General features: G+C 43.7%; 2 protein-coding genes across 12 annotated transcripts; one reads left to right on the top strand and one right to left on the bottom strand.

The window, feature by feature from the left end:
• The first annotated feature begins 4767 nt into the window (after positions 1-4767).
• VWA7 (von Willebrand factor A domain containing 7) lies at positions 4768-63422 on the top strand. 11 transcript variants are annotated; one of them, XM_058170423.1, is made up of 18 exons: positions 6053-6265; positions 9251-9367; positions 16659-16919; positions 20178-20459; positions 24101-24197; positions 27427-27540; positions 28653-28848; positions 35599-35768; positions 36527-36639; positions 38376-38492; positions 41540-41719; positions 43268-43445; positions 45111-45263; positions 46443-46535; positions 48143-48423; positions 52451-52587; positions 56536-56704; positions 58835-63422. In XM_058170423.1, exons 3-18 carry the CDS (start codon positions 16680-16682, stop codon positions 59273-59275), a joined length of 2961 nt encoding a protein of 986 aa, XP_058026406.1. In that variant the 5' UTR covers positions 6053-6265; positions 9251-9367; positions 16659-16679; the 3' UTR covers positions 59276-63422. The 11 variants fall into 11 exon arrangements, 10 of the variants coding, with proteins under 10 accessions (XP_058026410.1, XP_058026402.1, XP_058026405.1 ...); XM_058170427.1 differs by lacking the exons at positions 6053-6265; positions 9251-9367 and adding an exon at positions 4768-4787; XM_058170419.1 differs by lacking the exons at positions 6053-6265; positions 9251-9367 and adding an exon at positions 5673-5836.
• A 5447-nt stretch (positions 63423-68869) lies between these two features.
• Positions 68870-108140, bottom strand: SAPCD1 (suppressor APC domain containing 1). Its single transcript, XM_058173046.1, has 6 exons — positions 107616-108140; positions 88543-88673; positions 82939-83076; positions 74192-74293; positions 72017-72124; positions 68870-69981 (listed from the first exon to the last, which is right to left on the bottom strand). Exons 1-6 carry the CDS (start codon positions 108016-108018, stop codon positions 69859-69861), a joined length of 1005 nt encoding a protein of 334 aa, XP_058029029.1. The 5' UTR covers positions 108019-108140; the 3' UTR covers positions 68870-69858.
• Between the last annotated feature and the right edge of the window lie 8645 nt (positions 108141-116785).

The following is a 116785-nucleotide window of genomic DNA, read 5'->3' as shown; positions in this document are numbered from 1 at the left end:
TTAAGCCTGGCGGACTTCAACTCCCAGAATTCGCTGAGGAATTCTGGGAGTTGAAGTCCGCCAAGCTTAAAAGTTGCCACAGTTGGAGACCCCTGCTTTAGACTTCACAGATTCCTTGTGATTGACTGACTGATTGATTGATTACAGGTAGTCCTTGATTTAGAATCATTCATTTAGTGACCTTTCAAAGTAACAATATTGAAAAGGGTGACTTATGTCAATTTTTCACGCTTATGACCGTTTCAGCAGCCCCATGGGCTCGTGATCAAAACTTGGGCACTTGAAAACTGGCACGTACTTGTGATGTTTGCAGTGTCCTGTGATCATGTGATCACCATATGTAACTTTCCCAGCTGGCCTCTTGACAAGCAAAGTCAATGGGGAAAGCCAAATTCACTTAACCACCACTTGAGTCACTTAACGATTGCATTGATTTCCTTAACTGCAGCAAAAAAAGGTGGTAAATGGGACACAATTCACTTTAACAACTGCCTTACTTAGCAACAGAAATACCGGGCTCCATTGTGATCATAACTCAAGGATTAACTCTTACAGTATGTGCCGTTTTTTTATTTCTAGCAACTGCAAAGATGGATGTTAATGAAAGGGCAAAAATCGGGAGATTTCAGCGTTGCTTCAATATTTCCACTTCTTCACTGCAATGCCATTCTGGCTCAGAGTTATTGTAGAACAAAGAGCCAAGCCTGCATTAGATAACTCTCTTCTCTCCAGATCACACTCACTTTAACATGTGTCCTAATACTGTCTGGCAGAGGTGGGTTTCAGCAGGTTCTGACCAGTTCTGGAGAACCGGTAGCGGAAATTTTGAGTAGTTCGGAGAACTGGCAGAAAAAAATTATGACTGGCCCGGCCCTATCTATTCTCTGCCCCCCCGAGTCCCAGATGATAATGAGGAAATGGGGATTTTGCAGTAACCTTCCCCTGGAGTGGGGTGGGAATGGAGATTTTACAGTATCTTTCCCCTGCCACACCCACCAAGCCATGCCACACCCACCAAGCGACACCCACAGAACCAGTAGTAAAAAAAAATTGAAACCTACCACTGCTGGGCTTTATAGGCTATAAACCTATAGCCAATTAGGCTATAGATTTAGCACCAGGCAAATTTATCTTGTTTCTAAGCCTCCTTCAAAAAGTCTTTATTTGATTCTCAACCTTTCCTACTTTGGCATAATTCTCAGGGTTCTTGGTAGCTATCTTAAGTCCAAAAGCAATTATTTCCAAGCACAATTCTGACCGAGTTCTCTTCAGAAAGATTTATGGAGAAGAAAAGGATAGAGGCACAACAATTCCAGCCACTGAACTATTTCTCATTTAGGACCAATAGATGCCCAGATATTTATAGCAGAAGTTTCGAATTTCATTTAAAAAGCTCTCCTATAACCCAGCTCTTTTCACTGCTAATGGAGGCGCTTGTAGCTGGTGGTTTACATTTAGTTGTTATGAATGCTTTTACGCTGCTTCGCTCACTTGAACCCTAACCAGCCCTATTTATTTTATTATGCATGTTGAATTGCATCACACGGTCTCTTGAAGCTCTATTAGTATGGAAAGCAGCTTTTACAATAATGGATCTGCTGATCCATTTGCAGCCAATTAATGAAAATATTTCCAGCTCTTAGCAGTTTAATAATAGCAACAGCAGAGCAATTCTTATCAGTCTTTAATCACATTGCTTAAAATGCTTCAATTTTATCACCCGGTGAGGGTGATCGAAAATGTGTTTTGAAACGGCAGAGCTCTGCTTGGTCTGGTATTTGGGAGAAATCCCTATGATCAGGATCCTTACCTTTGTGGGGTATGGCTTTGGAGAAGCAGATTATCTCAGGTTTTAAATAAAAATAAGTTTGAAGTTGAGGCCTCCAAGCTGAGCCTCTCTAGGCATGTAGTAAACATGCTGAGTCTATTGTTATGCCGGTTCACATTCATTGCTCTGGATAAGGGCATCTAATTCATAATAGCAAAAGAAAAGGGAAAGGAATACATATACATATATAAAATAAGTTTTACATTACAGCAGAGGTTTCCAAACTTGGCCACTTGTGGACTTCAACTCCCAGAATTCCCCACCCAGCATGGCTGGCTATGCTGTGCTATAACTTTTCAAGCAGGGTTCTTGAAACCTGATGCCAACCTAGGTATTAAAAAAAGCTTAATATTTCTGCGTTCATTCCCAAAGTAGCCAGAATTTCTAGGTTACATCATGATTCCACTAAACCAGGGGTGGGGAACTATGGCCCCTTTATGGCTTGTGGACTTCAACTCCCAGAATTCCTGAGCCAGCCATGACTCAGGAATTCTGGGAGTTGAAGTCCACAAGCCATGAAGGGGCCGCAGTTTCCCCACCTCTGCACTAAACATTATTATTTGAGTAGATTTGGATCCTAAATTTTCCCGCCTTCCAGATGCTCTGCTCGTGTTCAAAACAGATTCTTATTTCCAGCCTAATCCGCTCCCACCCAAACCTATTTCCCTGGAGTGATCTTTTGTCATGACTCAGTTCTGTCTCCCGAGCCAAGATTCCACTTAGTTTATTGTTCTGTATTATGGAAGGATCTTTTCCCCAGCTGGGCCAAGTTTTCTCTCCTGTGTATTAGTCACACTGCAGATGAACAAACAAAAGGCTGTCTGGACTAGGGCATTTTTCTCTCTCTGCACTTTCCCAGACCGATTTTTTTCCCCCTTTCTTTAATGGCTCATCCATTCCTTCCTCGAGGTCATGTCCATGGACCTGTTGAGGATCTGGCAGGTTCAGGAAACCCCCTTTGCAAAGCAGACTATCTGGTGGGAAGCACTGCTCTAATGATGTGATCAAAGCTCCTAACTTTTTTTTTTTTGAGGCGCATTGATTGCACAATGGTTGCCACCATCTTGTTTGTTTTGACTGTATCCTGTGGATACCCATGCAAGAAGCTCAGGAAAATTTGGTCCAGCACAGTGATGGTTAATCTTTTTGGTGCCGAGTGCCCAAAGGGTGCATGCATGCAAGTGCCAAACCCCCAAAAATGCAATGCGAGCGCCCCCCTGTGCATGTGCCCCCCCCGTGCATGCTCCCTGCCCTCTCCCTGCGCCCCATTTTGGGCCTGGAAAGCCTCCCGCACCAACCTGCACCCCCCCATGCACGTGCCCCCCCGCGCATGTGTGCGTGCATCCTCCATGCACCCTACCCGAAGACTAGCTGGCTGGCGGAAGGCATGTGCTCATGCGTGGCAGGGGTAGGTTCTACCTACCTTTATTATCAGTTTGCATCATGCCCACGTGTGTGCATGCGCAGATCACTTTAGATGACGTTCGGGTCAGTGGGCGGAGCCTCCTGCTGGTTTTACTACCGGTTCTATAGAACCGGTCCAAACCGGAGGCAACCCACCACTGATGCGCGATGGATCTGGGCTGGGACGACCGCTGCCGTGTCCACAGAAAGGGCTCTGGGTGCCACCTGTGACACGCTTGCTATAGGTTCACCATCACGGGTCTACCAGCAGTTAAGATGTTGGCCTATGACAAGACCAGGAGGTCATGAGTTCTAGTCCCATTTTAGGCATGAAAAAACTGAATGGGTGTCTGGGTCAACCTCACTCACTCTCTCTCTCTTCAACTCACCTTACAGGATTTGTTGTGTGGAAAATATTGTCCTAATATAAACAGTAATAAAGGCAGGATAAAACAATAACACATCAATTCCCTCTTTCCGTTTTTCCACCCTTGGCTAAAAAGCATGGATCAGAAATGAATGCGTCCTCTGGTGGGGCTTATCAAAGTTGCGATAAGGCACACCTGTGTGAGCCGGGAAGGTCTGGAGGCAGATAAGAAACGTAAAAAGCTCCATAAAGACGTGTCTGTGGGTCACTCTCTCTATTAGACACAGCCGCACTTTGTTTGCTGGGAAGGAGCGGTGAAAATAAACACCAGTGTAATTTACAGAGGGACGTGTATCTGTGTTTGTGTGAGAGCGCCTGTGTTTTCTCCCCCCGCTACCCCGCCGGCAAAGTCCAGAAAAGGGAGGGGGAGGTCCGGGCGGGTGGTCGCACTCTTGGAAATAACTTTTGGGGAGGATCTTTGGATTAATAGGAAAGAGGTGCCTTGCTGAGAAGGGGTGGGAGGAAACGGCTCCAGACTCGGTGGGGTAAGCGTCCCAAGGTCACGCGGAGCCGCAGCAGGTGCTTTTAAGGCGACAGAGAAGCTCCGCCGGGACTCCTGCAGGTGTTGGACTTTGCTCCCAGGCCATTAAAACTGGGTGAAGGCGGGAGGGGGGGGAGGGAGAAAGAGGAGGAAAGGGAGAGGGGGAGAGAAATAGAAGAAGGAAGACAGGGAGAGAGGGAGGGGGGAGAGAAAGAGGGAGACAGGGAGAAAGGGAGAGGGGAAGAGAAATAGAGAGAGGGAGAAGGAGAGGGAAAGAAATAGAAGAAGTGAGAGGGGAGAGAGGGGAGAAATAGAAGAAGGGAGACGGAGAGGGGAGAAAGGCAGGGAGAGAGGGGAGAGGAGAGGAGAGGAGAGGAGAGGAGAGAGAAAGGGAGAGGAAAAGGAGGGAGGGGAGAGAAATAGAGGAAGGAGAAAGTGAGAGGAGAAAGGGAGAGGGGAGAGAAATAGAGAGGAGAGGGGAGAGAAAGGGAGGGGGAGGATCTTTGGATTAATAGGAAAGAGGTGCCTTGCTGAGAAGGGGTGGGAGGAAACGGCTCCAGACTCGGTGGGGTAAGCGTCCCAAGGTCACGCGGAGCCGCAGCAGGTGCTTTTAAGGCGACAGAGAAGCTCCGCCGGGACTCCTGCAGGTGTTGGACTTTGCTCCCAGGCCATTAAAACTGGGTGAAGGCTGGAGGGGGGGGGAGGGAGAAAGAGGAGGAAAGGAGAGGGGAGAGAAATAGAAGAAGGAAGACAGGGAGAGAGGGAGGGGAGAGACAGAGGAGACAGGGAGAAAGGAGAGGGAAGAGAAATAGAGAGGGGAGAGAGAGGAAAGAAATAGAAGAAGTGAGAGGAGAGGGGAGAGAAATAGAAGAAGGGAGACGGAGAGGGGAGAAAGGCAGGGAGAGAGAGGGAGGGCAGGGATGGAGGGGAGGGAAAGAGGGAAAAGGGAGAGAGGAGAGAAATAGAGGAAGGGAGAGAGGAGAGGGGAGAAAGAGACAGCGAAGCAGGAGAGGGAAAAGGAGGAGGGGAGAGAGAAAGGAGGACAAGAAGAAAGGGAAGGAGAGAAATAGAGGAAGGAGAGAGGGGAGAGAAAGGGAGAGGGAAAAGGAGGAGGGGAGAGAGAGGGGAGAAAGAGACAGCGAAGCAGGAGAGGAAAAGGAGCGAGGGGAGAGAGAAAGGGAGGACAAGAAGAAAGGGAAGGGAGAGAAATAGAGGAAGGAGAGAGGAGAGGAGAAAGGGAGAGGGGAGAGAAATAGAGGAAGGAGAGAGAGGAGAGAAATAGAGGAAGGGAGAGGGGAGAGGGGAGAAAGAGACAGCGAAGCAGGGAGAGGGAAAAGGAGGGAGGGGGAGAGAGAAAGGGAGGACAAGAAGAAAGGGGAAGGGGAGAGAAATAGAGGAAGGGAGAGAGGGAGAGGGAGAAAGGGAGAGGGGGAGAGAAATAGAGGAAGGGAGAGGGGGAGAAAGAGACAGCGAAGCAGGGAGAGGGAAAAGGAGCGAGGGGGGAGAGAGAAAGGGAGGACAAGAAGAAAGGGGAAGGGGGAGAGAAATAGAGGAAGGGAGCCAGGGAGAGAAGGAGAAGAGGGAGGGAGGGAGGGAGGGAGAAGCAGGGCGCCTGGGTCCTGCAGAGTCCTCCTCTCCGCCCTCCGCTCACGTGTGCTGTAATTGTAGTCGCCTCCTGTAGCGATCTCCCTGGATGGTGAGCTCCTGGCGCTGTTCGCCCATAATTTCCGCAGCTGGCCCGGGAGATCGGGGGCTCCGGCCGAGGAGCGTAGCGGCCGCCGTGAGGGCAGAGGCGGCAGGCGCGCCCGTTCGCTCAAGGTGACTTCTGCCCCACCCCGAGCTGGCTGATGGGTCTGGCCGAGAACTTTGCAGCGGGGTGGTGTGGGGGCTTTGGGGCAGGGTCGTTTGGGACCCGTGTGGCGGGGAGGGGGCTTCGGGTCGGAAGGATGCACCTGCTTAAAGTCGCCTTCCCGGCTTGCCGGCTGGGGATGATGGGAGCCGCGCTCCAGGGTGACGGAAGGTATTAACGAGCGAGCTTTTAAACGCCACACTTGTTCCTGGTTTTGCATCTGAGTCCTTGGTCCTCAAGGGAGATCTCTGGGAATGGATTATTCTCCCTCTAAAGGTAGTTCACACGCTTCTGTCTCCGTTTGTTCAGAAACACCCCTAAAAGGAGCCGGAGTGTCACCTTCCTTTTAATATTAAGATACTTATTTATTAAAGTAATATGCCGCCCATCTTACTATTGAAGCGACTCTGAAAGGGAAGATCCGGCCAGGTGCAGTGTGCTTAAGAGTTCAACCCTCTGTGCCAATTCAAATCAGTATTTTTTAACCTCTACACTGGTATTATTATTATTATTATTATTATTATTATTATTATTATTATTATTATTATTATTATTATTATTATTATTATTATTATTCCTGGAAAGCTTTTTACAGTAGTCAAAACGTTTAATATACAGTAACAGTTTTGGCTGTGCAGTAACTGGGCTGTTACTAGTAGAATATCACTGGATGAATTTTCTGTTATTTTCCAACTTTTTGCATGTCTAACTAGCAAGGGAAGATGGAAGAGCTGCATTAAGTGTTTTGGTGGTGGTTGTTCAGTTGTTGTAGGAGCTGCATCTCATGAAAGGGGCAAACCTTGATGATTGTGGTGAATTGGTAGAATCCCATTCTGATTTTCAGCTGGGGCTTGCAGACTGTGAGAGGTGTGCATTGGGAGAAAAAAGCACTTTGCGCATAGTCAGAGGCACTGTTTACTTACATCATCCTAAGCCGGGTGTTGGCAACCCGTGGCTCCAGAGCCGCATGTGGCTCTTTGACTTCTTTCCTGCCGACCCAGTCACAATTGAGAGAGAGAGAGAGAGGAAGAAAACAGAAATGAGAGAGAGGGAGGGAGGGGGGAGAGAGAGGGAGGGGGACACTTTCCACAGAAAATACCAGGAACCACAAAACTTGGGTGGGTGTGGCTGGGTGGGAGTGACATTGAGTTGGCCACGCCCGCCCAGGCTTTGTGGCTCCCACAAAGTGGTTTCTTTTCTGTGGGAAGCGGTCCAAATGGCATTTGAGTGTTTAAAGTTGCAGACCCCTGCGCTAGGCTAAAGTTTGCAGTTGAAAACAAACAAGTAAGCAAGCAAACAAACAAACAAAAAGAGGTTGACTAATCCTGATAAGCAAAACCTGTGCCATATCCTCTGTGAGGTGCCAAAAGTTGAATAGTATTGTTGTATGATACGGGTGTTTGTGTAATCAGAAGCCACCATTTTAGGAATTAAATGGCAGACATAAGAACCTAATGGGAATTATTTCCCCGCCCCTGCTGCTTGTAATCTGTTTTTAACGAAGTGATTCATGCATGGAATTGTGAGTTTGATTTAGTTTAGTCTTGAAGGCATTTTTCTACCTATAGGTTGGGATGTAAACAACTAGCTCGCAAGAAACTATTTGCAAACATGGATCTATTCCGGTTAATCTATTATGATGATTAAATGCTATAGATGAAAGGCCAAATATAGATTTTTGAAACTTTATTGGTAAATATTAATGTATAATGGTGATCAGAAGAAAGAATTAGACCAGAAAATGCTGTCACTGAGACATTTTCTTCATGATAATTGATGGTGGTTAACTTAGTTCAAAATGCATAATCCCTCTAGGGAAGGGGTCTCCAACCTTGGCAACTTTAAGACTTGTGGACTTCAACTTCCAGAGTTCCTCAGCCAGCTTTGAAGTCCACAAGTCTTAAAGTTGCCAAGGTTGGAGACCCCTGCTCTAGGGCAGTATTTCTCAACCTTGGCAGCTTTAAGGTGGATGGGAATTCTGGGAGTTGTAGTACACACCTTGTAAAGCCGCCAAGGTTGAGAAAGACCGCTACAGGTAATCCTCGATTTACAATAATTCATTTAGTGACTGCTTGAAGTTACAGCGGCACTGAAAAATGTGACTTATGACCAGTCCTCACACTTATGGCTCTGGCAACCTCCCCACTGTCATGTGATTAGAATTTGGGCACTAACAGCCGGCATATATTTGTGACAGTTGCATTATCCCTGGGATTGTCTGATTGCCATTTGTGACCTTCCCAGTCGGCTTCTAAACAAACAAAGTCAACGGAAGGTGCTAGAATCATTTAATGACTGCTTCATTCATTTAAAAATATCAATGATTCACTTAACCTTGGCAGAAATGGTCATAAAATTGAGTGCTTAACAATAAACTTGCTTGGCAACAGAAGTTCTGATCCCAGTTATGGTCATGTTGAGGATTACCTGTATAGAGTTGATCACATTGTTTATCACAAGAAAAATGTGCTTGTAAGAAGCCAAAATGTGAGTTTGGCTCAGTGGGCTATAAGAACTTGATTGTTTGCATTAGTAAACCATTTAGGTGAAGCTAAGAGGGATGTGAGAAACAGTGATTGTGCCCGATTCCACAGACTGGGATCTGAATTCACGTAGTCCTAATGGACAATCATTCAAATATGAGCCAGCGGTGTGCTGTAGTGGCCAAAAAAGCCAACACAATTCTAGGCTGCATAAACAGAGGGATAGAATCAAGATCATGTGAAGTGTTAATGCCACTTTATAATGCCTCAGTAAGGCGACACTTGGAATGCTGCATCCGGTTTTGGTTGCCACGATGTAAAAAAGATGTGGAGACTCTAGAAAGAGTGCAGAGAAGAACAACAAAAATGATTAGGGGACTGGAGGCTAAAACATATAAAGAACAGTTGCTGCAAGTGGATATGTCTAGTAGTTTGATGAAGAGAAGGACTAGTGGAGACGTGATAGCAATGTTCCAATATCTCAGGGGCTGCCACAAAGAAGAGGGAGTCAAGCTATTCTCCAAAGCACCGGAGGGCAGGACAAGAAGCAATGGGTGGAAACTAATCAAGGAGAGAAACAACTTAGAACTAAGGAGAAATTTCCTGACAGTTAGAATAATTAATCAGTGGAACAACTTGCCTCCAGAAGTTTTAAATGCTCCAACATTGGAAGTTTTTAAGAAGAAGTTGGATAACCATTTGTCTGAAGTAGTGTAGGGTTTCCTGCTTAAACAGGGGGATGGATGTATATGAATCTTCCTTCTCTTTTTTTACTTAGCTTGCACTCTAGAACTCGCCACCCTATTCTGAGATCTTTGTCTTCACTGATGCATCTGCTAAAGGTGCTCACCTGAAGAAAAGCGTGGAATCCCTAATTCAGCATAAGAAGTGCAAGGTCAGCTGGGTCTTTAAAGGTCTTTCAATAGAATGGAATGGAATAGAATAGGATAGGATAGGATAGGATAGGATAGGATAGAATAGAATTTTTCATTGGCCAAGTATGATTGGACACACAAGGAATTTGTCTTTGGTGCATATGCTCTCAGTATACATAAAAGATACATTCATGAAGAATCATAAGGTATAACACTTAATGATAGTCATAGGGTACAAATAAGCAATCAAATTATATTAGGAAACAATCAATATAAATCATAAGGATACAAGCAACAAAGTTACAGTCATAAGTGAGAGGAGATGGGTGATAGGAACAATGAGAAGATTAATAGTAATAGTAATGCTAGTAATAGTAATGCAGACTTAATGAATAGTTTGACAGTGTTATAGGAATTATTTGTTTAGCAGAGTGAGGCGTTCGGGAAAAAAACTGTTCTTGTGCCTAGTTGTTCTATATGCTCTATAGCCGTCGTTTTGACAAGAGATTGGACAACCATTTGTCTGATATGGTGTAGGGTTTCCAGCTTGAGCAGGCAGTTTTTTTTGTTTGTTTTTTGTTTTTACATTTATATCCCACCCTTCTCCGAAGACTCAGGGCGGCTTACAGTGTGTAAGGCAATAGTTTCATTCTATTTGTATATTTACGAAGTCAACTTATTGTCCCCCCCAACAATCTGGGTCCGCATTTTACCTACCTTATAAAGGATGGAAGGCTGAGTCAACCTTGGACCTGGTGGGACTAGAACCTGCAGTAATTGCAGGCAGCTGTGTTTTAATAACAGGCTTCTTACAGCCTGAGCCATCACGGCCCTTCCAGTTGGACTGGAAGCGTTCCAAGGTCCTTTCCAACTCTGATATTCTGTTTTCTTATTATTCTATCAAATCAGTCAATGTATACAAGTTGATGGTTCCAGGTTCTCATACTGCTAGTTCCAGAGAGTGAAAGGAAAAACAGACAATCAGATTCATTGTTGTGGAACATTGTCTACTATGTATCAAGGGATAGAAGGGAAGAGGGAGAGAGAGAGAGAGAGAAAATGAGCACTTTATCAGCTACTCCTTGCAGTTTTTCAGTTGGAGTGTTTGTGTGTGTGTATGTTTGTGTGCACGCACTCATGCTTATGTGCCTTCACTCCTAGGGGCTGTTATCTTGGCCAACCAAACTGACTGCTTTGCCAGCCAAGTTCTCAGAAACAGCCCAAATTTTAACTGTCAACATGCAGGGGTATTTTTCAAAGTGAGGGAGAGAAGGAAAAAAAGTCAAGACAAAAAATGAAAGGAGTTGTGAGAATGTTTATTTATTTTTATTTATTTCTTTTATTTTTGTCACAACATTATATACAAGCACATATAATGAAAGAAAAAAACATCAGGACAGGAACGGCAGGCACTTTTGTGCATTTATGCACGCCCCTTTGTTCCCCTTTGTTGTGGGGAATAAAGCTGTTGACATGGGGGGGCAGGGAAACTTTCTGTAGCTTTCAACTGCCTGATATTGCACTTGCCCAAATCATTCCAGGACAATTTGCTTCTGGCTGGACTTTATTGCTCACTTCTTGTTACATTGCCCAGACTGGTATGTGGGGGGAGATAAGGGCAAGGAAGCAGACAGACCAGAAATGCTTCAGTTTGGTGCAGGTGCCTTTAGCCATTTAGGTCACATACATGTCATAAGTTGGGTAGGGCTTGAAGAGTTGACCTTGGAGGCAGAAATCTAATCTTCCAGTTGGCTAATTAAACAGAAGAACCCTCAAACTTAACACAATGGCTTACCCCCTCTGCTAAGCATGATTTCCTATGTTAAATAATAACTTTATAATGCCTTTAACTTTATAATGCCTTATTTAACTTGATAATGCCTTGATAAGGCCACACTTGGAATACTGCATTCAGTTTTGGTCGCCGCGATGTAAAAAAGATGCTGAGACTCTAGAAAGAGTGAAGAGAAGAGCAACAAAGATGATTAGGGCTAGAGGAGGCTAGAACATATGAAGAACGGTTGCAGGAACTGGGTATGTCTAGTTTAATGAAAAGAAGGACTAGGGGAGACATGATAGCAGTGTTCCAATATCTCAGGGGTTGCCACAAAGAAGAAGGAGTCAGGCTGTTCTCCAAAGCACCTGAGGGCAGAACAAGAAGCAATGGGTGGAAACTGATCAAGGAAAGAAGCAACTTAGAACTAAGAAGAAATTTCCTGACAGTTAGAACAATTAATCAGTGGAACAACTTGCCTGCAGAAGTTGTGAATGCTCCAACAATGGAAATTTTTAAGAAAATGTTGGATAACCATCTGACTGAGATGGTGTAGGGTTTCCTGCCTGGGCAGGGGGTTGGACTAGAAGGCCTCCAAGGTCCCTTCCAACTCTGTTGTTATTATCATATAAATTCGCCTTTATTACTTTATAACATACCTTGATATTCTTTCCTTCTCTTATTTTCCTGTCAACAACCACCCTGTGAGGTGGGTTGGGCTGAGAGAGCAAGAGAGATATGGCCAAAGATCACCCAGGTGGGACTAGAACTCACAGTCTTCTGGTTTCTAGACTAGCATCTTAACCACTGCACCAAATTAGCTCTCCAAATTCTTCAGTGACCCACAGTCATTCATTCCTGCTATTAACAAATATGGGACGTTGCTTTTCTTTCCTCTCATCTTGCAATGAGCCAGCCTTACCATTAGGGAGACTGAGGCAGAGGATGGTGAAAATGAGAAGAAGGTTTTGGAGGACTGGGATATGAACCAAGTCCAGTGGTGGGCTGCAACCGTTTCAGATGAACCAGTAGTTCTGATGATCAGCTGGCCCCACCCATCCGCCCCTGGCCTATCCTGTCTTATATTTCCTTCTTTCTGGCTCAACTGATTTACGCGGCACAGTTGACTTCTGCGCCTCCGCTGTTCTTCTTACCAGGGCTGCCTTCAAAGATAAGCAGCTGAGCTTCCAATTGCTGTATTTTGAATGCTGTGTGCAAGCGCGTTAGGTGTGCGTCTATGCAAAGCACGCGTTTACAGAACCGGTTGTTAAACCGGTTGCAGCCCATCACTGACCAAGTTGAAATGAAACTCCGCTCTTACCCTAGTTGATCTCTTACCTCCCTGCCTGGCCTGCATTCAGCCTAAATAAGGGGACATCCCAAAATTTGGGGGAAGGTCAATAGTGGGATTCAAATAATTTAACAACCGGTTCTCTGCCCTAATGATTTCTTCCAACAACCAGTTTGCCAAACTGCTCAGAAGGTTAACAATCGGTTCTCCCGAAGTGGTGCGAACTGGCTGAATACCATCACTGGGGAAGATACTTGGTCTCATTGGTTCTTCTTCTAATTTTAGGGCAACATCTTCTAACTTTACTTGTGTCATTCCCTGCTCTTCTCCCTCGATCTCCACCACTAGCTTCATCTGGTCTTTATGATCAATTACTATTATTATGTCCAGTTGCGTCTAAAATTAACCGTTCAAACTGTGTGTCTAAAAATGGTTCATCGATGATGCGGTTTTCCATTCTTAAATAAGAGGACTTACTCATAGTCCCATAAAACAGATTAATTATACAACATGACTGTGGGCTCTTGAGGTCTTGTTTATAAATATAAAACCCATGCAAGGCAGTTTGCAAGATGATTTGCTGGAGCGAAGATCTATACATAGATGGAGGCTGCATGGGAATTCTAGGATATATACTTAATGTGTTTAAAAGAACAAACAATACATTATTTTCCAGTAGAAGAGGCCTATGAAATCTCCCTTCTCCAATGATTTTTCAAAGTGTTTCCTGATCTTGTGGGAGACTTCAGTATGTATTTTGAGTTTTAATGTTTCATGAAATATTAATACAGTCCTTATATTTCTACTCTGACCAATAGGACATTCTCTGGAAACTAGTTATTTGATTGTAGTGGTATAAGTTACCAGTAGTTCATCTAACCATTAATTTTTTATGTTGCCCGGATTGTTTATTTTGGTATATAGTACATTCATGAGCAAAATATGCCCAGGTTTGTTATCTTGGAAAACTTCTGGGCATGTCATTAAATAGTTTACTTAGAATTGGTCTTTTTTTAAAAAAAACGTTCACCTCCTTTCCAATTTCTCTAGCAATGTCACTTGTTAAGGAGAGAGGCACATACATATAAGCGCCTACTCAAGAATTTCCTTGTTTCCTTCTGCTTCTGTAGCATATATTCAGATGAAAAGCTACGTTAAAAATGTAAATATTTGCTCAAAAAGCTCTGCAACGGATTGAAATCTCCCTTAAGATGAGGTCAAGTCTTAGTGAGTACATGAACGTATTTTTGAAGTTTTCTTGTTACTGTCTTTTTTTTTCTTTTCAGATTTCTTTTAAAATAATAATCACGTGGGGATTGTGGTATAGTCTCCCAGCTGATGCTGTTTAGTTTAGTTCAAGGTCACCGCTAAGGATTAATATCTGCTGTAGTTTGCCATTGGTCAAGCTATATACTTAAAATAGCAGAGTTCAGTCAATAATAAAGTTACTTATCAACCTAATCAAACATGTTGCCCCTGCAAACATATCTGTTTATGGAATTGTGGTAAACTGTTGAAGGACACACTGTTTTTGCATGAACAAAATAAAAAGGTCAAAATGTTACTGGATCCAGAGATATACAATGAAATGAATGGGCTGAGGGGGCTGTAATCCGTCACACAAAATAGATCACTTGGATCTTTTGGTCTTTCTACCCGATGTGATTATTTAAAAAGAGCATTTTCCTTTTCCTGTCCCCATGTGGATCTTAGGAAAGCACAGCCTATCATTCTTTCATTGTGGAACACTAGTTTACTATAACTGAAGATTGGTATTTATTTGTGTATGCATGATAAAAGGCAGTTTCAAAAAAACTGAGAACAACAAGAAGCCAAATAAACTAAAAGCTTTTCCAAAAGTAGCTTAAAAGAGTTACAATTCTAGCACATCCTAGGGAAAAAAGTTATTTATTTAGAATAGAATAGAAATAGAAATAGAATAGAATAGAATAGAATTTTTTATTGGCCAAGTGGACAAGGAATTTGCTCTCAGTGTACATAAAAGAAAAGATACGTTCATCAAGAATCATAAGGTACAGCACTTAATGATAGTCATAGGATACAAATAAGCAATCAAGAAACAATATCAATATAAATGGTAAGGATACAAGCATCAAAGTTACAGTCATACAGTCATAAGTGGAAGGAGATGGGTGATGGGAATGATGAGAAGATTAATAGTAGTGCAGATTTAGTAAATAGTTTGACAGTGTTGAGGGAATTATTTGTTTAGCAGAGTGATGGCTTTCGGGAAAAAACTGTTCTTGTGTCTAGTTGTTCTGGTGTGTCGTGCTCTATATTGTTTGTTTGTTTATTAAATCTATTTACCACCTATCTGGGAAGCTATATTTTATCAAAGTCATGTTCTTATGTTTGTTTGTTTCTTTAATTGATTGTTCGTTCATTCATTCATTCAATTTCTATAGCTGCCTGTCTTAGTCAGTGTCTCTGGCTGGCTTTACAGTTCAAAATCTACAGGTAGTTCTCAACTGACAACAGTTCATTTAGTGACCGTTTGAAGTTGCAGCGCCACTGAAAGAATGGCATGACCATTTTTCACACTTATGACCATTGTACCATCTCCACGGTCATGTGATCAAAATCCAGACTTTTGGCAACTGACTCATATTTATGATGGTTGCAGTATCCCGGGGTCGTGTGAGATCACCTTTTGCAACTTTCTGACAAGCAAAGTCAATGGGGCAGCCAGATTCACTGAACAACCATGTTACTAACTTAATTGCAGTTGATTCACCTAACCAGGGCCTCTGGTGGCTCAACAGACTAAGCAGTCTGTTATTAACACAGCTGCTTGCAATTATTGCAAGTTCAAGTCCCACCAGGCCCAAGGTTGACTCAGCCTTCCATCCTTTATAAGGTAGGCAAAATGAGGACCCAGATTGTTGGGGGTGCAATAAGCTGACTTTGTATATAATATACAAAAAGCCGCCCTGAGTCTTCGGAGAAGGGTGGGATATAAATTCAAATAAATAAAACAAAAAGTGTGGCAAAAAAAGTCATAAAACGGGGCAAAATTCATTTAACCATTGTTTCACTGTGGAACAGAAATTTAGGGCTCAATTAAGATCATAAGTCGAGGACTACCTGCATTCTTATGTTTATTTATTTATTTATTTATTTATTTATTTATTTATTTATTTATTTATTTATTTATTTATTTATTTATTCAATTTCTATAGCCACCTGTCTCAATCAATGGTTCGGTGGCTTACAATTCAAACACTATATTACAAATCAAAATGCTAAAAACTTTTTAAAACAATAAAAACAATAGAAACGTCCAAAAAAAATATACATAGCAGCCAGGATACTTGGCTAGGTAGCAAAATAGCCAGGAAAGGAGCTCTTGGCACATTCAGTGTCCCAGGCATGGGAAAAATAGCAGAACCTTTAAGCATAATCTTTGAAAAATCTTTCAGGACTAGCTCCTTGCCCAACCAATGGTTACTAGCCACGGTCATGCCTATTTTAAAAATGGGAGACCCCAGCCTAGTTGAAAATTACCAATCTCTTTATTTTGCGTCACCTGCAAAGTCAGGGAATCAATCTTTAACCAATCCATTATCCTCCACCTAGACAAACAACCTACTCTCCAACAAATAATTTGGTTTCAGAAAAAAATTATCCTGTAATCTGCAACTACTACACATATGGATTACACATCTCGATCAGGGCAAAGCAAATAGATGCAATTTACATAGACTTCTGTAAAGCCTTTGATTCAGTGGTACACGACAAACTACTTCTAAAACGAAAATCTTATGGCATTTCTGGGCTCCTGCATAAATGGATAGCTGCTTTCCTTTCAAACAGGCAACAAGTGGTCAAAATAGGAAGTGCTCTATCAAATCCTGTATCTGTTAACAGCGGTATTCCCTGAGGCAGTGTTTTAGGACCAACGCTCTTCATACTTTACAACATAACCAGGTTTTTAGGGCTTCACAGAAGGCTGATAAGATTTGGGGCCATTTTAATCTCCTCCTGTGCCTCAGCATCCGTTCCTCCATTTTGAAGGGCAGGGCTCAGGTTTAACCTTTTGCTGCGCTCAGTCATTCTCTGTTCCTTTCTATGGTTGAAATCTGAAGTTGCTTCTCTTGACCAAAGAGAAGACAACACAGTGGGGTGGCCTTCAATGCCTGAGGGAGCAAGGAAGGACTGCACAACTGACTATACGATGACAATACGGAAGTGACCTCACCTCATAGCAATTCTCTTTCTTCTATAGGTTCAGATAAATGTATCCAATATGGACCATCCCTTGGACTGCCTTGGGCATCTCCTGTGGATGCTGATGTTGGTTCATTTTCCACTGCAAGAAGTCCACGGGTTTTTCCCCAACATCTGGTCTCGGACCATGGGCTTCACCTGGGGATCCATCACCCACCAGGACATGACTGAAGATGCAATTCTGAACGTCACTCTTCGCCTCTTTTCGGCGATGCCTCACCCTATCACGGGGAACCGCATCCAAGAAGAGGACTTTAAGGTGAAAGAGAACTGGATGTGGATACCTGAAAGTCCGCCTGGACTACTGCAATGTTGTTGCAGTGTTATTGTATTTTAAATTTGGCCAATTGAATAAGTCTTTTTAAGGGTTGTTTTTAATATTGTATGTGTTGTTCTTTTTGTATTTTATTTTGGCTGTTCACCGCCCTGAGTCCTTCGGGAGAAGGGCAGTATACAAATTAAATAATAATAATTATTATTATTATTATTATTATTATTATTATTATTATTATTATTATTATTATTATTATTATTATTATTATTATTATTATTAATGCTGTCTACATGGGGCTCCCCTTGAAGAGCACCAGGAGGCTCCAACTGGTCCAGAATGCGGCTGCGCGGGTAATAGAGGGAGCAACACGATGCTCCCATGTAACACCTCTCCTGCGCAAGCTGCACTGGCTGCCGGTGGTCTTCCGGGTGCAATTCAAGGTGTTGGTTATCACCTTTAAAGCGCTCCATGGTATAGGACCAGGTTATCTATGAGACCGCCTACTGCCACCAATAGCCTCCCACAGACCTGTGCACTCCCATAGGGAGAGCCTCCTCAGGATGCCGTCAGTTAAACAATGCCGACTGGCGACCCCCAGGGGGAGGGCCTTCTCTGTGTGGGCTCCTGCTCTTTGGAATGAGCTCCCTCCGGGGTTGCGTCAACTTCCTGATCTCCGGACCTTTAAACGCGAACTTAAAACCTTTTTGTTCCACCGTGCGGGTCTGGACTAACGCAATTTTTAAATATGGGGATTTTTATGTGGGTTTTATGACAGTTTTAACTATTTTGGCCAAATTTTAGAATCAGTTTTTTAAAATGTTTTAATTTTTATTTATGTTGTTTTATCTTGGCTGTAAACCACCCTGAGTCCTTTGGGAGAAGGGCGGTATAGAAATCAAATTAATAAATAAATAATAACAAATAAATAAATAAAATAAAGGAACATGAGGTGAAAGGAGCAGAGATATCTGCAGCAAAGTGTTAGAATAGAATAGAATAGAATAGAATAGAATAGAATAGAATAGAATAGAATAGAATAGAATAGAATTTTATTGGCCAAGTGTGATTGGACACACAAGGAATTTGTTTTGGTGCATATGCTCTCAGTGTACATAAAAGAAAAGATACGTCATCAAGGTACAACATTTACAACACAATTGATGGTCAATATATCAATATAAATCATAAAGATTGCCAGCAACAAGTTATAGTCATACAGTCATAAATGGAAAGAGATTGGTGATGGGAACTATGAGAAGATTAATAGTAGTGCAGATTCAGTAAATAGTCTGACAGTGTTGAGGGAATTATTTGTTTAGCAGAGTGATGGCCTTCGGGAAAAAACTGTTCTTGTGTCTAGTTGTTCTGGTGTGCAGTGCTCTATAGCGTCGTTTTGAGGATAGGAGTTGAAACAGTTTATGTCCTGGATGCGAGGGGTCTGCCCGGGTGGACAATTAATTTCCCCACAGGACAGCATGAGGAGTTTTACTGTTGAGGAGGGCTGAACTAATAGAGCTGTGAAGATGCATTGGCACACACGCATGCACATACGTAAATTGAAAAAAAAATCAGTCACTTTCAAATTGAAAGCAATGCAGTTGTATTGCATGCATGGTGTTCACTTATGTACATTTGTTTTCTAATTTCCAATTGATCTCATGCCAGCAGGACAAAGACAGCCAATGTGCTGGATGTGCCCAGGAGGCCATTAAATGCCCAAATCTGAGTTATGGCAACCCTGTTCCTTAATGACATTCAAATCAAATAAATTTATTGCGGCCATTAATCAGCAGAAAGAAAAAAGAGAAAATAGTTATTTATACATTTTTAAAATAAACATAAAAAAAGAATGTCTAATAATAATGATAACAGAGTTGGAAGGGACTTTGGAGGTCTTCTAGTCCAACCCACTGCCCAGAGTTGCTTCTCTCCTTGATTAGTTTCTAGAGTCTCAACATCTTTTTTACATTGTGGCGACCAAAACTAGATGCAGTATTCCAAGTGTGGCCTTACCAAGGCATTATAAAGTGGTATTAACACTTCACGTGATCTTGATTCATGTCTACATGAAGTGTGTTGTCTGAGTGCAATTAATTTTGAGAAGTAATCATAATAGTGATAATATTCATAACGTTAATAATCAAATAATAATAATAACAACAATAATAATAATAATACTTGCTTACCCATTTCAATATACCTTCCTTGTATAATTAATCGTTCTCTTAAGCTTTTAAAATTCTAACTTCTGTTTCTGTTAGCTAGCCATTGATAAAATGCATCCCATGTTAAAAAATATTCTGTTTCTTCCTTCTCTTTAATTTTAAGTGTTAATCTATCCAGAAGAAAATAGTTTTTGAATATCCAGAACATTCGGTAATAAATAAGGAGGAATGATGCCCTTAAAAAATGCTTAAAATCATCATTCTTATTAGATTTATTATTATAAATAATATAATAGATATTGAATATAATATAATATGATTCTTATTAGATTTAGGTTAGTTTATTATTAACCTAAAACCTACATAAAAACCTACAATTATAGAGTCCCTAACAAATCTGAGGAAGGTGCAATAAGTCCACACAGGGGTGAAATGCCCCCGGTTCAGACCGGATCAGCCGATCTGGTAGTGATGGCAGCAGGTGGTTCAGAGAACAGGTAGCAAAAATCCCTTGCCCCCCCGCCTGTGCCTGGCCACCCGCTTCCCGGCTTGCCACTTCTTTTAAAAAATGCTTTTAAAAAAAAAGAGGCTCTGATGATCGCACAACTCAGCTGTGATCGTCAGAGTCTTTGTTTTACTTTTAAAAGCATTTTTTTACAACCTATTCGGCCGAATAGGTTGTAAAAAAAATGCTTTTAAAAGTCAAAAAGAAAAAGATCGCATGCGACAGCTGATCAGCCCCCACCCTGCGCTGTTCTACTTACCTCATGCCTCATTTTGACGCGCACTGCGCGCACACACACACACGGACCTTGCATTTGGTGCGCGCATGTACAGCCAGTGAACTGGTAGTAAACTGGTTCAGATTTCACCACCGAGTCCACACCTCTTAAAGTTGCCAAGGTTGAGAAAAACTTCAAATTCAGTCCATCTATCCATAATATGTATTTCAATTGAGACCTATCTTTTCATTTCCCCTCAACACACTTTTCCTTCTCTAATTTATGGGGAGGAAGGGGGAAACACAAGGACTTATCTAACATTTTTTTTAACATTACTTCTGATTCCACCTCAACAGGACAAGACCCTACTGGCTGATGACATCTTTGCCGCTTTCTATGGTCCTGAGGTGTCCGCCAAGCGTTTCCGCGGAGCTGTCGCAGAAGTGGCCAACGCCAATGCCGCCATGGACTTTGGGAATACGACCAGAGATGACCCCGTTTTCCACTTCGATTCGGAGCTCATTCAGTCCGCCAATAGCTGGCTGTTGCATGTTCGCAAAGAGATCCTTCAAGCTGTGCGTTCTGAGCAATACGGCATTGCCCGAAAAAAGCTGGGACAGCTGCTCCATTCTTTGCAGGTATCCATCAAAATGTACCGAATTCAAAATTAAGATAGCAGGGAAGATGGCAGCCTTCTTGGTGTTCTGGTCTGTGAGAATATGCTTAATGTCAGGGTTCCAAGTAACAGATCCATAGCAAGAAAAATTCTGAGGCAGATGAATTCCTCAGAGAATAGATATTGGAAATACCATATTGACACAAATCTGGTGAAAACCAACTCTGTAAATTCCTGCTGTTTTCACCTTACTAAAAGAGAACGTTTTCTCTCAACCCCAAACAATCAGTCACATGGTCCAGTCAAGATGCTGTTTGGTCACCTGGCAACATTACTCCTCCTTCCTCTGACCAGGTGTTAGAATGCCCTTAGTTCCCAAGAGAAAGTATTTTATTATGGGCTACAAACCCCAGCTATCTCTAATCCTCCCTCCCTATCCCTCAGCTCCAGTGTGGCAACACTGAAGCTCCAAATGGCTCCGGTCAGGTCAGCTTCAGGGTTGACACTTGAGAGATGGGAGAAAGAAGAGATGCAGGTCAGATGACAGATATCTTGACCCACAGAAGGAAGTAGGATGTGGAAAACATCTCAGAAGGGACCCACCCTAGTTCTTTGGATTGTAAAAATGAGGGGGTAAGAGATGTGCTTTCAGACTTGACAAGATTCTTTTGTAGGTAGTCCTCAAATTGCAACCGTAATGGAGCCGACAAATTATGGTTATAAGTCATAAAGCCATATCTCAGCATGTGGTACCCAGATATATAGGTTAAATACAATTAGTCTTTGTTTAACTAACTGAGTTGGGACCAGCAATTCAGTGGTTAAGCAAAATGGTTGCTAAGTGAAACAGCAACTGTGTGTCAGGGTTCCAAATAACAGCCCCAACAAAAGAAGACTCTGAGGCTTGAAGTTCCTGAAAGTTCCATTTTATTAGAGATGTCATATTGGCACAAATGGGAAAACCCGAATCTGAAAGTTTCCAGGTTTTCCCCACCCAAAGGAAAGTCCAAGTCCCTGCCAGTACCCACAAGTTCATCACATGGTCCAATCAATCCACCGTCCCAACTGGAGATGCCTCCCAGCCACACCCCTCCAGGTGCAGGGCAAGATGTCCTTGACTCTCTGAGAAAGGAATGTTATTATGACTATATAACACCCTGCCTCCATACAATCCCCCCTCCCAGTTTCCCACAGGAGTAAATGTGGCAGGCCTGAAGGTCCAATGCAAAAGATGGCTTCCAGGCCTGACACAAATGTCAGGCCTGGCAACAAATGTCTTTTGGAGAACCAAGATTCACTTAACAGTCATGTGATTTGCTTAATGACTGTGGTAAAAAAATGGTCACAAAATTGTCTCTGGTGACATATTAACTTCATTTCTGACCACACCAACTTCCAGTCCCAACTTCCAGTCCCAACTGTGGTTGTAGGTAGAGGACTACCTGTACGCATTAAGAAACAAAGCTAGCGAGGTTAGATAGAACCGTCTTTGGCCAGTAAGAGAACCATGATCCATGTGATGGCCTTCCGGGGCCATCAAGAAATGACCAAGTTATCTAAATTTTTATATATCTCTCTTCTCTAACCATTGATATAATATAAACATAAGAAATTTGGGAAGAATGATATAACCATCTAAATAAAAATATAAAGGTATGATAGAAATATAATATGAAAATGATGGAGGAGGGAGTAGAAGACACGAAACACGTATTCAGATGAAACACTGAATGATTAAGGATGTATGGTTTATTTGTATGTTTGTCTGTTTGTTTAAAAAAAATAAAAAACTTAAAAAAAAGAAAAGAAACAGGAAAAAAGGAAAACGACCAAGGTTCTGTTGACTTGGAAAGGCAGTGGAAAAAAGTCTAGAATTTAAACCTGGATCTGTAGACCCATATAGGGACTTCGATTTCTGCGCCCGCCAATGAATAAATCTGTGTCTCTGTGGCTTCATTCTTATCCAATGAATAGACTAGCTGAGGCATGTCTGTAAATTTTATGCCAACTATCCCAGTCCTGAATAAGGAATTAAGTATCCAGAGAGACGAGAATGAATAGTTGTGCCTGGGGGAAGCATAACCAATTATGCCCCTCAACTAACTCCCTTATATTGTCTATTATGAATCAGCACACCCTCATCTTTCTGCCTTTTTTATTTATCTATTTTCTCAAGTATGCATTAGATAATATATGTAAATATAAGCATGAGTTGAATACATAAAATGACTACAAATAAAGGGAACATTAGGATAGGGACGGTAGGCATGCTGGTGCTTTATGCACGCCCCTTATAGAATTCTTAGGAATGGGGTGAGGTCCACGGTAGACAGTCTTAGGTTAAAATTTGGGGGGGTTTGGGATGAAACCACAGAGTCAGGTAGTGCATTCCAGGCATTGACAACTTTGTTGCTGAAGTCGTATTTTCTGCAATCAAATTTGGAGCAGTTTACCTTGAGTTTGTATCTATTGTGTGCGCATGTATTATTGTGGTTGAAGCTGAAGTAGTCATTGACAGGTAGGACATTGTAGCAGATAATTTTATGAGCTATGCTTAGGTCATACCGAAGGCGGTGGCATTCTAAATTTTCTAAGCCCAGCATTTCAAGTCTGGTGGCGAGCGGAGGAGTGGAGGACTCTTCTTGTGAAATATTTCTGGACGTGCTCAACTGTATTAATGTCCGACATGCAGTGCGGGTTCCAGACAGATAAGCTGTATTCGAGAACTGGTCTAGCAAATGTTTTGTATGCTCTGGTTAGTAGTGTAACATTACCGGAGAAGAAGCTACGCAAGATTAGGTTTACAACTCTAAATGCCTTTTTGGCGACGTTGTTACAGTGGGCTTTGGCACTTAGATCATTAGAGATGTCCTTGACAGGGTGAGGGTCATCTACAAGGTTGTGTCCACTCAGCTTGTATTTTGTGTTCTGATTCTTTTTGCCAATGAGTAAGACAGAGGATTTGTTGGTTGAGATTTGGAGTTGTCAATTGTTTGATCATTCCGACACAAAGTCAAGATCTTTTTGAAGGATAGCAGCATTGTTGACGCCGGTGTTAAATAGTTTTACATCATCAGCGAAGAGAACACAGTTTCAAATAGTTTTCAATTTTCTGCAAAAACTACGGGTAATCCTTGACTTGCAACCATTCAATTAGTGACTGTTCAAAGTGACAACGGCATGGCACTGAAAAAAGTAGCTTAGGACTGGTCCACACACGACTGTCATAACATCCCCACAGTTACATGATCAGAATTCGAGCCCTTGGCAACTAACTGGCATGTATTTGTAATATTTGCAGCGTCTCGAGATCCTGAGATCCTGCGTCTATGACCATCCCAGATGGCTTCCAACACGTGAAGTCAAGGGGGGGAAATCAAATTCGCTTAATGGCCACATGATTCATTTACAAATGGCAAAGATCGTTTTAAAGATCGTTTAAAATCCAGGCCTGACTTGCTTAATAACCATCTAGCTTAGCAGATGGAAATTCTGGCCCCAGTTGTCATTGTAAGTTGTAGACTGCCTGTACTGAAATCACACCAAAAAGAGCGAGAAGCTGTATCTGAATTTGCTAACTTTTAAATCAAAATGGAGGATCGAAATGCATAATTTAACAAAATCATAATACGGGTGCTGCTCACCCTCTTTCTTTCCGGCCAGGATTTCTACAGCCACAGTAACTGGGTAGAACTGGGATATGATGGAATACTCCTTGACTTGGTTCAGCCGGGCCGTGAAATTCAGTCTGTCGCTGAAGGTATGGATCAGGTGCAATTTTACTCTTTTACCTGAGTTTGCCTCCACATGAGATATCATATGAGTAGAGTAGAATAGAATAGAATAGAATAGAATAACAGAGTTGGAAGGGACCTTGGAGGTCTTCTAGTCCAACCCCCTGCTTAGTCAGGAAACCCTACACCACTTCAGACAAATGGTAATCCAACATCTTCTTAAAAACTTCCAGTGTTGGAGCATTCACAACTTGTGGAGGCAAGTTGTTCCACTGATTCATTCTTCTAACTATCAGGAAATTTCTCCTTAGTTCCAAGTTGCTTCTCTCCTTCCTTAGTTTCCACCCATTTGCTTCTTGTCCTGCCCACAGGTGCTTTGGAGAATAGTTTGACTCCCTCTTCTTTGTGGCAACCCCTGAGATGTTGGAATACTGCTATCATGTCTCCCCTAGTCCTTCTTTTCATTAAGCTAGACCTACCCAGTTCCTGCAATTGTTCTTCATACGTTTTAGCCTCCAGTCCCCTAATCATCTTTGTTGCTCTTCTCTGCATTCTTTCCAGAGTCTCAGCATCTTTTTTACATCGTGGTGACCAAAACTGGATGCAGTATTCCAAGTGTGGCCTTACCAAGGCATTACAAAGTGGTATTAACACTTCACGTGACCTCTGTTTTGTTAGTGGGTATCAGACCCACTAACTCAGAGGAGCCTGTTCTCAGCCTGCTGAGAATTTATTGATTTAGCCTGTTGATTTATTTATTTGGTCAGTTTATATAGCCGCCCATCCCCAAAAAATGTTTCAGGGGTGGTGAACAATATTTAAAATAAAAGTTAAAATAGTTAGAATTGCAGCTACAAAAATTGAAATACATATCAGCTGAGAGAAATGCAGGTAATCCTTGACTTGCAATCATTGATTTAGTGACCGATTGATGTTAACAATGGCATTGAAAGAAATTGACTTGCAAAGCATCCTCACACTTAAAAATGTTGCAGGAGCCCCAAGGTCACATGATCAAAACTGGGCACAGGGCAGGAAGCCAGGGATGAAAACTAATCAAGGAGAGAAGCAACCTAGAACTGAGAAGAAATTTCCTGACAGTTACAACAATTAACCAGTGGAACGACTTGCCTCCAGAAGTTGTGAATGCTCCAAGACTGCAAGTTTTTAAATAGTGATTGGACAATGATATAGGGTTTCCTGCCTGAGCAGAGGGTTGGACTAGAAGACCTCCAAGATCCCAGACCTTCAACTGTGTTATTCTATATTCTAAAATTCAAGCGCTTGGCAACCAGCATGAATAGCAATAGGAATGGGAATGGGTATGAAAAAGATCCAAAGTCATCTTTTTCGGTGCTGTTGTAACTTCAAACAGTCACTAGACAAATGGTTGTAAGTTGAGGACTACCTGTATTTCATTATTGAAATCTTTCACATACTTCCCGTAAAACTTAAGAAAAAGATAATACAATGGAATGGAGTGGAGTGGAGTGGAGTGGGGTGGGGTGGGGTGGGGTGGGATAGAACAGAACAGAACAGAACAGAACAGAATCAGTGGTGAAATCTGAACCGGTTTACTGCTGGTTCACTGGCTGCGCATGCGCAGTTCTCCGGAACCAGTACTAAAAAATGCTTTAAAAAGGTAAAAAAAGAGGTTCCGACGATCACAGCTGTGGCGTGCGATCATCGGAACCTTTTTAAAAAACTTTTTAAAAGCATTTTTAACTACCGGTTCCAGAGAACCGGTAGTTAAAAATGCTTTAAAAAGTAAAAAAAAAAAAAAAAGTTCCGACGATTGCACATCGCTCAGCTGATCTTCGGAAGTTTTTTGTTTTTTTTTACTTTTTTTACTACTGGTTCAGGCGAACTGGCCATAACTGGTAACATTTCACTCCTGGATAGAATGGAATGGAATGGAATGGAATGGAACCTTGGAGGTCTTCTAATCCAGGGGTCTCCAACCTTGGCAACTTTAAGCCTAGTGGACTTCGACTCCCAGAATCCCCCAGCCAGCAAAGCCTATACCATTTCAGACAAATGGTTCAGACCAATGGTTGTAGGATCACGTGATCACCATCACCAAGTTATTCTAAGTCTAACCATTTGCGACCTCCAAGCTGCCTTCCGACAAGCAAGTCAATGGGGGAAGCTGGGTTCACTTAACGTCTAGATGCTTCACTTAACAACTGCAGCAATTCGTTTCTTAACTGTGGCACAAAAAGGTTGTAAAATTGGGCACGGGAAAGTCGGCACGAAGAGGCCCGGTGGTGCAGTGATTAAAGTGCAGTATTGTAAGCAAACTCTGCCCACAGTTTGATCCTGACACGGGGCTCAAGGTTGACTCGGTCTCCCATCCTTCTGTGGTCGGTAAACTGAGGACCCAGATCAGTGGTGAAATCCATTTTTTTTTTCTACCGGTTCTGTGGGCGTGGCTTGGTGGGCGTGGTGTGGCTTGGTGGGCATGGCAGGAGAAGGATATTGCAAAATCTACATTCCCACCCCACTCCAGGGGAAGGATACTGCCAAATCCCCATTCCCTCCCCACTCCTGGGGGAAGGATACTGCCAAATCTCCATTCCCACCCCATTCTGGGGCCAGCCAGAGGTGGTATTTGCCAGTTCTCCGAAATTTCCACTACCGGTTCTCTAGAACCTGTCAGAACCTGCTGGATTTCACCCCGACCCAGATTGTTGGGGTAGGGGGGGGCGCGATATGCAAATATGCAAACAGGGCCGGAATAGCTCAGGCTGTTACGAAGCCTGTTATTAGAACACAGTAGCCTGCAATTACTGCAGGTTCAAGCCCGGCCCAAGGTTGACTCAGCCTTCCATCCTTTATAAGGTAGGTAAAATGAGGACCCAGATTGTTTGGGGGGCAATAAGTTGACTTTGTAAAAAAATATACAAATAGAATGAGACTATTGCCTTGTACACTGTAAGCCGCCCTGAGTCTTCGGAGAAGGGCGGGATATAAATGTAAACAAAAAAAAAAATAAAAAAAAATAAAAAAAAATAATGCTTCTGCATTGTAAACCGCCCAGACAGTTCTGTAAAGAGCTACGGAGTGGTATATACTAAGTCTAAATGCTTTTGCTGTTGCGAGATTTTGCCAAGTGAAAGAGAGGAAAAAGTGGAACTTGCGTTCATTAGTAGCCCATTTTGCTGAGACCGAGGAGAGTCTTGGGACCCCCCTCCCCCTACCTTTTCTCCTACCCCCTTTTTTTCACTTCATGCTATTTCTCTTGTGCCTTCTCAGCTGGCATCCGGACTTGTCACGATTGCTCTGAATGGACTTGCAAAGGAAATCTCCTGGAGAAGCTTGCTGTTCTCACCACGGGTTACTATGGTACCCATCCTGAAAAGCCTACTGGTATGTTTTTTGTTGCCAACAGAGGAAAAAATAAAGGGGAGGGGCTCTGTTTGGAAGCCAAGGAGAATTCCCCCCCTCCCCTTAATACTATCAAAGGCGAAAAGCCTCATTTGTATTCTCCTTGCATCCTTAGAGAGTTGACGCTAAAATCTGTAAGGAGGAGAAAATGAGTTTTGGCACAGCTTTGAGATCTTTTTTCTCCCAAATGTGTTTCTTTGAGATATTCTCTCCATCAGCTGCCTGTTTTATTTATTTGGTGTTCGGTATATGTATGTGTGTGTGTGTGAGAGAGAGAGATAGAGAGAGATCACTCCTGTGGAACTGTGGAGAATTGTAGGGCCTTTTCATAGTTAATTGATGGAGGAATGAATGAATCTTTTCTGCTTTAGGATTTAGAGGGTTGGGTTTTTTTGTGTGTGTGTCCTCTGAAGCCTAATGGAGCCTTCCACATTGTTTCTCTGACAGAGGAAGATGGGAAAAAAATAGAATAATGGAAGCCTCTAGCAAAAGAGATTTCTAGTTTGGTCCATAAATAAATCAGTTCTTTTATCAGTCCATCCCGGCAAAAATTCTCTGATCTCTTTTTTTTAATGCAAGAAAATCCTTTTTTTTTTTTTTTTGCACAAAAGAAAGTGCAAAACCTGTTCTAACATATGCACCTTGTGCGGAATTGCTGAAAAATTCAGGCAGGCTGGATGAAATTATAGAGCAGAGAATACCTGTGGCTAACAGACCCCCATAAAGATATTGTGACAGAGCTCACATTAGTAGGAGTCTGGGAGGTTTAAAAACAGCATATTAAAAAACCCCATATAAATGGTTGTATAAAAAGCAGAGTTTTCTACAGGAATGGTATTATTCCATTATTCCATATCTGCAGAACAACACTCCGCATTGGCGACAGGAAGGGCATCTGGCCAGTAAACACTCAGCTCCATTTAGATGTCCGGACTCCACCCCGCAAGGGATTATGGGGTCATTAAATGGAGATGATGATGATGGTGGTGGTATTATTCCATCCTTCTCCAAATGGTATTTTATTTTACCCGTCTCCACCTTTGCAGGTGACGATGCTAGGCTGACAGTCTTTTTCCTCCTCCCTTTCTCCTCAGGGAAGTGCAGTCATGGTGGGAGGTTCGATGAGAGCCGCCATCAAGAACCTCGAGGCGGCATCAATAAAGACAGTGCCTCCATGTTCTTCTCACCTCACCATTACCTGCACCAGAAGGCAGCTAGGCTGGCCCAGGAGGCCTCCATACACTTCCTGGAGAAGATGTGGCGAGAAATAGGGAGCAGGCAGTTTATGAGGTAATCCAGTCCGTTCTTTTAAGGTTCTTACAGTTAACTGTCACCTATGGATATAAAGATTGGCCGTAGATAGGCGTTTTTCTGAAGTCTCCAGAATTTCCTCCGGCCATTATGTAATGTATTACTGTAAGTTTTGGCGGGAGTTTTAGGCGGGAAGTATCTCGCTTCTGATTGGATACAGCCTCTGGCTGAAGTGTATATAAGGAGAGGTTTTTCTCCAGAGTTTTGCTGGGTCACACTATATTAAAGAGCTGTTGTCACTAACCTGGTCTCCTGCCTCGTCAATACCCAAACCTAACATTGGTGACGAAGGTGGGATATTGAGGCAGAGCACCAGAACAGAGCTGAACTCACTACGAGAATCAAACCCAGCAAGGTAACGGCAAATGCAGCGATGACCGGCTACACGCCACCCACTCCGTTTGACCCTGCCCAGGAGACATGGGGAATATATATGACCCGTTTCGAAAGTTTCCTGGAGGCAAACGAGCTACAGGGAGTCTCCGACAACCGTAAACGGGCTTACTTCATAAGCCACTGTGGGTCCGCAGTCATCGCCGTCGCAGAAGCCCTAGCGGAGCCAACACCGCTACACTCCGTATCGTGGCAGACCCTTCAGACCCTCCTGAAGAATCACTACGCACCAGCCCCGCCCAAATACGCTCGACGGCACGAGTTTGGGGAGCGAGGCAACAAGAAGGCGAGTCTATCAGCGACTACATGGCAGCCCTGAGACAAGCCTCCAAGCATTGCAGTACCGCGATCTGGAGGAAGAGCTGCTGGAGCAACTTATAGGGGGGGTCAGAGACATCCGTTTGAGGAGACGGTTGCTAGCCAAGAGCAACCTGACATTGGCAAACGCTCTGGACGAAGCCAGAGCCCATGAGATGTCCAACCATGCAGCAGACACCTTACAAAAGCGACTCACGCCGATGGCGGGCGCAAAGCCGAGCACAGTCCACCACGAAGAAACCTATCGTGAGTCAACCAGCGAAGAGGAGGAAGAAGTCCACTACACGGAAAATCGACAAGGAAGACCCGGAGGAATGCGGAAGTTGCGGGCGACATCAGCGCCAAAGATGTAAGTTCAGGGCGCCATTTGCGGCGGTGTGAAAGGAAGGGCACCTGGCTCAAGTCTGCCGAGCACCCCAACCTTCCGCCGAAAATTCAAATCGGCCAATCAGAGCGGCTCTGAGTCAGAGATGCAAACCCCACATTCCCGCCGAATTTCAAACCAGCCAATCAGAGCGAGATCGGCGAGGCGACCCGCGATTGGCCAGGAAAGAAAGAGCGAAGTCAAACCGAATGACTGTTACCATAGACCACGCAGCTACCCGCATCAAGAAAAGATCTTCACAAACCCGACAATTGAAGGCGTACCGTGCCGACTGGAAGTAGACACAGGATCAGCTATCACAATCATGTCCTGGGACACTTTTGTGAAAGCCTTGCCGCACATCGCAGCGCAAGCTACAGAAACAACGGCTCCGGGTGCAGGATTACCAGGGCAACCGCATCCCTGTTCGAGGGACAACGACCGTCGAGGTCAAGTACGGGACATACGAAAAGACCCTGCCCATCACGTTAGTCGAGGGAACCTTGCCAAGCTTGCTGGGGCTAGACTGGTTCCGGGCGTTGGGAATGGGGGTGACTGGCGTCCACCGGGGCGGATGCAACCTGCAAAACGCCCTAATGGAGGAATTCGCAGACGATTCGAGGACCGTTTAGGCAAGTACAAGGGACCCCTATCTCCTTCAATTTAGACCCCAAATAGCTCCCATTAGGTTAAAGGCAAGGAGGGTTCCTTTGCACTCAAACCTAAAATCGACAAAGAGTTAGATAAATTAGTCAGCCAGGGGATACTAGTGCCAGTTGACCATGCCAAATGGGAGACGCCAATCGTCACCCCTATAAAACCAGACGGGTCCATAAGAATTTGCGCTGATTACAAGGCTACCTTGAACAAAGCATTGCAAAAGAGCGCCTACCCAGTTCCAGTAGTGCAACACTTATTGCACTCACTAGGGCACGGACAAGTTTTCGCCAAATTAGACTTGGCACAAGCGTACCAACAGCTACCCGTAGATGCTAGCACAGCTGAAGCCCAGACCATTGTAACGCACCGGGGTGCCTTTAAGTGCACCCGGTTACAGTTCGGGGTGAGTGTGGCCCCGGGGCTATTCCAAAATTTGATGGAGCGGCTCCTACAAGGGTTACCGGGAGTCGTACCCTATTTCGATGATGTGTTAGTATCAGGGGAAGATTTAAGAGAACTGGGGAAGCGATTAAGGAAAGTTTTGGCCATTTTTAGGTCGGCAGGATTAAAAGTCAAAGCAAGCAAGTGTCAGATAGGGGTCGAATCTGTTGAATTTTTGGGCTATAGAATAGACAAAAAAGGGATTCACCCCACTGAGAGCAAAGTCAAGGCGATATAGTGTGACCCAGCAAAACTCTGGAGAAAAACCTCTCCTTATATACACTTCAGCCAGAGGCTGTATCCAATCAGAAGCGAGATACTTCCCGCCTAAAACTCCCGCCAAAACTTACAGTAATACATTACACATTAGTCCTGAAATTAGGTATAGGACCATTTTACATTGATTTTACATTCCCATTGAGGCAGATTAGAAAGCCTATAAATTATTAAATTTATATTTATTTATTTATTTTATTTATTTATTTACATTTATATCCCGCCCTTCTCCGAAGACTCAGGGCAGCTTACAGTGTGTAAGACAATAATCTCATTCTATTTGTATATTTACAAAGTCAACTTATTGCCCCCCCAACAATCTGGGTCCTCATTTTACCTACCTTATAAAGGATGGAAGGCTGAGTCAACCTTGGACCTGGTGGGACTAGAACCTGCAGTAATTGCAGGCAGCTGTGTTTTAATAACAGGCTTCTTATAGCCTGAGCCACACCGCGGCCCTTATATGCTGACCATTTTACAATACAGCGACTCTAAAGAAATTAAAAGACCATACGTATCTCTTGTGATAAGCAGCATTGTGTAAAGTGGTTGAAAAGAATTAAGGAACAGCAAGCCAAAGAAATTACAGGGACAAATGAGGAAAAGAAGAAGAAAACATAGTTTAAAACTAATTTTCATCAACCTCATTTGCCATATCTTTCCATCTTTGCCAATTATCCTTGCTGCTACTGAACACTGATTCATGCTTTGCTTTTTGATTTTCTTTAAATTTTTCATATCATTCCTTTTGAGGGTCTCACCACCTCCTTCTCCATCATATTTCTCATCTCCTTCCTTGCAACCCATTGGCTATTCTTTTAATTCTCTATTTGCTTTCTCTATGTGACTGAACCACATCAATGTCCCTCTTTCATCCTTGCTTTTGTATGAATCCACATTCTTTCATCACTCATTCATTTTTGAGCCGTCCTCTTCTCGTTTCATTAAGCACGTTTTTTAACTACCCCCTTTCCCATCGCATTCAAATTACTTTCTGCTGTCAACCTCAATTTTCATTTACGCATAACAAAGCAAGCAGAAGTGTCCTTTTTATAACCAGTCATCTCGGCTTCTTTAAATAAACATTAATTACTCACATTTTCAGTTGTCTTGACAATCATTAATTCCTTATGATAGGCCACATGCTGCCTAATACTCTGACAAATTTCCCTATTCATCAATCCCACGTAACTGTCAAACAAGGCCCCTTGATCTTCAGGATATTAATTTTCAGATCTCTTCTCTTCCTTGCACTGTACAGTTTAACAGTTGCTGTAAATCAGTAGAGATAACAGCCAACAAAATAGCATTGGCTGAACACAGCAATACACACCGAATTACACACATACATGTTCCATTTTAAAATGTAATTTTTAATAAGAGTTATTACAAAACATAAAAAGGAATGTAAACTAATAAAGAGCAGAAGCAGGAAAGGAAAAAAAAACAGAAGAAGAGGGTGGGGGAAAGAAAGAAAGAAAAAGAAAGAAAGATGAATGGAAAGAGAAAAGAAAGAAGAAAAGAAAGAGAAAGGAGGGGAAAGAAGAGGAAAAAAGAGGAAGGAAAAGAAAGAGGGAGGGAGGAGAAAAAAAGGAAAGGAAAAAAAGAAAAAAGAAGGAAGGGAGAAAGAAAGAGAGAAAGAAAAAGAAAGAAAGAGAAGAAAAGAAAAAGAGAGAAAGGCGGGGAAGGAAGGAAGGGTAAAGGAAGGGAGGGAGGGAGGGAGGGAGGGAAGAGAAAGAGTAAGAAGGAAAAAAGAAAGACCAAAGGAAGAAAGAAGGGAAAAAGAAAGAGAGAGAAAGAGAGAGAGAGAGAAAATTTGAGGAAGGATTTGTCCTTGTATGTTTCTAGAGATCCACACCGGTTCATTACACTAAGCCACACTTGGTTGCATAAAGCACAATTGGTTGTTTTTGCCTAACCTGGTAATCTGCAACCCTAATTTTACAAACTAGAACCGCAATGGCAAACCTATGGCATGCGTGCCGAAAGTGGCAGGCGTAGCCATGTCGCCTGGCATGTGCAGCATCACCCATTCCTCTTCTGGGATTCTGGTGCACATGGCCGATCAGCTGAACTTTGTGCATGCAGCATTGCCAGAAACTGGAAGAGCTGATCTTCCATTTTCCATCATGAGCATGTGCGCTGGCTAGCTGATTGGGGCTGTTCTGTCCTCCCTCGCCTCCTTCCGAGCGATGGCTTAATTAGCCGGCACTATCAGCTCTGGCAGCAAAATAGCGAGTGTCTGCCAAGTGTCTCTGTTATCTCCCTCAACGCCGATGAGTCAAACAGTACTTCAGCTCTTAGTTAAGCAGTTAATTTGCCTGCTACGAAGAGGCACAGCAGCTCTTGCTGCCTTTATATCCTGTGGGGTGTGGCTCCATGACTCAGCACTTCCTAGGCCTGCCCCACCCCTGCTTCTGTTGTTCCCTCCTCTCCTGCCTACGAAACCTAGGGTCCAGCCAGGCCTGATTGCCATCAGCTGGGTCTGGAGGCGTGGCCTGGAGGGGAAGAGTCAGGGGACGGAGGCCTCGTTATCTCTTCCACCTGGCCTGCTTCTGGCTCCTGGAGCTGAGCCAGGGAAGCCGGTGCTTCAGAGGTAAGTCCTGACAGCCCTTCCCCCTCATTTTCCAAGTCACTTTCTGGCAGGAGGCCCGGCTCGGGGGGCGCAGACACAACAGGTGCATGCACACACATGGTAGTAACCGGAAGTCTTGCACTGGAAACAGGAAGTACTTTATCCGGCGCGCACATGACACTGGGCAGCTCCTCTTCCTGGTTGCGGCTCCACCGAGCGCATGCGCATGCATGTGAAGTGCTCCTGTTTTGGTACCTGCTGCCATGTGTGCACACATGCACTTTCTTTTCAGCACTCAGTGCCAGAAAGGTTCGCCATCACTGGACTAGAAGGGCTAAGCTTGCTTGTTTGCTTGTTTGCTTATTTATTTATTTATTTAGTCGAGTACATATTAAATAATATATATAAGTATAAGCATGAATTGAATACATAAAATGACTAAAAATAAAGGGAACATTAGGACAGGGACGGTAGGCATGCTGGTGCTCTTATGCACGCCCCTTACAGAATTCTTTGGAATGGGGTGAGGTCCACGGTAGACAGTCTCAGGTTAAAATTTGGGGGGTTTGGGGATTAAACCACAGAGTCAGGTAGTGCATTCCAGGCATTGACCACTCTGTTGCTGAAGTCATATTTTCTGCAATCGAGTTTGGAGTGGTTCACTTTAAGTTTGTATCTATTGTGTGCTCATGGTTGAAGCTGAAGTAGTCATTGACAGGTAGGACATTGTAGCAGATAATTTTATGAGCTATGCTCAGGACATACCGAAGGCGGCATAGTTCTAAATTTTCTAAACCCAGCATTTCAAATCTCGTGGCATAAGGTATTTTGTTGCGAGCGGAGGAGTAGAGGACTCTTCTCATGAAATATCTCTGGACACGCTCAATTGTATTAATATCTGATATGCAGTGCGGGTTCCAGACAGATGAGCTGTATTTGAGAATTGGTCTAGCAAATGTTTTGTATGCTCTGGTTAGTAGTGTAATATTACTGGAGAAGAAGCTACACAAGATTAGGTTTACAACCCTTAATGCCTTTTTGGCGATATTGTTACAGTGGGCTTTGGCACTTAAATCATTTGATGTGAGTATTCCAAGGTCCTTGACAGAGTGAGGGTCATCTACAAGGCCATGTCCACTTAACTTATCATGGTAAGCCTACATAACATACAAATACACACTCAGTGTTGTGACTTCAGCCCCCGAACCTGGCCCCATGCCTGGAAGTGACTTGGAGCCGGGCCTGCTGCCAGAAAGTGACTTGGACAGTGAGCGGGAAGGGCCGTCAGGACTTACCTCGGGAGCACCGGCTTCCTTGGCTCAGCTCCAGGAGCCAGAAGCAGGCCATGTGGAAGAAATAATGAGGCCTAGGAAATGCTGAGTCATGGAGCCACACCCCACAGGATATAAAAGGCAGCGAGAGCTGCTGTGTCTCTTTGTAACAGGCAAATCCACTGATTGACTAGAACTGAAGTTTGTGACTCACCAGCGTCGTGGAAAATAATGAGAGCTCTTGGCAGACGCTGGCTCTTTTGCCGCCAGAGCTGATAGTGCCAGCTAATTAAGCCATCATTCGGGCGGAGGCGGAGGAGGACAGAACACTAAGTCAGCTCCAAATAAACCACATTAACTCTTGGCATCATGTATGAATCTGCCCTAAAGAATAATTTATTAAATCACAATTCACACAATTTTGTTTGAAGGTTGCTAGATATCAGCCCAACCACAGGCCTGAGCTTCGTTGTGGACACCACTGGAAGTATGGGGGAAGAGATCAGCGCGGCTAAGTTTCAGGCACGGGAGATCATCAAGCGGCGCCAAGGCACCCTTCAACAACCAGATTTTTACCTCTTGGTGCCTTTTCACGATCCTGGTAAGATTACATAAGTCTCCTTTTTTTTAGTTTTGAATTTCATTTTTTCATACTATTGCTTGCTTGTTAACTTTGTCCGCAACTTTACAAAGTAGAATAGTAGCAAACAAAGTTAAGTAGAATACTAAGTTAAAAGTGGAGCTAAAGGTAAAAGTTTCCCCCGCACACGCGTGCTAGTCGTTCCCGACTCTAGAGGGCGGTGCTCATCTCCGTTTCAAAGCCCCCATTCCTCTCCCTCTCCCTTTTTCTCTCCCTTTCTCTTTCTCTATTGTCTCTCCTTTTTCTCCCTCTCTCCTTCTCTTTCTCTGTCTCTCTCTCCTTTCCTTCTCTTTCTCTCTCCCTCTGTCCTTCTCTTTCCTTTTCGTCTCCCTTTCCCTTTCTCTGTCTCTTTCTCTCCCTCCGTCTCTCTTGCTTTCTCTCCTCCCTCTCTCTGTCTTGCTTTCTCCCTCTCTCCTTTCCCTCTCTCTTTTCTCTCTCCTACTGTCCCTCTATCTCCCTCCCCTCTCCCTTTTTCTCTCCCTCTCTCTCCTTTCCTTCTCTTTCTCTCTCCCTCTCTCCTTCTCTGTCCTTCTCTTTCCTTTTCCTCTCCCTCTCCCTTTCTCTCTCCGTTTCTCTGCCCCCTTTCTTCCTGTCTCTCTCCCTCTCCCTTTCCTTTCCTTTCCCTCTATCCCTATTTCTCTCTCTCTCCCTGTCTTATTTCCCACTTCCTTTCTCTATCTCTCCCCCACTACATCTCCTTCTCTCTCTTTTTCTTCTAGGTTTTGGACCAGTCAGTAAGACCAGGGACCCTGATGAATTCTGGAAAGTCTTAAACACCATCAGCCCATTGGGTGGTGGAGATGAACCTGAAATGTGTCTGTCAGCCCTGGAGGTAGTTATTCACAAAACACCCTTTACTGCTGCATAATTTTATAGATCAGAAAGGACTCAAACTGTGATCCATGCCAAACTCCATTGAAAAAGCCCAGAGAAAGATTAAGGCGGAAAAAACCCTCCACAAAATATTGGATCTCCACTTGATTGATGGATTTCTGACGATGGAGTTATTAAGCTATTTTGACCAGGACTGGATTTATTTATTTATTTATTTATTTATTATTTTGTCACACAGTATATATAAGCATAAGCATGAAATAATTATACAATATATAAGCATATATATGAGTATGAGTATGTAATAACTATATTAATTGGATATAACGAAAGGAAACAATAGGACAGGAACGGTAGGCACGTTTGTGCTCTTATGCACGCCCCTTACAGACCTCTTAGGAATGGGGTGAGGTCAATGGTAGACGGTTTTTGGTTGAAGCTTTGGGGATTTTGGGAAGAGACCACAGAGTCAGGTAATGTATTCCAAGCATTAACAACTCTGTTACTGAAGTCATCTTTTCTGCAATCAAGATTGGAGCGGTTAACATTAAGCTTAAATTTATTGTATGCTCGTGTATTGTTGCAATTGAAGCTGAAGTAGTCTTCGACAGGATTATTAAATTATTATTAAATTATTAAATGTGTATAATTAAATACACAGTAAAAAAAAGAGATTCAATCTTGAAAAAAGGAGAAATTTTCTGACAGTGAGAACAAATAATCAATGCTCTATTACTGGAGGTTTTCAAGAATAGACTGGGCCGCCATTTGACTGGGATGTATAAGGCAGGGGTGTCAAACTTGCGGCCTGCGGGCCAGATGCATCACCCACTGGCCATGCTCACCTTCAGTTTAGTGAAGGGGAAACAAGTCGCGATAGATCACGTGACCACGTGATGATGTCAGTTTGACACCCCTGGTATAAAGTTTGCAGGGGGTTGGACTCAAAGACCTCCGAGCCTTCCAGTTTGACGAATTTATGGTTCTAAAAATCCTAATGGGATGAGTGTGCTTTTTCCATAGCATAATTCAGGTGCAATCTTTTCTCTTTTTAAACAAAAGACAGCACTTTTTTCAATCACTGATCAAAGGAGAGATCTTGATTTTTATAATGTTTGGTTGATGATTGATTGATTGATTGTGCACCTTCAGATTGATGTTGACTGTCAGCAACCACATAGATAGGCTTTGTCCAGAATGATCTGTCCCCAATGATCTGACCTTGTAATATCCCAATGATGTACCCATTATCATTTTAATGAAGTCCATCTACTTTGCTGCTGGTCATCCTTTATCTTTTCTTTCTAACAATGTCAAAAAGAACAATGTTCTTTTTTAAAACATGGTATCTGCCACGGTAGCAGCCCTCCAATATTTTAGGGGCTGCTACAAACAAGAGGGAGTCAACCTATTCTCCAAAACACCTGAGGGCAGGAAAAGAAGCAATGGGTGGAAACTAAGGAGAGAAGCAACTTAGAACTAAGGAGAAATTTCCTGACCATTAGAACAATTAATCAATGGAATAACTTGCCTCCAGAAGTTGTGAATCCTCCAACACTGGAAGTTTTAAAGAAGATGTTGGACAACCATTTGTCTGAAATGGGATAGAGTCTCCTGCTTGAGCAGTAGGTTGGACTAGAAGACCTCCAAAATCCCTTCCAACAGTTATTCTATTCCGATAAATGTCATGTTCAGGGGATGTATATGAATCTTCCTTCTCTTTTTTTTACTTAGCTTGCCCTCCAGAACTCGCCACCCTATTCTGAGATCTTTGTCTTCACTGATGCATCTGCTAAAGATGCTCACCTGAAGAACAGTGTGGAATCCCTAATTCAGGAAAAGAAGTGCAAGGTCAGCTGAACCTCTTCCTTTTATCAAACAGTTTCCTTTTGGGAATATTTCTTTCCAGTTGTGTAGTATGCCGATGCAAAATATGCCAGCCTCTCCCTCCCTACTACATCCAGGCACTGGGGTGTCAGATGCTGTGGCTTAGAAACCAGGCTCATGAGTGTTTGGTGGGGATAAGGCAGCAGGAGGGAAGGAGGGTGTGTGTGATTCAGAGGTGGGTTTCAGCAGGTTCTGACCAGTTCTGGAGAACTGGTAGCGGAAATTTTGGGTAGCTCGGAGAACCAGTAAATACGACCTCTGGCTGGCCCTGCCCCCATCTATTCTCAGCCTTCCAAGTCCCATCTGATTGGGAGGAAATGGGGATTTTGTAGTATCCTTTCCCCGCCACACCCACCAAGCCACGCCCACCAAGCCATGCACACCCACCAAGCCACACCCACAGAACCGGTAGTAAAAAATTTTTTGAAACCCACTACTGGTGTGATTGTATCATCACACAAATGTCGCAACTTAGATATTTGCATGAACCATTGGTTTTCATGGGTATATGTATGCAGGTTTTGGTATGTTCGGGTCTTTTCCCGTGTAAGATTGAAAGTTTATATATATATATAAACTATATATATATATATATGTTTTCTGAAGTTTTCGTGGGTGTTTGTATGTAGGTCTTTGGTTATTCGGGTTTTCTCCCGTGTAAAATTGGAAGTGTCTTAACTGAACACTTTAACAACAGAATAATCAGAGAAGCCATTGAGATAGAAAACGCCCACACAGCATGAACAAACGAGATGACACCTCCGCCTACCAACCATTTGGAAACCCGCCTTATTGACAAACGAGTCCCTAACACGAGGAATGACACCAGACCCATATATATATATATGTGTTTTCTGAGGTTTTCACGGGTGTTTGTATGTAGGTCTTTGGTTGTTCGGGTTTTCTCCCGTGTAAAATTGGAAATGTCTTGGCAACGAAGTCTCATTCGTTTCGACGAAGTCTCATTCGTCATCTTCAGGCTTCGAGCACAAGCATATATTTGTTTTCTGAGGTTTTCGCGGGTGTTTGTATGCCGCTGTTTTGGTCCATCAACAGCCTATGGAGCTGGCAACGGAGTCAGACAGCGATGAGGCTGAGGTGAGGCCAGGGCCATCGGGGAGTGAGTTGCGGACTCCAGAGCCTCCAGAGACTGATAGTAGTGAGGCAGAGGAACAGGAGGAGCCTGTTCCTAATGCACGCATGAGAAGAGCTGCCAGAAGGCAAGAGCAGCTCAGGCAGAGAGGACAACTCGGGAGTAGGGCCAAGAGATGATTGGCCCCTCCCATAAGGCTTAAAATAGACCAGCAACGGTGTTTCAGCTTTGTCGGAAAACAACGTTGGTACCTTCATCTTCTGCTTCGTCTATGTCTTGCATTTTATTTTTGTGACTTGTGAACGTTTGCCAAGAAAGGCCTTTGGCAGTTTGCCTAATTGGACCAAGGTTTGCAATAGGACTGAGAAATTTGTGTTGGGGGAGATTTGCTTTAATTTGAGTTGAACGATGCTGGAAATGAAGTAATTCTCAGCTGTTCGAATAAAGTTCATTTGTTTTTTCACAGACTTGAGTTTCTTACTACCTACTTGGGCCTAGGTCACAACACCTGCTCTCTCCCACCATCTGCTTGCCCACAGCTGCAATGGCTTACAGCCACAGGGCTTCCCAAGGCAGACACAGTTTTTTTCCTGGACTAAGAAATGAGGGAGACTCAAAGCTTTGTCTGCTTGCAAATGCGACGCTTTGAAATGGAGCTAATTGCTTCGTTTCAAAGCTTCCCATTTGTAAGCAGACAAAGCTTCATTTCCCTCTGGGCGAAAAGTGCATGGCAGAGCCAGGGGCACTGGGGATGATGGGGGAAGAGAGGAAGGTGATCCCAACACGCCACCCATGCCATCCCACCACCTCTCGGCTTGCCCACAGCTGTGTCGGGATCGCCTGCCTCCCCCCCTCCTCTGTGCCTCTGCCTCTACCTGCTGCCGCGCAAGCCTCCCGCAAGCCTCTCATGAATCAAGCATGGCCCGGATTGTCTGTCTCCTCCAGTGGTGAAATTCAATTTTTTTTACTAACAGTTCTGTGGGCGGACATGGTGTGGCTTGGTGGGCATGGCAGGGGAAGGATATTGCGAAATCCCCATTCCCACCCCACTCTGGGACCAGCCAGAGGTGGTATTTGCCGGTTCTCCGACCTACTCAAAATTTCCACTACTGGTTCTCCAGAACCTGCTGAATTTCACCCCTGGTCTCCTCCCTCCACCTCTGCCCCCATGCTTGGACTTATTTGCGCTGCACCAAAGGGCTGGTGGATGCCATCAGCCCCCACATGCTCGCCACCTTGTGCTGCCACGTCCATCCCACCCAGATATATTTTTGGGATAGGGCTTATATTAGGCCTACCCCAAAAAATCAGACTAGGTCTTATTTTTGGGGTCTGTCTTATTTTCAGGGAAACATGGTCTGTAATGGTAAGTTGGGTGCACCCAGTGGGTATGTTAGCACAGTGTTTCTCAATCTCGCAACTTGAAGCTGTGTGAACTTCAACTCCCAGAATTCCCCAGCCAGTATAGCTGGCTGGGGAATTCTGGGATTTGAAGTTCACATAGCGTCAAGTTGCTGAGATTGAGAAATACTCTATTAGCATATTTGACTCATCATAGTGAGGTTTGCTGCAGATGCTGGTGGTTGGACTTAGGACTGGAAAGAACAGGATTCAAATCCATCCTCAGTTATAGAAGGTCAACTTTCAGCCCCATCTAACTGACAAGAGGGGCGATTAAATTGGAGGTATGTCACCTCAAAATCCTAGCAGAAAGCCTGCAGGTAAATCTTACGATACAAGGAAAATCGAAAACAAGAAATACTATTCCAAAATGGCATATTGTGTCCCCAGCCACCATTTCCAAACACAACGTTACCATTTTCATGCAAAATCGACCCACATTTCTAAACCCTTTTGATGCAGAATATTCGATGCATTCTGGATCCTAAGCCTGAGATTCATTCTTTCTCAATATCAGGTGACCTTCCTAATCACAGAAGACCCATCAAAGACTCGAACGAAGCGGGAAACTCTTGCCCCAAACCGATTCGACTTGTACGTTCATTTGGCTGAGAGTTCAGGAGGCCAGATTATATTCACAGACAACGATAATATCCGGCAGATGGCTGAGATTATTGGCGAATCCAGTTTATCTTCGGTAATGGCAAGGTGCATGTGTGTATATGTCTACTTAGATGAATGTCTACTTATATGTCTACTTAGAGCTGAAAATGCACCTATTTATTCAAGCGGGACTGGATTAAAATTTTATTGGGGTTATTCATATTTTAAGATTTTAAATTGTTTTAAATTTTCGGCCACATTATAATATGTTTTCTTTTAATTTCTTTTAATCTGTATATAGTGTATTTTTACTTGGCTGTACACCGCCCTGAGTCCTTCGGGAGAAGGGCGGTATAAAATCGAAATAAATAAAAATAAATAAAATAAAATAAATCATTTGCTCAAAAATGGAAGTGTAAAGAAATACCCTCAGAAGAAGAAGTAATAAGCAAAATTTACAACTGTGCAGAGATGGACAGACTTACTTTAGAACTCAAAGGCAAAAGCGAATCAAGGTACTATGAGGTCTGGAGTAAATTTTACGACTGGCTTGATAGGAGGAAGAATGCCAAAAACAAGAGATAATGAATGTCTGGAAATGTATATATCAACATGTATTGTACTTGTGAGGGTATAATAGATTTATTAAATATGTATATAGTTGTAGGGGTAATAGTAATATAATATATATTTGGTATATAAGGAATTAGGAGCTATGTAAATTTGTATATAGACTGAGAAATATATGATATAGTAACTTGAACTTGAGGTAAATGTTAGAAATCAGAGACGTAGAGCAATGTCCATTGTTTTTGTTTGTTTTTAAAACCAATAAAATTAAAAAAAATAAATAACTGGGACCCCAATTTCTGTTAACAAACAAGGTCGTTGTTAATTGATCTTAGAACCTTTTTTGGTGTGATTTGCTAAACAAATCACTTCAGTTGTGATTTCACTTCAGCAAATCTGGCTTCCCATTGGCTTTTCGTGTCAGATGGTCACAAAATAATGACCAAATGATTCTGGGACATTATAACCATCATAATTACATGCCAAGCATCACATGACCATGGGAATGCGGCAACGATTGTAAGTGTGAAAAGCAGTCGCTGGTCACAAGCAACCGTTCTTCATATATGTTTTTGTCTCTAGGCCTTTAATTATCTTAGTTGCTCTTCTTTGCACTTTTTTCAAAGCCTCAATGTCTTTTTTGTATTGTGGTGACTAAAACTGGATGCAGGCAGTGGTGGGATTCAAATAATTTAACAACCGGTTCTCTGCCCTAAGGATCAGCTGGGTAGGCGTGGCTTGGTGGTCATGTGACTGTGTGGGCGTGGCCAACTCAACGTCACTCACGTCGATGGGCGCTTCACTTTAGCTGTTACAATGTAATAAGGGTTAACCAGAGAGGCAGTTTCTATAAGCAGGGAAATAAAGATTAGGCTAGAAACACCACCAGAATGTTTCCTTCCTGCCTTCCTTACAGGATTAGCCCTGTAAAGTGGGAAAAAACAAAATAAGATTTCTTCCAACAATAGGTTCTCTGAACTGCTTAGAAAGTTAACAACCGGTTCTCAAGAATAGGTGCAAACTGGCTGAATCCCACCCCTGGATGCAGGTTACCTGTATTATATTTTTCTAGGTGACTCTCTTTCGCTACCACAAAGGAAACATCTTGAGACCTAAAGGGACTCAACGCAGGACAAAGAAGCAGGCTCTCCAGTTGGCAAACCATCAGTTCTGGATTGACAGTTTGGTGGACCACGTGGTGGTGACTATCCAAGGCTCCGTGGAATTCTTTGAAATAAGGGACCCTACAGGTAGCCATCTATATTCCCTCTTATAGCGATTTATTTTCATGTTTTAGGTCTTGTACCTTTTTAAAAAATGCTTTTACACTTGGATATTGTTTCTTTTTCTTAATTTTAGGGGAATGAGTGTATGGTTAAAACCAGGGGTGAAATGTAAAATTAGTTACTACCGGCTCTGTGGGCGTGGCTTGGTGTGGGGAGGGGCTAATGTGACTGGGTGGGCATGGCCAACTTTAAAAAAAAACAAAACTGAAAGCATTTTTTCTCCAACCTCTTTGGCTGAAGAGCTTGTAGAAAACATGCTTTTAAAGGGTTCTGATGATCAGGCAATTCAGCTGGGATCACCAGAGGAAAAAAAGCCTTTAAAGGGTTCTGACGATCCCAGCTGAAGTTGCCTGATCGCCAGAACCTTTTAAGAGGATTTTTTTAACAACCTCTTTGGCCAAAGAGCTTGTAGAAAACATGCTTTTAAAAGGTTCTGGCGATCAGGCAGCTCAGCTGGGATCACCAAAGGAGCCTTTTAAAAGCATTTTTTTTGGCAAAGAGGTTGTTTAAAAAAAGCTTTTAAAGATTTCTGACGATCCCTACTATGGAGAAACATGGGACATAGAACAACAGAGTTGGAAGGGACCTTGGAGGTCTTCTAGTCTAACCCTCTACTCAAGTAGGAGACACTATACCATTTCAGACAAGTGGCTGTTCAGTCTCTTTTTAAAAGCCTCCACTGATGGAGCACCCACAACTTCTGAAGGCAAGCCGTTCCACTGATTTATTGTTCTTCGTAGCCAGGAAATTTCTCCTTAAGTCCTAGCTTGAATCTTTCTTTAATAGTCTCAGAAATGAGGAACGTGTCGTAGTTTCTTCCTACTTGATCTAATTGATTGGGTCAGTTCTGACTGGTATACGCAGTCCGGCAGGTTTTATTAAGTGAAAATCAGTACTTGAAATTGCACTTGGAAACCAACTGGTAACCAATGCGGGCCTCCAGAATTGGGTTTACATACTCCTGGGAATCCAGACTACATTCCACTACAACTGGCATAGGGCCGGGTTATCTACGGGACCGCCTACTGCTACCGAATACCTCTCACCGACCCGTGCGCTCTCACAGAGAGGGACTCCTCAGGGTGCCGTCAGCGAGGCAATGTCGTCTGGCGCAGGAAGGGCCTTCTCTGTGGGGGCTCCCACCCTCTGGAATGAACTGCCCCCAGGACTTCGTCAGCTTCGGACCTTGGACCTTCCGCGAGCTTAAAACATACCTATTTAACTGCGCAGGACTGAGTTAGATTTTAGTTTGTGGGTTTTAACTTGGGTTTTAATTTTTTATATTTTTAATTATTAGGCTTTTGAATAAGTTTTTTAATTGTTTTTAGAATTGTATTTATTGCTTTTAAATGCCTGTAAACCGCCCTGAGTCCTTTGGGAGATAGGGCGGTATATAAATATAAACAATAAATAAATAAAATAAAAACTGTAGAATGCTGCAACCATCCATAAAGTGAAACATGAGATGGAGGGTGCCCCCATCAGAACTTTGAAATGAGATTGGTTTTGGAGGGTCCGTCATAACTTCGAATGGTCACTAAGTGAGCAGTTGTTAAGCGAGGACTACATATACTTGAGTTTATTCTTAAATACCACTGATGTTCTTCCCACCTTTTTTTTTTTGTACAGATAGATTCCAAACTGATGCGACAATTCACGGTCCCTTAGCCAAGATCCAGTACATTGGTGGAATTTATAGAGCATTCCTTTCTGCTCCTGTCCATCCTGGAGAATGGACTTTGAAACTTCGGTCCAAAGGGCATTATTCGGTGTACATTCAAGGTGAGAAATGGGTTTAAATTGGGCTCTTTGCTCAGAATTAAGAATTACTTAATTCTTTCCATTAAGCATAGTGACACAGATTTCAGGGTGTAGGTTGTCTCCACCAAGATAAAGCTGCAGTAGTCTTTTGTCATTCTTAGTGGCCAGGTTCATTTAACAAGTCAATTCAGAAAAATTAAGGGTTGGGGGGGCGAAAAAAGGTAAGGCAATTGGAGAGTCCTGGTATGTAATGAGGAAGTCATGTTCTGTGTTCTAAAAAAAATAAGTTAGCATTTTCAGTCTTTAAAAAATTGTATTCTTCGGGGGGGGGGAAAGGGAGGGGGTGGAAGATGAAGGATTATTAATGTACAGGAATGATTGAAGATGTAATTAAAAAATAGAAATAGTTTGAATAATTTGAAATGAAATCGGGGCTGCTCAGCTGCCATTTCAGAAGGGAATGGAAAGGGAGAGAGGAGTAGAGAGAGCGAAGGAAGAAAGTAGGTAGGAAAAGAGAGAGGTAGAAGAGGGGGAAAGGAGAGGAAGAAGAAAGGGGAAAGAGAGAGGGTTAGAAAGGGTGGAAGAAGAGAGGAGTGGGGAAGGAGGAGAGGAAGTAGAAAAGTGAAAGAGAGGAAGGATGGAGAAAGTAGAAGAAGGTAGAGAAGGGAAGAGGAAAGGTTGTGTTAAGGAAGGAAGTGGTAGCTGAGCAGGCCCGAATAAGTAACAAATGAAAGTTAATGATTAATGTTGAATAAGAGACTGTACATTGAATATGTTGTTGGAAAATGGAAATAAAACTTTTTTTATAAAAAATAAATAAAAAATAAAAATTGTATTCTTCGACTCCCTAGTCCAGGGGTCTGCAAACTTGGCTCTTTTAAGACTTGTGGACTTCAACTCTAGTCCGTTGCTGGTCACGGCAATAGCAATAGTACTTAGACTTATTCTATATACAACTCCAGAGTGCTTTACAGCACTCTCTGAGCGGTTTACAATATCAGCATGTTACGCCCCCCCCCCCAAACAATCTGGGTCCTCATTTTACTGACCTCAGAAGGATGGAAGGCTGAGTCAACTGGAGCCCCATCATGATCGAATTCCAGGCTGTGGGACAGAGTTTGCTTGCAATACTGCATTCTAACCACTGTGCCACCAGGGCTCTGGTGGATCTGGTTTTAAACTATCCGAATGTTTTGACAGGTCGGAGCACCCTCAATTTCTTGTATTATTTTGCTGTTCCTGTTGATGGTCGTCACCCAGGGTTATTCATGCTGGATAGTCCCCCTGTTGAAGGTAAATATGGAGAGTGTTTCTGTTCAGAAGACCCATGTTTGTTTTTACATAAATGAGAGATCTCTTATCTATTGATAGCCTTCCATTACATATTTGGCAATCATAGCTGATTGCAGTAGAATGAAGTCTGGGTTCCCGAGGGGGAGGGGCTGCATTCCAGAGGACCAAGAGACAGCAAAATTTAAATTGTTTGGGAGAATGAGAGTCGAGATAGCTCCTTCATAGAAATTCTTACAGCATATGTTTAATGATGCAAGTATCCATGTTTCCCTGAAAATAAGACCCTGTCTTTTTTTTTGGTCTGTTTTTTTTTTGCCACCCCAAAGTGAATTCCCCACTTCAAAAAAAATAGAACATCCACGAATGAATTGCCCCTGTGACTATGTAGGACAAATGGGGAGGAAGCTAACCACCAGATTGCAAGAACGTAAGCGAACGATCAGACGAGGAGACCCAAACTCATTGGTAGCCTCACATTGCAATGAACAAGGACATGCTTTTGCAGCTACCAAGATTGTTGGACGAACACAGTGGTGGGATTCAAGCAATTTAACAACCGGTTCTCTGCCCTAATTATTTCTTCCAACAACCAGTTTGCCAAACTGCTCACAAAGTTAACAACCGGTTCTGCCGAAGTGGTGCGAAGTGGCTGAATCCCACCACTGGATGAGCAGACACAAAAACAGCCAGGGAAGTGATTGAAGCCTAGGAAACAGGCCCGTCGTCAATCAACAGGAGCGCTGATTTACCCCCAGCTTATCAAATACTTAGGAAGCGGGGACTTGGAAGCACAAGGAAACAACAGCCAATGACTTTATAGAATAGAATAGAATAGAATTTTTTATTGGCCAAGTGTGATTGGACACACAAGGAATTTGTCTTGGTGCATATGCTCTCAGTGTACATAAAAGAAAAGATACGTTCATCAAGGTACAACATTTACAACATAATTGATGGTCAATATATCAATATAAATCATAAGGATTGCCAGCAACAAGTTATAGTCATACAGTCATAAATGGAAAGAGATTGGTGATGGGAACTATGAAACGATTAATAGTAGTGCAGATTCAGTAAATAGTCTGACAGTGTTGAGGGAATTATTTGTTTAGCAGAGTGATGGCCTTCGGGAAAAAACTGTTCTTGTGTCTAGTTGTTCTGGTGTGCAGTGCTCTATAGTGTCGTTTTGAGGGTAGGAGTTGAAACAGTTTATGTCCAGGATGCGAGGGATCTGCAAATATTTTCACGGCCCTCTTCTTGATTCGTGCAGTATACAGGTCCTCAATGGAAGGCAGTCATCCAGTTATAGTCATCCATCCATACCAGCCCAATCTACACCTAAAAAGTTACACACAATAGGCACCATAGAAATACCACACACTGAAAAGCCAAAGCATACAGAGAAGTTTCCTGAGGACGGATTCCAGCACGAATCCAAAAGTTTGGAAGACAAAACCTCTGGTCCTGGTGACCGACCCAGATTGGATCCTGCAATATAACACCCAGTTTTTCTTTAGAATTATCTCCATCTTTAGTCTGAACACACACACACACCAGGTTCTTTAGAGATTGGATGTCTAGTATAATTAGCATTTGCTTTCCGACAGGTTTGCCTACTTACCTGGTTGTCATGGCAATTGGTCTGAATCAGACTAAGTCGGGCTCCGTTCAGCTACAGTCGGTGAACTTAGAAGCAAGAACAGGCAGCCTCGGGGAGTTAAAACTACAGAGAAGAGACAGTCGGATGGACCTGTTTGTGGCCGAGCTGCCTCCGACTCTATCAACCACCAACAGCTTTTCCATAGTGGTACATGGAATGGATGGTGAGGGCCAGAAGTTGGAGAGATCTGCTCCTCAAGTTGCAACTGTCACAGGATCCCTCCTAGAGGTAAGAGGAAAGTTAGAGGTGAAAGAGTTGGAGCGTCTACCTGTGTTTTACAAGCTGTATTTTACAGGTTTCTCCTTTTCCTGCCGTTAACTGTACTATAGACATTCTGTTCAGTTATGATGGACCCCCCACCAAAGGAATTCAGAGTTCCACTGGCCATGCTCCCCCCGTGGTTACATGACTGCATTTTGGGTGCTCAGCAGCCAGCCCATAGTTACGGCCATGTGCAGCATCCCACAGTTACTTAACTGGAATTTATGATGTTTTTGCCAGAAACTGGTGTTCACTTCCAGTTTCCAGCAAAAAAATGCCCCATGGCTAACAATGGAGTAACATTACAACTGAAGTTATTTGCTTAATGTTTGCTACAAAAAAAGTTGTAAAATTGGGCATGATTCTTTGATGGCACACTTAAAAAATTGTCTTGATTCACAACCGTAATTGCAGGCTCAATTAAGGTCATAAATCGAGGAATACACACACACAAACACACACACACACATATACACACACAGCAGGAGTAAAATCCAACAAGTTCTAGGACCAACACTCTTCATATTATACATTAATGACCTCTGTGACCATATTATAAGTAATTGTGTTCTCTTCACTGATGATGTTAAACTATTTAACACTACCAACAATACAGCTACCCTTCAAAAAGATCTTGACTTTGTGTCGGAATGGTCAAAAATCTGGCAACTCCAAATCTCAACCAGCAAATGCTCTGTCTTACACATTGGAAAAAAGAATCAGAACACTAAATACAAGCTTGATGGACATTACCTTACAGATGACCCCCACCCCATTAAAGACCTTGGAGTTTTCATATCAAATGATCTAAGTGCCAAAGCCCATTGCAACTACATCGCAAAAAAGGCTTTAAGAGTTGTAAACTTAATCTTGCGTAGCTTCTTCTCCAGAAACATTACACTACTAACCAGAGCATATAAAACATTTGCTAGACCAATTCTCGAATACAGCTCGCCTGTCTGGAACCCACATCTCATTTCGGACATTAATACAATTGAGCGTGTCCAGAAATATTTTACAAGAAGAGTTCTCCACTCCTCTGATTACAACAAAATACCTTATGCCACCAGATTTGAAATCCTGGGTTTAGAAAATTTAGAACTCCGCCACCTTCGACATAACCCAAAATCCCCATAGCTTTAACCAGACTGTCTACTATTGACCTCACCCCATTCCTAAGAGGTCTGTAAGGCGCGTGCATAAGAGCACAAGTGTGCCTACCGTTCCTGTCCTATTGTTTCCTTTCATTATATCCAATTAATATAGTTATTACATCTTATGCTTATATATATGCTTATATATAATATAATTTCATGCTTATGCTTATATATACTGTTGTGACAAATAAATAAAATAAAATAAATAAATGACCTGAGTTTAACTCATAGAATCATCTGTTACAATGTCTTTCCTGTTGAAGACTACTTCAGCTTCAATCACAACAATACACGAGCACACAATAGATTTAAGCTTAATGTGAACTGCTCCAATCTTGATTGCAGAAAATATGACTTCAGTAACAGAGTTGTTAATGCCTGGAATGCACTACCTGACTCTGTGGTCTCTTCCCAAAATCCCCAAAGCTTCAACCAAAAACTGTCTATTATTGACCTCACCCCATTTCTAAGAGGTCTGTAAGGGGCGTGCATAAGAGCACAAGCGTGCCTACCGTTCCTGTCCTATTGTTTCCTTTCATTATATCCAATTAATATAGTTATTTTATACTTATTCTTATTTATATGCTTCTATATCGTACAGTTATTTCATGCTTATGCTTATATATACTGTTATGACAAAAATAAATAAAAATGTAAAAAAAAAAGGTTCTGGAGAACCGGTAGTAGAAATTTTGAGTAATTCGGAAAATCGGTAGCAGAAATTTTGAATAGTTTGTAGAATTCTGGCTGGCCCCAGAGTCGGGTGGGAATGGAGATTTTATAATATCCTTCCCCCAGGAGTAAGGAGGGAATGGAGATTTTGCAGTATCCTTCCCTGCCATGCCCACCAAGCCACACCCACCCACCCGCACCCATAGAACTGGTAGTAAACAAAATTGAATTTCACCACTGACACACAGTATATAAAGACATACACATACGTACACATGTTTTCTATCCCATGTGGCTATGTATGAATAATTTTCTTATAGCAAATCTGTGGCATCCAAACCAAACAGAGTTGAAGAGACAGAGTTGAAGAACTAAATTAAGTTGCAGTCAGTCCCTTGGAAATGGTGGGGAGTTTCAAAAGGACTTTTTCTGGATATGTTTCTTCTGCCAGCAGGTGCTACTGACCCCACATGATTGCCACAAATATAAAAAAACAGCTCCTTAAAAAAGGACAAGAGAAATATATTTAAACAATCATGTCAGTTTTTGCATTTTTGCTCTCCAATTCTGTCCCTTCTCAGTACAGTAACTCTGACATGGTTTTCTGTGTTTTTCATGCTGCTTTTCCAATTCTCCACTTTCTGAGGTATTTCCTCGTCAGGACTGGAATAATATTTTTCTCCTACCATCTAATACAATCAAATTAGTCCCTGATCGGCCTTCCTAGCTAATTAATATATAATAATAATAATAATAATAATAATAATATATTATTATTATTATTATTATTATTATTATTATTATTATTATTATTATTATTATTATATATTATATAATATATAATACCTATATATATTGTTGTGACAAAACAAACAAACAAATAAATAAATAAATAAAATAATGTTCATCTGAGCTCTCTTCTGTTTTTAAACTGACCTGCTAACACATCTATCAGCAGATACTTAAGGAATTATCTTTTCAGGGCAATTTCTTTTGTGATGTCTCTTTATCTATGGTATATGTGGTACCTTGCTCAATAGTAGTACTTGTGAGAGGGATCTTGGAGTCCTAGTGGACAACCATTTAGATATGAGCCAGCAGTTGCAGCAGCTGCTAAAAAAGCCAACACAGTTCTGGGCTGCATAAACAGAGGGATAGAATCAAGATCACGTGAAGTGTTAGTGCCACTTTATAATGCCTTGGTAAGGCCACACTTGGAATATTGCATCCAGTTTTGGTCGCCACGATGTAAAAAAGATGCTGACTCTCTAAAAAGAGTGCAGAGAAGAGCAACAAAGATGATTAGGGGACTGGAGGCTAAAACATATGAAGAATGATTGCAGGAACTGGGTATGTCTAGTTTAATGAAAAGAAGGACTAGGGGAGACATGATAGCAGTGTTCCAATATCTCAGGGGTTGCCACAAAGAAGAGGGAGTCGGGCTGTTCTCCAAAGCACCTGAGGTAGAACAAGAAGCAATGGGTGGAAACTGATCAAGGAAAGAAGCAACTTAGAACTAAGGAGAAATTTCCTGACAGTTAGAACAATTAATAAGTGGAATGACTTGCCTGCAGAAGTTGTGAATGCTCCAACACTGGAAATTTTTAAGAAAATGTTGGATAACCATCTGTCTGAGATGGTGTAGGGTTTCCTGCCTGGGCAGGGGGTTGGACTAGAAGGCCTCCAAGGTCCCTTCCAACTCTGTTGTTGTTGTTGTTGTTGTTGTTGTTGTTATCTTATTTTATTTATTTTGTCACACAGCATATATAAGCATAAGCATGAAATAACTATATGATATATAAGCATATATATAAGCATAAGCATGAAATAACTATACGAATTGGATATAACGAAAGGAAACAATAGGACAGGAACGGTAGGCACACTGGTGCTCTTATGCACGCCCCTTACAGACCTCTTAGAAATGGGGTGAGGTCAACAGTAGACAGTTTTTGGTTAAAGCTTTGGGGATTTTGGGAAGAGACCACAGAGTCAGGTAGTGCATTCCAGGCATTAACAACTCTGTTACTGAAGTCATATTTTCTGCAATCAAGATTGGAGCAGTTCACATTAAGCTTAAATCTATTGTGTGCTCGTGTATTGTTGCGATTGAAGCTGAAGTAGTCTTCGACAGGTTCCGTAACTTAAACCCTGATTTGTTCCAGCTGAGCAGAGAGACTCCTGTGTTCCCAGGAAGACGTGTTTCCATCTCCTGGAAGGTCACAAATCCTGGTGCACCTAAATATTATGGACTAAAAGTGATCAGTCTTCCCCGGATTCCAGCCAACATCTCTAATGCCAGGTAAGTGGCGTGCATAAGAGCACAAGCGTGCCTACCGTTCCTGTCCTATTGCTTCCTTTCGTTATATCCAGTTAATATAGTTCTTACATACTCATACTCATATATATGCTTATTATTATTGTATAATTATTTCATGCTTATGCTTATATATACTGTGTGACAAAATAAATAAACAAATAAAATAAATAAGCAACATTAGAAGGTATTTTTCTTATGTTGAGGCTTGAGATACAGTGTTTCCTGCTTGCGTGCCTAGAGCCAAAACCGCTTATGTTTCAAAATTACTCTGCAGACAAGAATGAAATATAATTATCTGCAAAACTCTATGTGCCTTTTCTTGGTAGAACTAATGATGCTTAAGTTTTTAGAGATAGGGCTGGATGTGTTCAGACAGTGTTCGATGAAATCCCAGCAGCTTTTATTTTGAAGTATTGTTGGAAGAAATATCCTTCTGAGTTCAGTTCCAAGTGGGGAAAAAGACACTGGATTCATGGAAGTTGCTTGGAAAAAAGGTTTATTGATGACCAGGATCACATGGCTTGAGTTCCTGAGCAGGAAAAGGGGCAAGATGCTGAGAGTGGCTTGGTTTTATGCCATTGGTGGGTTGCTACCGGTTCCCCCCGGTTCGGGTGAACTGGTAGCAGTGTTGGCAGGAGGCTCTGCCCACCTTCCCGGACGTCATCAAATACAATCTGCGCATGCGCAGAAGTGGCACGTGCGAGAGCGAACTGGTAGCAAAAGTAAATGAAACTCTCCCATGTTTTATGCCCTCTCTGGGCCCCATCCTAGAACTTCCTGTTCCTGTGTAAGAACTGCACTCTGATTGGTGGTCAGACTCCCAGGGAATGGGGGTCTTAGCTAATTTTGTAGGCTGTCTGTCTCCCAGGCTTGGTTGAGCCTTGCTGGCTGATGTAATCTTCCTAGGTGCCATGTGGTGAGGGGTAGAAAGCTAATACTATCATGTCCTGAGGGCCATGTTTTAATCCCATCACCGTAGAGCTGAATAGATGTAGAATATGTAGAATAGACTGGCTCAGGCCTTAATGGCCCACTAACAAAGTTGTGGGGGGCTGAGTTTCTCCCTCCCTTCTAGGGGAAATATTCTGCCCTTTCAATATTTCCTAAAATATTTCATTTTTCTAGAAGAGGGGTGGATGCTAACTTCCTATAGTATCTAAGATGAAGTTTCAGAGCTCTGCGTAATTCTCTGTCCTTTATGTCTGGCAGGGAAAAAGTGAGGCATAGAAAATAAGGATTTGTAATAAAGATGAAAATATTTTTTTTTCTGACTTGGAAATGTAATTTTGATTACTCTCGCAAAAGTATGCAATTAATTGCATATGTCTTCCAGTCATTGCTTTGCTCTTTTGATAGTTCTTTGTATTTCTTCAGAGGAAAAGCAGCATATATAAAATTCCAGGTTTTCTCCATCCCGTTCCATAACTGACCTGCTCAGTTTAGTTTTAGCACCACCTTTTTCTCAAGGCCTGTTTTTGGGACATAAACACATCTTTGCATTCCGGTAAAGCAGTATTTCTCAACCTTGGCAACTTCAAGATGCCTAGACCTCAACTCCCAGAATTCCCCAGCCAGAATGCTGTCAGGGAAATTCTGGAAGTGGAAGTCCAGACACCTTTTTTTTTTTTATTTGCATTTATATCCCGCCCTTCTCCGAAGACTCAGGGCGGCTTACACTATGTCAAGCAATAGTCTTCACCCATTTGTATATTATATACAAAGTCAACTTATTGCCCCCAACAATCTGGGTCATGATTTTACCTACCTTATAAAGGATGGAAGGCTGAGTCAGCCTTGGGCCTGGTGGGACTTGAACCTGCAGTAATTGCAAGCAGCTGTGTTAATAACAGACTGTCTTACCAGTCTGAGCCACCAGAGGCCCTTAAATTTGCAAAGATGAGAAATGCTGTGGTAAAGGGAGCCTCTGACTCACTGATATGGGGTTTAATACAACTCCCAGCATTCTGCTCCCATGCCTACCTTGTGTCAGCGTTCCAGAAAAAAAACCCAACTCCAAGTAAAAACTCTGAAGCAAGTATTTTTCAAAATTCTATTTACTAGAATAAGTAAACTGGGAAAACCCTTTCAACATCTGGGAAAACCTGAATCTGAGAGGTCCGGGTTTTCCCTCAGTAAATCAAAAAAAACCCAAAACCATCCCCTCACTCCTCAGTCGATCACATGCTCCAATCACTATCTGTCCCATCTTGAGACAGCACTCCGATCACTCTTTCTCCAGATGCCTGACCTTGACCGACAGGAAGAATGCTTATTATGTCTAAAGACAAACCCTCTACTAAATCCCCCCTCCTAGGTTTCCCAAAAAAATGGCAGCACAGAAGCTTCTGGCCTAATATGGCCTCCAAAGCTGACACCTTGGATGGGAATTATGGATCAGTAATATCCTAAAGTGCCACAGGTTAACCACCTTGCTTCTTGTAAAGGTGGAGCTGCATCTAGGAGTGTATGCTTAACAGAATGAAAGAATTGGAAGGGACCTTGGAGATCTTCTAGTCCAACCCCCTACTCAGGTAGGAAACCCTATACCATTTCATATAAATATTGCCCAATCTCTTCTTAAAAACCTCTGATGTTCGAGAACTCACAACTTCTGGAGGCAAGTCGTTCCACTGATTAATTGTTCCCATGGTCAGGAAATTTCTCCTTAATTCTAGGTTGGGTCCCTCCTTGATTAGTTTCCATCCGGTGCTTCTTATCCTGCCTTTAGGTGCTTTGGAGAATAGTTTGACTCCCTCTTCTTTGTGGCAGCCCCTGAGATATTGGAACACTGCTAATGTCATCTCTAGTTCTTCTTTTCATTAAACTAGACCTACCCAGTTCCTGTAACCATTCTTCGTATGTTTTACCCTCCAGCCCTCTAATTATCTTTGTTGCTCTTCTCTGCACTCTTTCTAGAATCTCTACATCTTTTTTATAACATGGCACGAAATCTGAATGCAGTATTCCAAGAGTGGCCTTACCAAGGCATTATAAAATGGTATTAACACTTCACATGATCTTGATTCTATCCCTCTGTTAATGCAGCCTAGAACTGCATTGGCTTTTGGGGCATCTGAAGCACGCTGCTGGCTCATATTTAAGTGATTGTCCTCTAGGACAGGGGTCTCCAACCTTGGTCCCTTTAAGACTTGTGGACTTCAAAGTTGGCTGAGCTGGCTGAGGGACTCTGGGAGTTGAAGTCCACAAGTCTTAAAGGGACCAAGGTTGGAGACCCCTGCTTTAGGACTCCAAGATCCCTCTCATAGTTACTCCTATTGCTTTTCAGGCAGGTATCTCCAGATTCAATTATTTGCAGATTCAGAAGGTTTGAGGGAATGTTTCAGATGGTCTATGGAGGCAGCTAGCATTAGGTCCAATCTCCGCCCCCTGTTTTTAATGTAAACTTGACTGTCCAAACGGTCACCACACTATAACAAAGAGACTCTAGAAAAAGTGCAGAGAAGAGCAACCAGGATGATTAGGGGACTGGAGAATAAAACATATGAAGAACGCTTGCAGAAATTGGGCCTGGCTAGTCTAGTGAAGAGAAGGACCAGGGGAGACATGATAGCAGTCTTCCAATATCTGAGGGGTTGCCACAGAGAGGAGGGGGTCAGGCTATTTTCCAAGGCACTCAAAGGCCAGACAAGGAATAATGGATGAAAACTGAACAAGGAGAGAATCAACCTGGAAATAAGGAGAAATTTTCTGACAGGGAGAACAATCAACCAGTGGAACAGCTTTGCCTTCAGAAGTTGTGGGAGCTTCATCACTTGAGACTTTCAAGAAGAGATTGGACTGCCATTTGTCAGAAATGGTGTAGGGTCTCTTGCTTGGTCAGGGGGTTGGACTAGATGACCTACAAGGTCCCTTCCAACTCTGTTAATCTGAATCTGGAGTACTGTCATTTTCAATTTCTCTTTCTTGCAGACTGCAATTAGGCTTGAACCAAACGGGGACAGGACATATATTCCTGAACATTCCTGATACAGCTCTACCTGGGTCACTGATTACAATAACCTTGCAGGCCAGCTCTCTCAACTCCTCTGCAGATCCTGATTTCGCCCATATGGATCTTCTGGTGATGCCCCAACCGCCGGTGAGTCATGCCACGTTGAAGAAGAGATCTACTTGGATGGTTTGAGAGATCCTGCATTTCTACCGAAAACAATTTTATGGGATCAGCTAGGAGAGCCGTACTCTGCCTTGAGCAGTGAAGATTAGTAGAGCCTACTACAGATGTCCAGCTCTGCCCTTAAGGACAGTGAGATGCTTGTCTGTTCTTAGAACCTGCTGCCTTTGGCAACGTCAGGAAAAAGCTGGAGAATATCCCTCTTGTTAGGACAGGTTTGATCTGTGCGGTTTGAGTACTTTTTGACTGTAAGGTAAAGGGTAAAGGTTCCCCTTGCATATATGTGCTAGTCGTTCCCGACTCTAGGGGGCGGTGCTCATCTCCGTTTCAAAGCCGAAGAGCCAGCGCTGTCCGAAGACGTCTCCGTGGTCATGTGGCCGGCGTGACTAAATGACAAAGGAAAGGGAAGGAAACAGAACGCTGTTACCTTCCCACCAAAGGTGGTCCCTATTTTTCTACTTGCATTTTTGACATGCTTTCGAACGGCTAGGTTGGCAGAATCTGGGACAAGTTGCAGGAGCTCACCCCGTTATGCACCGCTAGGGATTTGAACCACTGAACTGCCGACTTTCCAATCGACAAGCTCAGCATCTTAGCCACTGAGCTACCGCATCCCTGCCTGACTGTAGCAGCTAGCTAAATGAATTAATGTGTCGGTGCCACTCTAAGTGAGTGGATCCTTTTTGACATCTTGAATTAAATACACAAGGGGTTCTGGACCTAGAACCCACCACATCTGGACGGCAATAAGTTGGGAAAGGTTGATAAACATCTGCTCACTTTTTATAAACATCTAAGATATGGATACAGGGATGCGGTGGCTCAGTGGCTAAGACGCTAAGCTTGTCAATCGAAAGGTCGGCAGTTCAGTGGTTCAAATCCCTAGTGCCGCATAATAGGTGAGCTCCTGTTACTTGTCCCAGCTTCTGGCAACCTAGCAGTTCGAAAGCATGTAAAAAATGCAAGTAGAAAAATAGGGACCACTTTGGTGGGAAGGTAACAGCCTTTGGTGTTTAGTCATGCCAGCCACATGACCATGGAGACGTCTTCGGACAGTGTTGGCTCTTCAGCTTTGAAACGGAGATGAGCACCATCCCCTAGAGTCGAGAATGACTAGCACATATGTGCGAGGGGAACTTTTACCTTTACATAAGATATGGAGCCTAGGGGAATTCACTGGATACCCCCACTGGGCTGCATGCATTCTTAAGCAATGCAGTAAACTAGCAATATGTTTTATCATATGGGCAAGTGGCTTTGAATGCTTTTCCTAGGTTTATTATTTAAGGCTACAATACTTAAATCAATTGCGCATGAACACTTGCCAGTCCAATGTTTGATTTATTGCAGGGTGTCAAATTCGATTTCATTGAAGGCCGCATCAAGATTGCGTTTAACTTTGGGTGGCCGGGATGGGTGTGGCCAGGGTGCGTTGCCAGTTTGACATCACTCATGTCAGGGCCACCTATGGTGTCCAAGTGGCGGGACTTCCCTCAGACCCTCCCTCACTCTCATCATAATCTCTTCCTTCCTTCCTTCCTTCCTTCCTTCCTTCCTTCCTTCCTTCCTTCCTTCCTTCCTTCCTTCCTCCCTCCCTCCTTCCTTCCTTCCTTTTCTTCTTTTTCCTCCCCTCTTCATTCTCCTTTTTTCTTCCTCCCCCTTTCCTTATTTTTCCTTCCTTGCTCTCTTCCCATCTTCCCCTCTTTTTGTTTGTCTTTCTTCCTTCCCTTTCTCATCCCTGTCCCTTCTTGCATGCTCAAATGCAAAAGGGGAAACATTTCTTCTTTTGTTTTTAGTTTGTTTTGCTAGCCCTCTGTCAGAGAAAATGGAGCTTGGGGTGGCCTAGGCCTGTGCGCCCTCTGGGCCCTGCTTTGGCCATGACAGCCTCCTGCAGCCCTTTGCCAGTGAAAACAGCTCCGTACGGCCCTCCTGAGCTCTGTTTTTGCTGACAAAGGCACCGCAGGCTGGTCTTTTGCTGTTTCCAGGGCGGCCCCACAGGCCAGATCTAAGCAGCCTGTGGGCCAGATACGGCCCACGGGCCTTGAGTTTGACACCCCTGATTTATTGCAACTTGTCCCTTTCGTTCTTTAATCATAGGTGGAGACCATCTCATCCCCAGTATGCAATGTCACATCTTCAGAGAATTCCTGTGGCCCGCCACAGTCCCCTTGTCGCAGCCAACGATGGAGAGCCACCTTGCAGATCTGGGACAAAGCCGGTCTTCACTCCGTGCAGGTGGAAAACGGTCCGGTGCTTCCTCACCAAGCCCATGGGCTGGTGGAAGTAGTCACGTACACCTCAGATTGTTGCTCACGGCAGGCGGAACTGGTGGTCACCAACCTTCTTGGAGAGAAATACCGGTGCCAAGTTGAAGTGATGCCTCCTGCCCTTCCTGGCAAAAGAGTAACCGCACCTCCAGAAGATTTTAGGATGATGGCAGATGCTGCTGGTGCTGCTGATAGAGCCGTTGCTCCTTCTGCCAGGATCTGGTGGTGGATCTCAACAATCTTATTGGCCATGGTGTGGCTAGGACAGTAAGGTTGCCATTTATGGTACTTCTCGGTGTTCTGGCTGCCCTCTGCTGGGAAATGATGGCATTTTACCTTATTGAAGAGTGAAGTTAAAAAGAGAGGATGGACTGAGCAGGAGAGCAAAATCTAACATTAGATGAAGGAAGGAAGGAAGGAAGTCCTCAAAGGACCATTGTAGGATGTCACATTGGAAGTCCTGGTCAATGTGACGGGAAAGTCACTAAAATTCTCCTACCGGATTGGAAGGGCTGAGTTAGCGAGAGAACAAGAATCTTTTTCTTTAATGGGGTAGTAGAGCATCCATTAACACAATCTTGTGGTTTTTGACCGGGTAGCCAGGACTGTCCATCTATTAGGTGGTGTTTCCTAAGTATGAACTTGCTCTCTAGTGTGAGATGGGGCTCCTTGAAAAATTTTTTTAACTGGACATGGTAGGATAGTTGTACTGATCAGTATGCAGAGGATGGGCTTTAGCCCTAGGACGTGATTTCCCAAGAGGAATTGTCCAAAGGCCTATGTGGGGCCTGAACCCACAGTCTTGCTGCTAGTAACCACGTGCTTTGATGGACAGTACTAGTTTTTGGGGTTGCTAGTCCTACAGGCTAAGCATGCTTAGCCCCGTCTCTTGGCATCATTCCATCCTGGGTGACTCTGCCACGCGTGCATGGAGTCTGCTGCCATTCTTTCGGCTTCTCCGAATGTCTCTGGTCTTCAGTTGTAGGTGTTTACTCTTCTCTGACCATAGGAACCTGCTTCCAGTTCCACCTCCTTACTCTTAACTCCCTAGAAATGGGATTAATTTTGTTTCGGAGCCGCTTCTGCTTAAAACAGCCGTCAGAGTGTTTACAGCGGGACGACTATTTTGAGACAACCCCAGGAGCAAAATACAGGACACAGAGGTTTTGTCTTTACAAACAGTGGTTTATATACAAGACTTCTATATACAGACGTACACGTGGTAGGTAGACATACCAGGCAAGCAAGCAATCTTCAACTCTACACGGAGAGCTACAATGCAGATAGAACACAAGGAGGAGAGAGATACAGGAGGACAGAGAGAGAGATGCCCTCTAATGGCCTCCCTTATATAGACAGCTTCTTAAAGCGGCAGCAACTACCTTGCTGACTCATCCTCAGTCTTAAAGGGGCAATAACCCTGCTGACTCATCCTCAGTTCATCATCTTGGTCCACAGCGTTACAATGGCTGGTCAGCTTTAAATCTGCATTACACTGACAACAGCCTTCCCCAACCTGGTCTCTTTTTGAGATGCGTTGGAAGTCCCACGGTCCCCCTGAGCATGAAAGGAACACAATTGAAAGGCACAAGGGGAAATTTGGGGAAATTTGAAATGAAGGCTTATAGAAGGTTCAACCACAGCATGTTCTGGAAAGCTGATAGATAATTCCTTGTGGTGCACCCCATGCCTAAATGCAGATACATCTCAGTTTCACTCCATAGTGATTGTGCTTTTGATATAGAAATGCTTACAGGTAGGTCAATGACACTGTAATGATTAAACTGTGAACAGATAGGTGTATTACTAACATTTACAGCATTTTTATGTAGGCAACCAACATTCTCTGAAACGTAGAGAGCATTAATTCAAAAGATCTAGAGTGCCACTTTAGGAAGAGAATGTTCTAATATTGAAGAGAGAGAATGGTTTGGATTGTAAAATATGTATCTAAGTGCTAAGGCTAACACTTAAGTGCTACTATTGGTAGCCTTCCAGCTTCTCTATATAGAGAAATAGAAAGGTTTTTTGAAGTGGATAAAATATATATATATATTTTCAATTCAGTGAATTTTGAATATTTTTTCTGTGAGTGAAAAAAACACAGAATTGTTTTTAGAACATAGAATAATAAATGTCTATGGAGATTCTCGGTCTCCCAGGTCATGATTGTCCCAAAGGTGCTTTTTCAAGAGGCAATTGGACTTTCTTGCTTTTCTTTGAAGACGTTTCGCTTCTCACCCAAGAAGCTTCTTCAGCTCTGACCATTCGCCACCTTCCATTGAGAGCTGAAGAAGCTTCTTGGATGAGAAGTGAAACGTCTTCAAAGAAAAAACGGAAAGTCCAATTGCCTCTTGAAAAGGCAATCTTTGGGATATAAAATAATAGAGTTGAAAGGGACTTCGGAGGTCTTCTAGTCCAACCCCCTGCTCAAGGAGGCGGCTCTTCTTTGTTGGCAGCCCCTGAGATATTGGAAGACTGCTATCATGTCACCCTTGCTCCTTCTTTTCATTAAAGTAGACATACCCAGTTCCTGTAACTGTTGTTCATATGTTTTAGCCTCCAGCCCTCTAATCATCTTTGTTGCTCTCTTCTGCACTCTTTTTAGAGTCTCCACATCTTTAATATGGTGAAAGCAGTATTCCAAGCGCAGCCATACTAAGGCTTTGTAAAGTGGTACTAACACTTCTCGTGATCTTGATTCTGTCCTATTAATGCAGCCTAGGATTGTGTTGTCTTTTTTGGTTGCTGCTGCAGACTTGTTTTGTTTTTTGGCGGCTGCTGCAATAGCACTTAGACCTATATACCTCTTCACTCTAAGCAGTTTACAGAGTCAGCATATTTGCCTCCAACAATCTGGGTCCTCATTTTACTGACCTCGGATGGATGGAAGGCTGAATCAACCTTGAGCCGGTCAAGATCGAACTCCTGGCAATCAGCAAAATTAGCCTGCAATACTGCACTCTAACCGCTGCGCCACCACAGCTCAGTGCACACACCCCTTTTGATCCTTCTTACCTTCGGAGTAGCCAAAAGAGCTTGTTAATTTAATTGCTTTTCCAGGCCAGAATCCTTGGTGGTTACATGTAGTCCTTTCATGTGTTTTGCTGGCCTCTCTTTGTATTATTCCACGGCAGAATCTAGGAATAACCCCTTTGGCTTGATTTTTACCTTTGGGCTGGAATAAAGATGGAATTTTGTGCATCTTAAGAAATTCTCCTCTTTAGACAAGCGTCTTCCAGGTGATGATGGGGCCATCAGTCACAGAATTGTCGCATCTAATTATTCACTCAATCCAGTGGTGGGATTCAAAATGTTTTACTACCTGTTCTGTGGGTATATCTTGGTGGGTGTGGCATGGCTTGGTGGGTATGGCTTGGTGGGTGTGGCAAGGGAAGGATACTGTAAAATCTCCATTCCCTCCACATTCCAGGGGAAGATTACTGCAAAATCCCCATTTCCTCCCAATCAGCTGGGACTCGGGAGGCAGAGAATAGATGGGAGGTGGGGCGAGTCAGAGGTGGTATTTACCGGTTCTCCGAACTACTCAAAATTTCCGCTACCGGTTCTCCAGAACTGGTCAGAACCCGCTGAAACCCACCTCTGACCCAGTCTCTTGACCACTTTGAATCTCCATTAATTTATCATCTCCAGATACCGTGAAATCATTCATGATACCCCTGTTTCCCCGAAAATAAAACATCCCCTGATAATAAGCCCAATCGGGCTTTTGAGTGCATGCGCTAAAATAAGCTCCATGCAAAAATAAGCCCTCCCCGAAAATATTTAAATGCAGAGCTGGAAATCAGGTAACACAGCAAGAGGAGCCCCATCTTGCTCCACGCACCCCAAAATAATAAGACCTCCCCAAAAATAAAGCCAAGCGCTTATTTGGGGGTTCAAAAAAATATAAGACAGGGTCTTATTTTCGGGAAAACATGGTATAAATCCATTCCCCTGGAGGATCCCTTATCCATTCCCATTTTCCTGGTCAATGCACCAAAATTCAAAGATAAGAGGGGTGGGGGGGAAAAACCCTGGATGATGCAGGATCTGGAGCAGTCAATCCATTATTGTGCTTTGGGAAGGAAGCTATCCGTCTTTATCCATTAGATCAATGTTTCTCAACCTTGGAGTTTTTGAAAATGTGTGGACTTTCGAAGCTGTGCTGGCTGAGGAATTCTGGGATTTTAAAGTCCGCACATCTTCAAATTGCCATGGTTGAAAAACACTGCACTAGATAAAGTAGCGTACTAGTTCTCTCTTTAGAGATCGTTGAGCAGGCCTCTGGATCTCAGGCTTCTTCTGTGTTGCTGGTGCTACAAATTAAGTCCTAGAATGCCTTTCTTAAGTTTCTTCTTAGACCAGGGGTCTCCAACCTTGGTCCCTTTAAGACTGGTGGACTTCAACTCCCAGAGTTCCTCAGCCAGCTTTGCTGGCTGAGGGACTCTGGGAGTTGAAGTCCACCAGTCTTAAAGGGACCAAGGTTGGAGACCCCTGTCTTAGACCTGGCCTTTCCATGACTGGCTGCTCCAAACTGCCTCTGAACTAAAGTCCCTCTTGCCTTTCGATCTTTCTTATCTTCATAATAGCAGAAAGAGCTTGCTACTGTATTTTTCAGAGTATTAGACGCACCTTAAGTTTTTGGGGAGGAAAATAAGAAAAAAGCTGATTGGCACGTGGATCGGCCTCCCGGAATACCCCCCAATCAGCTGTTCCCAGAGGTGAATTTTATCAACAGGTTCCTTGGTTGTGAGCTCTGTGCCTTGCTTTTTTTTTTTTCTCTACCTCTGAAAGCCTCTGAAACAGAGCTTCAGAAAAAAAGCCTTTGAAGGCTTTTGGGGAGGGGGGGCTGGCTTTTTTCTGAAGTTTTGTTTGAGGGCTTCTTTTCTGAAGCTCCGTTTCTGATGCTTTTTTCAGCCTCTGAAACCTCCGTTTGAGAAGGTGGGTGGGGCTACATTTGGAGTATAAGACGCACCCAGATTTTCACCCTCTTTTTTGGGGGGGAAAAAAGTGCATCTTATACTCTGAAAAGTACAATAAATTAATTCAGGGAGCTTTTCCAGGTCAGATTCCTTAATGGTCACAGATAGTCCTTGATATTCAACCGTAATGGTTTGGAAAACCATTATTTTCGCAATTTTTTTTTTGCAGCAGCAGCAGCCGTGAAGCAAACCCAGGCTTTGCGACGAGCATAGTTTTGCCCAAAACTGGAAGTTATACGCCGGCTTTCAGCCAAACTGTCATAAAGTGTAATCACATGACTGTGGGATGTTGCAAACACCTGCAAAGGACCCAAAGTTATGTGACCAGAGAAATTTCAAATCTGGGTCCTAAGTATCCCAGAGTAGGTCCATCATAATTTTTAAGTCACTAAACAACCAGTCATAAGTCAAGGACTCCCTGTTTCTCCACAGGCAATGCCTCTGCAGGTAGAATTCAGCGAGAGCTTTGACCCTGAATTTCTTTCAACAGCTCTGAATTAAAAAAAAGTAAGCCTTAGACCTGATCCTATTCTGGACTTTTTAAAGCCTTAATCTAGGTGTTTATGTAGATGCCTGTTTGCACGAATCTACTCCCATTCCCTGAAGTCTTTCCTAATAAATCTGATCTATCTCTATATATATATATATTACCTACTGACAAATCTTTTTATATTTGTATGGAAATTAGTTTTTTTTATTTCCAGATGTTCTGTTTTGGTTGTACTGTCTATGGTGGGTGGCTTTTGCGAGTTATTGAAAATAGAGATTTATGTAAGCGGCGTTTTGGAAATTTGGGCTCAATAAAGTGAATCTCAATTCAAAGCCAAGCATTGGCTTCTTTCATATTTATTGTTCTGCCAGGGAAGTTTGCAGGAGAGGAGACATCACCCATTGTTCCTTACGCAGCCGTAAGAGCCAGTTCAAAGAGAGTCACAGATATGTTAAATGTTTTAATGACACCTTCGGTTCAACACATTTCAAGAGGTTTACCTCAGAATAAATAAAAAATTATTTTTTAAAAAGAAGGTAATAACAGCTCAATAATTAGGGGACCTGGTGGAAGGAAAAGGAGAAAGCACTAATACAGGTAATCCTCGATTTAAAACAGCTCATTTAGTGACCAGTGTTACAACAGCACTGAAAAATGTGACTTATTATGACCACTTTTCACACAAGCGTGTGGCATCTCCGTGGGTCACGTGATCAAATTTCAGACGCTTGGCAACTGACTCACACTTAATGACCATTGCAGTATCCTGGGATCACGAGATCCCCATTGGCAACCTTCCCGACAAGCAAAACCGATGGGGAAGCCAGATTCACTTAACAACCGCGTGACTAACTTAAAAACCATGGAGGTTCACTTAACCACCGCGGCAAGCAAGGTCGTAAAATGGTCGCAAAAGTCGCTTTACCAATGTTTCACTTAACGACAGAAATTTGGGGAGCAATTGTAGTTGTAAACCGAGGACTACCAGTAATGCGATATTGTACTCTGAACTGCTTTGGGATTTTTTTCCCCTCATGCGGTTTTATATTCAAGCCAGCAGGGAGTTGGCAGCAACTAATGAAGGAGAAATCAACTAGAAAGTTTACTGAGGATTGATTTGAAAATGACTCGCTCAATGCGCCGGGCCTGACAGTGAGACAGGCCAGCGGTGCAGAACGTGGAATCAATAGGCAAATAATTGCCTCTCTTCAGGTTCTCAAGTCACCCTGCACAGCGAGGAGCCCCATCTTAAAAAGCGTGGTTGACAGATGCCTGTCGGACTTTCAACAAAAATAATCAATTCCAGGCACCAGGAGTTCTCCATGATTTGTCATAGAAAGAATGTAGAGTCTTTGTTCACTTACACAGCGTGAATAAGCGCTGGTATTTATTTAGTTCTTCCCATGATTTGAGCACCTGCCCATGAGGGAGAGAACCTTCAATTGTCCTTCACTCTACTGGAATTAAATAGTCTTTCTCGCTGTATTTAGGCAGCATCCAAAGGCCACTGGCAAGCGTCCGATTTGTGGGACCCTCACGCATTATGCCGTAGGCAACTCAAATAATAACAGAAAAACCAGGAGAATGGATAGGGTCAGGCTGGGAACCGATCGTAGGGACCACAAACGTGTCAGGAAGATTTTTGCTGAGTCAAGGGAGAGTCGAATTGCACTTCAAAACAAGAGGAAGATCTAGAATGCTAAGAGGGTTCTATATCACTGAATTGTGGTTCACTGCCTTGGCCTTGAGATCAGAGGTTAAATCTGACAGAAAGAGTCACTTGTTAGCACTTCAAGTCCCTAAGGGAGCAGCGGGGCACAGACGTTTAATAATCCATTCTGTGCTCCGCTTCACCTAAATGTCAACTCGCAAAGCATCCCTGGCCTGCTCTCGATTTGCCATAGGCAGCCAAATACAAAAGCAGCACCGCAGCCAAATACAAAAGCACATTCCAGATATCTCTCTCTCAAGGCTGTCTCCCAGGGTTATCCACAGCAGCCCGAGGGAAGTGATCTCTACAATCTGCAAAATTGCTCCGTTGGTGAATGTGATTGATAACATACCCTGGAAGGAGGGGGGGGGAACAGGGTCATGATTGGGGCATAAATTATGTGGGGTCAGAGTTGGCTTCACTCAGAAGGGGCTGACATGAAACTCTGACACTAAGATGCTGTTAATGTGAGTTTTGCCTCGGTTCGTAGCACAGACCTCTGGAGCACAAACTCTCCGATTCTCCTCCTGGTAGGATGTAACTAACCAGGAGTTAGGCTCAGCCTATCTCTATATAATGTATTTCTTGAAAATACAGGTAGTCCGCGACTTACAACAGTTCATTTAGTGACTCTTCAAAGTTACAATGGCACAGAAAATGATTTCTGACCGTTTTTCACACAACCGTTGCAGAACCATTGACATTTGGTTTCTATTTGTGACAGTTGCAGTGTCCCGGGGTCATGTGATCCCCTTTTGCAATCTCCTGACAAGCAAAGTCTCAACAGGGAAGCCGGATTCACTTAACAACCATGCTACTAACTTAACAACCGCAGCGATTCACTTAACAACAGTGGCAAGAAAGGTGGTAGAATGGGGTAAAACTCAACAAATATCTCACACAGCAACAGAAAATTTTGGGCTCAATGGTACTCATAAGTCGAGGACTATTTGTAACTCTCTCCTGATAGTTATAAAACCAGCTTTGCTGATTGTAGGTTGGATTTGGGATTCTGACTCTTCCAAATGTTTTTCCTACAAAGGATTCCTCTGCCTCCCAACAATTTGAAAACAAAAAGACAAGTACTGAAAAATCAAAGATTTGGGCCATCAACATTGGCCACCCTGGGTGATCCTTGCCCTCCAGGTGCTTACAGTGTGCGGGTGAGATTGGGGTTCTACCTGTCAACTTATATTTGATCCTAGTAGTTGAGGATGTCAACGGCAGGTTGTTGGTTTTTTTAGCTAGGCTCCTCTGGCAATCAGAAGGAAAGTTCCTATAGAATTCTTTTTTCTTAGTTTCATGGCTGTTTTTATTTTATTTATACTGTATTTTTGGAGTATAAGATGCTCCAGGCTATAAGACACACCTACCTTTTTTGGGGTGAAAAATAAGAAAAAAAAATCTGCTCTGCCTCCCAGCCATTTGCCTCCTTGCAGCAAACAGCCTCTTTTGGTTTCAGTTTCATCCCTGAAGCCTGAAACAGCTGATGGCCAGGAAGCCGATCCAACCGACAACCATCTACTTGTGCTAATCAGGCTGTGATGAAACTGAAACTTGAAACGGACTGTTTGCTGTTTGCTGCAAGGAGGCAAATTGCTGGGAGGTAGAGGCCAAAGGGTAGGGGCTGGCGGGTGGGCAGGGCTACATTTGGTGTATAAGATGCATCCAAAATTTCACCCTCTTTTAGGTGGGGGGGAAGTGTGTCTTATACTCCGAAAAATACGGTATATTGAACTATCTCCAAGGGCTAGCTCCTAATTTCAATCTGCCCAGCACAAAACTTCTAGAACAGGGGTGTCAAACTCACGCTGTCACGTGACATATTGGGATTTCTTTTCCCCTTCGCTAAACCGGTCGTGGGTGTGGTCAGCACATGACGCATCCAGCCCACAGGCCAGGAGTTTGACAGTCCTATTCTAGGAGAATCTAAGGATTTATCCATTTGGGCAAATTGAGCTGGATATAGGCTCACCCATGCAATTTCTCTGTTGCAGTGCCAGTACTTTGCAATATGTTTCTCTGTGAATCTCAAGCAGCCCCTCTTCTCATTACGTTTTAGGAAGTTATTAGAAAGACAACTGTCTAAAGCAGGGGTCTCCAACCTGCAGGCTGAGGAATTCTGGGAGTTGAAGTCCTCCAGGCTTAAAGTGGCCAAGGTTGTAGACCCCTGGTCTAAAGAGGAATTTTGTGTTTGAATGCAAGCTATTAATTCCTTGTCAATTTTATTTCTTCTCCTTGGAACTCAGGTTTTAGACACAACTCTTGTGGTTTTAGTTTTTTAAACACTTATTTCTGAGCATAACCTGGATGTTTTATTGCAAACGATTGTGACCCAGCGAGGGTGAATACATTGCTGTAGGCTATGTCCAAATAAATAATCAAATAGAAGGTCATGAGAGAGGAATTGTTTCAAGAACAAAAGAATAAAAGAAGGAAGAAAGTAATAGGAAAAAATATCAAATGGAATCAGGAAAGCAGAAGAAAATGATTAAACTGTAAACATACCTACAAGTGCAGGATTGATCTAGAACAGGGGTCTCCAACCTTGGCAACTTTTAAGACTTGTGGATTTCAACTCCCAGAATTCAACTCTCAGCTTTGCTGGCTGAGGAATTCTGGGAGTTGAAGTCCACAAGTGTTAAAAGTTGCTAAGGTTGGAGACCCCTGATCTAGAACAGCGTTTCTCAACTTTGGCACCTTTAAGATGTGTGAGTTTCAACTCCCAGAATTCCCCAGCCAACACGCTGGGTTGAAATCCATCCATCTTAAAACTGCCAAGTGTAAAAGAAATACTGATCTAGAAGCATTTGGATTATAGAAACAATATTCCAAAATGTGGAAAGGAAATAGAGCTAACACAGACTGTAGGCCATGCTTCATAGTCCCTTTTTTTTTAGCCATAAATATCTCTTGGTTTCATTTTCCTTAGCTACAGGAAAGTAATACTGTAAGTCACTCACTCCGCCCCACTCCAGTATTAAATACAAAACTGAAGAACAGAACTACGGCTAGATATTGGCAGGTTATCTCAAAGGAGAGATTGCAAAATGTGTAAACCAAGATCATCAACATATTTGGTCTCTGACTGAAAAGGCCTTTGATGATTATGTGCTCTTTTTCTGGGTTGGAAAAAAAATAATAATACAGAGGGAAGTTATTTCAGCACAGGTATCCTAGGGAAAAATGTACTGCCATGATGTGAATACTGGGCTCCTGAATCTGGATCCAGAGCTACAGAGTTCAAAGTCCTGAAGCTGTTGTAAGAGAAGGTTTTCAACCTCATCGCTGAAGTAAGAATCTGAAACATGTTGGAACACAGGAGGGCAAGAAACCAAGCAGTTGTGCGCTTTGTCTTGGTTGCCCTGCACCTCTGGTTCATCTCCTGATCCATTCCCTTCCACCGGTTATTTTTCATGAACCTCAAGAGCCTCATGTTTACCTTTCCCATTCTAACAATCTCCAACCATCTCAAGATGTTTCTTCAACAAACCTGGTCCTCTGCAGATAGAGGACAAACAGGAACAGGAATGCTGTTGGCCTCTTTCCTAACAAAAGACTTGACGTGATCCATTGTTTGGAGTCCCAAAAGAAAGTGATGTCCCAAGCACGGCCAACTGAAGCAGAAGCGTCATAGAGTTTATGGTCACCCGTCCTTGAGTTTCTAGTCAGATGAAGGTGAACTCCTTGTGGCTGGGGAGTTTATAACCCCAACTCTCCTTCAGCTGCTTGCAAAGGGATGCTTTTTCTTCTTCCAATTGCGCAATGCGGTGGCATTTTTGGGACACCTCCTGTTAACCAAGTAGACATCAATGATTATGACACAAGGAGCATCATTTCTTCTTTCAGCTGACATATTTAGATCCTTCTTGCTCTTGGAAGGAGCCTGTGGTTGCTTACTTCCCAATTCAAGAAGTCCCCTCGACTTCCTTTGGGGCCATGTTACTCAGCAACTGTGGTGGAATTCAACCGGTTCGGGCGAACAGTTAGCTAAATTGCTGGCTGGCCCCGCCCCTTCCAGGAGTCCCCATATGCCCCATTTTGACTCACTGGTAAGTGCAGGGAGGCCTACTAGGCCCAAAAACGGGGCACCGGGGGTGCTGCATGTCCCCCGTGGCCCGTTTTCGCTCCCAGGAGGCTCCATTAAGTGTTGTACTTTATGATTCTTGATGAACGTATCTTGTCTTTTATATACGCTGAGAGCATATGCACCAAGACAAATTTCTTGTGTGTCCAATCACACTTGGCCAATAAAGAATTCTATTCTATTCTATTCTATTCTATTCTATTCTATTCTATTCTATTCTATTCTATTCTATTCTATGAAGCCTACTAGGCCCAAAATGGGGCACAAGGGGCACATCCCCTCCGTGGCCTGTTTTTGCTCCCAGGGGGGTGCAGGAGGCCGAGTGCTGCCTGTCACACCCCTGGCCACACCCACCATGGCCACGCCCTCCCAGCTGGTCATTAGGGCAGAGAACCAGTTGTTAAATTATTTGAATCCCACCACTGCTGAACAACTAAAGATGGACAAACATTGGTCCTTCCAGAATTCGCATCAATCTTGCACAGCTGGTAAGATTGGAGGAGGAGGATGGGAATGACAGTTCAGTAGCATCTGGAGGGCCACAAATCTCCCCCCCCCACTATGTTTTCATACCACGATGTGTGAGAGGGGAAAGAAAACTGAGTGCAATCTTCGTTGCATGTTGGTGGTGCAATGCTTAGAATACAGCTCTGCATGCTAATTCTGCTGACTGCCGGCTGACTGCAATTTGGCAGATCGATTCTCACCAGGCTCAAGCCTCCCATCCTTCCGAGGACGGTAAAATGAGGACCCAGATTGTTGGGAGGCAATAGGCTAACTTTGTAAACCATGTTTCCCCGAAAATAAGACCTTGTCTTATATTTTTTTGAACCCTGAAATAAGCACTTGGCCTTATTTTCAGGGAGGTCTTATTATTTTGGGGCGCATGGAGGAAACTAGAGGAAATGGCGGAGACCAGCTGCGCATGCATTTAAATATTTTTGGGGAGGGCTTATTTTCAGGGGGAGGCTTATTTTAGTGCATGTGCTCAAAAGCCCGATTAGGTTTATTATCAGGGGATGTCTTATTTTAGAAGAAACAGGGTAAAATATAAATATAAATATAATATAGTATATAATATAATATAATATAATATAATATAATATAATATAATATAATATAATATAATATAATATAATATAATATAATATAATATAATATAATATAATATAATATAATATAATATAATATAATATAATATAGAAATAAAATAATAATGATCCATAGCAATTCTTCTATTGTTAGATTTATTCACAGCATGCCAAAAATCATTTACCAAAAAATAACTATTCTTAATTCTCAAACCCTTAGAAGTGAATTACTGGGTCAGGTGATTCCCTTTTATATTTTACAAAGTGTGTGTCTTAAAACCCACAAGCACACTTCCTTTGTGGGACAGTCCTGGATCCCTGGATTCCACTTCTAAGTAGATCAATCCGGCACCTTATCTATGTCCCTAGGGTGCTTCTTCTGAAAGGCAACTGGACTTCCTTGTTTTTTTTTCCCTTGAAAACAATTCACTTCTCATCCAAAAAGTTTCTTCAGTGAACTGAACTGCAGAAGCTTGTTGAAAGAGAATTGAAACATTTTCAAAGAAAAAAAACAACCAAGAAAGTTCAGCACTTTTGAGACAACCATGACCTGGATGACTGGGAATCTCCATAGACACATTACAAATACAATTTAAATCAAATGTCTCCTTTTTCATCAAAGGTGATCAGCCAGCCTTGGTAGTTTACCTTGGTCAACAGGTGGTTCTGTTCCTTTAGCACAACGATGGCTTGCTGGTGAAATGGATTTTCTGGAGCTGAACAGGGAACTCCCCAATTTTTGAGTGGCACTTCAGTCTGCAAAGAAGAGGGGTGAAAAAAAAATTATGTGTGACTCATCACCATACTTGTATCTAGCATAACCAAGTGCTGTTTTGCTGGCCAAATTCTTACCCACAAATTCAGGAGAAACCACAGCCCTATTCATACTTGCAGAAAATTCTAAGAACATGATAAAATTAAAATGTCATTGGGAGCCTTTCCAGAGTTGGCTGGAAAGATGGGCAGCTGGGGACATTGCGCAGGTCATAAATGTGAGGACCAGTCATAAAGTGACTTATTCCGCACCATCATAACTTCAAACGTTCACTAAACGAGGTGCTTGGTAAGTGAGGTCTACTTGTATCTGTCACCTGGCATATACCGTAAGTCTGCCTTGCTACCAATCACCAAAATTCTGAACCAATGAACGGTTGCGTAAACTAGATATGTGACATCATCACATTGTCGTCATATGACGTATGGCGACTTCTCCCCCTTCGCTAAACCAGTGGTGGGCGTGGTCAACATGAGATGCAATTGGCCCACGGGCCGTGAGTTTGACACACCTGGTCTAGTCTAACGAAGAGACTCAGGATGACATGATATTAGTCTTCCAATATTTGAGAGAAAAGAGAGATTCAACTTATTCTCCACAGCCCCTGAAGGCAGGACAAAAAGTAATGGATGGAAACTTATAAAGGAGAGAAGCAACCTAGAATTAAGGAGAAATTTCCTGACAGTGAGAACAATTAACCAGTGGAACAACTTGCCTCCAGAAGTTGTGAGTGCTCCATCACTGGATTTTTTCAAAAATAGACTGAACAACCATTTGGCCTGGATAGTATAAAGTCTCCTGCCTTGAGCAGGGGGTTGGACTAAGAAGACCTCCAAGATCCTTCCAAATCTGTTACAGGTAGTCCTCGATTTACGACCGCGGGTGAGGTAAAAATTTATGTTGCTAAGTGAGACATTTGTCAAGTGAGTTTTGCCTCATTTTACGACCTTTTTTGCCACAGTTGTTAAATTAAAAGCTGGAATGGGGAGATTGTATGGAGCCAGGGTGATATATAGTCATGACCGGTGGTGGGATTCAAATTTTTTTACTACTGGTTCTGTGGGTGTGGCTTGGTGGGCGTGGCATGGCTTGGTGGGCGTGGCAGGGGAAGGATACTGTAAAATCTCCATTCCCTCCCCACTCCAGGGGGAGTTTACTGCAAAATCCCCATTTCGTCCCGATCAGCTGGGACTTGGGAGGCAGAGAATAGATGGGGGCAGAGCAGGTTCCTTTCTCAGAACATTCTTAAGTCCGTAATACAGTTTTTAAGTGAGTCTGGCTCCCCCATTGACTTTGCTTGTCAGATGGTCGCAAAACGGGACTGCAACCGACATAAATATGAACCAGTTGCCAAGCATCCAAACGTTGATCCCATGAATGTGGAGACGCTGCAATAGTTGTAAGTGTGAAAAATGATCGTAGGTCACTTTTCTCCCAACTTTGAACGACCGCTAAACACACTGTTGTAAGTTGAGGACTACCTGTATTCTGTAACCCACCCTGTCAGGCCTACTATTTATTTATTTATTTATTTATTTATTTATTTATTTATTTATTTATTTATTTATTTATTTATTTATTTATTATTCATATTTGTATACCGCCCTATCTCCCGAAGGACTCACAGGCATATAAAACACTTATATTCAAATTAAAATAAACATTAAAAAACTTATTCTAATGCCCAATTATTAAAAATAGAAATATAAATATTAAAACCAATTTAAAACCCCTATAAATTTAAAATCTAAGCCAGTCCTGCACAGATGAATAAATGTGTCTTGAGCTCGCGACGGAAGGTCCGGAGGTCCGGAAGTTGACGGAGTCCTGGGGAGTTCGCCCAGAGGGTGGGAGCCCCCACAGAGAAGGCCCTTCCCCTGGGCGTCGCCAGACGACACTGCCTAGCTGACGGCACCCTGAGGAGTCCCTCTCTGTGAGAGCGCACGGGTCGGTGAGAGGTATCCGGTAGCAGTAGGCGGTCCCGTAAATAGCCCGGCCCTATGCCATGGAGCGCTTTGAAGGTGGTTACCGACCGAAAGGTTACTGACCTTTCCAGAAGAAGTGAGTAAATTTTTCAAGCACAGGTTGACTTCCTGGATCTTGGCCAACAGCAGGCAGCTCTGCTTAGAGTAAGGATCTCGACAATCATTCTGCAGTTGAGCAAAACAGAGCAGTAAGTCTCAAAACTGGAGATTCCAGTTTAAGAAATAAGGAAAAAGAGAATTTCTTGCATTTTAAGACATCAACCGCTAGAGGTAGTCCTCGACTTACGACCACAATTGAGGCCAAAATATATGTCGTTGAATGAGACATTTGTTAAGTGAGTTTTGCCCCATTTTACGACCGTTCTTGCCATAGTTTTTAAGTGAATCGTTGCCGTTGATAAATTAGTTGCTGCCGCTTTGTAAAACCCAAATAAGACCACACCTGGAATACTGCAACCAGTTCCGGTCACCACACTACAAAAAAGATGTTGAGACTTTGGAAAAAGTTCAGAGAAGAGCAACCAAGATGATCAAAGGCCTGAGATTAAAACATATGAAGAACGGTTGCAGGTTTTGGGTTTGGCTAGTCTAAATAGAATAGAATAGAATAGAATTTTATTGGCCAAGTGTGATTGGACACACAAGGAACCCGTACACAAGGAGCTCTCAATGTACACAAAAGAAAAGAAAAGAAGAAGGAACTAATCAAAGAGAGAAGCAACCTGGAATTAAGGAGAAACTTCCTAACAATGAGCACAGTTAATCAGTGGAACAGCTTGCCTCCAGAAATCATGGACACTTTTATCACTGGAGGTTTTTAAGAAGAGATTAGACAGCCTTACACAACGTAAGCCGCCCTGAGTCTTCGGAGATGGGCGGGATATAAATTCAAATTAAAAAAAAAAAAGTCACTTGTCTGAAATGACTTGAGCAGGGGGCTGGACTAGAAGACCTCCAAGGTCCCTTCCAGCTTTATTCCATTCCATTCCATTCTAGTGACAACAGTTGTTACGTGAATCTGGCTTTCCCATTGACTTTGCTTGTCAGAAGGTTGCAAAAGGTGATCACATGACTTTGGGACACAGCAACGGTCGTAAGTATGAACCAGTTGCCCACCATCTGAATTTTGATCATATGATCATGAGGATGCTACAAAGTGTGAAAAATGGTCCTAAGTCACTTTTTTCAGTGACTTTGTAACTTTGAATGGACACTAAATGAACTGTTGTAAATCGAGGACTCCCTGTACTCTCTCCACGAAAGTCTATAGATTTAGTTACACATACCAGTAATTACTTTTACTTTAATTACATATTCCCTTCCTGTTTTAATTTCTCATTCCCCTTTGGCACAGTTGCTTTCCATGCAATAATAAGCGACAGTAAGGTTAGGTATTCAATAAAGAACTATAGCATAAATAACACCGACAACAATTAAGTAGGTCGCGGTGTGGCTCAGGCTGTAAGAAGCCTGTTATTAAAACACAGCTGCCTGCAATTACTGCAGGTTCTAGTCCCACCAGGTCCAAGGTTGACACAGCCTTCCATCCTTTATAAGGTAGGTAAAATGAGGACCCAGATTGTTGGGGGGGCAATAAGTTGACTTTGTAAATATACAAATAGAATGAGACTATTGCCTTATACACTGTAAGCTGCCCTGAGTCTTCAGAGAAGGGCGGGATATAAATGTAAAACAAACAAACAAACAAAAAAAGTATAATAGTTTGCTTTAGGCTAATTTCATTAATGATGTTCTACTTTTCTTAAAATTACCAATATATAGAGCAGAATTGTGAATGCACCTCCACTACAAGGTGATTTAGCTATTGCAGCCCTTCCCAACCTACTTTAATTTTTTTAATTTGGATAAATTAGCCACCCATTGCTGTCCAGATGTCTTAAAATACTTCATTTATTCATTTATGTATTCATTTTATTCAACAGGATTCATAGATTGCCCCAAAATGAATGACTCTTACATGGTGCAAATTTATAGGATATATGCATATAATTTATATGCATGTAGAATGTATGTATGTAAAATGCAGGTAGTGTTGGTAACTTTACTCTTACTGTGATTTTGTTGGAAAGTTGATTTAGTAATATTAGATATATTTATAGGCATTTTTTTACTATAGATTGTTTTAGAGTTATCGCTAATTGAAATAAAACTAAAACATTTGTCAGTAAATAAATGAATACATTTGAAGGAAAGAAAGGAATTCAACAATGGCGATGAATCATGCTTAGGTCTGAGGTCTGTGGAACACATAAGTCTTTTCAAATATTATTGTTGCTATTTTGTGTGAGGGGGTCTGTTTTTAACTGCTGTACAATTATGTTTTCGAAATGCAGGTAATCCTCGACTTATGACCATAAAAGGGACACACTCATTATGGTCATTAGTCGTGACAGTAGTAAAACAGGTCAGTCACATGACCGACTGGATTTTAGCACCTTTTTTTGTGCAGTCATTAAGTGAATCACCACAGTTGTTAAGCAAATACCACGGTCGTTAAATGAACCCATAGTTCACCAAGGGTGCAAGTTTTGCTGAAAACCAGAAGTCAGTGCTAGGCTTTTGGCAAAACCATTATGGGACGTAAATGTGGCCCTGTTGGAGAGCGCTCATTCAATCACATGACAGGGAGAGGGGCAGGTGACTGTCGGAACTTTGAATTCAGGTCATAAGCATCCGCCATAACTTTGAACGTCACTAACTGACCGGTCGTAAGTCAGGAACTACCTGTACTGTGATCTAATAAATAAATGAACTCCCTTCCATAAATGAAATTGGCTACAAAAAAATAGAGAAGGAAGGAAGTTAGTTTAATAGTTTTGCCACACTTTGAGTTACAGTATTTTACAAATAACCCATTTCCCTGAAAATAAAACCTATCCCAAAAATAAGCCCTAGCACGTTTTTATGCGTGCACCTAATATAATCCCTACCTCACCAAATAAGCCCCACTTAAGAACCTGCGCAGCTGGCTGCACACCCATTTCATCTGGTTGCTCAGAGTGCCATGGCACCAAGGCAAGGCGGGGAGGGGGGGGAGTGGAGCTGCCCCACACGCCCTGCACCAGCTTACCTCAGGGTCCCCCCTCCGCAGCCAGGCCATCCACACCTCAACACTTGCCTTGTGGCGGCAGCACACTCTCCTGCCCTGCTACAAGCAAGCAGAAGTGGGCTTCCCGTACATGGTGGAAAAAATAAGATACCCCCCCAAAATAAGCCCTAGTGCATATTTTGAGGCCCAAAAGAAAATAAGACCCGGTCTTATTTTCACGGAAACATGGGTAACTCAAAATGGCGAGCACACCTACTTATACTCTTTCCTCCTCCTATTTTCCTCACAACAATAACTCTCTGAGTTGGGTTGGGTTGCGAGAGGCAGACTGGCCCAAGGCCACCCAGCTGGCTTTCATGGCTAAGGTGGATTTTGAACTCACTGCCTCCTGGTTTCTAGCCTGTTGCCTTAACTCAGTGCTTCTCAATTATTTTCTGTCATGCCCCCCTAGGAAGAAGAAAACATTTTTCGCGCCCCCCGCGCGACTGTAAATAGTATCATTATTAAAAAAACCGAGGTCAAACGCGCCCCCCTTTACGGAGCTTTGCGCCCCCCCTGGGGGGCGCGCCCCACTATTTGAGAAGCATTGCCTTAACTACAGGTAGATCTCGACTTACAACAGTTCGTTTAGTGACTGATTGAAGTTACGACGGCACTGAAAAAGTGACCGATGATCATTTTTCACACAAATAACCATTGCAGCATCAGTTCGTTTAGCGTCCGTAGTTGTTTATTATTATTATTATTATTATTATTATTATTATTATTATTATTATTATTATTATTATTATTATTATTATTATGAAAAAAAAACAAAAACTGTGATTTGATGTTGATGCCTTGTTTTACTGTAACAGTGGGAGCTGGACTCGGATGTCAAGATTTCTTTCTCTTAATCCTTCCCACTTTTCTTCCTCCCCTCCACTTCCTCCTCATTGTTTTCCTATTTTCTTTTGTATTTGGTATCTTATTTTACCTTATAACTCAATAAAAATGCTAATGGAAAACAAAAAAAAAGGTGACTTTTTATTTATTTATTTATTTTATTTGTCAATCATATATAACAGGGGTCTCCAACCTTGGTCCCTTTAAGACTTGTGGACTTCAACTCCCATGTCCACAAGTCTTAAAGGGACCAAGGTTGGAGACCCCTGATTGGCTGAGGGACTCTGGGAGTTGAAGTCCACAAGTCTTAAAGGGACCAAGGTTGGAGACCCCTGATTGGCTGAGGGACTCTGGGAGTTGAAGTCCACAAGTCTTAAAGGGACCAAGGTTGGAGACCCCTGATTGGCTGAGGGACTCTGGGAGTTGAAGTCCACAAGTCTTAAAGGGACCAAGGTTGGAGACCCCTGATTGGCTGAGGGACTCTGGGAGTTGAAGTCCACAAGTCTTAAAGGGACCAAGGTTGGAGACCCCTGATTGGCTGAGGGACTCTGGGAGTTGAAGTCCACAAGTCTTAAAGGGACCAAGGTTGGAGACCCCTGATTGGCTCAGGGACTCTGGGAGTTGAAGTCCACAAGTCTTAAAGGGACCAAGGTTGGAGACCCCTGATTTATTTATTTTTTATTTATTTATTTGATTTTTATACCGCCCTTCTCCCGAAGGACTCAGGGCGGTGTACAGGCAACAATAAAATACAAAACACCACAATATACAATTTAAAATACGAATTAAAAAACTTATTATAATTAGCCTAGAACCTTAAAATTTATAAAACCAAACCCCATTTAAAATTAGTAGAAAATTTAAAATCGATAAAATTTATGTAATTTAAAATTTAAAATTTAAAATATAAAATTTAAAATTTAGCCAGCCCAGCGAATAAAAGATATGTCTTCAGTTCGCGGCGGAAAGTCCGAAGGTCAGGTATTTGACGTAAGCCTGGGGAAGCTCGTTCCAGAGTGTGGAGCCCCCACAGAAGGCCCTTCCTCTGGGGCCGCCAGCCGACATTGTTTGGCGGACGGCACCTGAGAAGTCCCTCTCTGTGAGAGCGTCGGGTCGGTGGGAGGCATGTGGTAACAGCAGGCGGTCCCGTAAGTACCCAGGCCCTAAGCCATGGGCGCTTTAAAGGTCGTAACCAACACCTTAAAGTGCACTCGAAGGCCACAGGTAGCCAGTGCAGTCTGCGCAGGAGCGGTGTTACATGGGAGCTACGTAGCTCCTCTATCACCCGCAGCTGCATTCTGGACTAACTGAAGCCTCGAGTGCACTTCAAGGAGCCCCATGTAGAGAGCATTACAATAATCCAAGCGAGAGGTAACGAGCGTGAGTGACTGTGCACAAGGCATCCCGATCAAGGAAGGCGCAACTGCGAACCAGGCGAACCTGGTGGAAGGCCCTCCTGGAGACGGCCGTCAAATGATCTTCAAACGACAGCCGGTCATCCAGGAGGACACCTAAGTTGCGCACCCTATCCTTTGGGGCCAATAACTCGCCTCCAACAGTCAACCGCGGCTGCAGTTGACTGAATCGGGATGCCGGCATCCACAGCCACTCCGTCTTGGAGGATTAAGCTTGAGCCTGTTTCTCCCCATCCAGACCCGTATGGCTTCCAAACACCGGGACAGCACTTCAACAACTTCATTGGGGTGGCCCGGGGTGGAAAAGTACAGCTGGGTGTCATCAGCGTACTGTTGGTATCTCACCCCGAAGCCACTGATGATCTCACCCAGCGGCTTCATATAGATGTTGAACAGCAGGGGCGAGAGAATCGACCCCTGCGGGACCCCACAAGTGAGGCACCTCGCGGCCGACCTCTGCCCCCCTGTCAACACCGTCTGCGGCCGGTCGGAGAGATAGGAGGAGAACCACCGATACACGGTGCCTCCCACTCCCCATCCCCCCACCCCGCGCAGCAAGATACCATGGTCGATGGTATCAAAAGCCGCTGAGAGATCTAATAGGACCAGGGCAGAGGAGTACCCCCTGTCCCTGGCCCGCCAGAGATCATCCACCAATGCGACCAAAGCTGTCTCCGTGCTGTATCCGGGTCGGAAGCCGGACTGGAACGGGTCTAGATAGACAGCTTCATCCAGGTATTGGGGTAGCTGTCGCGCCACAGCACTCTCTACAACCTTCGCAACAAAGCGAAGGTTGGAGACTGGACGATAGTTACCCAAAATAGCTGGGTCCAGGGAGGGCTTCTTGAGGAGGGGTCTCACCACCGCCTCTTTCAAGGCGGCAGGGAAAACCCCTTCCAACAAAGAAGCGTTGATAATCCTCTGGAGCCAGCCTCGTGTCACCTCCTGAGTGGCCAGTACCAGCCAGGAAGGACACGGGTCCAGTAAACATGTCGTGGCGTGAAGCCTCCCCAACAACCTGTCCACGTCCTCGGGAGCCACAGGGTCAAACTCATCCCAAACCGGTTCAACAAGACGTGTCTCCTCTCCCTCGCTTGGATCATCCCAATTTCGGTCCAGACCGTCCCGGAGCTGAGCGATTTTATCGTATAGATAACCACTAAACTCCTCGGCACATCCCTGCAAAGGGTCATCCCGCACCTCCTGATGAAGGAGGGAACGAGTCACCCGAAACAGGGCGGCCGGGCGGTTATCTGCCGACGCAATGAGGGTGGAGGCGTAGGAACGCCTCGCCTCCCTCATTGCCACCAGGTAGGTCCTAGAATAGGACCTAACTAGTGTCCGATCAGCTTCAGAACGACTGGACCTCCAGATGCTCTCTAGGCGTCTTCTCCGGCGTTTCATCTCCCTCAGCCCCTCAGAGAACCAAGGGGCCGGACAAGATCTGCGCCGGGTCAGAGGCCGCAAAGGCGCGACACGGTCCAGGGCCCCAGCCACGGCCTGTTCCCAGGCCGCGACTAGTTCCTCAGTCTTGCCGTGGGCCAGATCCTCAGGGAATGGCCCAAGCTCCATCAGGAACCTCTCAGGGTCCATCAGGCGCCTGGGACGGAACCAACGTATAGGTTCCATCTCCCTGCGGTGGTGAGTGGCAGTCCGGAAGTCTAGGCGAAGGAGAAAATGATCGGACCATGACATAGGTTCTGTGATTAAATCACCTAACTCCAGATCATTTAACCACTGTCCAGAGATATAGATCAGATCCAGCGTGCCTCCCCCCATGTGTGTAGGGCCACCATTTACTCGAATCAGGTCCAAGGCCGTCATGGAAGCCTGGAACTCCCGAGCTGCAGTCGATAACAAGCCAGCCGATGGTAGGTTGAAATCCCCCATGACTATAAGTCTGGGGGTCTCAACCGCCACAGCAGCAAGTACCTCCTACAGCTGGGGCAGGGCTGTGGTCACGCAGCAAGGAGCCAGGTACGCGATCAACAAGCCCAACTGATTCCTATGGCCCCACCTCACATAGAGGGATTCACAGCCGGCAATCTGAGGAACAGTGACCTCCCTCGGCTCTAGATCTTCCTTAATGACAACCGCCACCCCCCCACCCCTACCTTGGGCCCTCGGCTGATGAAATGCTCGGAAACCTGGAGGGCAAAGCTCAACAAGGGGAACCCCCCCCCTCTGAGCCCAACCAGGTCTCCGTAATGCCCATAAGGTCCGCGGACTCCCCCTGAATAAGATCGCAGATCAGGGGAGCTTTATTAGCCACGGACCGGGCATTACATTGGCTCAGGGACTCTGGGAGTTGAAGTCCACAAGTCTTAAAGGGACCAAGGTTGGAGACCCTTGATATATAATATAACAGGTAAAAGTATAAACATAATTTGGATGAAAAGAGTAAGTAAAAAAGGAATATTAGGACAGGGACGGTAGGGACCTTATGCATGCCCCTTAGGATTGTTTTTTTCACGCTTACGACCATTGCGACATCCCAGTGGTCACGGGATCAAAATTCAGACGTTTGACATCCGACTCAGACTGCTGACGGTTGCAAGGTCCCGGAGACACGTCACATGAGCCCCTTTTAGCGACCATGATTTCTGGTTGCAGTATCCAGAAATCACGTGATCACCTTTGGCGACCTTCTGACAAGCAAAAGTCCACGGGGAAGCCAGATTCACTTAACAACCAGGTCACTAACTGAACAACTGCAGCGACTCACTTGACAGCTGTGGCAAGAAAGGTTGCAAAACGAGGCCAAACTCACTTAGCAAATGTCTCGCTTAGCAACGGAAATGTGAGGCTCGATTGTGGTCGTAAATCGAGGACTACCTGTACTAGACCATATGACATATTACAGTCAATCAGGAATTTGTCGACTCCACAAATAAACAGAAAGATGTGCTTTTAGGAAGTGCAAAACCTTCAATAATTCCCTCAACACTGTCAGACTATTTACTGAATCTGCACTACTATTAATCGTTTCATCGTTCCCATCACCAATCTCTTTCCACTTATGACTGTATGACTATAACTTGTTGCTGGCAATCCTTATGATTTATATTGATATATTGACCATCAATTGTGTTGTAAATGTTGTACCTTGATGAACGTATCTTTTCTTTTATGTACACTGAGAGCATATGCACCAAGACAAATTCCTTGTGTGTCCAATCATACATGGCCAATAAAATTCTATTCTATTCTATTCTATTCAATGTTTAGGATGTGTTTGAACAAAGCCAATTTCTGTGTGTTTTTGTTATGACTCACAGGGGGGTTGGCAATCATCCACCTTAGAGCTGCATCAGGCCACACTTGGCCCGGCAACCATGTAATCTTTATTGGAGTTCCTGCTTGCCATGCAACTCCCTCGGATTGTGCCTGAAGACCCACCACAGCCGTGACAGACAAAAAGGCTGCCCGCCCTGACTTACCGCCTGGGCTCCCATATGCTTCTGGCGTTTTTGAGCTTCCAGCAGGTGGCACTGTAACCAGTCGCGGACCTGGTTAACCATTTCCAGGCCTTGCAACAAGGCATCACGTTCTCGTTCCAGCTGCTGCATCTGCTTCAGCTACACAGAGAGAAAGGGAGGGAAGGAAGGAAGGAAGAAAGGAAGGAAGGAAGGTAAAAGAAAGACAGAAAAGAAAGAAGGAAAAAAGAGAGAGAAAGGAAGGAAGGAAAGAGAGAAAGGAAGGAAGGAAAAGGAAGGAAGGAAGGAAAGAGAGAGAGAAGGAAGGAAAAGAGAGAGAGAAAGGAAGGAAAGAGAGAGAGAGAAAGGAAAGGAAGGAAGGGAGGGAGAGAGAGAGAGAAAGGAAGGAAGGGAAGGAAGGAAGGAAGGAAGGAAGGAAGGAAGGAAGGAAGGAAGGAAAAAGAGAGAGAAAGGGAGGAAGGAAAGAGAGAGAGAGAAAGGGAGGAAGGAAAAGGAAGGAAGGAAGGTAAAAGAAAGACAGAAAAGAAAGAAGGAAAAAAGAGAGAGGAAGGAAGGAAAGAGAGAGAGAGAGAGAAAGGAAGGAAGGAAAAGGAAGGAAAGAAGGAAGGAAAAAGAGAAAGGAAGGAAGAAAAGAGAGAGAGGAAGGAAGGAAGCAAGCAAAGAGAGTGAGAGAAAGGAAGGAAGGAAGAAGAGAGAGGAAGGAAGGACGGAAGGAAAAGGAAAGAAGGAAAAATAAGAAAGGAAAGAAGGAAGGAAGGAAAAGAAAGGAAAGGAAAGGAAAGAAAGGAAAGAAAGAAAGGAAGGAAGGAAGGAAGGAAGGAAGGAAGGAAGGAAGGAAGGAAGGAAGGAAGGAAGGAAGGAAGGAAAAGAAAGAAAAACTGTAATTCGTGCAGCTTGCTGCTTCTTTGGCTCCCAGGAGAATTTCTTTACAATGACCCCGAGCACTTTTAACTAGACACAAGATACCCTGAAAAGAGACCTACAGTATTTTTTTTATTTTTTTATTTATTTTTGTCACAACATTATATACACGCGCATATATTGAAAGGAAACAATAGGACAGGAACGGTCGGCACTTTTGTGATGCACGCCCCTTATTTTGGGGGAGATGACTCTTAGGAAGTCATCTCCCCCAAGATCCATAATTTAGGAACAGATGGGTTTGCATTCAGAGGAGTTAATGCTCAGCTCTCTGTTCCAAGGACTGAAAGCCCCAAGGGGGTGGATATAATCTGAGACACATAATCTGTTATTGTGTGATAGCCACAATAACAGAGTTGGAAAGGACCTTGGAGGTCTTCTAGTCCAACCCCCAACTCAAGCAGGAGACCGTAGACCGTAGACCACTCTGGACAAATGCTGTTCAATCTCTTCTTGAAAACCTCCAGTGTTGAAGCACCCATAACTTCTGGAGGCGAGCCCTTCCACTGATTAATTGTCCTCACTGACAGGAAATTTCTCTTTAATTCTAGATTGGATCCCTCTTTGATAAGCGCCCATCTGTTACAGAAGAGACTCGACCTCATAACCTCATTCTGTCTACCAATTACAACAAAAGCCATGTTTTCTCCTCTTCATACCCAGAAGCAGATTCGCAGCATTTTGGCTCTTCGGAAGCAGCTCAGTTGGTTGAACAGCTAATTTGAACCTCTGGTATTATTTTTTTTTAATTTTAAAATAAAATTCTACAGCATGGTAAAAACTGCACGCGGAGTTCTATCCAAATCAGTTTTCAGGGTAGCTTGCAATGGCCTCAAAATCCACCCCCAGTTACAACGAACAGCGGAGAACCATAATTATGAAACTAAACCATTGCTGGCAATGCTAGCAGTATTGAAGAAAGTAATAATTAGGTGAGCATGCACACACACACACACACACACACACACATACACACACACACCTGTACCAAAAGAGGAGTCAGCCCAAAGATTGAGAAAACACAACTCTTGATGAGGCTTCCAAGAAAGACTTTGGTGACTGTTAAGCAGAAGCACAATATAAATTAGAGGGTAGAACAAGAAGCAATGGGTGGAAACTAATCAAGGAGAGAACCAACTTAGAACTAAGGAGAAATTTCCTGACAGTTAGAACAATTAATCAGTGGAACGACTTGCCTCCAGAAGTTGTGAATGCTCCAACACTGGAAATTTTTAAGAAAATGTTGGATAACCATTTGCCTGAGATGGTGTAGGGTTTCCTGCCTGGGCAGGGGGTTGGACTAGAAGACCTCCAAGGTCCCTTCCAACTCTGTTATTACTATTATTATTATTATTATTATATTATTATTATTATTATTATTATGATGATGATGATGATGATGCTTCCAGCACTTAAGGGGCCTCTGTGGCTCAGGCTGCTAATGCAGTCTGTTATTAACAGCAGCTGCCTGCAATTACTGCAGGTTCTAGTCCCACCAGGCCCAAGGTTGACTCAGCCTTCCATCCTTTATAACGTAAGTAAAATGAGGACCCAGATTGTTGGGGGCAATAAGTTGACTTTGTATATAATATACAAATGGATGAAGACTATTGCTAACATAGTGTAAGCCGCCTTGAGTCTTCGAAAAAGGGCGGGATATAAATGTAACTAACTAACTAACTAACTAATTAACTAAGGGGGAAAAGCAATGTCCTCATTTGCAGGATTTTACCTGCTGTGCACCTGTCGTTCCAGAACTTCGGAGCAAATAGATATTGTTTAAGGTGCATGCAGGCTGGGTGAGTGGATGAATACCTGGCCCCCACAAGGACTTACCCAGATAAAGAATCGCAAGGCGTGGAGGTTGCTGAGGGCCGTTCCCAGCGGGATGATGAGGATGGTGTAGCCTCCTTGAACTGCCATGGTGGACGTGCGGTTGCGGGCAGCAGAAGTACTGAGCACCCTACTTTACTCTCCTTCACCAAGTTTGGACTTCAAATTAGACCTCAGAAGGAAGATCCTGACTGTGCCAGCTGCCAGTCAAAGCAACTGGCTGACCTATGAAGTGATGAGCGTCAACCTTCACTTGAAGGTCTTTCAACTGGCTGGCTGGCTGGTCAGCTGTCATAGATATTCTGGTAGATCTTCTGCTGAGCTGCAATGTTGGGCTAACTCATTCCTGAGGTCCCTCCCCAATTCTAGGATTCTGTCAACCACTTCTTTCGGCCTGCTTAGACTTCCAGACATCAAAGCTGCAACCATCGCACTACTAAGCGTGTGTAAAACCCACAAACGGACAACAACTCCTCCTCCTGTTTCTCCTCCTGCAACCCACCCGTCAGATCTCTTCGGGCCACTCTACCATCTCCCTTCTCCTTCTTAAATCCTGCCAGCCCTCCTTCCTTCAACACCTCCTTCCTGCCCACTTCTGAACCATCCCTCCTCCCAACCTCCCCTCAACTTTCTCCTTTCTAACCCCCTTTTTCCTTCCATCTGTCTATCCCTTTCCTTCTTTAGCAGCCCCCCGACCTCAACCCCTGCTGCCTCTTCATCTGTAGCCACCCCTTCACGCTCTTCTCCCGACGGCTTTCTCTCTAACTTTCCGGGCCCCTCTGCTCTGCTTTTCCCACTTGCTTCTCCATCTGCGGTCTTCTTCTCCATTGCTTTGTGATGCCTGTCCTTGTTTTCCTTTTTTTTTTTTTCACAGCCCTCTGCTTTATTCTGTGTTTTTTCCCCTCCCCGTGACCCTTCCCCTGCCCCGGCAGAGGGCATATACTCCATGTCTGGAAAATTCGGGTTTGCCCCACTCCGCTGAACTCAGCAGTTCTCAAAGCAGGCCGGCTTAGACTTCAAGCCTCAGTTGTCCGGGATAATAGGACCTCTAAGCCCGGTCTTTTCAGCTGCCCACATGAGTTCGGAAATGGAAGAGGTGAGCAGCGGGGTGAGGATTAACTTCTTTGAATGTCTAAAAACTTGGCCACCAGACTTCTGGTACTGAATCAGCAAGCACTGATGGAGGATTTATTCAGAGCATTTTATCCCGTATTCCCTCCCCCCCACCCCGACCCAAGTGGACAGGGAAAATGGCTCGGGAGAACAGGATGGGAAAAGTCGGGGGTGGGGGAGATGCAATACAAGAAAACTGCACTCAAGACCAGCCCAAATGACACAATTCTTTCTTTTCCCTGTCCTTGTGGCTTGTTTCAGTATTAACTTAGACACCCTTTAAGAGAGCAGAGCATATAGGGGTGTATGAGTGGGTATGATTTTGTTTTGCAATGCGTGAAACTGATCTGTAGACAGGAGAGGAGAAGAGGAAGGGAGAGGAGAGGAGAGAAAGAAGGGAAGGGCAAGAAGGGGGTTGGACTAGAAGGCCTCCAAGTCCCTTCCAACTCTGTTGTTATGTTATGTTATGAAGTGACCATAACAACTGGTCAAAATTGACAATGCTCTTATCAAATCCTGTTCCTGTTAAAAGTGGCGTTCCCCAAGGCAGCGTTCTTGGACCAACACTCTTCATATTATACATTAATGATCTCTGTGACCATATTACAAGTGATTGTGTTCTTCTTGCTGACGACGTCAAACTATTTAACACCACCAACAATACAACTACCCTGACCTTGACTTTGTATCTGAATGGTCTAAAACTTGGCAACTCCAAATCTCAACCAGCAAATGCTCAGTCTTACATATTGGAAAAAAGAACCTAAACACTAAGTACAAGCTTGATGGACATTACCTTACAGATGACCCCCACCCTGTTAAAGACCTTGGAGTTTTCATATCCAATGATCTAAGTGCCAAAGCCCATTGCAACTACATCGCAAAAAAGGCTTTAAGAGTTGTAAATCTAATCTTGCGTAGCTTCTTCTCCAAAAACACTACACTACTAACCAGAGCATATAAAACATTTGCTAGACCAATTCTTGAATACAGCTCGACTGTCTGGAACCCATATCACATTTCTGACATCAATACAATTGAACGTGTCCAGAAATATTTTACAAGAAGAGTTCTCCACTCCTCTGAATACAAAAAAATACCTTATGCACCAACTTGAAATCCTGGGCTTAGAAAATTTAGAACTATGGTGCTTTCGAAATGATCTGAGTTTAACTCATAAAATCATCTATTGCAATGTCCTTCCTGCTGAAGACTACTTCAGCTTCAATTGCAACAATACACAAGCACACAATAAATTTAAGCTTAATGTTAACCGCTCCAATCTTGACTGCAGAAAATATGACTTCAGTAACAGAGTTGTTAATGCTTGGAATAAACTACCTGACTCTGTGGTCTCTTCCCAAAATCCCCAAAGCTTCAACCACAAACTGTCTACTATTGACCTCACCCCATTCCTAAGGGGTCTGTAAGGGGCGTGCATAAGAGCACAAGTGTGCCTACCGTTCCTGTCCTATTGTTTCCTTTCGTTATATCCAATTAATATAGTTATTACATACTCATACTTATATATATGCTTATATATTATATAGTAATTTCATGCTTATGCTTACATATACTGTGTGACAAAATAAAATAAATAAATAAATAATAAGAGAAGGGAAGGGAAGGGAGAGGAGAGGAGAGGAAGAAAAGAAGGGAAGGGGGAAGGGAAGGGAAAGGAAAGGAGAGGATAATAAACTTCTAGTTAACCCCATGGAATCATTCTCCGGATCCCCCTACCATTTCATATTCCACGGCACCGGAAATGGTGTGTCTACGCGGTTCCTTTGGAATCATCCTGCACCGCCCACTTTGGGACAAGAAGCTGTTTGTGCTCCTGGATCGAGTGACACCTTTCCCATCAGATTCTCCTAGAGAAAGAGACAGAAAAGGTTACTGGAGTTTTGTTTTATGTTGAGATTCACTCCCCCTTTAACTATGAACTGTTTGGTTATATTTTTGCCAGATGATTTTACAAAGTGCTTGCACAGGTTTGAGGGCATCAAAAACACAGATTCTAAGGCGCCACAGACTTCTTCTAAATCAATTTTCTTAATATGTTGTTTTGTTCTTGTTGACATGATCCATTGCCTGATACATTTCATTCAATAAAACTAACACAGGGACTGTTTTCCTCCTGAACGCTGCAACTCCAATAATGGTCATTTCTGGAGATTCTAGATGGCACCTTGAGATGGTACATTTGGACCAAGCCAGCCTTCTTCACTCCTCTCATCTTTCTTGACAGGAAAACCAAAATCTTGAACAGACCTCGACTGACTCAATCCCTTCATTTTTCATCCTGCCCAAACACCCTTAAGTAGGATTTTTCCAAACAGAAACATCTTTCTTTTTCTCGTTTTTTTTTTTACTTTTTTTTTATTCAAAAGGTTTTACAAACATTTTTACCCATACTTCCCCTCTCCTCCCTCCAACCCTCACCCTATCCCCTCCCTCCAACCCCACTTCACCCAATCCCCCCACCCCCGACTTCCCAGAGCAAAATACAGGATATATCACCTAACAATCATAAACCAGAATAAGCAAACAATCCATAAACTTCCATCCCTCCCCTAGTACCTTAACTCCCTTTATCTACTCAAAAAAAGAAAAGAGAACAAACTATTACAATTACATTCTATCCATTCTTAAGCTTTTCAATCCTTCTTCTCCATTCCAATATTCTTTCATAGACAGTCTTTTAAGTACTCTAAAGTTTCTGCTTTCTCTTTTATTAATTTTTGTATCCAATCTTCAACAGTATACAATATTCCATCTTCCAATATTTCAGTAGCAAAAGTCCAATTGCTGATATTAAAATTAAAATCAATTTACTCCCTATTATTCTTTGAAGTAATATCTTGTATAGTCCACCAGATTTATAGATCCATCATACATAATAATAAATAATATCATTTTTATCCAATCCTTAATACTCCATTTCTTAATCTATTATTATCATTACCTTATTTTTTAATCCAAATTAATTTAAATTTTAACAAATCCACATATAATCAACTAGCATTACTACAGTCACTCCAACATTTAGAATATAAATTCAAACAATACCATTTACATTTAATCCCAATTCTTCCCAATATTTCCAATACTATAAATTACCAAATAATTTATAGCCATTTTCATGCATTCCTTAATTAAGTCCATTTCTTGTTCTGTTTTTATCAAGACACCCCCAAATCAAATAATTCAGTTGTTGACAATTCAACCATATATAAACAAATAACATCATTACAGTCACATCTCCAACATTTAAATTATAAATTCAAACAGATACAAATAAATTTTACAAACTCCAAATAACTATTCTTACAAACATATATAAGTTAACAAAAGTTAATTATAATTTAACCTTTCCCATAAAGAGAAACTTTATTCACTTGAAATTGTTGCTTCTTTACTCCTTGTTCTTTACATTTAATAACCACTTGACTTGATCTTTTCTCCTTTACATCCCCTACTTTTTCCAATGCTTCTTCTGCATCAGTTTTAATCCCAACTATTTGATGCGGACTTCCAGCCTTTAATACGTTAATATAAAAATCTCTTGCTTTAGGTACTGTATTAAGACAATATCTTCTTCCTATATGATTTACTGTTAAACCAGCTGGAACATCCCATCTAAACCATATCTGACGATTTCTAAGCTCATCCACCAAAAAAGCAAAATCCTTTCTATTTCTTTTTCTCAATAGCCAGTTGAGGAACCTGGTGAGATGAATAGAATAGAATAGAAGACTCCAAGGTCCCTTCCAACTCTGTTATTCTATAATTCTATAAGACTAGCTATGATAACAGAATCTTTCAAGTTTGATTGTGCTATATACCGTTTCCTCCATCTTATAATTCAATGAACGAGGGAGTGGTCTGTCTGATCTGTTTCCAAATGTTATCTCAACTTTCTGGGCTTAAAAAGCATTTTACCCTTTGTGGCCATGACAACCCAATTTCCATCAAGCTCATCTTCCTTACTCTCTACCATACTTTTTTTCCAATGTAGCCTTTGTTGCATTTCTCAATCTTAATCAGGGGCATCCAGTAACTTAGTACTGAAGAAGCTTCTTGGGTGAGAAGTGAAACATTTTCAAAGGGAAAAAAAACCCAAGAAAGTCCAGATGCCTTTTGGAAAAGCATTTTTGGGACTTCATGTAGGTACTAAATATTAAAAGGTCTCCAACCACAGAGCTTGCAGAGTTATTACTCGCCAAGTCACAAGGGATCGGCCATGCACAATTTATGTGGCAGCAACCTCAAGGCAATCTAACTACAACCTTGCCATTAACTGACATGGTGGCTTAGTGGGTAAGAGACACTGAGCTTGTCGATCGAAAGGTTGGCAGTTTGGCAGTTCAAATCCCCAGTAATGTGTAACAGAGTGAACTCCCGTTACTTGTCCCAGCTTCTGTCAACCTAGCAGTTCGAAAGCACATAAAAAATGCAAGTAGAAAAATAGGGACCACCTTTGGTGAGAAGGTAACAGCGTTCTGTGCGTCTTTGGCATTTAGTCATGCCGGCCACATGACCATGGAGACGTCTTCCAACAGTGTTGGTTCTTTGGCTTTGAAATGGAGATGAGCACCGCCCCCTAGGGTTGGGAACAACTAGCACATATGTGCAAGGGGAACCTTTACCTTTACCTTAATTTTGAAACAAAGGGTGCTGAAGCTTCTGCCAGATCACAGTTTGTCCTAAATGGGTTGCTGTTGGCTTGTGCAGCCCTAACGTAGGCACTTTTCAGTCTGGGAAGCTGATCTAATCCAATATAGGTACTCCTCAAGTTATGACGGTAATAGAACCTGCCCTTCATGGTTATAACTTGTGACAACCATAAATCGGGTCACCCATGTAACCGAGCCAATTTTATGACCTTTTTTTTTTGGTGGCAGCCATAAAGCCACCATAGTGGTCATTAAGTAAACCAAGAGTACACTACCAACAAGTCTGATTTTCAGCAAATACCTTTATAAAAATACAACCACATGACTGTGAGAACATAGCAAAATGGCCATAAATGCAGCCTGGCCGCAAAGCGCCTGAAGTTCAGTGACATGACCGTGAGGGGGATCCAGCTGTCAGAACGTCGAATCCAGTTCACAAGTGCTCCCGGGGGCAGCCTGTCATAACTTCGCTAAACAGTCGCTACGTCGAGGACCCCCAATTTCACACAGCCTCATCTGCACCTGCACCAGGAATCCGGGAAGAAATGGTCCAAAATCCAAGTTGGTTAATGACGTATGGTGCAAAGGCCCAAGACAGGGCCTTTAGGTGGAGCTGTGGCCTAGAGGTGGAGTTCTTGCCTCACAATCAGGAGGTTGTGAGTTCGATCCTAGATAGAGGGAGATGTAGGGTATCCTGCTTGGGCAGGGGTTTGGACTAGATGACCTGCATGGTCCCTTCCAACTCTGTTAAAGTGAAGACATGAAGGGGCACAGGTGCGCGAGACCGGGAAGGCTGCCTGGGTCCACCCCTCGATACATGAGGTCTCCTGAGCATGGGATGAGGGGTGCCAGCCATCTGTCACGGATCATGGGGCAGCTGCTCAGCCAAGCGGCTCTGGGTCAGCTTGACAGATGGAAGGACGTCTGAGGCTCGTTGCCAAATGCTTGAAGCCGCAGCCACCGTCTCCCCACTGCACAGACCGCAGCTGAGGGATCAGCTGCCGGTCGGAAGGCCTACCGAAGCCCTTCCATCGCCAACGGGATATTCTCCACACGATGCTTAACAGGCCTCTTAAATCCCTCGCCCAATCAGAAGCGTGCTCTGTTTTTTTGCTTCCCGCTCTTGACTTAATTCATTCTGGCAGGCGTTTGGGCAAATCTTCTTCGGATCACAGTCGTGCGAAGGAAAAAAGGGCTCCCTTCCTCCACGAATTCAATTAAGGGAAAACTTGACAGTTGGCAAAGTAAACGCAAATCGGGCTTCTGGCTAGAAAAGGCCGGGGCAGTGAGACTGCTAGGAGGAAAGTACAGGTAGTCCTCGACTTACAACGGTTCGTTTAGCGACCGTTTGAAATTGCAATGGCATTGCAGTTGTTCAGCTACATGGTTGCTTAGTGAATCCAGCTTCTCCATTGAGTTTGCATAAGTGACTTATGACTGTTTTTCACACTTACGACAAGGTTACGTGATCAAAATTCGGATTCTCGGCAACCGGTTCGTATTTATGATGGTTGCAATGTCCTGGGGTCACGTGATCCCCTTTTGAGACCTTCTGACAAGCAAACTCAATGGAGAAGCTGGATTCACTAAGCAACCATGTAGCTAAACAACTGCAATGATTCACTTAACAACCGTGGCTAGAAAGATCGTAAAATGGGGCAAAACTCACATAACAAATGTCTCACTGAACAACAGCAATTTTGGGCTCAATTAAGTCGAGGACTATCGATACTAACTTTGTCTATTTCTCTGTCCACTTTAATAATATTCTTTCCTGAATCTAATGAACCCCAGAAAGGTTGGGGTGACAACTCACAATCCACCCAAAATATCATAGTTTATTTATTTATTTATTATTTAAATTTTTATACCGCCCTTCTCCCGAAGGACTCAGGGCGGTTTACAGGCAGATAAAATAAACAGTACTATTACAAAATAAATACTATTAAAATACCACTAAAAAACTTATTCAATTTGGCCGCAATTAAAATTTAGCAAATAATAAAACCCATTAAAAACCCATTAAAAACCCATTTAAAACCCCTTAAAAACCCACGAATTTAAAAACTAATCCAGTCCTGCGCAGATGAATAAATGTGTTTTAAGCTCGCGACGGAAGGTTCGGAGGTCCGGAAGTTGACGAAGTCCTGGGGGGAGTTCGTTCCAGAGGGTGGGAGCCCCCACAGAGAAGGCCCTTCCCCTGGGTGTCGCCAGACGACACTGTCTCGCTGACGGCACCCTGAGGAGTCCCTCTCTGTGAGAGCGCACGGGTCGGTGAGAGGTATCCGGTAGCAGTAGGCGGTCCCGTAAGTAACCCGGCCCTATGCCATGGAGCGCTTTGAAGATGTTCACCAAAACCTTGAAGCGCACCCGGAAGGCCACAGGCAGCCAGTGCAGTCTGCGCAGGATAGGTGTCACACGGGAGCCACGAGGGCTCCCTCTATCACCCGCGCAGCTGCATTCTGACTAACTGAAGCCTCCGGATGCCCTTCAAGGGAGCCCCATGTAGAGAGCATTGCAGTAATCCAGGCGAGACGTCACGAGGCGTGAGTGACCGTGCACAGGGCATCCCGGTCTAGAAAGGGGCGCAACTGGCGCACCAGGCGAACCTGGTAAAAAGCTCTCCTGGAGACGGCCGTCAAGTGATCTTCAAAAGACAGCCGCTCATCCAGGAGGACGCCCAGGTTGCGCACCCGTTCCATCGGGGCCAATGACTCGCCCCGACAGTCAGCCGAGGACTCAGCTGACTGTACCGAGATGCCGCATCCACAGCCACTCTGTCTTGGAGGGATTGAGCCTGAGCCTGTTTCTCCCCATCCAGACCCGTCGGCTTCCAAGCACCGGGACAACACTTGATAGCTTCGTTGGGGTGGCCCGGTGTGAAAAGTACAGCTGGGTGTCATCAGCGTACAGCTGGTACCTCACACGAAGCCACTGATGATCTCACCCAGCGGCTTCATATAGATGTTGAACAGAAGGCGAGAGGATCGACCCCGCGGCACCCCACAAGTGAGGTGTCTCGGGCCGACCTCTGCCCCCCTGTCAACACCGTCTGCGACCGATCGGAGAGATAGGAGGAGAACCACCGATAAACGGTGCCTCCACTCCCAATCCCTCCAACCGGCGCAGCAGGATACCATGGTCGATGGTATCAAAAGCCGCTGAGAGGTCTAATAGGACCAGGGCAGAGGAGCATCCTCTATCCCTGGCCCTCCAGAGATCATCCACCAACGCGACCAAAGCCGTCTCAGTGCTGTAACCGGGCCGGAAGCCAGACTGGAACGGGTCTAGATAGACAGTTTCATCCAGGTGCAAGGGAAACTGATATGCCACCATACTCTCTACAACCTTCGCCACGAAGGGAAGGTTGGAGACCGGACGATAATTACCTAAAACAGCCGGGTCCAGGGAAGGCTTCTTGAGGAGGGGTCTCACCACCGCCTCTTTCATGGCGGCCGGAAAGACTCCTCCACCAAGGAAGCGATCGTAATAGCCTGGAGCCAGCCTCGTGTCACCTCCTGAGTGGCCAGTACCAGCCAGGAGGGGCACGGGTCCAGTAAACATGTGGTGGCATTCAACCTCCCCAGCAACCTGTCCATGTCCTCGGGAGCGACAGGGTCAAACTCATCCCATAAAATGTCCCCAAGACCACCCTCAGCCGTCTCACCCACGTCACTGCAATCTTGGTCTAGGCCCTCCCGAAGCTGAACGATTTTATCGTATAGATAACCGTTAAACTCCTCAGCACGTCCCTGCAGCGGGTCATCCCGCTCCCCCTGATGTAAGAGGGAGCGAGTCACCCGAAACAGGGCGGCTGGGCGGTTATCTGCCGATGCAATGAGGGAGGAGGCGTAGCTACGCCTCGCTTCCCTCATTGCCACTAGGTAAGCCCTAGTATAGGACTTCACTAGTGTCCGATCAGCCTCGAGCGGCTAGACCTCCAAGAACTCTCTAGGCGTCTTCTCCGGCGCTTCATCCTCTCAACTCCTCGGAGAACCAAGGAGCCGGTTGGGACCTGCGCGGGTCAGAGGCCGCAAAGGCACGACACGGTCTAAGGCCCCGCCGCGCCCGTTCCCAGGCCGCAACAAGTTCCCCAGCGGAGCCGTGAGCCAGACCGTCAGGAAATGGCCCAAGCTCCGTCCGGAACCCCTCCGGGCCCATCAGGCGCCTGGGACGGAACCAACGTATCGGCTCCGTCTCCCTGCGGTGGTGAATGGCGGTCAGAAAGTCCAGGCGAAGAAGAGAGTGATCTGACCATGACAAAGGTTCAATGACTATTTCCTTTAAGTCCAGATCTCTCAACCACTGACCAGAGACAAAACCAGGTCCAGAGTGCCACCCCCGATGTGAGTAGGGCCATCAACTACTTGGGTCAGGTCCAAGGCCGTCATGGAAGCCATGAACTCCCGAGCTGCCGTTGATGACGAGCCGGAAGATGGCAAGTTAAAATCCCCCATGACTAAAAGTCTGGGGGTCTCAACTGCCACTCCAGCCAGCACCTCCAGGAGCTCGGGCAGGGCAGCTGACACGCAGCAAGGAGCCAGGTACGTGATCAGCAAACCCATCTGACACCTATGGCCCCATCTCACAAAGAGGGATTCACACCTGGCAATCTGAGGTACAGTGGTCTCCCTCGGCTCTAGACTCTCTAATCACAACCGCCACCCCCACCCCTACCCTGAGCCCTCGGCTGATGGAATGCACGGAAACCCGGCGGGCACATCTCAACAAGGCACACCCCTTCCGTGCCCAGCCAGGTTTCCGTGCGCCTATAAGGTCCGTGGCGCCCCTGAATAAGATCGTATATTAGGGGCCTTATTGACTACGGACCGTGCGTTGCATAACATCAGCCAAGGCCCAGGCTCTGAGGGTCTTGACCATCCGGGAACGGGAAAAGGGCGAGGATCGGGCGCGCGATCGCCTGCAAACATCGAGCGCCTCCCTAGGACGATATGATCCCCCCCTTCCGCCATATCTGCCCCTCCCACTTACCATGCAAATCAGACCACCCTCCCCAGCAGGAATGCAATCTTCCCCCCTAACCTCCGAACCCGTTAAAAAACCGTCACCAGCACGCGCAAGGAGTGGGTCCCCACCCGACGGGCTACCCCCAACGCCCGCCTAACCCTCCCTCCCTTAAAAACCCTATCTAAAACCCCAAAGGCTCTTTTTTTCGCATGCCACCTCTGTGGGTCCCAAGACCCGTCATTGAGGCCGGCCCTTGATAGTGCGGCGGGCCATTCCTGCGGCGGGGCACCTCGCAGGCGCAAGAGTTCGAGTGCTGAATATCGCATAAATAGAGTACATAAATAGAGGATAGAGGCCGACGAGAGGCGATGCTGTCCGGAGTGGTCAAATGTCATACCAAGTTCAAATGGACACCCATTGACTAAAGAAGATCAAATGGTGGCTGGCTTAAAGATGACGAAAGCTGGAACATAGGCAGAGCAACGTCCATGATGACAAAAATACTACTGCTCTGCCCAAAGCTCAGTCCTAAAATCCATGACCTGGAGGAGGTGGTGTCACTCTCCCTGACAGCGGTGTCCATAGATGATTCCAAAATAGATGTTTCCAAGTAAACACGTCCAGAATAGTTACGTCCAGAAATAGAAATAGAACTCCCTGTAGGTCACAGATCGGTCTCCAGACTTCTTCCACGGCCATAATGTACCGGCCATAAAGTGCATAAATGCATAAAATGCAGATGACAATGCAGATTACAGATGATAAGGTGTTGGAGATGATAAAACACCAATTGTAATCCCAGGAAGAGCAGGCCTAATAGGCCAGGAAAACCTCAACGCCCCAATCGTAGTAAACTCTTCTTATGAGTCCCAATCTAATGCCTTGCAGAAACATCAAAAGTACAAGCTCCATTACTCCCAACCAAATACCAACCAAATACCAAGACCTTGGAGTTTCATATCAAACCATCTAAGTGCCAAAGCCCACTGCAACTACATCACCAAAAAGGCTTTAAGAGTTGTAAACTTAATCTTGCGTAGCTTCTTCTCCAGAAAGATTACACTACTAACCAGAGCATACAAAACATTTGCTAGACCAATTCTTGAATACAGCTCGCCTGTCTGGAACCCACACCTCATTTCGGACATTAATACAATAGAGCGTGTCCAGAAATATTTCACAAGAAGAGTTCTCCACTCCTCTGATCACAACAAAATATCTTATGCCATCAGACTTGAAATCCTGGCTTTAGAAAATTTAGAACTCCGTCACCTTTGGCATGACCTGAGTATAACTCATAAAATCATGCGCTACAATGTCCTTCCTGTTGAAGACTACTTCAGCTTCAATCGCAACAATACATGAGCACACAATAGATTTAAACTTAATGTGAACCGCTCCAATCTTGATTGTAGAAAATATGACTTCAGTAACAGATTTGTTAATGCCTGGGAATGCACTACCTGACTCTGCGGTCTCTTCCCAAAATCCCCCAAGCTTTAACCAAAGACTATCTACTATTGACCTCACCCCTTTCCTAAGAGGTCTGTACAGGGCATGCATAAGAGCACAAGCGTGCCTACCGTTCCTGTCCTAATGTTCCCTTTGATTGTATCCAATTCGTATGGTTATTTCATGCTTATGCTTATATATACTGTTGTGTTTGACAAATAAATAAATAAATACATAAATAAATAAATAAAATAATTGGCATAGATCGAATTCCTTTTTGGATGTTTGAAAGCCCTACCCAGGGATCACATTCCCAAAAGTGAGTGAAGCGAGGACAAATCCAACATTAGATTTAATTTAAATTTAACAATTCTAATCAGTTCAAAATAGGATGACTCCCTATGCGTTCAGTGATTTACCTCTTCTCATCTTAAAAGGATAAATCAGCGAAAATAGTTGATTTAGCTGTGCCTTTCAATTATCCAAGCACTGCCCATAACACAAGGAAAATCAGATTTAGATACAGCATAAGAGCACAAATGTGCCTGTCCTATTGTTCCCTTTCATTATAACAAATTAACATAGTTGTTGCATACTTTTGCTTATATATATATTTTTCTTTTATAATGTGTTGATTTTCTTATATCGATGTTTATGTATACTGTTGTGACAAAATGAAATAAAAAAAAGGAGAAGTCCAAAGGAATGGAATTGGAGCCCAGCTTCAAAACAATAATATTTATCAGACAGATAAATTAGACTTCCAGAAACAGTACAGGTCAATCTCTCATATCATGAGCTACCTTCAACCATCCCCCATGTGTTGCTGATATTGTCTCCATCCTGCTTAGCTAAAGACTGGCTGGGGAGATAAGAATTGTACTTTAACCAATTGGAGAAAGTAATGTGTGTGGGTTTTTTTCCGCTTGCAAAAAACTCAGGCACACATAGTTCCGATTGGAATCTCCTTGACAGTTTTATGATGTCTATTTCTTTTCTGTGTTCTTTTTATTTTATTTTTCTTTCTGTTTCCTCTACATTACTTGCAAATCATTTTGGGAAGACAATGAAGGGGTGATATACGAACACAACCTATAAAGAGAAGAGAAGGAAGGAAGGAAGGAAGGAAGGAAGATCACAGTGTTGATCTTTAACAAATCCATTCCTAGATAAGGAAAGGAGTAATTGAGAAGGAAGGAAGGAAGGAAGGAAGGAAGGAAGGAAGGAAGGAAGGAAGGAAGGAAGGAAGGAAGGAAGGAAGGAAGGAAGGAAGGAAGGAAGATTATGGCGTTGATCTTTAACAAATCCAATTCCTGGACAAGGAAAGGAGTAATTGAGAAGGAAGGAAGGAAGAAAGGAAGGAAGGAAGGAAGGAAGGAAGGAAGGAAGGAAGGAAGGAAGGAAGGAAGGAAGATTATGCTGTTGATCTTTCAGAAATCCAGTCCAGGATAAGGAAGTGGCAAAGAGGGTGTCCAATGGAGAAAGTGCAGAATAATGGAAGCCCATCTGCTTACCAGAAGGAATGGAGAATTGGGAGAGAAAGGAGAGCCCCCCTCCCCCCAATTGTTAATTCTGCAGTTTTCTAATCCCACTCCCACCTTGCCAGTCTCCCCCCAGTCTCTGCACGGCCCATTAAGGAAAGCTCCTTATCATTGGGTGTGTGGGGGGGAGGGAGTTAGATCAGAGCAGCTGGTAAGAGGATTGGTTATCTCTACAGCCTGGGGAGCCCAGCTTAGGTGCACTCAATCCCCGGGCCGTATGTTGTCGGCTTGTTGGGGTCATGTTGATGCCGGGTGGGGGAGAGAAGGCTTTTGTAGCAAGAGAAGGAAAGTCAGCCCATCACATCCCTAGCTAGTATTTGTCTTAATAAAAGGAGAATGTTTGTAGCTCAGAGTTAGAATGAGGGGTCCTTGGTGCTCTCTGAGCTTCCTTGTTTTCTCACAGATCTTTCATTACCAAACTAGGTAACATCATCAGGGCTGGTGAAGAGTAGGATTTGCTCTCACTTTATATTCTAATGGGTTGCCCTATCAGTGTTGGTGAGGGATGTCGTACAAGATCTTCGGTTGGACTGTTTACTGTTGGCTTGTTTGGCAGTTCCTTGATTGGGGTATTTTTTTTAGTTTTGGATTGTTGTCCTGAGGTTAATCTCGGAGTTAATCTACGCTGATTGCTGGTGGTCTTTTTTGCTTGTTGATCTATTCTTTGTACTATTTATCTTTTTCTTCTTATCTCTCCAACTGCAAAATCTTCCCTTCTCTTATCCTATCAGGGGCCTTTTTCCCAATTTCCACCTCACCGTGGCTCAAGGAGGGCCTTCTTTCTGACATGTCCCCATGACACTGACTTCATCTGGTCCCGAGGTCTCCAACCTTGGCAACTTTAAGAATTGTGGAGTAAAGCGCCAACTCAGTAAGCTCAAACTGCCCAAGGAGCTGCTGATCCAGTTCTACAGAGGAATTATTGAGTCTGTCATTTGCACCTCTATAACTGTCTGGTTCGGTTCTGCAACCCAACAAGAAAAACACAGACTTCAGAGGATAATTAGAACTGCAGAAAAAATAATTGCTACCAACTTGCCTTCCATTGAGGACCTGTATACTGCACGAATCAAGAAGAGAGCCGTGAAAATATTTGCAGATCCCTCGCATCCTGGACATAAACTGTTTCAACTCCTACCCTCAAAACGACGCTATAGAGCACTGCACACCAGAACAACTAGACACAAGAACAGTTTTTTCCCGAAGGCCATCACTCTGCTAAACAAATAATTCCCTCAACACTGTCAGACTATTTACTGAATCTGCACTACTATTAATCGTTTCATAGTTCCCATCACCAATCTCTTTCCACTTATGACTGTATGACTATAACTTGTTGCTGGCAATCCTTATGATTTATATTGATATATTGATCATCAATTGTGTTGTAAATGTTGTACCTTGATGAACGTATCTTTTCTTTTATGTACACTGAGAGCATATGCACCAAGACAAATTCCTTGTGTGTCCAATCACACTTGGCCAATAAAATTCTATTCTATTCTATTCTAATTGAGCAGGAAGGAAGAAAGGAAGGTAGATTATGGTGTTGATCTTTCTTTCACAAATCCATTCCTGGATTAGGAAGAGAGTAATCGAGGAGGAAGGAAGGAAGGAAGGAAGGAAGGAAGGAAGGAAGGAAGGAAGGAAGGAAGGAAGATAGGAAGATTACGGTGTTGATCTTTCTTTCACAAATCCATTCCTGGATTAGGAAGAGAATAATCGAGAAGGAAGGAAGGAAGGAAGGAAGGAAGGAAGGAAGGAAGGAAGGAAGGAAGGAAGGAAGGAAGGAAGGAAGGAAGATAGGAAGATTACGGTGTTGATCTTTCTTTCACAAATCCATTCCTGGATTAGGAAGAGAGTAATTGAGAAGGAAGGAAAGAAGGAAGAGAGGGAGGGAGGGAGGAAGTTGAAGTCCACAAATCTTAAAATTGCCAAGGTTGGAGATCCCTGATCTGGTCCACAGCCTGCTATGGATGCAAGCTGAGGTCATATTGACCTGTACCCACAATGGCAGTCTTGTCCATTCTTGAACCTGGAGACAACCTGAAGACAGGTGAAATCTGCTAGTTCAGGGCTGTCAAACTCAATCCCATCATGGGCCATGTTGGGGTTTTGTTTGCCCTTGGGGGGCTGGGGTGGGCATGGCCTAGTCGACACAGTTGACTGGGTGGGCGTGGCTGGGCTCAGGATGATAGGGACTAGTCTCTCGCCGTGTCTGCGGGACAACTCCGCGGCCTATCGTGTTTGATGCCTCTGTGCTAGGTTTATTCCTTTTAATTTGGAGGAAAGTCAAGGAAAATAACTTGAAGCAGGGACCACAGAGGGAGGAGATGTGACAGCAACAGGGTTTTGTTTTTTTTTGAATTTATATCCCGCCCTTCTCCGAAGACTCAGAGCGGCTTACAATGTGTTAAGCAATAGTCTTCATCCATTTGTATATTATATACAAAGTCAACTTAATTTTGTGCCTGTGTCATGCACTGCTGGCCCACTCAGAGATGTTGTTTTCTGTGGAGATTTAAATATAAAAAATGTCCTCAGCATTCATGCAGCGACCTTTGAAAGTTACAATGCCAGTGTCTTTATGGCCAATTTTCACACTTACGACTGTTACAACATCCCCATGATCACAGGAACAAAACTGGGGCGCTTGGCAACTGACATGTACTTATGACTGCTTGATTCACTTCACAACTGCAGTGATTCGCTTAACAAGCATAGCAAACAAAAAGTCATAAAATGGAGCAAAACTCACTTAAAAACTGCATTGCTTAGCAAAGGAAATTTGGAGGTCAGTTGGAGTTGTTAGTCAAGGACTACCTGTAAGGATGGCCACACTTTCTGACTTTTAAATCTTCTGATTTATTTAAATCAGGGGTCTCCAACCTTGGTCCCTTTAAGACTTGTGGACTTCAACTCCCAGAGTCCCTCAGCCAATCAGGGGTCTCCAACCTTGGTCCCTTTAAGACTTGTGGACTTCAACTCCCAGAGTCCCTGAGCCAATCAGGGGTCTCCAACCTTGGTCCCTTTAAGACTTGTGGACTTCAACTCCCAAAGTCCCTGAGCCAATCAGGGGTCTCCAACCTTGGTCCCTTTAAGACTTGTGGACTTCAACTCCCAGAGTCCCTGAGCCAATCAGGGGTCTCCAACCTTGGTCCCTTTAAGACTTGTGGACTTCAACTCCCAAAGTCCCTCAGCCAGCAAAGCTGGCTGAGGAACTTTGGGAATTGAAGTCCACATGTCTTAAAGGGACCAAGGTTGGAGACTCCTGATTTAAAGAATACTTTTATGGTTTAAAGAAAGTTTAAAATCAGAGAAGTCCTCTTATACTGGTTGACATGAATGTATCTGGCTCATTTTGAATGGTTACTTACTATGGTTTGGGTGCAAAGACAGGTGGTCCATGACTTACGACCCCAACCGAGCCCAAAATTTCTGTCACTAAGTGAGACATTTGTTAAATGAGTTTTGGCCCATTTTATGACCTTTCTTGCTGCGGTTGTTAAGTGAATCACTGCAGCTGCTAAGTTAGTAACACGGTTGTTAAGTGAATCTGGATTCTCCATTGACTTTGCTTGTCAGAAGGTCGCAAAAGGGGATCACGTGACCCCGGGACACACAAATGGTCACAAGTACCGGGGACCGGGGTGGCTCAAGGCTGTAAGAAGCCTGTTATTAAAACCAGCTGCCTGCAATTACTGCAGGTTCAAGCCCCACCAGGTCCAAGGTTGACTCAGCCTTCCATCCTTTATAAGGTAGGTAAAATGAGGACCCAGATTGTTGGGGGGAGGGGCAATAAGTTGACTTTGTAAATATACAGATAGAATGAGACTATTGCCTTATACACTGTAAGCCGCCCTGAGTCTTCGGAGAAGGGCGGGGTATAAATGTAAACAAACAAAAAAAAAAAGTACGAGGTGGTTGCCAAGCGTCTGAATTTTGACCACATGACAGAGGGGATGCTGCCATGGTTTTAAGTGTGGAAAACAGTCATTAAATGAATTCTGCCCATTTTTGCGACCTTTCTTGCCACCATTGTTAAATGAATCCGTGCAGTTGTTAAGATGGCAAGACGGTTGTTAAGTGAATCTGGCTTCCCCATTGACTTTGCTTGTCGGAAAGTCTCAAAAAGTGATCACATGACCCCGGGACACTCCAATCATCATAGCAATAGCAATAGCACTTAGAGCAGTGGTAGTCAACCTGGTCTCTACCACCCACTAGTGGGCATTCCAGCTTTTATGGTGGTTGGTAGGGGTTTTGTCCGATACTGAAGCACTTCCCTTTTTTTTAATTTAATTGACTTTAAAAAAAAAATTCATCGCATTATTTAAAAGCATTTTCATTAGGTTTTCATAAAATTTCCCGTGGCAATTTAAATTTCTGAAAATACACTATTTGTATCGCCCGCGCGTAAGTTTAGTTCACGTTACATAAGTTAAACTAAATGGTGCTATAGTGTGACAGCAAACAAAAGAGCCTCGTCCCAGAATAGCTCGCGCATCTCCCCCCCCACACCACCCAGCTGTAACAGACAAGCAGAGCTGGTAGCCAGTGCCCCTCCAAAACCCAATCCATGATGCGCGAGAGGCATGCGCAGACAATGATACACGGCACATTACTGTGGAACTGGTGGGCGGTTAGAAAATTTTACTACTAACAGAGATACAAAAGTGGGCGGTAGGTATAAAAAGGTTGACTACCCCTGACTTATATACACTTCATAGCAGTGGTGGGTTTCAAAAAATTTTTACTACCGGTTTTGTGGGTAAGGCTTGGTGGGCGTGGCATAGCTTGGTGGGCGTGGCTTGGTGAGCATGGCAGGGGAAGGATACATTAAAATCTCCATTCCCTCCCCACTCCAGAGGAAAGTTACTGCAAAATCCCCATTTCCTCCCAATCAGCTGGGACTCGGGAGGCAGAGAATAGATGGGGGTGGGGCCAGTCAGAGGTGGTATTTACCGGTTCTCCAAACTACTCAAAATTTCTGCTACCGGTTCTCCAGAACTGGTCAGAACCTGCTGAAACCCAGCTCTGCTTCATAGTGCTTTTTCAGCCCTCTCTAAGCGGTTGACAGAGTCAGCTTATTTGCCCCCAACAATCTAGGTCCCCATTTTACCCACCTCGGAAGGATGGAAGGCTGAGTCAACCTTGAGCCTGGTAAGATTTGAACTGCCGAACTTCAGCCAGCAGTCAGCTGAAGTAGCCTGCAGTGCTGCACTCTAACCACTGCCCCACCTCGGCTCTCCATAAATATGTCATAAATATGAACCAGCTGCCAAGCATCTGAATTTTAATCACAGGACCATGGGGAAACTGGAATGGTCATAAGCGCGAAACATGGTCCTAAGTCACTTTTTTCAGGGGCGTTGTAATTTGGAACGGTCACTAAATGCACTGTTGTAAATTGAGGACTACCTGTATTGTATTTGCCCATTTTCGAGGGACCCCAGTAGGATATTATCCCCGTTGCCATGAAAAAACTCCACCTGAATTTCCTGCAATCCAAATTTTCGCAAAAGTACTTTTTCAAAACACAGCTGTTTTTCCTTGAAGACATTTTGCTTCTTATCCAAGAAGCTTTTTCGGATCAAGGAAAAAACTAAGAAAATCCAGTTGCTTCTTGAAAAAGCACCTTTGGGATAACCATGACCTGGAGATTGAGAATCTCCATAGACATGCAGCGCAAATTGCTATGTATTCTTTCTTTCTTTCTTTCTTTCTTTCTTTCTTTCTTTCTTTCTTTCTTTCTTTCTTTCTTTCTTTCTTTCTTTCTCTCTCTCTCTCTCTCTCTCTCTCTCTCTCTCTCTCTCTCTCTCTCTCTTTCTTTTTTTTGCCTGATCTGATGGCACTCCACAAAATAAACTCTTCCAGCTCAAGGCTTTTTGTTTTAATTAGCCATTTTTTTCTGGCCTACTTTCCTGTTATTTAAAGGCATGGCACTCATCCACTCTGCTAGTCCCTAATCTCAGATGTCAGCTTCCCAATTTTCAACTGCAGGCCTATTGATCCAGCAAGCTGGAAAGGAACAGAAGGCAATCTAAATTAATTTCCCGCAGAGAAAACGGGAACACTTTCCCTCTTAAACTCTTCCAGTAGAAATCCTTCTGTGCAATCCCGTTAGAGCATTTTCCCAGGGCAAAAAAAAAACACACCCCAGCACAATTTTCAAAATGAGGTTTGCAAAGATCCAAAGACAAAACAGGAGAGCCTGTAAATCAAACATTTTAGGAAGAGTGTCCTTGTAAGAAATTGGGTGCGTCTAGACTTCTTATCTCACTTGTTTCCAGATTTAATCTAGAACTCAAGAGTTCTAAAGTTGCTGGATGACCTTAAAAATTACATAGCAGTAGGCCTGTTGCTAAGCAAGATCATTTTAAAGTGAGTTTTGCCCTATTTTATAACCTTCCTTGCGACAGTTGTTAAGGGAATCACTGCCGTTGTTAAATTTAGAATTTAGAGTAACAGAGTTGGAAGGGACCTTGGAGGTCTTCTAGTCCAATCCCCTGCTTAGGCAGGAAACTCTACACCACTTCAGACCAATGGTTATCCAACTTCTTCTTAAAAACTTCCAGTGTTGGAGCATTTACAACTTCTGGAAGTAAGTTGTTCCACTGATTCTAACTGTCAGGAAATTTCTCCTTAGTTCTAAGTTGCTTCTCTCCTCGATTAGTTTCCACCCGTTGCTTCTTGTCCTGCCCTCCGGTGCTTTGGAGAATAGCTTGACTCCCTCTTCTTTGTGGCAGCCCCTGAGATATTGGAACATTGCTATCACATCTCCACTAGTCCTTCTCTTCATCAAACTACTAGACATACCCACTTGCAGCAACTGTTCTTTATATGTTTTAGCCTCCAGTCCCCTAATCATCTTCGTTGCTCTTCTCTGCATTCTTTCTAGAGTCTCCACATCTTTTTTTTATATGGTGGCAACCAAAACTGGATGCAGCGTTCCAAGTGTGGCCTTACCAAGGCATTATAAAGTGGTATTAACATTTCACGTGTTCTTGATTCTATCCTTCTGTTTAACATGGTCAACATGGTTATCTAACCATGTTAATTAACACTGTAATTAACATGATTGTTATAGTAAATCTGGCTTCCCATTGTCAGAAGTTCACAAAAGGTGATCCCGTGACCGTCATAAATACGAGTCAGTTGCCAAGCATCCTAATTTTGATCGCACGACCATGGGGGATTGCTGCAACAATCATAAGTGTAAAAAATGATCCAAAGTCACTTTTTTCAGTGCCTTTGTAACTTCAAACGATCACTAAAGGAAGGGTTGTAAGTCAAGGACGACCTGTAGTCCAGTCCTCCTTTGATCTCTTGCCACTCTGTCTCTGGATGCTGGTGGCCGCTTCGAAGATGTTCTCATTTCTCTTGCTTGTCCCGAAGGTGCTTTTTCTGAACTTTCTTGTGTTTTCTTTTGAAGACGTTTTCGCTTCTCATCCAAGAAGCTTCTTCAGCTCTGACCGGATGTAGGGGGATGGAAGGATTTATAGTCCTTGCAGACAGCTGGTTATTTGCATCAATTTAGAGGGTCGCTGAAGCACTTGGAGATTTATCTGTGTCCTCAGGGCCACCTGAGAAGTGCAAATGGTTCCTGTAGTCTGCAGTTTTTTATTTTTTATTTTATTTTGGAAACCCATTCCTACTCTCACGTCATTCAAAGCATTTTCATCCCAAACTGTATAGCTAAAAGTCCCGAGGATGCAGATAAAGTGCTTCAAGGACCCTCTAAAAGAATGCAAATGACCAGCTGTCTTGCAGGCAATGTAAATCCATTCCCCACTATCCTGTCAGAGCTGAAGAAGCTTCTTGGCTGAGAAGTGAAACGTCTTCCGAAGAAAAACCAAGCAAGTCCAGTTGCCTCTTGAAAAAAAAAAAGCTCCCTGCCTGCCGTCCCTGTCCTAATATTCCTTTTTAACTTCCTCTTTTCATGTATCCAAATTATGTTTACACTTTTACCTGTTATCTTATATATCGATTGACAAATAAAGAAATAAAATAAATAAACCATGACCTGGATGACTGAGGATCTCTACAGAATGTCTCTTGCTTGGTTTTGCTTCTCCTCCAAAAAAACCAAGCCCCCAACCCACCCCGATTTCCAAACCCCGTTATTCCAATCCTGGCCTCCTCCTCCTCCTCCTCTTCCTCCGGCCCCACTTACGTGTCCGACTCGTCTTCTTCACCTGGGCGGCTCCGCGTCCCCCCTCCGCCTCCGCCGCCTCCTCTGCTCCTCCGCCGTCCTCGGTTTGGAGGAGGGCAATTCTCAACCCGGCCACTAGGCGGGGGAAACTTAAAAAGCCCCCGCACGGCTCTGCCACTCGCTGGAGAGCTTGCAGGACCCCGGCTGGGATCTCTTGGTCCTCTTGGGGGGCCACCCCAGAGCCTCCCCGACCCCAGCGGCTCTCGATTTCCGAGATGTGGACGGTCCCCTTGCGTTGATCGTCCAGGATTTCGAATAGGATCCGGAGACTCTGGAGGAAGGGGCGAGGCAGGCGGGAGCCACTAGGAGGAGGGTCTTCTGCGATGGGGGGAAGAGAAGGGGTCGCCAGCCCCCCAGAATTCATCGGAATGGCGTGGGGGCCCCGAAAGGCGTGGGCGTGGGGGCGGCTTAAATTTGGGGCGAGGGGCTTGAGCAGCCCCCTTCTTGGCAGGGGCGAAGAAAGTTGGAAGTTCTTGGAATGAGGCTGAAAAGATGGGAGAGGTGCAATAATTCTGGCCGGGCAGAGAAGCGGAATCGGGAGTTAACGGGGCTCCGTGGGAAGGACGCCGGCGGACGGGTTGGTCAGGGCAAAAGAACCGGGCAACCAAAGCATCCCCGCTTTCTCCCCACTCTCTCTTTTTTTTCTCCCCCCCCCCGCCCCCGCTCGCCCCGGCAGTCAGACGTGAAGATCTCTGGTTTGACCCAGTCGAAAGATCCGATGGGATTGGGTCATGTGACCCTGTCGGATAATCACCCTGGATGCCAGACGATTAGCAGCTCTGCTAATGAGGTGGATTCCTCTCTCTCTCTCTCTCTCTCTCTGTCGAGTGACCAGGGAGGGGAGGGGAGAGGTGGGGGAGAGTTTTCGCATTCTGTGGTTGAAAGTTGCTAACCGAAGTGTCAGATCAGTAGTCTCTTTCTTCCTCTTCCTCTTCCTCTTCTCCCCTTCTCTGATTTACAAACTACAGAATAATAGTCTCTTCCCATAATCCTAAAAGCTTTAACCAAAAACTTTCTACTATTGACCTCACCCCATTCCTAAGAGGACCATAAGGGGCCTGCATAAGCGCACAAACGTGCCTACCGTTCCTGTCCTATTGTTTTTCTTTTCTTCTTCCTATATATGTTTATATGGTTATATACTATATAATCTTTTTGTATGATGTGACAAAAATTAATAAATAAATAAATAGAGGTGGAAGGGACCTTGGAGGTCTTCTAGTCCAACCCCCTGCTCAAGCAGGAGAGCCTATATCGTTTTAGACAACTAGCTGTCCAATCCCTTCTTAAAAGTCTCCCCTGATGAAGCACCCACACAGCTTCTGAAGGCAAAGCTGTCCCACTGGTTGATTGTTCTCACTGTTAGGAGATTTCTCCTTTAGTTCTAGGTTGGTTCTTTTCTTGGTTGGTTCTTCCCTTGGTTAGTTTCTTTCCAAGGTTCTTTCCTTGGTTAGTTTCCATCCATGGCTTCTTGTCTTCTGATGCTTTGGAAAATAGGTCGGCCCCCTCTTCTTTGTGGCAGCCCCTTAGATACTGGAACACCGTTATCATGTCACTCCCTAGTCCAGGGGTCCCGAAACGTGGCAGCTTTAAGACTTGTGGACTTCAACTCCCAGAATTCTCCCCAGGCAGCATTCTGGGAGTTGAAGTCCACAAGTCTTAAAGCTGCCAAGTTTGAAGACCTCTGCCCAAGTCCTTCTTTTCATTAGGTTGATCTAATCTAATCATAATAGAGCTGGAAGGGACCTTGGAGGTCTTCTAGTCTAAGCTCCTGCTCAAGCAGGAGACCCTATATATACCATTTGAGACAAGTGGCTGTCCAGTCTCTTCTTAAAAGTCTCCAGTGATGAAGCATCCACAACTTCTGAAGGCAAACCATCCCATTGGTTGACTGTCCTCACTGTTAGGAAATTTCTCCTTAGTTCTAGATTGCGTCTCTCTTTGATTAGTTTCCCTCCATTGTTTCTCGTCCTGCCTTCTGATGCTTTGGAAAATAGGCTGATACCCCTCTTTGTGGTAGCCCCTCAAATATTGGAACACTTCCCACACCTTCATCGCCAAACCTACATCAGGAAATTCCTTATCTGGCCAGCCACGTTCACAAAATCATCTGCAGAGTTTCCTGTTTCCAGAATACTTCCTCAGCCTACTGTAGATAGTTTCAATTTTTTTTAATGCAGAAGGCAATGGAGTAGAAGTGTTGAAGTTGTAGAGTCCATGGTTGGTCCCTGGCATCTTTGTCACATTTTGGGGGCTTTGCCCAAAGCGATGCCTTCATTTGAACCACAATGACCAAGTTCACACAACATACCAAGCCCAAATTGAAGCAAGCCGTCATCCATAGGATGAAGTGAGGGAGAAGGTTGAGAGAACCCAGTTTGTCTCCGCTGGATGCTACTATGGCTTCAAAGTGCTTTAGGATGAAAAGGAGAAGAAGCCTTGAGTCACTGGGAGACAGGTTGCACATAAATATAAATGATGATAGTAATGATGTTGATGATACAACGATGCAAACATGAATCACCCAGCTCTGAAAATGCAATATTCTGCTTTCACGTAAATCTCTCCTTCCTTAAGTAAAACCGACAACTCCCTTGGGAGGTGGAGAGTGCACGCAGAAAGAAAGCAAATAGTTTTATACTGTATTAATATAAGAAAAGCGAGTTTTCAAGGTTAAAAAGAATCAAGAGAAGTCCAATTTTTACCATCTTTGAAAGTAAATAAAATTAGCTAAGTTCTCTCAGAAGGTGGCAGTGTCCAGCCAAATTTGATGGGTTCCATCATCACCTTTCAGCAAAGTTCAACTCCGAGAAGCAGTTTGATCTAGTGGTTAAGATACCAGGCTAGAGTCCAGGAGACAGTGAGTTCTACAGAGGAATTATTGAGTCTGTCATCTGTACCTATATAACTGTCTGGTTTGGTTCTGCAACCCAACAAGACAGACACAGACTTCAGAGGATAATTAGAATTGCAGGAAAAATAATTGCTACCAACCTGCCTTCCATTGAGGACCTGTATACTGCACGAATCCAAAAGAGGGCTGGGAAAATATTTACAGATCCCTCACATCCAGGACATAAACTGTTTCAACTCCTACCCTCAAAACGACGCTATAGAGCGCTGCACACCAGAACAACTAGACACAAGAACAGTTTTTTCCCCGAAGGCCATTACTCTGCTAAACAAATAATTCCCCCAACACTGTCAAAATATTTATTAAATCTGCACTACTATTAATCTTTTCATCGTTCCCATCACCCATCTCTTTCTACTTATGACCGTATGACTGTAACTTTGTTGCTTGTATCCTTACGTTTTATATTGACTGTTTCCTAATATGATTTGATTGCTTATTTGTACCCTATGACTATCATTAAGTGTTGTACTTTATGATTCTTGATGAAGGTATTTTTTCTTTTATGTACACTGAGAGCATATGCACCAAGACAAATTCCTTGTGTGTCCAATCACACTTGGCCAATAAAAAATTCTATTCTATTCTATTCTATTCTATTCTAGATCCACTTTAGAAATGAAAGACAGCCAGTCATTCTCTCTTAGCCCAACCCACATCACAGGATTGTAGCTGTGGGGAAAATAGGAGGAGGAAGGAATATTAGATATGCTCACTGCCACGAGTTATTTATAAAAAGTAATGAAAGTGGGATTTTAAAAAAAAATCTCTTAAAAAATTCAGACTTGCTTCATTCTTGGATAAGAGACCCCACCCTATAGAATAGAATTTGATTGGCCAAGTGTGATTGGACACACAAGGAATTTGTCTTGGTGCATATGCTCTCAGTGTACATAAAAGAAAAGATACCTTCATCAAGGTACAACACTTACAACACTTAATGATGGTCACAGGGTACAAATAAGCAAACAAGAACTTGTACATAAGATGGAAATAGCAAATCACATTTTGACACATTCTGTCTTTTGTCTATTTATCCATTTAGTATGGCTGTATTACTTTTATCCTTCTCATCTCTTCCACTACCTTCTCTATTGGAATCATTATTAGAATTATAATCCTTTGTTATTCTAATTATTATTATTTTGTTGTTTTGCATGCACACCAGAGACAAATTCCTTGTGTGTCTAATCACACTTGACCAATAAAAAATTCTATTTGTATCTCTGCAGACAAGGCTAATTAGAATAGAATAGAATTTTTTATTGACCAAATGTGATTGGACACACAAGGAATTTGTCTTGGTGCATATGTTCTCAGTGTACATAAAAGAAAATATACCTTCATCAAGAATCATAAGGTACAACACTTAATGATAGTCATAGGGTACAAATAAGCAATCAGGAAACAAATCAATATCAGTATAAATCGTAAGGATACAAGAAGCAAAGTTACAGTCATAAGTGGAAGGAGATGGATGATGGGAATGATGAGATTAATAGTGCAGACTTAGAAAATAGTCTGACAGTGTTGAAGGAATTATTTATTTAGCAGAATGATAGTGTTCGGGGAAAAACTGTTCTTGTGTCTAGTTGTTCTGATACTTATTTAAGCTGTAACTTAACAGGATGTTGAAAGCCTATGCAGAAAGTTAGCACCCACCCCTCTTCTAGAATAAAGTGACCAGATTTCAGCCATGGCAAAGCGGGACACCATTGACCGGGGGGGGGGGGGCGCTGCACATGCCACCTGGCAGTCTTGCCACCTGCCTGAAGGAGGAGGAGCGGCTGCTGCTTCTCTGCTCTTCCAGGCAGGCTCAGCTCTCCTCTCGGCTCTTCCAGGCAGGCTCGGCTCTCCTCGGCTCTCCTCTCGGCTCTTCTCTTCCTCTCGGGTGAAGTCAAGCGGCATCTCTCCTCCCTCTCGCGCCCCCTTCTCCGCCAATCCCCCTTCTCCGCCTCCTCCTCTTGCGTTTCCGCCTCCCATTTTCAGAATGGGAGTGAAACAAAAAAAAATCGGGACTTTTTGGAATTGCCGCGGGACGCGGGACAAATTTTTAAAAAGCGGGACTGTCCTGCCAAAAGCGGGACGTCTGGTCACTATATCCTAGAAGAATGAAATATTTTGAGAAATATTAAGGCAGGATAAAATATTTCCCCTAAAAGAGAAATAAGAATCTTAATGGAGACAGAAACTCAGAGCCCCAACTCCCTGCCCTCAAACAGATGCTAAGCTGAGGTCAGCTTTTAGAAATGCAGATTTGAAAGGTCTGAACAAAGGTAGGATTAACCCTCAGCTACAATAGGAATTGCCCATAAAGCCTTTTCATTGCATCAGTCAAACTTAAGCCAAGCTTAGCTCAGACAACCTACAGAACCAGCTATGACCCCCCTACAACAGCCAATAGAATACATGTTTTTGCACAGGAACAGGAAGTTCAAGTTCAAAGCCCGAGAGAAGGTATAGAAAACCCCTGACTCTCCACTCCATGTGGTTAGCTACGCGGAATCACGTGTGCTTGGTAGTTCTTCTTCACCATTAAACCCTCTTTCCAATCAGCCACCATGTTTCCAGTATCTCTCCTGGCTTGGAACTGAACCAGTTCGATATTTCTTCCAACACCAGCTAGCGTCTTTATCTCACTCAAGCTGGTGATCTAACTGTTCCCGTTTGTTTCTGTATTTATTGACTTCTCAAGTTTATATAGCCATCCATCTCACATGAGCGGGGAGCAACAAAACCAACAATTAGAGCAGTCTTGAATAAACAGTTAAAACAAACATAAATACAAAGAAAATTGTGGGAGAATATGTCAGAATCTCATACGAACAGGTAGCCCTCAGATTATTTCACTCAAGGGAACTTGCGTAGGATTCTACGTTTCTATAATACAACCAACCCACAGGGTCTGCGCCTGGAGGCTTGGCCTCCATGCTGGAGAATTGCTGTCTGAGAACTATATCTGCTTTTGAAAGCAACATCTGGTCTGAAGCATACTAAAGCTGTGAAAAAAAGCCAGTCAGAGGAAGCACATGACTTCCTTCTTGAGAGAGCTATGGAGTGTGTTTTGTGTTAAAAACGGCTTCTGATAACGGTTATGGCCTTTTATGGTTTGGAACCAGAAGGGCTGCTGGTTTTTTTTTGTTTTGATCTGCATCAGATCTCAGATTTTTTTTCTCCGCTCTCCAGTGCTCCTGCGTTCACAGGCTGAGCAAAAGGCAGCGGGTAAGGAGGACGGGTTTTTTTTAATTTACATTTATATCCCGCCCTTCTCTGAAGACTCAGGGCGGCTTACAGTGTGTAAGGCAATAGTCTCATTCTATTTGTATATTTATATACAAAGTCAACTTATTGCCCCCCCAACAATCTGGGTCCTCATTTTACCTACCTTATAAAGGATGGAAGGCTGAGTCAACCTTGGGCCTGGTGGGATTCGAGCCTGCAGTAATTCAGATTTCAAAGATTTCAGCTTTGTCAATCCTCCTGTGTAACAACCACACTATTTTGGGCGCTGCCTGCTTAGGATGGGTTGGTTTTCTTGAGCTTTATATGGGCAAACTGCTTTGCCCATATAAAGATGACTTTATCTGCTGCCTAACGACTGTGGAAATTACAGCCCAGCACATCTGGAGGGAACTAGGTTGCAGATGTTTCCTGCCAGCTATTTCAAGGCCAGTGGCTGCGATTTCTGCCAATGTATATTTTTTTAAACAATGTACCTTTTTTAAACAAAAAATATATACATACATATTCATACATACACACACACACACACACACACACGCAGCCCTGAAAGGAGAGAACTCAACATCCTTGTTATGACAAACATTTATGGGTGAGTGGTGAGATTCAAATAATTTAACAGCCGGTTCTCTGCCCTAATGACCGGCTGGGTGGGCATGGCCATAATGGGTGCGGCCAGGGGGTGTGACAGGCAGCTCTCAGCCTAGTAGGCCTCCCTGCAGCCTCCTGGGAGCAAAAACAGGCCGGGGGGGGGACGCACCGCACCCCCCCAACCCATTTTGGGCCTGCACCCTGCACTTACCTGGGAGCCAAAATGGGGCACTTGGGGACTTCTGGTAGGGGCGGGGTGGGGAGGGGAAGGGAAGGGCCAGCCAGAAATTTAACAACCGGTTCGCCTGATTCGCCAATTCGCCCTTTCCTGGATCGGGACTCGTTATGTACAGTCACTCATGTCCTCGTTACTTCCGTCTGGATTACTGCAATGTTCTCTACATGGGGCTCCTTGAAGAGCACCAGGAGGCTCCAACTGGTCGGGGGATCGAGGAGCTTCTCGTAGCTCCCATGTAACACCTCTCCTCGCAGGCTGCATTGGTTGCGGTGGTCTTCTGGGTGCGATTCAAGGTTCTGGTTATCACCTTTAAAGCACTCCATGGCATGGGACCGGGATATTCTGGGACCGCCTACTGCCGTCAGTAACCTCCCATCGACCTGTGCGCTCCCACAGAGGGCCTCCTCAGGTGCCGTCGGCCAGACAATGTCGTATGGCGATCCCCAGGGCGAAAGCGTTCTCTGTGGGAGCTCCGGCCCTGTGGAATGAACTACCCGTGGGGCTACGTCTTCTCCCTGATCTTCAGACCTTTAAGCGAGAGCTCAAAACCTCCTTCTTTCACCAAGCAGGGCTGGCCTGATATAATTTTAAATTGACTGTTTTAATGGGATTTTAAGGGGATTAATTTTATTTACTATTTTTATTAAAAAAAAATTAATTTTCAGCTTATTGAATTAAATTTTTAATTGGTTTATTGTATTTTAATTTTTTCCCCGATATTTATGTTTTATTTTTGCTGTACACCGCCCTGAGTCTTCGGAGAAGGGCAGTATAAAAATACGAATAATAATAATAATAATGTACATTTTTTTAAACAATGTACATTTTTTAAACAAAAAATACATACATACATATACATACATATATATATATATACACACACACATGAGCCCTGAAAGGAGAGAACTCCCTCAACATCCTTGTTATGACAAACATTTATGGGTGAGTGGCGAGATTCAAATAATTTAACAGCCGGTTATCTGCCCTAATGACCGGCTGGGTGGGCATGGCCATAATGGGTGCGGCCAGGGGGTGTGACAGGCAGCTCTCAGCCTAGTAGGCCTCCCTGCAGCATCCTGGGAGCAAAAACAGACCTTGGGGGGAACGCACCGCACCCCCCCCCCCACCCATCTTGGGCCTGCACCCTGCACTTACCTAGGAGCCAAAATGGGGCACTTGGGGACTTCTGGTAGGGGCAGGGTGGGGAGGGGAGGGACCAGCCAGAAATTTAACAACCGGTTCGCCTGATTCGCCAACGCCCTTTCCTGGATCGGGACTCGTTATGTACAGTCACTCATGTCCTCGTTACTTCCGTCTGGATTACTGCAATGTTCTCTACATGGGGCTCCTTGAAGAGCACCAGGAGGCTCCAACTGGTCGGGGGATCGAGGAGCGTAGCTCCCATGTAACACCTCTCCTGCGCAGGCTGCATTGGTTGCCGGTGGTCTTCTGGGTGCGATTCAAGGTTCTGGTTATCACCTTTAAAGCACTCCATGGCATAGGACCGGGATATTTACGGGACCGCCTACTGCCGTCAGTAACCTCCCATCGACCTGTGCGCTCCCACAGAGAGGGCCTCCTCAGGGTGCCGTCGGCCAGACAATGTCGTATGGCGATCCCCAGGGGGAAAGCGTTCTCTGTGGGAGCTCCGGCCCTGTGGAATGAACTACCCGTGGGGCTACGTCTTCTCCCTGATCTTCAGACCTTTAAGCGAGAGCTCAAAACCTCCTTCTTTCACCAAGCAGGGCTGGCCTGATATAATTTTAAATTGACTGTTTTAATGGGATTTTAAGGGGATTAATTTTATTTACTATTTTTATTAAAAAAAAATTAATTTTCAGCTTATTGAATTAAATTTTTAATTGGTTTATTGTATTTTAATTTTTTCCCCGATATTTATGTTTTATTTTTGCTGTACACCGCCCTGAGTCTTCGGAGAAGGGCAGTATAAAATCTGAATAATAATAATAATAATAATGTACATTTTTTTAAACAATGTACATTTTTTAAACAAAAAATACATACATACATATACATACATATATATATATATACACACACACATGAGCCCTGAAAGGAGAGAACTCCCTCAACATCCTTGTTATGACAAACATTTATGGGTGAGTGGTGAGATTCAAATAATTTAAC

Source organism: Ahaetulla prasina, chromosome 2, assembly GCF_028640845.1.
Source record: "Ahaetulla prasina isolate Xishuangbanna chromosome 2, ASM2864084v1, whole genome shotgun sequence".
In the NCBI taxonomy this organism is placed as follows: domain Eukaryota; kingdom Metazoa; phylum Chordata; class Lepidosauria; order Squamata; family Colubridae; genus Ahaetulla; species Ahaetulla prasina.
The sequence above is the reverse complement of the archived record's forward strand: the minus strand, read 5'-3'. Positions and strand labels throughout refer to the sequence as shown.

Coding starts and splice junctions, on each gene's coding strand:
- VWA7 (XM_058170419.1), top strand. Junction 35,769..36,526: donor GGTGCCTTTTCACGATCCTG/GTAAGATTACAT, acceptor TTTTTCTTCTAG/GTTTTGGACCAGTCAGTAAG. Junction 36,640..38,375: donor TGTGTCTGTCAGCCCTGGAG/GTAGTTATTCAC, acceptor TTTTTTACTTAG/CTTGCCCTCCAGAACTCGCC.
- SAPCD1 (XM_058173046.1), bottom strand. CDS start 108,018: ATGAATTCTGGGGGGCTGGCGACCCCTTCTCTTCCCCCCATCGCAGAA. Junction 74,294..82,938: donor AGCATATGGGAGCCCAGGCG/GTAAGTCAGGGC, acceptor GCTCAACTGCAG/AATGATTGTCGAGATCCTTA. Junction 72,125..74,191: donor TACTCACTTCTTCTGGAAAG/GTCAGTAACCTT, acceptor TCTTCTTTGCAG/ACTGAAGTGCCACTCAAAAA.